The following is a 117,670-nucleotide window of genomic DNA, read 5'->3' as shown; positions in this document are numbered from 1 at the left end:
CTGTTTAATGTTCTTAGTGGTTTAAAGTGGCAACTACTGATTGTGCTTTGTCATTTTGAGAAGAGATGTACAGGTACTTTCCGGTAAATACCAGATCTGTAAAGTGTTTCCTTTGTGAAATTAAATTTTATCAAGCTATCATCGGTTCTATGTGCATTTAATCCATTACGAACTCGTACGCAAGCAACAATGCTTATATCAGAAGAACAATCACAACATCCCCTTCCTCTCCCAACTCCTCTGCTCTCCCCTTCCATTAATGAAATTATTTTCACAAAACTTTATTTTCAAAAACTTTATATTTGAAAGCAAGCATTTCTTAGCATTATGTTAAAAAATAAAACTAGTAGCCATAAAGTTTTAACAATCTGTGTAATTAATACATTAATAATTCTATATAAAATTCAGTAAACCGCACATTGTAACTAAATAATAATATTAAAAGTAAAAGAAAAAGTAAACTAACATTGTCTTACTAAAAGGAATTTTGAAAATGATTCGTTTGCTTAATTTTCGAGTAACAGCGAATTCTCTCCGGAGCATTCGCCCATTGCTCCAGGCGATTTTAATATCTTGTGAAGATGTTTTTGTCAGAGAGATGATTTCCAGTATTTGTTTTTATTTACGTTCTCAGATACACTGATGATTGTTTCACAGATGATTGTTTCAAGGAAAAGGTCACCTGAAGAACGTTTACTACACTTGGTTTCTATTTACCTATAATCAAAGATTCCCCAGAGTGAAAATACCTTTAGAGCTAATTGTAGCTTTCTTATGCATCAGTGAGATTGTTGTTTTTTTCAAATAAAAATAAAAGAAGAAATATGGAAAACAATCGGAAACTAACTTTAAATGAAATAACAAACAACTTTTAAATTGACAACGTTTTAACACTTCGTTGCTCATACCTCCAATAAGACATCACTGACGCATTACCAGTGACGAAAATGCTTCAAAATGTGTAGATAATATCAAAAATTCCACTAATTATTTTATAGTAGGACAAACTCAATACATAATGCACACATTTCTATTCAGAGATTTTTCAAAGTAAAGTTACGAAAGTAAAAGTTACAAAAGGATTAAAAGAATGAATTATCCATGTCGTAAATATGGGGCAAGCTAAGGCGTAGTATTTTGATTTTTGTTTATGAAAATCCCAAATGTCTTAAGAAATGCCCCCCCCCCACGATCACGTTCAAAAGAGAAAATTAACACTAGTAATATTGTTGGAGGTCCCACGAGCGGCCAAACTGTTAAGGCTTCTAAACACAGTTCGAGGTTAAAGTCGCTAAACTAAGGGTACTTCCGACACCACCCGAGAGTTAACTGTCTTTCTGTGTAGAGCGCTAATGGTAGAGCACATAATAAATAAAAAAAATGTAATGCTACGTGTTCATAGCTTTAGGATATTCGCAAAATAAATAGGCCAGATAATTGCAAATGTTCTTTTTTGTGTATGTGTTTTAGATTTTGGTGCATATTCATTTTCACATATCTTGCATTATGGTACTTTTGTTTATATTTATTTATGATTTTTTTTCGGACTCTGTTTTGCAGTTTGCACGTTGTTGTACCCAAAATTTATCGCTCAGGGTGGTATGTGGGTAACCACAATGACATCATGATCGGAGGTTGACTGCTAGCCGAAACAAAGGGGCTGTGTGGCTGTATGTAGATTATTTCCCTCTTTAAGCATTGGATATCTATCGCTCCGTGTGGTGCACTCAAAGCAACGTTCTTTTTGATGAGATGGCAAATCACCAGTTGACTCCCTTTAACCAGCGAGAAATGTTAGGCAGTCAAATGAATATATGTATATATCATAAAACTTCGGTAACTCGATACCCTGATAATATGACACAAATTTAAATTACAGATTCTCCAAATTTTCTATAACAGAAAAAATTCTCGTTACGATGGACCAATTAACGGCTGAGGGGTAAAATCGCTGAACATTGCTAGTTCGGCCGCATTCAGATGCCAATGTGCGGACTGAACGCATGAAAGTATTCGTAGTTTTCTCCAATTATAATGGGAATGCGAGTCAGTTTTCATAAAAAATCCTCCACGAAGGCGTCCTTCCTTATAGGCAGATAATTCTTATATGCTTAAATACTCCAGTTCTGTCATTATTAACTCATGAAACTACATGACTCTACAAGGTATGTTATGTTAATTAACGTATAATCTTATGGTCTGGAATTATACCGTCCCTTTTTCATATCGATAGCTCTTACCAGGTTGCAAATGAGATACACGTATTTAAGAGAGAGTTCTTGAAAATTTAAGCAGTGAGCTTCTGGTAGCGACGCTCAGCTTTGTAAACTTGCGATCTCGCGTTAGTCATAGTGTTAGCCATAGTGATCCGGAGTTAGCCCTAGTCAGTCATTCATTTAGTAAATTCGAGACAACGCTTGTTAGGCTGTAGCTGCGGAGATTTAAATTTCAAGCACAAGTCACGCATTTGTACAGCTTGAAGTTTTAAGCAGAACGGATGTTTAAATCTTCTACAGAACTCAATTGTTACTTACATAGATGATGCGATAACTAGCCTAGCTGTCTTAGTAAGGATTAAAAAATCAAAGTTAATTACGGAGTGAAACCCTGTAACTTGAACTTATCTCAAACTTCTTTATTTTCAAAATTTTGGATGTTATTTCTACTGCAAACTTCCAAAAACTTAAATACAATCTGATCTCTGATACAGAAGCGTGACTGGGGGGGGGGAAGCAAGGGGATCACCTGTTCATGGGCGCAGCATCCAGAGGGCACCAAATTGATGTTAAGAAATTTTAGAATGAAATGCTTTCCATTCTTGACAAAAAGGAGGGGGGCCGAAATCTTCAATTGTCCCCGGGCGCTGAAAACCCTAGCTAAGGCTCTGCTCTGATATCGGACATTTCGTTACTAGAGGAAGAGGAGACAATTGCATTGGAAGTTACTTGCAAAATTTCTTTCCAGACTTCGTTTTCCCAGTAACTATCTCTTTAAAACTGACAGTTTCAATTAAAATTTCTGTATTTCACTTGGTGATATCTTAATACGAGTGTTGCTATAATGAGATTCCTAAATCTAGAAAAATAAGCATCTTAAAGCATTTTATACTCAAAGTGGAATTTTTTTCTCAAACTTCGAGATAAAAAAGACGCAGTATCAAAGGTTGAGAGTGATATGGTATTCCCAAGGCATTCTGTCATCACCTTTTTTCAAAGATAACATATTTTAAGTCCTTTGAAAATGTTATACTAGTAGTTAAAATTGTCAGGAAATAAGTTAAGCTCTTTTGCTGGATCCCATACTACACGTAAAAGTTTTGGAAATCTCCAAAACACCTTGGACACTGAATTCCAAATAAAGGATGACTTAAGAGGTTTAAAATAGAGACGTCATAACATTTTCAAACCTGTATGTGCGGCAGAGGACACTATGTTAAAGTATGGAAAATTGGAAAAAATAGGATCTTCAAAAATGCGATGATAGGCTTAAAGCTCTCGGTGTTTTTAGCTGCATTGAAGATGAATTATGTTATCATTCTCTCCCGGAAAAACTTTTAGCTTTAAAGCTGAAGCGTGTAGAGGCAAAAGCCATGAAATGAAGACTGACTGACTACAATATGTTCTACGTTATTCTGAGCGATGCAGAGAAACTTAAGTTAATAATGATAGGCAAAGAAAAAAAAAAATTCTGAATCGCTTCGAGGTATCAAGATTTGCTTGTCAATTATGAAGTAAATTCGGAAGCTTGAATAATTAGTTAACTATTTGAAACAGGACCATTTTAGCTTCATCTGATATACGTATTTCTCGGTGTATAAGAGTGTTCCGCAATGTTTCTTTAAAAATTTCGTGTGCAAAACCTGGATGAATCTTATACAACGGTGACGCCGGCGCCAACGGAAATGCGAAAGGTAGCATTGCGGCCAAACCAAGGTAAAAGACTGTCGACAACGTACAAGGGGCGTACATGTTAACCCTTAGAATGCCAAGGGATGCGCTCACCTGTTTCTTAACCGAAACTGAAATTCTATTTGAGATTCATATCATTTCCTTCCTCTCCGTTTGTTAACGAAAATACAAAGAAGCATCCCTCTGAGTTAAATCACTTTTAATATTAAGTCTCCTTTTAAGATAAGGAGCCACATAAAATCCTTTTGAGACAAGACTATCTACAATAAAGGTGAACTGATACAGTGCATTTGGGAAAACTGCATCTTAAGTTATTATGTACTTTAGGGGATACACAGATAAGTCTCAGCTAATGGATGAGAGTTCTGATAGCGATGATGAGTTTCACACTGAATAAATGTTTATTTCAATAACTTTTTGCAATATTTTTTTCTATTTAATTGTAATCCAGCAAGTTAATAAAAACCAATCCGTCAGCCAAATAATTCTTAATTTTTTTCAATTTTCGGTTCCCTAGAAATCAAGATTCGTCTTTTGCATGGCTCCCATGCAAAAGGGAAATCCATCTTATACAAAGGGAAATACAGTAATAGTCTTGTTCATCTTAAATGACTACATGGCTCATCAAGTTCGAGAAGAAAATATTTTTGTGTTAAATTATGCTTTATTTTCTCAAATACCAAGCCAGCCCTTAAAACCTTAGATCAAGTTAAGTTAATCCTCAACATTTAAAAATATTTATTATTAGCGTCTTATTCAGATAGTTGTTCACCATATAGACAGCTTTTCGGAGGCAAAGATTTCTGTTCTGAAGGCAGTCGAATTGACGGCTAAGATATGGAAATTGATATAATGATAAAGATGGCAAATTACTTCAAACATATTTAATTTGCAATCAATGAAACTGCAGCAGACCACAGAGAGTTTTATAAAATGTATGAGTGTAAAAAATCTACAGTTTTAAAAGAAATTAACAATGATAACGAAGCTGTATTTAACAGTAAAATTGATATTTTTAATGCCATCACATCTGAAGCTACTATTTCTATAGAAGAAACAACGCATAGGCCCTTAAGAAAAATAAAGAAATCTAAAGATGCGATACCAAATTAATAAAGCATTAAAGACTTATTTTTCTTAAAGAAATGAATAATTTATTTTTTGTTTTTAAATTATTTAAATTTTTAAGTAATATTTAGCTTGGATTTTCAAAATGACTTCACAATATTATTTCTTTAATTTTATTTTATTAATACGATATATAAATTACATATAGACATCCAACCGCTTACTGGGAAGTAAAAACACAAAATTAATATTATATACACTAATGACTACTGAATCCTGTGTCCTCTATTGGCGTCATTTTAAATAGTACCATCTATATGGCAGATGCAATATAATGCTAGGTAATAATCAAACTGTAATGATAAATAATATTATTATTGCTACGAATTTTGTATTTAAATAGCTAATCTTAGTAGAATTATAATTAAAATTGTTTTATTTCCCCGTGCAATGCTGCGCGTGATAAGTTTTAAGAGAAAGCTATGCTGGAAAAGTAAAAACACAGGAGCATATGCATTTAACATTCAATAAAAGTTTATCTCTGTAATTTATAGTTAATTTGAATAAATGTAATTGACTACTATGTTAGCTGTAACCGTAATTCAACTCTTTTGCTTTCCAGAAATCTCGAAAAGCAGAAATTACTAGAATCTCTCGCGACCGATTTAAAGCTATAAAAAGCCAGACAGAGAACATTTCATCTCAGTTGTTGTTTCATTAGCTACTGTTGTTATTGATGATCGGATTAGCTTTTTGCGCTGTGGATTGCATTCTATTTTTAATGTTTTTAGTAGTTTAAAGGATAACTACTGATTATATTGCGTGATATTGTGAACACTTGTAACTATCTCTGAGAAAAATTCCAGCATTCTGTTCTTTATTCTTGTGATAAGAATAAATTTTATTAACCTTTTATCGGACTTACGCATACAATCTATTACGAACCCGTACGCACTCAACAATAATACAATTTAATTAAATTTTATATAATTAATAAAAACAAAATTAATTTATAATTTAATTACATATAGCCTTCAATCGTTTTTGGTTCGCTGTTATACTTACATATCAGCACACATTAAATCGACAGGTCGAGTGGCTCGACATCACTTCGGCATTCCTTGCGATGTCGAATTATTTTATTGAGAATAATTTGCGGGTATTTTATTTAGAATCTAATTTATTTTTAGTTTTTTTTATATATAATTATAGATTTGGGCATTAATTGGTTTATTATGTATTATCGAGTTAAACTCTCTGTAGATGACCTTCCAAATTTTTGTAAGTAATTCGAGTGAAATCTGTGATGTGATATGTGCACATGACACTGATATTGCTGCCCGTCTTCAACAACACATATTACAGCCAAACTTCCAAAGTTTTGTTAGATCTTATTAAAGCCAGCAAAGGATAAAATCACTGTCTGTGCTGCCTGTTTATTTTCGAGGTTAACACGAACCTTTCAGCACGCAACAGTGAGAGATAGTACATGCAGCTAATTATCTTGTTTCAGCAAATCAAAGAGGGTAAAATCCTAGTATACGGTGCGGCCTTGGCGCGATTTTTAAAATTGTCGCCAACACCAAAATGATGCGTTTACGTTTGTCGCCAAATTTTTGGCAACCTCAAAGTAAAGCGTCACCACAAGTTTAAGTTGGCAAAAAAAGTAAACAAAATGATAATCATAAGATAATAAATCTTAAGCATACGGTGAGACACAAGAAAAAAAGCAAGCATTTAGAAATTGAAAATAATTTTTAAGAATTTATAACAAATAAATATATAATTTTCAACATGCATCGCAACAAATACAAAACATTCACATATCAAATATAATAAATTAAATACCATGGCTCAGTGTCACATATGTTTTAGGGTCTATATCATAACTGAAATGCCATAGCCCTCAAACTCGGGTGGCGGATATATTGCTTTTATTGCAAATATAAAGTCTTTCATTTTTTCGGATGACGATTTATTATTTTTCAGGCACCGCCACATATATTTCACCAAATAAGAGTCAAACTCTTCGCTTACCTTTTTCGTCCCCTTCATCCCACGCTTAACAGCACTCCACGTTCCTTCCAAATCCTAGTGCACGGTGCGGCCATGGCACGATTTTTAAAATTCGGCAACAATCCGGGATCTACTGCCCATTGAATTACAGCAAGCTTTCCTTCCAGTTCTAACTTCCAAAAAAATTTCGTGTTTAAATATTCGCAATTCATAGCACTGCACATCATAATCGAAAAGTAACGTTATCCAACTATAGAACAAAATACGTTAGCAAATAGAACTGTAGAACAAAATACGTTAGCAAATAGAACTGTAGAATAAAAGACGTTATCAAACTAAAATCATATTCAGTATCTGACCAAAAACCGATTAATTAAAAAATATTAACCAATCAGAAACTCAGCGGAACCACTACTGTTATTTTAAAAATACAAAAAATAAAAGATAAATAAATTTTACCTGAACATACGGTTATCCTTTCCCATTCAGTTGAGCCGAAGACAGAAGATTAACGGAACTTCAAACAATGGTTTGAAATAATTCTTCTCTTCCATCTTCACCAATCAAAACTTCTCAATTTAAAATATTTAATGAGCATGTGCGAAAATGCTCCCAAATGCACTCTCCTCAAGAGCATCCAAAATCGGCTTGGTTACCACAAATGGCGCGCTTATTAGTCTCTTAAACCCGAATTTCGCCAACTCTCATGTGCACCGTATACTAGGATTACGCCTCGAAATATATTATGATTAAGGAAAATGAATATATTGACGAAGGCAATTTATTCCACTTCATAGAAAAGTCCAGACCGCAATACCGTTTGTCTAATACAGCCAAACCGATTGAATATTTTAATCTCTTTTTCTTTGGGCAATGATGGTTGAGGAAACAAACAAATATGTAGAATAATTGTTATCAAAATCCACAAAACCTGTTAAGTCCAGAATGGTAAATTGGTTTCCGGTCACTATCCTGTAACTGAAGGCATTTGTAGCCGTACTATTGCAAATGGGGGTAACAAATAAGCCAACAATGTATTCATATTGAACTGAAAGTTCTAGAGCTGTGCTTTGGTTTAAAAAGATGTTTCCAAGGAACAGATGCCAAGAATGAAGCAGAAACTACAAAATTTCAGAGGAGCACAGCAAGAAAAAGAAGATCAACGTGTTAAATTGGAAATGCAAGAAAAGCTAGCTTTTACAAAAGGGTCGCATGATAAAAATGATGGATTATCTGCTAAACAAACAGAATTAGAAAGAAAAATATGTATCACTAATGAAAAATTTCGTCAGCTGCGAGAAATTCTTAATGCTGATGATTGGGAATATTATGGAGACCTATGGGATGCTGCTGCTGTTCCGACGCCATCTAGTGTGACTTCAGCTTCCATTTACGAATCAACTAAGTCCGAGACAAGGTCACATAAATCTTCCTTTGAAGAATCTTCAGAAACAGAAGCAAAATTTTTTTAAGTAAAATTAACTCTTAATTTTATATCTGGAATTGGCAAACAACATGCTTCCACTTTTTAAGCAGATAGCGATTGTACTTCTGGATAAGAAAGCATAACCTTCGAAGACGTTCTCCAAAATGTTATGGAACTAATGATTTAGAAACAATAAAAAAAAACTGAGTTTGGACCAAATCTGAAGTTAAAATCAAAGTATTAAGGCTATATAAAATTGTCATAACAAAGAATAATGACACCTGTCATGTTGTAAAAGAAGGAGATCATGAAGGATCCACACGAGACATGGTTATCTTAAAAGAGGATAATCTGCTTTTATGTGAATGGTCATTGAGAAGAATAACTGGTATCAGTTCTGGGAAAGACCAAATGGTACGAGTTGTGGAAGTAAAAACTTTTACAGGAAAATTCAAGAGACCTGTAACCCAATTATGTATTTTACCTTATAATGATTAATGTAGATATTCTATTATGCGTGTGCGTATAATTGTGCATTGTATTCATTATCATAATGAAGTTTATTGTATAACTTTATCAGTTTTTTATTATTGATTTATAAATTTAGAATTTTTGCAGAATTTAGAATTTTGTAACTCTAGTAATTAAAAAAAAAAAAAAAAAAAGAATAAATAAATAAATAAATAAACTGTGACTGTAACTTGAATATTTTACTAACATTGAAAGGCCCGGGGACATGTTCGGGCATAACTGCGTTGTTAAAAGATGCGCGCGCCCCTCTCGGCTCAGATTTGTAAAAAGACTGAGAGTGTCGCGAACAATTAGCGAGATTGTGTGCGAAGTAAAAATGAGGATCTTCGAATGTGATCCCTCGTAGATAAATATGAAATAAAATGTATATTAGTTAAAGATGTGAGTTAAATAAGGAGAAAATTATTATGGTCCACAAGTATTCATTAATTCACGAGCGTGAGTGAGCTATCATCATAGCAAAACATAACATCAATTTTCTCATAATTTCTAAAAAAAAGGGCCAATCTTACAAAATAAATTGCATATTCGTATTCGGGAGATAAAATTATTAATAAATGCTTTTTTCGTCTTTTTTCAACAGGAAAAAATCAAAATTGATAGAAAATGGGTTTTTAAAATGTTTCCCGGAATTATGAGTTATCCTGTATTTCTGCTCCTTTATATAAAGAATGTTCCAATAAGAATGGCATGATTTTAAAACGAAATGGCAATCATGTTTAAAATATTATCACTGTGACTAATTTTTATTCCGGTTGAGTATGCTTTGACAATTCATCAAGGCTAAATATACACATCCATAACGTTAATTTTGAGAAAAAATGTGACATTGTTAGATGAAGCTCTTTTCTCTCTTTGTTAACAAAAAAACAAAAAAAAAAATTTTTTTTTTGACAAACGTTATGACAAATTATGAAAACAATTCACAAGAACTGTAGGAGAAGCCCTTTCGTTCTCAAACGATCGCTGTATGATATAGTTTATGGAATAGTGGCATCGTCTGACTTTCTTTTTTTTTTTTTCAAAACGAGAAAAGAGATGAAATTACCAGTGATTGATGACACCAGCGATTGATGGTTTCAACAAAATGGCGTCAAACTGCAAACGCCTTTATAGCCTTCTATCAAGAAACGTTTGGTGAAGGGATAATTTCACAAAACGTTAGCAGTTAACAAAAAAATCGACGCACCAAGAAGGAGTCCGATGGAGACAAAAATTGGTGGCTAGGAAGATTATGTGCAGAATAGAAAAGATTAAAATTTCAGAATAATTGAATGATTTATTTTATAGTTACATAGTTACAAAATAACGAGCTTAATAAGGTATTGACCCACCTCTAACCTGGATGCAATCTACCACACGGCTTTGTATAGACTGATAAAGCTCCCGGATGGTCGTCTGCGGTATTTCTTGCCAAATTTGCTCCAATTGTCGGGCTAGGTCATCAACATTCCCTGTTAGATGTAGTCGCCTTCCCATCATATCCCAGACATGCTCGATGGGAGAAAGATCTGGCGATCTGTCTGGCCAAGGAAGTGTTTGAAAACTCTAAGACAGTTCATAGCAACATGTGCCGTATGTAATCTGGCATTATCTTGCTGAAAAATAAGGCCAAGGTACTGCAAAAGGAACGGTAACAAAACAGGTCTCAGAATATCGTCGAAGTACTGCTGTGCTGCAAGTGTGCCTCTAATGACGATCAAAGGGGTCCGGCTATCAAGGGAAATGGCACCTCAGACCATAACTCCTGGTTGAGGTCCTGTGTTGCGTGCAATAGTGTAAACAGGAGCGGCACGTGGTCTGGGCGTCTCCAGACACATCTTCGATGATCGTCAAGACACAGTTGGAAGCTTGATTCGTCGCTATCATAAATTGCCAGTAAGGATCATCCCAACCTGATCGAGCCAAGCACCACTGTAATCTGGCTCGACAGTGTATAGGCGTGAGTGGCAGGTGGCGTAATTGTCGGTAAAAGCGTAAATTTTGCTCTATCAGCCGTCTGTGAATGGTCATGGTGGACACTCGCACGTCTGATGGTTGACAGCGATGAATCAGGCGCTGTAATCGCTTTATCAGTTTATAAAGACAATTACTCTGTCCTCCCGATCTGTTGTGGCCCTAGGTCGACCGCTACGATCATGACGCTGAAATCTGGCTCTGTCCACTCAATCTTGTCAGCATCTTTTAATCGCCGCACCGCTTCGACTCATATGACGAGCGATCCTCCGATTTGCCCAACCTACCTCTTTCAATCCAATGATACGATCTCTTTCAAACTCTTTCTGCTCGTAATAAGCTCAAATCCTGTGGCAAGGCAATTTTTCATACTGAAAAATTGAAAGGTATCCTAAATCGCAATGCAACAGAAATTTTTAACAACAATTCAAGAACAGCTCTTTACAAACATCTGTTGGATGCGCAGTTTCGATGCGCTGGAGATCGCACTATTCATTCATTGAACATCAAATTTTAATTATTTGCATATTTGTTAAAAAAATTTATGCATATGAAATTTCAAAGCAATCGGATGATTCTTTCTTTTGGTGCGTCAAGTTTTTGGTTATAGAGAGTATTTGTTGGCCTTCCAGAAATTAGGATTTAACTGCTTTATTTTTTGGGGGGGTGTGTTGGGGGGTATTTGAAAATCAATTCTTTACGCAATTAAAATTCGAATCCTTGAGACATTAAGAATAAACATCGAAAGTTGCATTCGTGAACATTGGGTTCTAGTTATTGCATACAATGATCGAAACTTATGTTTATCGAATTAACTCGTGTGCACTATGTCGAAGTGGATACTTAAAAATGATGCTTTATTCAAAGCACAATGTCATAAATTGCATAAAGTAACTCAAAATAATTTAAAATGTTAGTTATATCTGAATTAGCTTTTATTTTATTTCATTTTAAAAATCATTCTTACTTTAAGACCCTTTATATTTATATGTAAGAAATAAACAGACAGAACAATTACAGATTTGATAATTTCCTGTTAAATACAATGGATGTTTTTCAATCTATTTAAATTTTAATTATGCTTGAATGGAAAATTAAAGGATAACTGTTTACTAAGTATATAATTTCTGCTGATCCTGCTGACTGATGAAGGAAATCGATATAAAGTATTTGCGCTTGTGTAATACATCAAATGGAAAAATCAATATTATAAAATTTGAATATAATTCATGAACGCATGACTAAGAACGTAAAAAGGAGATTATTACGTAATTATCCATACAAAATATACGACTTTAATACGAAAAATTTAACATTTTAAATTATTTACATGATGTCTCCCGACAGAAAGACAAAGTTGAGAACAACAATATACATATTATTTTTCTGCATATTTATCTGAAAGATGTTGCCACAGTTTACACTTTTTATTTTCATTATGGTTTTGAAACGATTTTTCAGGATCAAATATATATATATTTTCCAATGGCAGATTGTGAACAGTTACAGTGTAACACAGTCCATTAATCTATACAAGGCCAGATGTGGTGGTCTCTTTATTATGGAGGCACCTAATAGGTGGGTCACCATCGTCTCCTATGAAGGGACGGACAGTTACAACCATGCCCTCTCCGGGATTCGAACCCAGGCCCTTCGGTATCGCAGCCCGGCTTCCTAACCACTATACCTTCTGGGCGGCTCAAGAGCAAATATTGCTGTTCTAAAACTTACTAATAGATGTTGGAGTATTCTAGGAGAAAGTCGGAATTATGAAATCTTTCGGTATGAAGCATTCCGGATATATCAATCAGGGGTAAATCAGAAATGCAATCTTAATTCATCTGTTGTTATTCTTACTTTCGAAACTTCGGAGACGAGTTATCGATCAGTGAAGTAATATATTTACTATATATGGATCCAAAACACCATTACTATATCTCTCATCATTTAAAGATTAGTCTAAAATCAATGCAAATCTGTGTGCGGTAATTTGACATTATTTCAAAGTAAACCATGTTTCCTCCATTTTAAATGTGCCTATTTCTGGCATTATTATTTGAATTCTAGAATTTCTCTGTCTCGTATTTGGTTCTCTCCATGTAAGCATATGTCAAGAATCCCTTTCCAAGAAAAATCCAGACCATATCTGAAGTCATCTTGACTCAAGTTACGAAAACGTTTACATCATTTCACAAATGCATTCTTCGCAGTTGTCGTGAGAAGAATTTAAACCATGGTTAATTTTTCATGAAATTTTGTACAAATAGTAAATTTTATTCATGTGCATTATTCTTGTTAAATAAAGTGAACTAACAAGTAATCCCTTGTCATATCATCAGTTATTTCCTTTTTAAAGTCGTGAAACTGTTCCCTAGAATGTTTTGGCCACTGTTTTTATTATCTAGAAAGGATATTTTGAGGTACACTGAGCATTTTGAATACCTTTAACTGAGTCTGTCCGTCTTCCGTTCTTCCGCACATGAATCATTTAATCATTTAAATGTTCTCTTCTTTATAAAATGTGCAAACACGCAGTTAATCAATTTACTTTAAGTAATTGAGATAAGAGTTGCAACAGGAGATTCTGTCGCGCACTCAGCTAACGCAGTTCTAAGTTGTGTACAGTAATGTACGCGGAAACTTTTAAAATCCTGATTAGATAATGCATTTCAGAATTGGGCTATAAGTAAAATATTGCTACCAGTAATGCGCGAATTTCTACTTTTTATTCTAATAACCCTTTAGTTTTTCTCTCCATCGTACTTTTCTTTACTCGCCTACTAAAAACTAAATAACTGGGAAAAACTCAGATTTAATAAGTTCATATAGCTGAATGTAGTAAATTCTTGTTGTGAACTATAACAATACCTTAAGAAGATTTCGACACTGAATTTTAGGTCATTTCCACAATTTTACTCATGAACGCAAGTCTGCTTTTTAACCTGAGGACCGTGTTAAATCATGGCAAACAATGAATTATTCATAACAGGATGTAAGAGCATTTTTTAAGACAATGCCTAAGATTAAGAACAATGATGAACTTTTAAATGGAGAAAAGTAGAGACAGATAGAGCTACAGCAGAATTTCTGAAAGCAAAGTCACGGATGAAAGAATGCATATTGATTGCCTGAGGATTATTTCGTTAAGTTGAATCATGTGTGAAATATACATCGCTACGCTTATAGCTTGTGGAGAAAACCTTTGTTTTAACAGTCGTTTCTACTACTTATATTCCGCTCAAGGATAATTCAAGAACCGAGTGGTTCTCAGGCAGTTATGAGTTTGAGGCCTTTAATAGTATTTGTTGTAGTAGCGATAAAAATTATAATAATGATGATAAGGTAAATAAGTATTCCTCTCATCGGCGCTCCAATTAACTTTCTTCATTTTATTAAAATAGCCTATGTAGAGCAATTTTGCCATTTTTAAAAGAAGCATACCGATGATATGTCGCTTTCTGCATAGATATGTTTATCATTATTCGTCAAGCTGAATCAAATATGGCTGTTCTTAGTGTATCTTTCATAAATTTTCCTCTTAAAGAATGAAAGTTCCTTAATAACACTCGTCGTCAATAATGATACAAAGTTAGTGTGATGACAGCGATGTATATGATGCTTTCATTACATCGCTATTTTCCTTTTCTTTCCTTCTTTTTTTTTTTTTTCGGGGGGGGGAGGATGGAGTTGAGGAAGTTCTTTTATTTTCTTCACAAGTTCTCGAATTTCATTGTATTCGAACAGTTTGATCCATGGTGTTTTTCTTAAAGGATAGAATAAAAAAAAAAATAAATAAATAAATAAAAAATAAAAAAAAAAAAACTTTAATCTATAACTCAACGAAAATTATAATTAAAATATTTAAATAAAAAAATGTTCATATTAAAATATATCTTATTTCCTCATCATCCCGAACCACTGAGAACAATTTTATCTTATTCAGACTGAATTTGAATGTACTGAATTATGGCAAAATTAGCCACTAAAGTTATCTGTCTATAAGAGGAGGGATCCCTCCATGGAGAACCTTTTGAGGAAAACTACAAATATTCAGAATAATCTTACTCGCTTGCTTGAGCCCACCAGCGGCCGAGCCCTAGACACTGATAGTTTGACCTGGGAACGAATTCCGACGAAAGGGCAGGTTGCATGGTTGAATTTCATGGTTTTCCCCACGTGTAACGTGGATACGAGCCAGTTTCGCTTAAACGTCTTCTACGAGGGCACCCTCCCATAGGCGGATAACCCTCGAAGAAGCTTTGCCATAATCAACAAGCGCAACTAATCCGCTTGGCTATAAGTTAGCCTATCCTTTCATAAAGCTAAATATGAATAGCTTTTTGTAAACTACGACTTTTCTATAAATATTAATAGTAAATACTAAAATGAAATAAGTGTAGTAATATTGAGAGAGTCAGAAATAAACAAGACTATCTTTAAAAAAAAAAAAAAAAAAAAAAAAAACTTTTTATTTAAAAATAACTTTAATTTGCCCGTTATTATTTTTCTTTTCATATGCTTTTATTTAGTTCATCTGTTATGTTTGTCGCTATGATCAAACATTTGTCAGCAATTTTTAAACTACTTCCTGGTAAACTAACGAATTAAAATTTTGTACACACAATTTTGGTAAATAATAACATAATACGGTGAAGAAATTTTGGTGAAATTCGGTTTAAATTCTTTTTTATTATTTGTTGAAACGATTTTTTAATATATATCTTCGCTTAATGAATAAACTAAAAACTTCAGAAATTCATTGTTTAAAACATTGAATAAAGTAGAAAAAAGTTTTTAAAATGAAATTTGTATGAAATTTTTAACATATTTTTTGATATTTTGACGAATTTTCAAAATATCGCTCCATTTTTTCTCTACTATTTGACGTACGTTACATCATACATAATATTTCAACATCTAAAAATGTATCAGTTACGAAGTTTAGAATTTCCATAGACTTTAAGACATACTTTAAGACATATTTTACTGTTTATTGTTTTACCACGTGCACCATTTTATTTACTTCTTTCCACGTGGCCATTAGTTTTCGGATTTGGTTTATGCTATCAACCGGCATTTTCGAGGAAATTCTACTTTTAATCGGTTTACCACGTGCACGATTTTGACTTTCGTTGCTTCTTTCCACGTGGCTATTGGTTTTCAGTATTGGATGTTTCTCTCCTTTTGGAATGTTTTTGTCATATGTTGATGAAAATTGTCTTCATTATTTATTGGTGTTTTTTCATGTTATAAGTAATTACTTGTTTGGACTTTCGGAATTATATTTATTTTGTTCACTTGTTTCTTGCTTGTACCTTTTTCACAATATGTCCACTGACAGGAACCGATTTTGTAAGTTACGCCTTAAGCGTACGAATACATCAAAATATCATTCCCAAATTTATACATGTGAAATGTAGCCTTAAAGCTTCCTTTCACGTTTCAAAAATTTTGCATAAATTCCAATTGGCACTTCTTCGTCATATTATAAGGGACACGCGCAAACGTTTATCTAAAATTGAATTTGAATTATATCACCTCCATTTAAAAATTGCTAATTCCACTGAAAATTTTTCATCATTTGAACATACATCCTGGTCTAGAACCGATACCGTTTGTCAACGGCATAAAAATGTGCTTATTTCTAAATTCCTTAAACTCACACACCAGTAGGATAGTCTCACCTATCCAGCTGATCTAAACGTTAATCCCATCGTTAATATCTCCAATAGGAATCTTTTGGAGGATCAGTTAAAAGTATTAAAATATAATTTCAACTTTTCAAAGACATCTAAACCTTCAATTCCTCAAATCATCGCCCCTATAGAGTAAGCCTTTAAATTCTCCAAAATTTCGGAAACGCAGAAGGATACAATCCGCCACCTAATTACTCATAACGTTAATTTTAACAACAAATTTTTGGGTTCGAATCTTAGCAAAAAGGAAAATGAGATCTTACGTGAAATTCATTCTGATACTAACATCATTATCTCTAAAGCTGATAAGGGCGGACAGATCGTTGTTATGGACAAACACACATATATTACTGGAGTCTCTAAACTGATAAATGAAGACCCATACTGCTCGATCCCTAAAGATCCTTCAACTTCGGACCTCACGAAAGTTAAAAGTGCTATTAAATCTTCCCACATTCTGCCAACTCAGTTGAAGAAATCACTTATTCCACCTATTACTAATTGCGCTAGGCTTTATGCTCTTCCAAAAGTCCACCAAACCGGTATTCCTTTTCGACCAATTGTTTCCAACACAGGTACTGCTTCATATCCTTTGGCCAAATATTTAGTTTCCAGATTTCCTCCTCTACTTGCTAACAATATTCACACTGTAAAAAATTCTGTTGAAGTCATTGATAAACTTAAAAATATTTCTCCACTTCGTTCCATTATGGTTTCATTTGATGTCAAATCACTGTTTACTAATGTTCCGGTCGAAGGAGCACTAAATTGTCTTGAAACTAGACTTCGGGAATTTCACTTCACACATACTGAAATTAATGAGTTGGTTTCGCTTACTAAAGTTTCTCTCAGTCAAACCCACTTTGTTTTCCAAAATGCATATTTTCGTCAAGTTGAAGGATTGGCTATGGGTAATCCTCTCAGTCCGGTACTTGCTGACATTTATATGCACTATTTTGAGAGGAAATTATTTGATAAACTATCTTTTCGTCTTTGGATTCGGTATGTTGACGACACTTTCGCACTTTTTGACGGTTATAAAGAGGATTTATCAGAGATTCTATCTATTATGAATTCAATTGATCCAGTCATCCAATTCACTCTTGAAATTGAATCCAACAATTCCCTCCCCTTCCTTGATATTCTTATAATCCGCAATGAAACTGATTTTAACACCACTGTGTACCGTAAACCCTTTGCAGTTTGTTTACCACCCCATGCCAAGTCATGCCACCCTGTTTTAAGCAAAAAATGGCTTCTTTTTACTATTATGTATTCCGCGCGCTTAAAGTTTGTTCCTCTGAATCTTTGCTTACCAATGAACTTAATTATTTGAGAGCAGTTGCGATTGACCGCGGATTTAGACCCGTGATTATTGATAAAGCCGTTAAAAAATTTTCAGATTCCCATCAAAGAAGACATTCCACTGTTAGAAATAATATTAATGACCTTGTGGTGCTTCCATTTTATCCTTCTGTTAGCTATAAAATTGCACGGATTCTCCAGAAATTCAATTTTCAAGTTGGTTTCTCCCCTATTAATAAAATTCACCCTTCGATTCTAAAAGATTGCGTTTTTGTCTTGAATTCTTGGGGAATTTATAGTATATCGTGTCAAAGTGGTTTAAGATATATTGGCCAAACAAAAAGAGCGTTGAAGTTTCGTATCAAGGAACATGAATCTTATGTCAGAAAAGGCGAAATTAACAAGTCTTCAATAGCGTATCATAGTTGGACATTTAACCATAATTTTGACTTTGGGTCTGCAAAAATTATCCAAAAGGCTTCTTCCATAGGTGAATTGGATTTTCTTGAGGCTTTTCACATTCACAAAGATATAGCAGGTTTAGTTAATGATTTGAAGTCCAATCCAGTCCTTCCTAATGCCTTTAAAATTCTACTATCTTAATTCAGTTATTTTTGCCGATAGATGGCGTTACCTCTTCGCGTTTGGTACTACCAGAGGGTATAAAAATCCGTTCAGTGGTTGCTTTCCATTACCATGAATATATTTTACAGCATCCGGTGGCGCTACATGCCCCACCAGAATACATGCGGCTCCATAATAGAATTGAATTTTCTGATATACTAGACATTGCAGTCACTACAACGACTATCCCCGTTGCAATGGAAGTATTTCATGAATTGTCCTCTGACCACCTCCCCGTAATCGCAACATTAGGAGTGACAAAAACTTCTGAGTTCTCTACTAAGCGAATTACGAATTGGAATCTCTTCAGCAATATCATGAAAAACTCACCTCCTCGACTGCAAAATCAAAATACCAAACAAGGCATAAACACCGTAATTAATGCCTTAAGTGAAAGCATTCAAGGTGCAATTAAGGAAACCAGTACTGAAATTACTAATCGTGATAAGGCTTTCAGACTGCCCCTTAATATACGACAGCTTATGAGAGAGCGAAATAGTCTCAGGAAATGTTATCATTTAACGTGGGACCCGGCACTTAAACGTGAAATAAATCGTAAAAATAAGCAAATTCAGAAGGCCATTAAAACCTTCAAAGAAGAACTATGGGATGATAAAATGTTAAATCTGGATTCTAGAGAAGGTACATTCTGGTCTTTAATCAAAAATTTTAAAACTTCCTTCACAAGTAATCGACCCCTCTATGACAGAGGTAATATTGCCATCTCCAATCAGGAAAAGGCAGAAATCTTCGCAGCACACCTCCAAGAACAGTTCTCGCCAAATGATTGGCCAAATGACTCTGATTTCGAATTAAAGACTTTCCTACGAGTGAGGGATTGGCTCAACGCCCCTTCAGTCAGACTTCCAATTAAATATGCCACTCCTACTGAAACGACTAATATTATCAAACACCTGAGACAAAAGAAATCTCCAGGAATTGATGAAATCAGCAATACAGCAATTAAAAATTTGCCGCCTAACATCATCTGCAGCCTGACAAGTATTTTTAATGCTTGTCTTGCTCTTTCTTACTTTCCAACACCTTGGAAAATTGCTAAAATTATTTTACTACCTAAACCGGCTAAAGATCACACCCGACCAGACGGATATCGTCCTATTAGTCTACTGCCGGGCTTAAGCAAAATTTTTGAGAGAATTATCCTGAATAGACTGAAACCATATTTCAGCATCTTCCGCCGGAACAATTTGGGTTCCGTGCTCACCTCTCAACAACGAAGCAACTTGTCCGAATAACCGAATTCGCTGGTGCAGCTCTGCACTGCAAACTTAATGTTGCTATACTCATGCTAGACGTGGCGAAAGCATTCGACCGCGTCTGGCATGAGGGCTTAATTGCTAAATTAATTGACCTTCAACTGGACAGAGAACTCATTCTGCTAATCCATTCTTTTATCAGGGATCGGACATTCAGAATCTCGGTAAAAATGAATTATCCAGCACTAAAATAATGACTAGCGGTGTTCCACAGGGTTCTGTGACTGGCCCTATACTCTATCTATTCTACGTTTCAGACTTTCCGAGATTGCATTTAAATCATAATTCTATGCTAGCCTGTTATGCAGACGACACTGCCCTGGCAGTGAAGTCTGCTAACATCAATCATGCTATTCGGAAACTCCAAGACACTATTCTCTCCATAGAACAATGGTGTGGATATTGGAAGATACGAATTAACGCTCAAAAATCGCAGCTCCTACTCATAAGGAAAAGGAAGAAAAATGTTCCGATCAGGCAAAGTGTTTATCTTTTTAACGAGGCTGTGCCTATCGTGAAACAAGCCAAATATCTGGGCATCACCATCAACGACAAGCTCACATGGCAGCATCACATCCAACAAATCAGGGATAAAGCGATTAAAGTCATGAAATGTTTATATCCTATGATAGGGAAATATTCAAAACTTTCGTTAGACAAGAAACGACTTATTTATCTAGCCACAATCCGACCCATCATGACGTACGCTTCGCCAGCATGGACTACCGCTACGAAGGGTGAAATCCAAAAATTACAAGTTGTGCAAAACCAATTTTTAAGAATTATCACAAATGCACACCCGTATGTGAAGAACAAACGTCTCCATGAAGATTTAAAAATGGATACAATAGTGGAATATTTAAGAAGAACTAACACGGCATTTTATGACGCCGCTAAGGAGTGCCAACATATGGACATTTTCAACCTATTTCACTATGAAATTTTACACGAGGACAGGCACCTCCGTCCATATGCCGCTTTTCTACTCAGCGGAAACCAGGATTTTCCAACATAATTTGTGTTTTTAAGTATGTAGTACTCTGAAAAACTTATTTGACTTGTAAATAATGATGTTTAGAAATCTTAGCCGGATGATCATGTGACACACACAGCCACGCCCACAAGATATTACTTATATTTTTCCTGTATATACTATTATACTTTTTGGAATCGTATTTTATTTTCTGCATTTATGACTGCAACACATACCTTTTATGAACTGATTTAGTACTATTTTATGTATAACTACTGTAAAACTTCAGATTTACAGCGCTACGATGCCTGGATACCTCATCGCCAACCAGATGTCTTATCGCTCATCACGTGACATTGGTTACACCCCCTGCATCTGCTATCCTGTCTCCACGAGAACTACGTTCGGCATTTCCTTACCTGCAGCGCTCCTAGAAGCACCAAAGTTCGATAGCCGGAACACAACCTGCGATTTCGCAGGTTAATCGCGGCAAATAAAGCAAGTTGGAGTTGGAGCTTTCCATTATTTGAAGTTCAGATTTTGAGCGTGAAGGTGCATTTGCCCCTCGCTCCCTATTTTAACTTCGCTAAATTTTTCTTGTCCTTTATGCTTGATCAGATAGCCTGGCTCAGTAAAAGTAGGCGGCCAGTGCAAATCTGATTAAAAATCCAGTTATAACCACGTGCAGTGCTGATAAGGACCACGTGTTTCTGAGACTCCTTCTCCTTTATTTTCTTCTTTCTAGGTATTTCTTTCTCCTGATGAGGAGGGACCTTTAGCTGCCCTCGAAATCGATTGAGTGTTTCATTATACCTACGCTAAATACAAGGTTGTTTTTACGATTTTGATTGTCACATTAGCGTGTTTCTCTTCTAGTCTATACTCTTCTTTCTCTTTTAAAACAAGAATGATAAAAAGCTATTAATTAGATGACTTTCTACATTTTTTAAAACGATAAGCTACAACATAAAACACAAGGGGAGAAATTCGCTCTTCAGTTTAAAATTTAGGATATCACCATGCCACATGATTATTATTATTATTTTGCTTCCGTATCACAAAAACTACGGCATCTATTACCATTTAAAACTATTTGTAATGGAATCATCTTCAATTTTTTCCGTTTCTTAAGTTTATAAGTATTTTCTCCTGAATTTGAGTTTAAAAGCTGATTTTATTGGGGTACATAATATTATATTCTTTTATATCACTTTAAAATCCCAACATCCAAATCAGTTATAAGTATCTATTATAAAGAATTGAAATGTAGAAAGGTTCGAAATTAACTCTTTACACTCTTTAAAACTGAAATGATTAAAAAATCTTAATCATGCGACATTTTAGAATGTTTCAAAACTAGCTGCGTCTTGTAATCTTTCATTTAACTTGCTCATGATGTTTGCCATTATGGGCTACACATTTCCGTTCATTTTCGAATTATTCCCTGAAAAGCTATCAAGCTCAAATATTGCTGACTCTCTCATTGTGGATGACAATAAAAAGTGGGGAAGTGTTTTTTTTTATTTGATTTACATTTTTTAAGGTACTGGTCCCCCTTTCTCCATGCCTTCGTGGTGTAATTGGAAGCATACTCGACGCATATTGGAGAGGTCCAAGTTCGAGTATTGGCGCGAGAGAATTGCACATTTCTCTTGTGTCGTGCATTAAAAAAAAGTCCTAGTGATTCTACGGTGGCCCCCCGAACTCAAAAAGGCATCCTTTGGCCACCCGAGTACCTGAGCTTACTACTCATGAGAGTCTGTTCTTCTCTGAGAAAAGGGAATTTACTACTGAAGGATTACTTGTGATCCTGTCGTCACTTGTCTTTCGCGCATTTATTTCATTTTCGAAGAAATAAACGTAAAGCTTCGCATTGATGTGCAATGGATGCTAGAAACCAAAAATGTTGAATCTTTCTTATTTCATGACATCAAGTTTAGGTGAATGGTGCATATTTCTTATTTACTTTTTAAAAATAAGATCCCTAAATAATGAAACCATATTTTTTAGCAGAAATATACTTTCTGTAGTACAAAAAAAGCAAGAAAGTTGACAAGCATCTATCCCAATTGAGCTAAGTCTTCTCTGATTGTAGTTGATTCAAAGTGACATTTGCCAATATCGCGACCTTTTGTGCAAGAATTATTTTTGTTCTTTTTTCTAAAATAAATTTGGTTTCCCCTCAGTTCATTTATGTGTAATAATGCACATAGATCTTAAGACAAAAAATCAAAAAGAAATCGAATCATTACTTATTATAATTAAATAAATAACTACAGTAAGACCCCGCTTAACGCTGTTTCGGTTTAGCGCTCTTTTATTTCAACCTCGGGATTCCCCGAAATTGCTCGCAGCATGAACTACGGGGATTCCTCGAAATTGTGCGCAGCGGTAGGTTTCCAAATAACATATCCGAAACTTTGTAGTTATGTTTCTTGTTTGGTGCGGTGAGGGGCTGTACGGAAGCATTTTTATTATTTGAAACATTTGTTGACATTATTGTAAGTATAAATTTACATAATACTATAACGATTAATACAGTGTCAAATATTATGATCTTTAGTTTTTATCATGGGTGATAATAAAAAACAAGAAAAGAAAGCAACCAGAAAAAGCATTTCACTGGAAACTTAAATGCAAGTGATTAGAAGATTAGATTCTGGTGAGAGTCAATCTCAAATTAGTGCTGCATTGAATTTGGCAACTTCAACAATAAGGACAATTCTTAAGAATAAAGAAAAAATACTGTCATCGGCAACTGCAACTACGTCAAGTTCTGCAACTAGAATTACCCGTTCTAGAAATAACATTATAGAGGAAGTGGAAAAACGACTGTCTATATGGATTGACGACGAAATTGAACGCAATATGCCATTAAGCCAATCTATCATAATGCCTTCTTGAAAAAAAAAAAAAAAAGGCAGAAAATTGGAAACACAGAATAGACTGAATGATCTGACTGGCTTAGAATTTTATTTGTTTTTATAAATATATTCGTTTATATTGTTTTTATTTTTGTAAGAAATAAATGTTTGGTTTTATTTTTATTAAAAAAAACATTATTAAATTTAATACCTAACCAATTTTCTATCCATCTTCCCCTAACTCCACTATTTACATGTTAAGATAGCCTCGTTTAGAGCTGTTTCGCATTACGCTCTACTTTGATGGAACGGATCCCCCGCGTTAAGCGGGGTCTTACTGTATAACAATAATTTTTATCGTATAATTGTTGCATTATACATATATAAATAATTTTAGTGAAATTTTTTCCTTTCTCTCTTTATTAGCTAATGGCAAAGAAGTTTGTATATTTTGAATTATGTCATCCACAAAGCACAATTTTGGTTAGTTACCGCTTTCTGATGTTAGTTTCATTCTTTTAGAAATGTGGTTTTGGCAATAGTTTTTTATTCATTGCTTTGGATATTGGACTGCTGACAGTTTTCTCTTGAAAATGAGATTTATTGCTTATTTCATTGTAATTTTTTATATTATGTTTTAATTATATAAAATTGCAATTATATAAAACGTTTTGCATGACTATTTTTAGGAGACAAAGTTCTTAACATCCTCTATACCAGTTGAATTCTTAAAATTTTGCAATGGGAAGCTGGTTAATTTATTTATTAAGATAATTGATATTTGTGTTAAAGGATATTGCTTATTTCATTGTAATATATATATATATATATATATATATATATATATATATATATATATATATATAATAAATTTATTTTTCTCTCGTTTAATTTTAATTTTGTCTAATCTTCCAGAAGCGGGGTAAGTAGGCGCCAAACTATTTTGCCCTTCAAAATTTGGCGAATTTTTTGGCGGCAATGAGAGCACTAAGGTCTGATTTTCAAACGTAAACAGAATAGTAACTTTTAAATTTCGCAGTAGTGAAACGCCGTTATTTTATGTAAACAGAATAGTAAAATGAGATGATAAAACACTACATGAGTAAAACAAAATCCATCACCTTTGAAAGTAAAAACTTAGTTCTATCTATGTAATTCATGATAAAATAGTATAATGAATTATAAAATAATAAACTGTATAAAACTTTCCTCGGACTCCAAAATTATCAACCAAGCAAACATATTCAAATTCATTAACAACGGATGCATCATAAACTCACTAAAATATATAAGTTACTATCGTCGGAGAATTAAACACACTTAACCACTTTCGTTACAGCTTTCGATTGCCAGACGTAAGAAACAAAACTATAAAAAAAAAAAAAAATAAAATAACTGACTCGGAAAACATTAACTGAACAAAATTAAATGAAAACATTCATAAATTATAAACTTCACGTCATCTAAAATCCAACATTCTCCCACCAACAACAGCTTAACCTCCTGCGAATATTAAACAATAAAACTTTTAAAAACAAACACAGTCTTTCATTAAATTAAAAAATCTGATGTGTACGCCACATGACTTCCTTGTACGGAATATTAAATTATATGCATTTTTTCTTGCATTTCATTTAAACTTATTGGATTGAATTAAATCTACTTCGTCGACAGCGCATGACCACAATAGAATAAATGCATTCTTTAAAATTCACTCTATTTGTTTACCATAGCCACACTCTGGCGCTAGGTTCACTTAACATAGCGCATATTTCGTTCATATTATAACTCGGAATGCACAAAATTGATATCATTTAAAGAATTATCTGATCGTTGCCACATGTTCTATTCAAATACTATAATAAAGCTAGAACGATGTATAAAAGAAATTAAGCAAACAAAACAAAAAGAAACAGTTTTTCACAGACGATTGAGTATTTCTCCTTCAATTAATTCAGTTTTCACTTCGCGACAGAGTCGTAGCTAGGGTTTTCAGCGCCCAGGGACAACTGAAGATTTCGCTCCCCATACTGCTTGCCAAGGATGGAAAACATTTAATTCTAAATTGTCGTAACATCAGTTTGGCGCCCTTGAATTCTGCGCCCGGGGACAGATTCCCCCCTCTAGCTAAGCCCCTGCTTCGCGACAAGGCAAAAATACATAAAAACTCAAAATATCTGTATTAAAAATTACGAAGTAAATTTTCCTCGAAAAAATTCCAAAAATGATTAAACATGATTTAATTCGCAATAATAAATGAAGGCGTTATCTTTAAGCTACGTTTCTCTAGATTGGCAACAAATCCACTATACTGCTGTTTCAAATGTAAATAAGCAATGGCCGCCATCAAAAAAATTATTAGGCTTAGCGGCACTTAAACAACTTTAAAATTGTTGATAATTTTAAAAATATATCATACAGATTTACTAAAGGCATAAAAACCTTAACCGGAAGATAAGAACAACATAATTCAATCATTTTTAAAGCAAACAATGTACAATTTACAAACATATACGAGTAAAGAAATTAAGATCACTGAGCCGGGTAACAGACTAGATATACATATAAATATATTTATATACGTTTGGTGCGGCCGATTGCAACCAAAATACGAGGTGCACATCTACATGTTATAGCAATCCTATATACAAAATTTCAACGTTCTGAGGCTAATCGTTTTTGAGTTATGCGAGATATGTACGTACGTGCGTATGTACATACGTTCGTACAAATGCCACGAAAAATTCTCTTCAGAATTAATTTTAAAGCAGTTTTATAATTTTTTTGGAGGAAAAGAGTATTTTATTCTTTCCTTACGTATAGATATCACTCAAAAACATCGTTAAATTGCATTCGATAGCGGTCAAAATGGATATTTTCGTTGAAATATGCTGCCTGAAACTTTTCGCGATTACAATACTTCCTTTTTACTCCGTACAAGGAAGTAAAAAAAAAATGTCATCTGCTTACACTAAACTCGCATTTATTACAGTCACCGAAATAAAGCTCTAGGTTTGCCACCGGAAAAAATTTAGCCGGGAAGCACAATCGCGCCGGGAATCAAAATCGCGGCAAATTAAAAACTCTTGCCAAGTTTGGCGTTCACCCCGATTATGAGAGATTAACGGTAATTTTTTTCATATGTAATACATTTTTATTGAAACTTGTGTTTTTTTATTTATTATTTTGATAAAACTGTTGTACAGAGTAAAATTCTGTGCAGTTTTTAAATTTAATGTTTGATGCTCCCTTTACGTATTTTTCTGTACATTTAAAAGCCAAACGAAGGCTTGCCGCGTAGCTGCTAGAGTACATATATATATATATATATTAATTCAAGAATTGAAAATATTCGTAACGATTATTAATTATAGTAATATCATAATATTTATTTATTATAGTAAAATTATTATAATCATTTATAATAATTAATATAATAGAATTCATCTTAATGCAAATTGTGCAACAAAGTATAATAATTAAATAATTATAATAAAATTATTACACAATAAAAATTATTTATTACACTTTATTCATGAATCTAGAACAAAATTAAGCATTGAAAACTCTCATATTTTTACCAACGTATAAATCTAGATATAAATGAAGCAGATCCATCGAAAGAAAAGCAATTCATGGATTTCGTCAGAGAACATAAAAATCCTAAAATCTGAAACTGGGAAGCAGTTGACAGAAATAAACAGGACATTTCTGTATTGGGCAGATTGATACGATTTATTCGAAATGTGACACTTAGATTTTCAAAACATTTCGCACTATTGTAGAGCACGTACTTTGTCTTTCAGTAAGTACTGCCCACGTTGAAAAAATTTTTTCTTTTGTATATAATATGTATGAAAGAAAAAAATTAGAGTAAGGACCTTATTGCATACCATCGATATGGATATAAAATAGGTCGTTTCTATAGACCTTTTTGACATTACCGAAATAATAAAAGCTATACTGTTGTAAGCTGTACTAATCTTATGCTGTAAGCTGTACTGATGAGACTTAACATCATCATGGATTTCACAAATTTTGTGATATGGCATGGCAAGAACGAAATTTGATATATAAGATAACTTTAACAGCGAAATATCGTACAGTCACGGAGTATAATACAAGGAGGTTAGAATAGAAGGAGGGAAGGTTCAACTCAAACGGTGAAGCTTGGCGGCCATCTTCCTGTTATCACCGTGACTTGTGCAAGGAAGTCTGTCATTGCAACATTTTTTTCTTTTCTTTTTGAAGCATGTCAGCTTGTATTGCATATGGATGCACAAATAGATTCTCGAAAAAAATTCCGGGCATTATTTTTCACGCGTAAGTATTAATTTTCTTTTTTTATGTAATATGACAACTATGTCAAAAAATATCACAATGTCATGTGGTTTTCTTTCCAGATGTGAAAAAAAAGGACTTAAAATAGGTTATTTAATATAACTATAATCAAAATATATTAAATACATTTTAATGTTTCTGTATATAGCTGGTATCTTCGTTCCTTAAGATACAATGCTACATGGTAGGATTTAAATTGTATAATTTGAACGTTTTAGTTAATTCGTTTTATAACTTTCATGAAAAGTAAGAAATCAATTGTTACTATTTTTATTAATTGTAAAGGTGTTAAATAAAGCAATGCTTTTCTTTATATATTAATTATTATTCATTTTTTTAAGTTAAGATAAACTGTTCTGTTGTTGAAAATTTTTTGCATAAACTTACAAATTTCTGAGCAGTATAGTGATAAAATTAAGTAAAATATTTACACAATTAAACATGTGAAAAGATGTATCCAAAAACTTATATAGGTGTATTTCTGTAATTCAACTTAATTAAAGGCAGTTTCTTTGAGATTAATAAATATGAAATGCGCATAAACTGAAATCAACGAATTCACATAAATCTGTTTTATTTTATTAAGATTTATTTTCTAACCTAAGCAAGTTCGTGAAATATGCAGAAACATCATTTTTTAAAGGCTTTAATGTTATGCGCATGCATTTAGATTTCGAACAATTTCTTAATAATTTGCTGTACATAGTAAATTATGGATATCATCTTTATTTCTTTAAAACAAAAATTCAACAATAGCGAGGGATTTCATTATAAATTTAACATATTTTTACTGGAAAATAAATGCACGGAACAGGTTAGAAACACGTACATGTCACTGCCGTAGTGCAATGTTTTGAAGTCACAAACATGGATGCTGCTTGTTCGGCGGAGTTTCATTCCCCGATAGTGGAGGAAACCGCGAACCCTCCCTCTTTCTATTCTAACCTCCTTGGTATAATACGTATTGTACTGCGTTGCTACAGTTCAGGCGAAATACAGTTTTCCTGTAGACGACATTTTGAAATTATTTGAGTTCAGTTACAGAAGATTAAACGTAACCACAAATATTTTGTATTATAAAACATTTTCTATCAAATTTCTTAGTATGGATCAATCCTTGTCTCTTTCCTGCAGTCTCAATATTTAAATTTTGTTTCATGGAGTATTAAAACTTAGCCGTATAAGAAATCGAGCAGTTTTAATTCAATAAAACGACTGTGAGTTTAATTTGTAAAAAACGTACCTACCTTGTAAAAATCCTACCTTGTGAAAAACCTACCTTGTGAAAATTTTATAAGTTTTATAAAAATATTCACATTAAAAATATTTTTAAAATTTTAACACCAACGGATTTCAACCTCTTTATTATTCCGCATTAAAAAATCACACAAGTAAAGAAGAGGAGTACAAGAAATCGGGAACAAACGCTTTGACGTTGCATGCGACACTTGTTATTTATTTTGCATTAGAATGACGCCTGTGGATTAAATTGCACCTTTTGTTTATGACATTTAGCTATGTGTCATCTCATTCCATTCTTTGCACTAATGTCGTAGCATAGTGCATCAGAATTTGAATTAAAAACTGTAGTTGGTAAGTTGTTATCAAGCATTACTGACTTTTATATAAAATTTTAAAGAATTAAAAATGTTATATATATATTTTTTTTAAATCGGGAAGTTTTTCTGTCATCTAATTTTGATGTACAAAGCTATTCTTTTGAAAGATATGCCAAGATATAAATCTAACCTCTTTCGGAGTCTTAAGCAATGAAGATGATTTACACCTGTTGCTGCAAGAAATTTTGATTGCTTTTGCCTACTTGTTAGGGAACTCAAGGTTGCGCTTTCCTGTGCTTGTTTGTGGTCATTTAAAATTTCTGTAATTATTATTATTTTTTTTTTAAATTTTATCTCATTAAATAGATTTTTAGTAGCAGTAAACTTTGATAATTTTGTATTTGTACATCTGAAGTGAGTATTTTATATAAAACAAGATTTTATCCGAATTACAGAATCGTAATTTTTTTTCAAATATTTAAGGAATAAACTTGTGTATTAATAATGTATGTGCTTAAAATTGTAATTTAAGATGTGATTTTTTTTTCTCTTTAGTATAGTGTTGCTCATAAGTTATTTGAGCTATATTTTTGTCAAAAAGTTTTGAAGGTATGTGTAGTTGTATGTTTTCCTTTCTGTCTGAGAATCCTTAATTCGTGAAAAATTTTATCCATAAGAGATCTTAAAATTAAATTATCTCTAAAATTAATTTTATTTTTGTATTTATATTCTTTTAAATATAGAATTTGTGCATGTATTAATGCTGGCATATGTAGGTTTTGCTTTATTAAGTTTCAAGAACAAATCTGAAAGATAATAATAATTAATTAATATTCCTGAATTGCAATACAGAATTTATATTTTTGTTGAAAGGCCTTTATCATGTTAAGAATTTATAAACAAGTATTACTAAATGCATACAATCAAGCTTTTATGATAATATAAGTGTAGAGCTATTATAATGTTCAAGATCTAAACTAAACTATGGATTAGATTTTTTCCCTCCTTTTTTGTTATTTATTTTTCTGACTTTATTGCTTTCATGATTCTGTAGTAAAGTACTTAGGTTAAATGCTAATTAATTGCATCTGTGAAGCCTATGTAGCCATGTGATTTAACTGTTAAATGATGATGTGAACTGATAAATATTTTTTTATAAATATGTGAAAAAAATCTACTTAATCAGTACTTTTATTTGAATGTGCTGTAGAACACCAAAATTTTAAAGACTTACTATCCAGAACTACAGATCTTCTCTTCCCTTACTTTATATAAATATTTCAGATTTGTATAATTATTTATACTACTACAAAATTTTTTTTTTTTTTTTTTTGTTCTTAAATGATATGAAGATTTTTTTGAATTGTTTGTCATTATTTTAAATTGATAAAAAATGCCATATCACACTTGCAGTTGAATAAGAATATGTTCTGCAGTTTGTTTAAGTAAAAAATAGCAATTTCTTCGTATAATTCAGTAAGGTAAAATAAAGCATTTTTTGCATTCAGTTTTAGAGCCTATGTGAATAAGAATTTTTTTTTTTTATTTTATTTTATTTTTTTTTTTAAATTTTAGTTCCTAAAAATGGATTGTAGGTTTAGGCAAGTAAAAAAATAATGATATTTAAATTTGAGCAGAAACGGTTCAACAATTTGTATTATACAAAATGAATTTAAAAATAAATTGTGCAATCTTTATTAAAATGAAATAATTATAATATAATGAATTTTATAAAATGAAATAAGTACAGTAAGAAAAGGGGGAACAGAGTTATGAATGGAGGAAGGCAAAGCAGTTTTCCAAATGAAGTATTTTTAGTTCAGTCTGACACACACTATTGATTCAAGTACACCCAACAGAACAGGGAAAATAGCAAGGCTCGTTATAATAGGGAATATGTGCACAAGCTGTACCAAAGGCCCGGGTTCAAATCTGGAAGAAGGCATAGATGTAAATTGTTTCTCGCCTTATAGGAGGCAACAGTGGCATACCTATTAGGTGCTTCCATAGAAAAGTCTGTTGTACTTTTTAAACTATACATATTTTTATGAGCAGTATTTGGCTGTTTTGAAGAAAAAATATGTTTTTCAAGAAAGATTTTTTTGAAAATTATATTTCTTTGAGGTTTAAGAAGTAAGTATTACCAAATTTCCTCATGTATTTTTGTATCTTTTCTTTGCAAATTTTCCCCACTGCATTTTATAATCAGGTTCTGAAAATTTTTAAAATATCTGCATTACTTTCCTCTTCTGCAGCGCTTACAGAGAATAAGCTCCATTGAATTTTAGATAAAAGTTTACACTTAGGTGCCTCTTGTTTTTTGGCGATTCTTTTTTTGATGCCAAGATCAGTGCCAGGAAGGTGCAATTTAAAGATGGCTGCGACACAAAACCAAAGTAAGAAGTAAAAAAATTCCACAAACTCGGTGTCTGTGTACACATCGATCCATTTTCACTTAAAAAAGCATTGGAGAATTGCACAAACTAGGCATTATGCACTGCTTTAACTTTGTCCATGTACACATTGATTTATTTTCACTTAAGAAAAATCAGGCAGCTGAAACAAAGTTAAAAACTATCATGGTAACGAGAAATGGGGTTTCATCTCTAAAACTGAAAAAAATTTGTCGCTAATAGAAGGGGCATCCAATTCTACACTAGAGCTGAATTTTAAAATAGATTCATCCATGTAGTGATTGTTTTCATGTGTGTAACAAAGAGAAACCCTTGTAAATTACGCTTGATGCTCACACAGAGTCTTTCCTTTCTGAGTTTTAAACTTTATGCCAACCTAACACTAGAGCTAACCAATTGCAGCTAAGCAAACATGAACTGACATTCAGTCTACAGTTTTGCTGAATCAGCTGAACATTCACCATCCTTCATTATGCATAGATGATTTGAGGCTCAAGGAGTAGGAGAGACAACAATAAGAAAATCAGGTTGGCTAATTGGAATATGGTAACAGGTAGTTTGGCGACATTTTGGTAAGGCGATAAAGGTTACTAGCTAGGACTTTAGCAATAATCTGAGAAGTACACAGTTCCAGTCACAGGTTATTTTGTGGTGACTTTTATAATGGATAATTTAGAGGGAAAAGAAAATTAATGTAATTTGTTGCATATTTTATTTATTTTATACGTGCAAATGTTCATCCTTGGAAAGGGTATATGCAAGCTGAAGATATAAAAGCTTGCATAGTATACATGTGTTTTAGCGATCAGGTAATTTCATACATGTCCTTTTTACCGACTTCAAAGATTCACAAAATTTTCCTGCATTTTCGTGCAAATTTTTCTATTTTATGAGAAAAATTATTTACATGTTTCATATATAAATTTGCTTTGTAAAAACAAATTTCTGTGCACGTTTGTTCCACTACTTTCCGGAAACTTCCGATCGTGATTTTAGTTAATAAGCACTTAGAAACAATTTCGCACCTAATCTTCATCATGATTAAACACTTTAATTCCATAAAAGTTATAGCACAAGCGTAATTCGGCTAGCAGATTGTTGGAAAAAAATGTTGAGTAAAAACGAAAACATGCCTTTACTTCGTGAAAACAAAATGCCGTCTCCCCCCAAAAAACTAGCAGGTTGCTGTAGCAGGGTTGGTCGGCGAATTTTCGCCAAAAAATCGCCGAGTTACCAGAATCTGAAGATTCACCGGAAAGTTGCATTAACAAATGAGTTAGAGTGAAGTAGAAATGAAGCTATATCTTTAGATATTTATGTTAATGTATATAATATTACAGTTAATATTACTTTTTATTCTTGTTGTAGGCTCCTTTTAAAGGAATAATGTTGCGAGAGTTACTGTAGTTTATCTATATTACTTTTCAGTTGTTATTTTCTTTCTGTAACCACATCCTCCAGAAATTATGTTATTTGCATAATTTTCTTCTCTGGATTTTCAGATGATAAAAGTTAATGCAAAAAAGGAGCAAAATATGTGAGGAAATATGGAATTGAAGGTTTATTTTCATGTACGTAAACAAATACCTACTGCATCAGAAGAAATGCAGTTAATTAAAAAAAACTTTTTATTATTTAAAAAGAGGTTAAACTTTCATTTTGGTAGCATTGTGCTGGCTGCAGTTTGATAGCAATATATCAGTTGCATTAATTTTGAGATTTTCCTTATATGTAATGTAAACAGGGCTGCATTAATATTAAGCAATATGATTGCTATTATGTGTCTTTTGCATTGAAAAATTCAAATTAGATTAATCCATTATTCAACAATCCAAATTATATTTCTTATAAAACTTCTTAAGAAGTATTGCATTAAAATATGAATGTACACTGCACAAAAATAAAAGGGACAGTTCTATATCTCCCATTCTACTGGGCCGATTGATGAAATTCAAATTGCGTTTTTCATATCTCGAAAGCGCGACTTAGGATATATATTAGATTATAGCATTGTTCGAACATAGGTATTTTGACACAAAATCAGACTTTTTCTGAAATAACATACCAGTTTTTTTTCCATATTTTGATTCTACAACTCAAATTATGCCTAGATATTAAATTTTGTAAAATTTGGTGCAAAATTTACAGAAAATTCAAAAAATTATTTTGACACAATATTTTTAGTTTTCGCCAAGAATAATTCACTTGGGAAACTTCTTAATATGTGGACACCAATTTTCCTTTCCCTCCATTATGCTGGAGCGGAAAAAAGGTGTACTTCGTTCCTGCCTTCTTGCATTGTGCGTAAGCGGAAAAAAAGTCTCGTTTCTACTTCCAAATAATTTAGCAAAGTGTCTAAACCATATTTGATGTTTTATCACATTTAACAAGTATGCCAAATTTCAAAATGCACCAATATATAAGCTCGTGTAGATCTTCGGAAATTTTGAATAAGAAAACTGAACTTTTTTGGAGATAATGCTTAGAAATACGTCTACTTTGAGATGATGGTAAAAATTTTATATAATTAAAAAATATTTTTAAAATTTTATAAAAATTATTTAAAAATAAATCATAAAAAATTGCTATATACAGTCAAAAGTCTAATCCGGAGTCGTCGGGACTTATCGTCGCAATTCCGGATTATCGATTTTTCCGGATTATAGATCATCAGTTTAAATCTGGTAAGATATCATGCAGAAATTATAAAATTAAAAATGTGAATCCTTAATTTATGAAATAAAGAGCAATTATGATTTAAAGGGTATAAAAATTTACAAAAAAAAAAAAAAAAAAAAAAAAAAAACTTAATATTTATTTGTTTACATTATTAAACATTTCTTTCGACACGCGCATGCGTAAAGCATACGTTACGCATAGTTGAAATTAGAAAATTGCAACCAGAAAACTATTTGATTTGTATTCGTGATACTTATAATGACGAGGAATTTAATTTAAATCATATCAAAGATGGAGTACATCGAGATGCTGACAGATGAACTTCCAATTCATTGCGCCCCGCAACATCCCCCCCCCCCCGCGCAGAGCAGCGTGAAATTGATAAACAGATTTCGGAATGGTTAGAGGAACCAGCAGTTCCACTTTTTGTTTGATGGACATCGAAACATACTTTCGCTTTGTAGATCCAGCATCAGAAATTTTGACATAATCGAAAGTTCCATCTTACTTTTATAAAATTGCTCTAACGGTCGGCAAAAAATAATAAGCCAGTTCCAATTCGAAGATTAAGGAACAACGCAATCTGCAACATTAACTGAAATAGATAATTAGATAATTTTAGCTTAGCTTATACCGTCCGTTATACGCTAAACGCGCATGCGTAAACGTATTATGGGCATGCGTAAAGGTATTATGCGCATTGCGTTGACGCATGTGCAGAAAGTTTGTAGCTTTGAGGTCCGGATTAACAACTTTTGACTGTGTAAGTCTAATACATTTCCTAAGTCTTGCTTTTGAGACATGAAAAGCAAAGTTGAATTTTGTCAATCAGCCCAGTAGAACAGGAGGTATAGAACTGTCCCCCCCTTTTTTTTTTTGTGCAGTGTACAAGTAATATTTTATTAATTAAAGAGTCAAAATTATATATTTTTTAAATGTAAATTTAATCAATGTTTATAAAAAATAATGTCACTGATGTAGAGAAGTCTTGTCTCCATTCTTGTATTCGAAAAGCTATTTAGGAGCTTATCTGCCTGTTTTGGCTTCTATCATTTTTATATAATTAACATTAATTACATACTTTGTGACATTACAAGTCTTCTAATTTTATGTAACTTTTTTTAGAAAAATAACTGCTATAATGGAGCCTCCAATCCTAAATGTTCCTGGTGAATTAACTTTTATAATGCAAGCTGGCATCTTAAGAGAAACGGTGACTGTAAATTCCGGTGATTTTTCTATTCAGAAACTTAAAGATTTAGCTTGCAACTTTTTAGATAAAAAAGTAAGTTTGAAAAATATAAACTTATTTGAGTGAATTAGGTCATCATGTTATTATATAAAAAGTAATAATTTAAAATAATTTGTTTTTATTATTACTTTTATTGTGTAAAACTGATCACAATTATGTGAAGAAAATAAACTCATTACATGTGAGTAAATCTATATTTAGTCTATGCATTTTTGTTTTTAGTTTCCAGATCATGGAATTAGCAAACTTGACCAAAGATTGATATTCTTTCGTCACGATTACAATTTTGAGAACATTTTGGTACCTGTGTCTACAGTTTCTGATGTATTTGATAATGGTCTTATTGAAATTGTTTTAGCAGGTAAATGTTAAAAGAATATTTTTTATTATATTATTCAGTTTAATATTGAAATGTGGATATTTAGTTTATATCCCTTCCTTATAAAGATGTATATAAAATGCTAAGTAACACAGTTGAAAAATTGCCAAATTTAAGATGTTATTTTAAGATGTGTTACTACTTAAAAGAAAATGTTTTCCTAAAATCAATTGTTGAAATATGTATTTTTCCGCAAGTAAAGTAGCAGCTGTTAGTTGGCAAAACTTAATTGATTTTTGAATTTACATATTTTTATGTGTAATAGTAATATATTATTTTTACCATGTGACAAAAAATGAGAATATGCGTTTTATTATTTTCTGAATTACTTATACTCTTTGATTAGAAATACGTTTTCATTGTATTTCTAAACCCGATGATGATTATTTTTAAAAACCACGTTATCAGAAATAGTGTATTGTGACTCATTTTTATTTGATTATTTTTTCTGTCAGCGCTATGGTCAGTATGTTTGTATACTTTTTAAAATTATTGTGACTATGTTTTTGTCAAGTTTATGTGAAGGAAATTGAAATTATTTTGTATATTGTGCCGTATAATCTTGATAAGCATTTCTGTTTTTGATGAAAATGTTTTGTAAACATTCTGGTGGGTTTTTCTTATAGTTTTTCAAATTTGAAATAGATCCCAGTGAGCAATAAAATACAGTAAACTTCAGATAATTCTTGTTATTAAAAAAATTGAAGTGGAAAGTGCTGATGCTTATGAGTAGTTTAAAATATTAATAATCATTATACATAAAATCAACTAATGCATGAAGAATGCATTTTTAATTGCAGATTGTCAATTAAAGTAAAATAGCATACATGATGAAAACAACAGATAACAATTAAGAAAGAAAGTTGCCAAGTGAGTTGTTATAAATCTGTTATTTCAGTACCTGCCTTCTTGAATATAAATAAATCAGAAGCTAAATTCATTAAAGCAAGTGCTTTGGGAGGGAATACTATGAACTGCAGAGAATTATGGATCATTTCTTTAATTTTTCTGTGAATAAAAATTAAAGATATTTGCAGTGATTTGTAACTGGAAAGGGGCAAAAATTTGTTCCACCTCTTCCGGTCAACAATCTGGGAATGTTTTATTAAAAAATATGTGTATGTGTAACCCAAGTAGCAGGGGGCTCCATTCTTTGGGGAAGAAAAGGGTTGGCTGCATTTTTTCTAACTGTGATGCTGAAAACATTCTCGGCATATTGAAGTGGTCATCAGAATCAACTGATGATTCCGAGAAAAGAAGGGACCAATCACTTTCTTAGGAATTAATGGGTGTCTTACATTACTGATTTCCGTTATAAAATTTTACAGCTGCAGGATTTTTGTGTTTCCTGACATCCAGATCCTGCAATTATGTTAATTAGCCTCTGCTCGAACATGAAATGTTGCTTTATCCCTGAATATGATTTTCCAAAGAAATTGATCTTTATTACTGATATGGTCAAGAATCTCTACAGGAAATTCATTATGAATGACGCGATCATTAGGTTTAATTTGTTGACAAATTTGCAATTTATATGCTGTGAGTTTCAATCATTCATGAACAACTTGATGAACTGTTGACCTGAGAATTCGTGTTTGCAGGTTGACAAAGCAGATGGATTTATTGGTACTGCACGCAAACGCATCTTGAATGGCAGAAATATTTTCATCACTGATGCTTGGCCTATCTGCACATGCCAAATATATCTGTTCTTTTGAAACTGTTTTAACCATCTTTCAGTTGATTGTTCGGTCATTGGAGGTTTAAATTCATGTCGGAATCACCTCTAAAGTCTTTTTGGAGACTTAGTTTCCTATAACCAGAGAATGCACATCCCTTTTCAATGCCATTTTGTATGTTAACAAACTAGTTCCTTGTTGTTATTTCCAAAAATTAGAACAAACAAAATTCCTTGAACTAAGAATTATATTGATATAAATTATTTCCTGTTTCTTCATAAAATTACATTTCAATTTAATTTTGTTATCTTGTGATTAAATTAAGGACATCCTGTTTATCATAATGTAACTTAGATGTACACATTAATTCTCTTTGACGCATTATAATATATTTCAGAACATATATATATATATATTGATTGATTTCAGTTTATTTAATTGAAATATATGTAATATATATAAGGTCTACTGGAATGTTCTGTCTGATAATGTTGTTTCAACTTTTAACATGCATGCAATTTTATGACACTTTATTTTGTATGAATTCCAACAAGGAAAAAATGACACATAAGCATATTAAAATGTAGTGAAAGGTTTCGGTAGAGATGTAGTGTTAGATAGAACGGGCAGAAGATTGTTAAAAATTATGGAGGAGATCATTTCAACCTCAGTGATAACTATGCTCTAATCAGTCATCTTTCACTGATAATGATACTTTCAAGAGCTTAATAGAGCAAGATAATTTTTTTGACACATCAGAGTTGGTGGAAAAGCTTAACTCAGCTCAACAAACCATTTTAGACTGTATTTGGAGACTAAACTTGGTCTATAAATATTCCAGATGGATGCCTCATGAGTTAAGTGAGAAACATTTCCATGATCAAGTCGCCTTATGAACATCTCCACTTGCTTGGAGCAAGAAGGAACCCTTCTTGGACTAGATAATGTCTGGTGATGAAAAATTCATTACATATGAAAACAATAAGAAAAGTGAACTTTCAGCCCGGACAACCTGCCATCTGCACCTCTAAATCGAGCTTAAGCCTGAATAAGGTAATGCTGTATATATGGTGGGATATCCAAGGGCTAATACATTACAAGCTTTTGAAAGCTAACAAAAAGCTCAGTTTGAAGAGATACTGTCTGCAAATAGATGATTTAAACAAAAGAGACGAAGAAACAAAGCCTGCAGTGTTCAATCACAAACATATCATATTGCATTCACGATAATGCCAGACCACATGCTGCTTTGACGACTCTCGCCAAAAAATCACATATTTAGGCTGGGAAATTTTGCTGCATGCACTATACTCTCTAGACATAGCACCCTCCGGTTATCCTTGTTTCTTTTCTTTGCAATTTTTTTTAAGGGGGGAAAATTCAAAACTGAAGCAGATGTCAGAAGTACCACTTCAGTTTATTGTCCCTAAGGATAAGAACATTTTTCAAAAATGGTATTTAAAAATTACCATCATGCTGGCAAGATCTCGCAAGTAATGATGTAAATTGTGCAAACATTATTAAAGGTGTGAAAACATTTGGGAGCTTCCCAAATGGACAGAATTTTCTGGTAGAACGTATATATATATATATATATAAATCTCCACCCAATAATTTCATTCAGTATTCTAAGTAATAGTCGATTTCAAATGTTTGGTTTCTTTGGTTGATTAGACTTACTTTTATCTATAAATGATTGTTGAATTTGAACTATTTATATCCAATGTTTGTTTTTAAGTAAACTTTCATTTGCATTCATAATTAGTCAAATCAGCATGAGATTTCAGAGTAAAATGCATTTAAAATTTTTCCTTAGTCATGACATTCATTATTGATAGACCTATTGAAAAGACATACTTTCGTTTTGGATTGATTGACAGATCTTGAACCCAAATCATTCGTATTTTTAACTCATCAGCAGTTAACATAGGAGTTGAGAAAGTTAGATTTCCTATCTGCATATGCATGCTCTGCATGTTTTCTTCATTATTAGAATTTTAGCATGAATTTTATGAACAGCTTTGCAAAGTTAAATCTTTTCTAGAAATTTGATATACCAACTAATACTTTATTCAACTTCCGTCATTAGTTACTTTGACAATGATGCAAGGCTTTGCATGCAAACAAATGCAGGCTGAAGTCTGCATTTGTTTGCTTTGGCTTGTTGAGGACCTACCAGAATGTGATTTACTTTTTATCACTATCTGAGAAAATGTTTTGTTAGAAGAGCGACCAATCATATATTACTGATTTCTTTAGTTAGTATTTTCAAATAGTTTTTTTATTTAACTCAAATTTTTATGTAGTGTTTTAGGTAAATAAAAATATGTATACAGTCAAAAGTCGTTAATCCGGACTCGTTGGGACTTCGATTCCGGATTATCGATTTTTCCGGATTATAGAACATCAGTTTAAATCGCGTAAGATGGTATGCAGAAATTCTAAAATTAAAAATATGAAACTGTAATTTATGAAATAAAGAACAATTATGATCTAAAGGGTATCAAAATTTACAAAAAAAAATAGCTTAATATTTATTTGTTTACTTTATTAAACATTTCTTTCAATGTAAGTTGTTTAAGTTGCTTCATTTTATGTGATAATACTTTCTCTTTAATTCTATAAACAGACATAATTTTTTGTTCAGTTACAAAGTTTCGCTGTTCAAGTCCGTTAATTGCTGTGCCGAGAATACCGACTAAATTGTCAATCGAAATTTTTTCATTTTCACTAACTCTCTCTGTCACATTCTTCATGTCTTTATCCATTTTTTGCAGCAATTCCACTTTTTGTTTGATGGACATCAGAACATACTTTCGTTTTGTACGATCCTTTGGGAGCTCCAGAATCGGAAATTCTATTTGACATAATTGAAAGTTCAAGTTTACTTTTATAGTATTGCTCTTACAGTCTGCAAAAAATAATAAGCCGTATCCAATTCGAAAATTAAGGAACAACGCAATCATCAACATTAACTGAAATAGATAATTAGATAATTTTAGCTTATACCGTCCGTTATACATAAAACGCGCACGCAAAAACGTATTCTGCGCTTGCGCACACGCAAATGCGCAGTCGTAAGAGGTCTTACATGCACGCGTAAATGCCTATGCGCATGTGTCAACGCTGCTCATGCGCAGAAAGTTTTTAGCTTTGAGGTCTGGATTATAGATCATTCCGAATTAACGACTTTTGACTGTATAATTTTAATGCAAGTCACTGCATATTTGAATAATACATAATGATTTAATTTTGACTTATTAATTAATTGTAACAGTTATTTGAATATTTATAAATTTCACAATATATTTTGAGATATTCATTTTTCTATTCTGTATTATTGCATGGCTTTGTAATTGCATTATTCTTAGCCATTATATATATAAATTAGGTTCACTGTGCTTATTCGGTCAGTATCTGCGAAATACCTATGGGTGACTTAACCCTTCGAGCCGGGTAGCGAAAACGCGCGCTTATCGCGGAGGCCGGCATTGTCTTCCGCGAGCGTCTTTCCAGGGCCGGGGGCTTTTTTGCTACTAAGCCTAAATCCATGAAATTTCCGAAGTATCAATGCATTGTTCAATAATGCTCTATAGAGTATTTAAACGGCTTATGCTTTATAGATATTTTTATATATATACTTTAATTACCTAATTTCTTGTTTAAATGCATATTTTACACATTTTATTTTAATTACTCACCATTTTGTGACTTTTAACATTATAATCTGAAAACTAAATATATTGCTTAAAATTCTCTTTTCGTATGAAAAATTTTAAAACAGGGATCTACACACAGTCCTACGTTACATTCCTTGAACTCATAATAACTCATTTGCCGTTTTGGAGGATTTTTCCGGGAATGTGAACAAACGAAGCATCGTCATCTCATTTTCTTGTCAGTCTCTTCTGAACAAAGTTTTGGAAAATGTCTTTCAGTTAATCTTTCAGAATCAATATCAGAATATCAGAATTTCAGAATCAATATCTGAAATATTTTGCATCATTTCTGCTATTTCATGCTCTGTTAAGCATTTTCGACGCTTCGACATTGAAACGGTAAAAACAGAAAGAATTCACGTCTAACAAGATCTAATTATTTTCTAAAAACTTAACTGTAAACGGAAATACTCAACGCTTTAGCGCATATAAAACTTCTACTTACAATAAACAACTACCACGTGCGAATAAAGTGCGATTTAAAGAGACTTCATAAATCACGCCATTCGGAAACATTTAGTTCCACGTTTGTGTATATAATCAAAAACACGTGTATGTGAGTCATGCTTCTCTCATTTCAAGTAGAAGGTCTAATGCACATGTATCTGAAACCATATGGACATAAAGTGCCATCTTGTGGCAGAAATTATAGTTTGAAAAACGTTCCAAGGTACTGGCACAAATACGTGACAGTCGGTAGAGAATGCAACAATGCTCTGGCACGCCTGTGTCTCGGCCGGTAGATAAGTGTGTTCGTTGCTGGCACGTATACGTGACAGTCGGCACGAAGGGGTTAATAATGAGATTTGACTTTAGTAATGTTCCCTTGAAAACTTTCTTGATAGTTACTGTAAAGGGGGAATGTTTTACTTCATAGCAGTTATTACTAATTAAGTTATTAAATAAATGTCTTTTTCCTTAGGAAATAATGCTTCAGATGATACGCAGATGAGACCTCATGCTCTTATGCTGCATTCTTACAAGTCTCCAACATTTTGTGACTTTTGTGGGGAAATGCTTTTTGGTTTAGTTCGGCAAGGTTTAAAGTGTGAAGGTAATGTTGTAATGAATTTTTGACATTATTATTAGTTTAGAATGAAATGTATATTTTGGAAATGGCATTTTATGTCAGTATATGTTTTTGATAATATTTATTCTAAAAATCCTATCAGTTATTAAAATAAATTCTGGATTCATTATATGATTTTCTTTTTTTCTGCATTCAGTTTCAATTTAGCACTTAACCAGTTACCTTTGCTGTTTGAACATGACATCTGAGATGTTTTAATTTTGTATAATGATAAGGAAGTTATATTCAAATCAAGTAAATTAAGCAACTGCTAAAAATTAAACAGAATAAGCTTATTTGCAACAGCAAAATGGGAAACATCATTTAACAGTATCAGAATGTTAATTTTTGAGTTTGATAGAGATATGTATCTGGAAAAAAAGGAGAGGTAAGAAAAAAATTAACATGTATTTTTATGATATAATTTTTCATGAGAATCGGTTAAAAAGAGCCGAAAACAATCAAAAATCCAATGAAGGAGTAAACTTTACTATTTTTAAAGCAATTATTAATAATTTTGTGCACTATAAACAGATTGAGGTACTTACTGATTATCCCCATCCCCACTGAAAAGTTGCAAAAACATAGTCAAGAGACATAATAATATGTTGGCAAAAAGTATTTATATAGCAGCTGAGGTATGTACATAACACATATCTGTTTTGGCCAGCACTTAATATCAAAGTTTTTGCAGTTTGCTGATGTTTAAGTGGAAACAAATCATTGTGCACATAAAAAGGAAAATAGTACACAAAAAAAGTTTTGTTATTGATGTTTCTTGACTTTTTAATTTTATTGATTGCTTTTCTATGGAATTTTTGGGTAGCTGCCATTTTGTGTTGCCATTTACGCATTAGCTTAGTTCCAGTGCGACTTTTTAGTGGAGTTGTGAATAATCATAAAGTACCGAGATTGTTTATTAACACCACGAGCAAATGCCTGATGATACAAGTGGAGTATTTTACTTTAATTAGAGTTTTTAAAATTTAATTGATGATCATATTTATTGGACCTAAAAAATGTCTTGGAAGTTATTTTTGAAAGCAGTTTTTAAACTTCGAAGTGGGGCTTCTAAGAGATTGCTCTCGGTCTTTAACCATGAATACTTTCCTAAAGAATGAGGTCACATATTTTGCTGATTTCCATACAACAGGTCAGATACATAAGCAGATATACAGCCAACACACACGTTCAAGCACATGCATACACTTACATGTTTTTTAGGATGAGAGGAGTAAAAAATAAAAAGCATTTAAAATTGTGATGCAATTATTATGTATTCTGTAATGATGAAAAAGTAGTGCTAGAAGTGTAACTTAGTAACATGGTGATGACAGTATTCTTCACATCGAAAAGAAAATGCCAATATTTAAAATTAAGACAGAAAAGGAATCTTTTTTTGGTGTAGATTTTGAATAAAACTATTGGTTTTGAAGGAGATCAGACACAGCCTCCTTTTCTTCAGGAGAGGCAGGGGGAGATTTCTTTTTTTTTTTAAAGCTGCTACTTTTGTTGTATTAAATCAATGAACAACTTTAAAACCAAATCAGGTATATATATGTTTTAATGTAATGGACTTTTCAGTATATACATAAGTTCATACTTAAAAATCATGAAGATCAAAACGCTCTTTCTGTTGCTAAGATTTTTATAATCCTTACATAATCTGGATAGTTTATGAGTAGTGTCCTTCATATGTTTTTAAAGTACTGAACAGTTTGGTAATTTACTTTTATGCTGATGTTATATCATATTCCTGTAATGAAGTACATTATCAGAAAATGGTAAAGAAGTATTTTAATGCAATCAGACTTTTTAGAGCTGTATTACAACCACATATTATCTGTGCATTCTTTGTATTTGTTATATTTGTTGTTTTGAATTTTTCCTGGATCATACTTCTTATGTTATATTTGGAATATTGAATGTTAAAATGTATACAATTCTACATATATATATATATATAAATTAGAGAATTTTTAGAACTGATTCATCACTATAAATGAAAATTGTATTCAGTGTCCAGATAAAAGGAAAGGGCATGAATAATTAAACATGTCTTTTAATTAAACAATATCTTTTCAACTTTCGAGGATGCTGCTTTTGTTAGTTTTGTTTTCTAACTGTATAATTAGAAAGTTTCACATAAAGGTATCGTGTATGTACAACTTTATTGGCTTTCATGAATTAATCTTTTATACACAACTATATTTGAATTTTGGCAATGGCCATCTGTCTTTCCATTGCCACAGAATATTTTCTGTAAAACTTTAGGACATTAGTAATAAAGTGAGTTTGACCACTGATCACTAATAATTTGAATTAGGTTGTGTTCCCAGTCAACAAGGCAGCTGCATAGTGAGTTTTCATCTTTTGTTAACCTGAGTTTTTTTCCTGAGAAAGTCTTTCTGAAAGCATCCCTCCTGCTGTCTCACCTACAATTAGATCTTACCTGCATTCCCATAATTTAGTAGCAATAACATAAATATTTAGAAGTACTTAATTCAAAAGATATCAAAGCATGAAAATAATCACAAAATGTTTTTAATTACTTCTGTAAGATCAGGTAAAGATTTAGAAAAGAAGGAGCTTTGGGAGATACTTATGTATTAGCATGACAGCCTTAGTAGAAGTTGCCAAATTTTCAGAATTACCAAAATCTGACAATCATGTTCACAGCAGTTCTTCAGTTTTAGCAACTAATGACCACATTTTCCTGTATATTCTTTTAGATGCAGTCTAAATTTCAAAAGTTTTTATAAAGAAATCATGACAATTTTTTGTCTTAAACAAAATTTTAAAATTGTGCACTTGTGGATACTTGTGGGATTTGCTTGCAGTAAAATTGATGCAAGGGTACAACATTTTCCATAAAATTACTGAAGGCCATAGTTGTTTTGAATCCTTTCCTGAAATGATTACCATGAAATTTCCATCAGATTTAAAAAGACAGCCTGCTTGTAAGTAGGTTTATTGGTTGATTTTCTGGATAAATTTGTAATTAAAATGCATATGTAATGTAATGCATATGTAATAAGTGATTTTTCATAATTAATTTCATTTTTTCCCTTCTGTAAAAAATAACCAAACTACACCAAGGTGGTTTTGCTAATATGTAAATACTCTTTGTGACACATATATAAAAGATTTCAAAATATTTTATGAATACCATCTCTATGAAAAATGTACTGTATTACCAATTGGTTGGTTGACTTAATTAATGCAAAGCATGCAAGGACTGTTTGTCAAAGGAGGAGTAAATTTTTCAGATACTTTCTAAGAGAAACTGTCTTGTATTCTCATTAGGTGGAGAAGCTACAATAGTGCCCATATGGCTAGCTCATTTACTGGAATATGAAGAGAAAGTGGCTTGTATTCTCATTAGGTGGAGAAGCTACAATAGTGCCCACATGGCTAGCTCATTTACTGGAATATGAACTTGTTTGGAATTACTGGTATTCAGCTTCAAACTTACTAAACACATAAACATAACAGTATATATGCAAATGCAGAATAACGGATTTCATACCATTCTTCACTGATAGTTAAGCCTTTCAATGGCCAAGTTCATGAGGCTGCTATATGTTGAAGTTTGGCTACTAGTAAATGTTTTATGTTAAATGGAGGTTTTTAAAATGCAGAAGTGTCATTTGATTATTAGTAATCTGATTTTGATCTGTCAGTGATCTAGATTTTCAACTAGTGTGCAGATTATATGGATTTTTTAAAAAAAATTTACGACGATTTTTCTTATAATTCATCAGTATTGAAAACTTTTTTTTTTGTGCTTTTGCTCCGTGTGATGTATAATGTGATTTAAAATGTGAAATATGTAATATGTGTAATCTGTGCGATTTGGATGTACTTTAAAATATTTAAAACATTTTAAGTTTAGGAATGGCAAATATTTAACTAATAAGCCAGTTTTAAATAATAAGCCAGTTTTCATGTAAATTTTTTTTTATTAAATATATCTAAATATTTTGGGTCACTGTATTATGTCTCTGTTTTACTATTATATGTATGATCTAACTATTGTTATTCCACAGAGTGTAAAACATTGATCTTTTATTCTGTATAAAAAATAGCCAGATTCCACATTTTTCTTAAGATTGTAACTGTAGTTTTTTTTTTTTTTTTTTTTTTTGGTTCCCTCTCTTTTATAGACAGCAGTTTCTGATGTTACTTCGTAATGATATATCTAGCTGATGTAATTTAAACACTTTTATAATGCATTCAATTCATAATTTTTTGAACATTTAGAGGATAATTGAAGCTAACAAATGGTGTTTCTAAAAGTGAATATTAGAATGGAATCTTTTCATTTTTCATTTCCTATTCTGGAATCTTGAAGTAATTTGATTTTAAATCTAAGTTTTTGAAACCTTCTCATAGTGTGTTTTTAAATTTGTTTCATCTGGTATTGACTGTATGAATTTGCAGTCTATTTTATTTATTTAATCTTGACATTATATGCCTGAATTATTGCTTTTAAACAGATAGTAAAAATTTTCCCACACCCTTTTAAGTTATTGCTTGAATGTGACCTTTAACTTATGTCAAATCTTGATATTATGATACCTACTTGCATGATAATAGGGGAGCTAGCTGCCATAGCCTTGGGCCTGCATTCATATTCCAAAGAAGGGATAGTTTTTTTTTTTTTTTTTTTTTTTTTGTCTTTACAGCATGGGGCATTTAAAATCTGTTAAAAGATTGGTGGAAAGGAAAGAGATATGGAAGACCTTTGAATCCATTCCCTTTGGGATTCTTGTTCAAAATTGGGGTGGAACTGGTAACATTTGTACTGTCACCTTTAAGGTGCTCAAAGTCTAAGCCAAGATAACCCTTTGCCTCTTGCTCATCATGAATATATGGTCATGATCTGAAGCTCTTGTAACAACAATAGCTTGATTTTATAATTTTAAGTTTTTATGAGTTTTGTCCTTTTGTTTTCCCATCGAAAAATGTGTACATGGTGGTGATTTACAAAAATATTTGATTTTGTCTGAGAATTTTTTTCAGATAATTATGCATTATTTGAATTACTTCTGAAAAATTCTTAGTTAATGTGTTGCTGTAAAAAATACTGAAAATTTACTTGTGCATAATTTATAGGTTGCTATTATTCATAATTTTAAAGTAACTTGGTGCCAGTATACCTTTTCAAATTACTAACCCATAATTTCTGTTTCATTTAATATATAATTCTTTGTCTACTTTTAACTTATTGTATTATAATCTTGCCGTACTTGAAATTAAAACTGTTAAAATTTTCTTGAAATGAAAATGGTGTAGTCGAGTAATATACAGTATATTTCTTTCTAAAACTTTCGGACTGCAGCCTTTTTGGACATTTTTCTCAAGACTTTACTAACATCTTATAGTGTTTGGGTAAGTAAAGTGGCCAATTTTCATGTTGCATACTTTTTAGCATGTTCAGAGTACACAAAACTATATTAATTAGTTAAATATACTCTGTTTAATTTTTCTATGCATGTCCTTTTCAATTTTTTTTTTTTGGTAACATAAAAAAAAAAAAAAAAGTTTTTTTATAAAAAGCATTTTCTCTACTCATCTGTTAATCTGTTTTTGATATTTTTTATTTGTTTCTCCATTTCATTACTTTGCAAAACTATACATGCTTAGTGGTACTTAGTTTTTCAAAATATAATATTCTTGAAAAGTCTTTAATTTCTATCGTGCCTGATAAAAATTCTAAAAAGGGTACTGAAGTATCATTGCATATTTTTTTAAATATATGATTTTGATGTTAATGCTAGTATAAAATCGGTCCCTTAAACAGTAATATCATTGAACAGGAATATTTTTTGGAGGGGGGAGAGGGGATAAACAGTAGTCACATATTATTTCATATTCGAATATTTTTAATCTTGTGTTTGTTATATTAAGTAATTTATCTTCGTAAGGAAAATGTTGTGATTAGTCATTTCTAATAAGTATTGGTAATATAGTCAAATGACATATAATTAATTTCTAATTGAGCATAAAAGCTTTCAAAACTAAAGCAGATTAGCACATAAAGTTCATGCAAATTCAAACTTTCAGATATTTTGCATTAAAAGAATCTGTACACATAATTCTTAATAACATTAATAATTTAGATGATTTTTATTTTATGTGGTTAAACTTCTTGATATTAGTTTGAATACATAAGTGATTCTGAGCATTTTTAGAGATTATGATATATGTTTCCTTCTTACAAAGAGTTGCAAATGTATTTTGTACATGTCCATTTCCTTCTTTGAGAGACAGCATTAGAATCAGAATTGTGCATATTGGTAGCCTTTGATAAAGTATTAAAGAAAGCCAGTCAAAGATTGTAGTGTGTTTGAATTTTAACAAAGGAGAAAATGATAAAGAATTATAAAAAATCATTTAAAAGATTTCATTTTCTGATATTCGCCCCTCTTAAATGTGGGAATTTAGAGCTGTTTTAGTTCTGACTTGTATGCATTAAAGCAAATAGATGAAAAGTGTAATCCCTTTCTCGGGAATTGAAATCTAGTGTAGGATCTTTAGTGTATTTTATGAATAGAAGAAAAAATAATGTAGAAATTGTAAAGAATTTATGCAAGTTTATAGGAAGGTAAAAGTAGAATGACAATACTGATATGATTAATTTTATTTCGAAAATATAATTTATAATACTGAGACAAGAAAAATGTCACTTGTGTTTCAGCAGGACTATTTGTAAATAGTAATTTAGAAAGGGACCATTGCTGAATTGGGGGGGGGGAAACCTTGGATTTTATTTAAAAGAATATTTTATAATGTATTTTTGTGACAATTGCATGACTAAATATTTAGTTTGTGGTTATATCCCAATTTCTAAAGTAGAAAAAAGGAATGCTATTATTGCAAAATTTTAAAGAATATATAATCAAAGTGCAATTTATGATAAGTAGAATTAGCAGGTTTTTTTTTTTTTAAATTATAATCTTTTGATGTATAAAAATATGTGTTAAGAAGTTTTGTCTTTAGTGATGTCAGATATTGAAATGTCCTATAACCTTTTGAGACCCAAGAAGTAATTCTTCAATATTTTTATCTAATTTCTTGTGTGTTTACTTAAAATGGAACTATTAAAAAGAAAAAAACACAAAAAGTACATTTTGAAAATTTTATTTATGTTAATTAAGTGGTACCCAAATGGGTATCTTGGAACTACATGCATATAATGTCATTATAATGATGTAAAGAGTTACATCAATGTATGTAGTTTTTTTAAACAGTCTTTTGTTATGAAATTCAAAGAAGTAATTCCTGTTTTGTAGGCTACAAATCACGTCTAATACATCTTACTCTTAATTTACCTGGGCATCCTGGGAGTCGACATTTCATTTGATTTCCTCTTTTTACATGTTCAGAAAAGTGGCCAATTTGGTCATACCGTACATCCTTCTGGTATGTCTTGAGCGGTTGGATCCGTAGCCGGGGTTGGCTGGATAACGACCCTCTGCAATGGGGTCGCCCATGCGACTGCCAGGAGCAATTGATGACCAGTACTGCCTGGTGTCCTATCCAGGTGGTGTGCTGCTCCCCTGGAAGGGTAATAGTGGAGGTTGAACCTCCACGAAGTGCCCAAAGGGAGAGTGGACCTGTAGTGTGCGAGTGCATGGAGCAGGGAATGCCCAAATCTTGTTTGTTTGTCCATCATATCAACACCTCCCATGTAAGTGCTATACACCCTTACAATAACAGGTTGTCTGATATCTACTCGCTGTCTTTGTTCTTTTGCCCACCTCTTACAGCTGCTTTCAGGTTTGATACCAAATGCACTTGACAAAAGAAGACATTCATTTTCTTCAGATGTTAGAATGCTTTCATTTTCCAGATGTTCAGAATCAGTATCACTTTCTGGAATATTTTCGAAGTCTGGATAATCAACATCAGAAAGTTCCTTCAAGCAACACTTTGATTTCTTCATCTGTCAAATATTTTGCTGAAAAAAATGAAAACAACATTTAGCATCATCGGTATACTCTGATTCCAAGGTACCCAAACGGGTACTTTCTTTTCTAAGTGAAAAAAATCGAAAACAACAACTAAGTAATTTTATAAAAATGCATGTAGAATAAAGCTTATAGACTTCTTAGTTGAAAAAATGAGTAAAAACTTAATAATTATAATCATTAATATTAAAAAAATAACTTACCTTTAGTCGGTCGAGATGCCAATTTCTCTCATTTCTCGATTTCAAAGCTGTATAAAATAGTTTGACATCAGTATGGTGCTGCGCTCTTTTAGCAGACAATAAAGATCAGTTTTTTCCCAATTGGGTACTCTGGGATTTAAGTCAAACGTTTATTATTGGAGTAAATGCTAATGTACTGAAGTCCCCAATTGGGTACCAAGGGTCCCAGGAGGTTAGGGATACAGCAATCTGAGTTTTGAATTTAAAAATATTGACTTTCATCTGTGTTTTTTTTTTTTTTTTTCTTTTCTTATACATGATGATTGTAAGATTATATGGTTAGATTAAATTAGTCGAAAATATATATTTCCCCCAACCCAATCTGTAGAACTAAATGATTTTTTTATTGAAGTTTACATTATCATTAATTATGTGATGCTTGTTCCTCTCTCCCTCAACCTAAATTTAGTTATTTTCATTGGGAGCAAAGATTTCGAAAGGTTTTAGAATGCAAGTTAAGGGAGGGAAGGAGTTTAGCATTTTTATTTAAATCTCTGGTAGAATAAATTAAAAGAATTATGAATTAATACTTGCAGTTAGTAATTTATGAACATGGGTGCTACTAGGTGACTATTAAATTTTTTTTTTTTTTTTTTTAAATTTAAAGCATTGAAAATGAATTAAACTCAAGATTTTTGTGTTTGGTGACGTTAAAACAATCCCACAAGATTACAGCATTTGTGAAGTCAATATATTCTATTCAGTGAATAGTGTTGCTACGTTAGGAAGCTGTTAAAAAACAGGAAATGGCAGGTGAGAGGACATTTCTCATATGCAGTGAATTTGACATCCATTTTTCTGCTTTTACTTTCATTATACATTTATCAAAGCTAGCTTAATCTACAGTTATGCATTTTCATTGATAGAAATTATTTGACTTGTAGGAGATTGTATTAATTCTGTCAGTCCCTAGCTTCTGATTTACTGAGAGTGTATGCCTTATGGGTTCATTAGCACTGTCTTGTGAGAGAAAAGCAATATTTTATATATATGGCATTTAATTGCATACATATGATGTTGCTTCTGAATTAGAAGTTACTGAAATTCTGTTAAAAGGTTTATGTCACAAATTATTTCCATCATTTTTAGCTTAAAATGTATGAATATGCAGTAGAAATATCAACCTTTAACATTGAGAAAGAGGCTTAGTTTATTATAAATACTGTCAAGCTTATGTTGATATTCTTCCATAAAAGATCTGCATTTTATCAAGTGGTTCTACTGTATTCTACTATTACAGCCTGTTGTACTACTTCAACTTGAAGAAAAAGCATTAAATTTATACATAGTCATGATATAGTTCTGTTGTCTATTAATGGCATATCATGCATTGCTGTAACAAGGTTGCTTCAGATGGGAACTTCAAAGTCATGCATCTTAGGATTCTGACCTGTTACCTTGTGGTGTTCATTTCTTCAGACCTTTAGAAAAAAATTCTCGAAGATCACTGATTCCTGTTGGGAAACAAAATCTCATCCAGCTGTAGCTAATTCTGCTAATAACCTTTCCTTTTCAGCACTAAATATAAATTGACGTGGTATATCAGTCTGTAGTCATAATCTAATTTCCTCCCTTTTATTATGTTGTAGGCCTATCAGTGGCTGTTTGTCTTAAAGCTGTAAAATGTTGGTAATTTGTTCTGGGCTTCATTCCCAACAATTTAATGACTGTTGTATAACATTTCATGTTTATCATTTGTGTAATATAAATATAGGACAATTTCCTTTAGAAATTTCAGTACTTTCTGATTATCCATATCTTTGGTTTCATTATTTGGTAGAATTGTCATGTTTTTGGCATGGATTGAGCACACATGTGACAACAGCCAACCCACACATGCATTTGTATATGTGAATATGAGACTGTTTCATAGTTTGAAAGTATAGTTGAAAATATTCCCTGGCTAAAAAAATGTAAATATCAGCCACATAGATTTTGTTTTATCTCATAAAATTTCATGTTTCTTATATATTTTTTTGTGATTTTTAATAAACAGATCATGTAAAACATCATAAAAGTGAAGCCCAATTCAAAAAAGTGGTAAACGTGAATATTTTTAGAGCAGTTTAGTTTGAAAAATAACAATTAACATTGTATGAAATGCTATTTGTATATATTTCATAGTTTAAAATTTGATACTATGTATATATCTTGAATTTTAGGATGTGGCTTAAGTTTTCATAAGAGATGTGTATATAAAATTCCAAATAATTGTTCTCACACCCGACGGCGGAAGTCCTCAACATTTCTGCATACTCCACAGCAGTCTGATCAAGTGGGTGTTTCTTTGAGCATTCCAAATATGGCAACAGTATGTATAATTAATCCCTGTTTTATCACTGTATGTTTTAATTAAACTGCCCTTTGTTTTAACCAAAATGTTAAAATTTCCTTTGTTTAATGTCTTAATCATTATTTACCTTTTTGCTTTCTCTGTGTTTTTGTTTTGTTATACTGTTTTTTTATGATTAATCCTGTTTTGTGACATATATTTTTTAAACAGTATCTCATAATTTTGGATTTTTTTATGCATCTTAAAATTTATTAAAAATAATTTCTAATGTGTATATGTTTCTCATAATGTACAAAAGTTTTAAATGCATGCTTAAATTAGGTTTATTATCATTAGTTTTTAATACTAATTTCTCTAATTCTCAACTTGATGCTTATACTTGGATTAGTTTTCTTAATAATTTCTGATATTTAAATTAGTTTTCTTAATAATGTATATGTATTTTCCTACGTTCCTGTAGTTCATTGAAGTAAAATAATACTCACTGAACAAATAAGCTTTATCTGTAGTATGCATTATCTCATTTCTTTCTTTCTTTTTATTTGTTTTGTGTTTTAGTACTCATCAATGTTATTAAGGGAATTGAGTAAAATTATTTTTCTTATTTTTTTCCATTTTTATCTATGTTTCGTAGATTGCATCAGTAACAATGTATAATTTTTAAGACATAAGTATATCAGTGTTTTAAGCATCATGGAATAGAAATTTAATCTTGTTTTTTCTTATTAATAGTAATTATAATGTTGAAATTCTAATTTTTTTGTGTATGATATGTTAGCAATTTCTGCAGTCTACCGCCAGATGGCGTCATGATATTAAAAGATATTCAAAGCATTTGTAATAATAAAAACGAGAGATAAGGAATGCAACCATGGCAACAAATATATTAATTACTCATGCAACTTTTTAAAATATTGGTAGAATAAAGTATTTTGATGATGATGTTGTGAATTTCTGTCCTGATAAATAGCGTAAAAACAAAACGATAAACATAGTGTATATAAATGTAATAGAGAAATCCTGACACCAACAATTTCAGAAGCGGGATTGATGATGATGATGTTGATGTCGATCTATTGTGACTGAACGCTATTGAAGGTTTGATGTAAAAATGGAAAAGGTTTTTTTTTTTTAACTCCCTTCTAAAGTTATTAAGCATATCAACGTAAACATTAAACATATGCATGAAAGCTTTTAAACGTATCTTCGGAAGTCACTAAACGTATCAATAATAAGTATTAAACGATTAAATGTATATAAAAAGGTAACTTAAAGATGTCTTTTCTTGGCAAGGGACGCAAAAGCGATCTAATTGAACCTGTGACGGAAATTGTTCCACCAGACACCATTGTGATTACGATTAAAAACATCACCGCTAATAGTAAAAATTATGACGAACTGTTTGTAAAACAAGTCTTTGAAAGAATTATCAACGAAAGACTTAAGAAAGAAGATGAAAGATTAGAAAAACAAGCACAATTAGAAATTCAAGAATGGGAAAAGCAAAGAGTGTTAGAAATTGAAGAACGGGAAAAACAAAGACTATTAAGAGTTTCAAGAACACGAAAAAGGAATTCAGTTAGAAGCTGAAGAATGGAAAAAATGAAGACTATTAGAGTTTCAAGAACATGAAAAACAAATTCAGTTAGAAGCTGAAGATCGGGAAAAACAAAGGAATTTTGAATTACAAAAACTAAAACTTTTAAATGAAAATAAAAATTAATGTCCAAAACATCAACAGAAAATAATGAAAGCACGTGAGAAAACAAAAAAATGTATCGATTTGAAATGTCTTATGCAAATTCGATTTAAAGGATGGAGACATATCTTCATTCCTAGTGATATTTGAACGTCAAGCCAAACGGGTGGGGTATGAAGACGATTAGATTTTTCATTTTTTAGGGCTTTTACCTTTCGAGTTCACACAACTGATAGCCAGAGAATCTGAAGAACAAGCTAATGAGTATGTATTTGTTAAGAATTTAGTATTAAAACGTTTTAAGTTAAGTCAAGAAAAATTTTGCCAGAAATTTGTTAATCATATTAGGGATTCAAAAAACACATGGACAGATTTCGTTTTTGAAATTCGTAACTACTTTAATGAATGCTTAGCAGGATTAAAAATAAATGATTGTGATTCCTTAAAAGAATTAATTATAACAGATTAATTGAAAAGAAGGGTTCCGAATTCTATGAGGGAACATTTTATTGATTCATGGCCTAAATATGTAAATGCGAGCGAACTAGCTGAAAAATTGGTCGACTACTAAAACGTTCAATCAGGAACTAAAAATAAACAATGAAAGTAAAAGCAGTTCTAAGTTATGGCCCTGGGATAATTCTAAAAACACTGCGAGAGTAGTGAGTGTTAGTAACCCTAGATTCCAAAACAGAGCCATGATTAGAAACTATAAATATTGCGAAAAAGATAGTTCACCTACACATGAATGAAAAACAAAAACTATTTAGTTCTGCTCGAAATGATCAGGGGGATTCCAAATGATTTTCATGTAATCTCTTTGGTCATATTTTAAAAGAATGAAACCATGGCAGCAGATGATATTAATTACTCATGCAACTTTTTAAAATATTGGTAGAATAAAGTATTTTGATCATGATGATGTGAATTTCTGTCCTGATAATGATCCTTCTTGTATGATCATTCTATAAATATTGTCATTATAAATTATGTCTTTCTTTTGGTCTAATTGTATTTGATAGGTAATAAGGATGCAAAATATTGATTAGATTATTAATATATTTAAGATTTCATTAAATATTTTTTCAGTTAGGAATTTAAATTTCTGATAAAAGTTTATATTGTTGTAGTTTCAGTCCACATCACCTAATCGCAATAGGAAATCACCATCGTTACCTCCTGGTAGATCATTATGTACTGAAAAGTTATCGACAGGAAAAATGAAAGTACCTCATCGATTTGAAATTCATTCATATACTCGGCCCACCGTGTGTTTTCATTGTAAAAAATTATTGAAAGGAATTATTAGACAAGGCATGCAATGCAAAGGTTAGTAGCTAATATTTTTTTAAAATCAACTTTTAATATAAATGCAGGCTAAATGTATTTCTGATGTTAGTATTTTTTGGGCTTTAAGCATGTTTTAACATGATGTTGTAACTATTGCTATTTTATAATAAGGAGTGAAATAAGTTAATAACAAATTTATTATAACAATTTTTTCTTTAGTGGGTTTGTTTAGTATTTAGATTTTAAATTCTAAAATTTCTGGTAATACCATAGATTAAGTTGTTTAAATTCATGATCATTTGAGTTAAAAAACAATTTAGTGCATATCTTAGAGATTATGAATAAAATCCATATGAAGATAATGATGGAGGATTATATGTATTAATTTTGTATTAGAATATACAACATAATTATGCTTGAATATAGCAAAAACATACCTGTAGGGAAGTGGATTTATTTTTTACAAGTGGATGAAGTTTTTAAAAAGTTTGTAATCTGAATTTGCCATTGTGTCCCTGAAGTTGCATATTATTATTTTTGTCTGATAGTACTGCCTTTTTAATATTCCTCCACTCTCTCCAAAAACGTTTTTATGTAAGACCAAGCATTTTAATCATTAAACCGGGTAATTCAGTCAATGGTGATGCTATTAGATTTTATTTTGTACTCAGATTAAGGGTAAATGGAGAGATGCAAAATAGTGATTCATCTTGAAGTCCAAAAAAGAATAGGAAGATTTTGAATACATAACACATTTATAGAAATAAATATATGCTTGGAAACAAAAATTTTTTTGTAACTCAATTTATATGTAAATTTCATTTGGTACTGTTCTTTTATGACAACTGGATCCAGAAATGTATGTATGGATGTTTGCTTTCATGTATGCATGTATGTATATATGTAAGCACAAATGTTTGTGTGTGTATACATATACATACATACACACGTGCATGCATTCATACATTTTTTAAACAGATAAACCAATAACAGAGCAGTACCTTTCATTGTAATAAAAAATGTGTTTTAATTATAAAGGCAGCAGTCAGTTTTCTATGTTTTTAAAGATTTTTTTCATCAAGAATTTTATAATCTGACTTTATTTTTATTTGCATACTAGTTTGCTGTAATTTTGGTGATTCACCAAAAAAGGAAACTTTAATATAAAGTAATTTAAAATTCAGGTGTGTGTGTGTTTTTTGATGCATTTTCACAAACTTTTTAAAGCTTTTTTTGCTGTACATCACATTTGCATGTTCTCATGTAACAGTAATAGAATTTAATATAGCATACTTGGTATTTGGAAATTTTGATTTTGTAATGAGTTGATAAGAATTTATGCATCAGTCGAAAAGTTAAAAATCACTTCAAGAGTTCTTTTAATCTTCTTTTCTTTTGGAGTGTGTGTTTTATACAAGAACGTTTTTGAAAATTTCATGCCCTCTTCATTTCATGGCTTTTGGTGATTACAAAATATTTTTTATACTATTTTAAATGTCTTTATAGATAACAAATTTTACATTTAATCATTATATATAATTTATTTGAATTAATAATGCACTTCAAGATGATGTAGTTTACCTGGATCTTCAAATTCTAAATTACAATCTTATTAAAATTTTTGACAAACGCAGAGATTTCAAATTTCATACTATCATTAACTGGAATTCTAATATTTAAAAAAGGGTCATAATTAATACTATCAATTCACAACTTCTAAGAATTAAAAGAATATATTATAACACAGACCTTCTACAAGAAGAAATGCGTTACTTCATTAACATCCTACATTACAATCTTATTCCAAATACAGTTATTAACCCATTGCCGGTTTTCACTTTGACGGCAAAAACAGACCAAAATGTCTCACAAAAGTTTTCACTTTTGTCCTCAAAACGATCTTGCCTCCAAGACTCTGGGTGTCTCAAAATGGTTTTGCTTAGAGCAAAAACATTTCTTCCCCCTATTCGTTTTCCGTCTGAAATGCGTTACTTCATTAACATCCTACATTGCAATCTTATTCCAAATACAGTTATTAACCCAATGCCGTTTTCACTTTGACGGCAAAAACAGACCAAAATGTCTCACAAAAGTTTTCACTTTTGTCCTCAAAACGATCTTGCCTTCAAGACTCAGGGTGTCTCAAAATGGTTTTGCCTAGAGCAAAAACATTTCTTCCCCCTATTCGTTTTCCATCTGTTAAGCATTCAAGAAGAGAGAGTTGTAAAACTGAAGCGTACTCAAAGCTTAGATCCTCCTAATTTACCCCTCAGGTTATTTAGGGCAGGGATGAACCATAAAGCCTTCAACTTGTGTTCTGTAAAAACGTTAGCCCGTGTTCCTGACTTATTCTATGACTGAGGTGTTTGTATGAAGCAAAAATTAAGGATTAGAGTTTCTACGATGTTTCAGCAAGATAGCCTTTCCTATTAATCTAGATATTACAATATAAAGCAATAAATGTTTCTATGGAAACCCTACAATAATATTTAATTTTCATTTTATGCTTCTTATAACCACATACAGAAGTCTATTATACGATTATAGTTCCATTAAATATTTGAAATTAAATTCTGTAGAGATTTTTGTGGAAATTAAACTATATATTAAAAAATGTTTTCTGCGAACTGATTGGTTGTGTAAAGTATTATTAAGTTGGGTCAAAAATAAAATAAAGGCACTTATTTCTGTTACAACTAAAATTATTATACTTATTACTATTGTTCTATTTAATTTAGCAAGAAATATAAACATATCCCATTTCTTTCACGATTAGTAATATTGTATCCTCAAAATTTTTGTTATAAGAAGGAAATATTTTTTACCAAGCTGGATGTCAATTAAGTCAAATTATGTGCATTTTTGTTTTATTTATTGGTTATTAATAATAAAGCTTCATCTTAAAATCATTCAGTCTTTGATTCATGCCCAATTGCTTCAAAAGAAATGCACAATATTGTCATTCAGGTTGAATAATTGTTAAAAATTTCACAAATGTCAAATTTATTAATACTACCTTTAAATTTTTTAAATTCTAAATTAGAACTGCGTTTTAACTTTCACAAGGATTGCTGAGGTATTTGTCTATGAAAATTTAGTGAATTATCACAGTTTTAATTCATAAACTTAAAATTTTAACTAAAAATTTAATATTCTATAATATTATGATTATTCAGTTTAAAGCAACCTTTTTTATTACAAATAAAATGTTATATTATTAACAACTTTTAATAAGCAAGCAATCTTAATGCCATCGTTTAAATATTTCAGTGTCAGTTGCTGTATAAATTTGAATGAAATGATCAAAACATTTAAATGAAATGATTTTCGAGTTTCTTTCCCTGCTACTATAAGTTAATATACAACTTTATTGTACATTATAAACGATATTTCTGTTTGAAAAATTAGTGACAGTAAACTTCTAGAAACTAGAGACTATGTTTTAATGTTACATGCAGCATGTTTAATGTTACATGCAGACTTTCTTTCCATCACATTCACGAAATATTAAATTTTGAACATTCCAGAGAAAGTTAATATGAAACATTCTGCGCTTATAATAGAGAGAAGCTTATTGTTCGCATCAAGTTGCAGTTCACGAATATGAAAACTCTCCAACACATAAATAAATAGTGGAAAAAATACGAATTCATGTAGATTTTATGTAAGTAACATCGATTGATCGATGTGTTTTTTTTTTTTTGCATTCAAGAGGGGAAAAAAAAGAAAACTGCAGTTTTTGACACCATTAGGAGTCATACATTAAAAAAAGAGATTCTTCTGTCTAGTAGAAAAGGTTATGCTATTAGAATATGACAGAGTAGATGAGGGCTATTTGCAAAAGATGAGGAATGCTTTCGTGAAGGATTTTTGTAGGGAAACTGACTCGTATTCGCATTCCACAGGTGGAAAACCACGAAAACAAATCATGCGCTCAATATTTTCGCCTGGGATCGAATACTGGTTGAACTACCAGTATTCGGCTGCCACATGTAGGACCTTTACACTTACAAAGAACCTTTCACTTAAGAACTGTTTATCACCTCTTTCCTTCCCCAATGTTAGGTTTTTGTCGTTATTAGGGGACGTTATTTACTGTTGTTTGATTTCAATGAATAAAGGCAAATCAGACAAAGCCTCTCAACTTGAAAGATAAAATGCCTTCAGGCAGGATTTATAGGAAACTGATTCGCGTTCGTTTCATGCATCAGGGAATTGCATGCATCCGAATTTTGTTTACGTTTCTTTCATTTAGCTCAAAACATACGAGGTTTCTCTATTTTAAAAAAAGAATGTTTTGGGGGAGTATAAGGATAAATTACTTGTATTAATGTTACACATGGAGGGAAAATCACGAAAAGATCCGTACAGTTAGCTCGTTCATCAGTATTCGGAGCCATATTTAACTACTGTGGTTCAGTGACCTTAATTCAGGGTTGCCACGCTACCTGGAAAACCGGGAGAACCGGGAAAAGTCAGGAAATTCGAAAATTGACCAAAATATTCAGGGAAAAGTCAGGGAATTTAAGTATTTTTGTCAAAATCTGGAAAAGTCAGGGAAGTTCATACAACGATCCCGCCAAAAAAAGCGATTTTTGCGCCGACGTCGGAAGAGATAACTTTTTTGGCGAATTATGTATCACGTGAGTGTCATTCGGGTAGCTGGCATAGAGCCAATTTTCGCAGCTCCAATTTGATTGTCTTTTAGAAAGGCAAAGCAACTTTCCCGCAACTTTTGGTTTCCAGTATTCTCGAGAATCGCATGTGCAGTGCATGAACTAAAGAAAGTACCTGTTCTCGTATAAAACAAAATGGGTTTAATCCTAGTATACGGTACCATGGAGGTTAGAATCAAAGAATATGTATTGTAAAGAAGGAAAACCTCTCTGCAACAGACGTGGCTCCATTCCATCATAGAGGGAAACAGCTGTGCATGTCTGATATATCTGTTGCCAAAGCTCGAAACCGGTGTCGAAGTTCGAAGGTCACGTTATCAAGAGTTCATAAAATGAATATCGTTTAAAATTTCTTTAACGACTTGCGCTAAAAAGACGTGCCACGCACGTCGAGATGCTTTTGTCTCAAACCGTGAGCGACGTGAACACCACGTCGATAAGCATTTATCGCAAAAATGAAAATAACGTGGTGCACACGTCGCCTAACAACGAGATTGTTTATTTCTCGAGTTACAGCTCTGGATTGCACTCGCAGATGCGGAGCGGCGTAAATGAGACACTTTACCGCTTGTTATATTGTAGCGCACGGCACCGCAACTGTGAAGTTTAGTCTTAGCGCAAGTGGTTAAACTCTAAAGGGAAAGAAAATATTTTTTGGCGCAAGTAAATTAATTCATGGATTAGTTATTTTCAGGGGGAAAAAAAAACTACGAAAATCCGTTTTTAAAATTATTGCGTGGATTTTTCGCAATAATTTTAAAAACGGATTTTCGTAGTTTTCTTTTTGTCAAAGAGCGTTTCTTCTTAACACGTGTTTCTCAATTTCCTGTACACATCGCGGAGAGGGAAATTCTGGCCGCCAGGTTCCGACGCCAAATCCCTTGGCAAATTTTTCCTCCGCATTCTAACGGCGTAATAGCATTTTACTTGTATGGAACCTTTTCTTCTTTACATAGACGTTCTTTGGTTAGAATAATAATGAGATTTGGCGACATCATGATGCGCAGTAAACGGGTCATTTTGGTCTTGGCGAGAATTTTCAAAATCGTGCCAAAGCCTTACCGTATACTAGAATTTTACCGCAAAATCTTTTTAAACCTTTTTTTTTTTCTTTTTAATAAATATCTTGCCATTTTGCAGTAAAATAAAAAAATAGTAATCAGTCATCTAGGCTAGCCATGTAATATAACTATATTCCTTAAAAATATCGTTGATTATTCTAATTCAATTTTTAAGTAATTATTTTTATGTTATTCATATAATTTAATGTTGCTTCTTCCCTCTAAATTTATTTATTATTAGTAAATAATATTTCCAAATTTCAGGAAATTTTCTCCGGCATAATCCTGAAATTAATTATAGCAGTCTGATGACATACCATCACAAAATTTAATGCACATATTTTTTCCTTATGTATGCTGTGAAATAAATATAAAATACCTCAATTTATTAAAATAGATTTCTTTCTTCCGTTTAGCTGCAGAATGTCTGCCAAAAAAAAAAAAAAAAAAAAAAAAAAAAAAAAAGCCTTATTTTGTTCCAAATTGGGAAGATTCTAATCTCAATCTTCAGTGGAGAAAACAACAACTATTATAATTATACTTGTGTTTTCAAGTGTTAAGGTGCCTTTTAAGAACATACCTCACGCAAATTAAATTTACCTAAAATCTAACCTAACTATTTAGCATTGCGTTGTGATTTATAAGGACCGGATTAGCCTCGTGTTGAACTGGTGATGATCATGAGTAATAATTAAATAAAACATACATTTGTTATCCAATGTATATATCTTAAATTTTATTAAGTGGAAAACTAAACAAAATTATCAAACAAAGTATACCAAGAATAATTAAGAATAAATGTCCTCTGGGATTTATTGAATAATTAAGTGAATTTGCTACACAATACAAGTAATACCATAATTAATTTACCTCTTAGCACAGCCAACGTACATTACGCAGATAGACTGGAATTTTCTTGAAACACACCTGGAAAACCTGGAAAAGTCAGGGAATTTCATTCTCCTGTTTGAGTGGCAACCCTGTTAATCACTTGTGTTCTAATGAGCCTCATGAGCACTGCATTTTTGTGGATCAGGCTAATTTATGTCAAAATCGCATGAAATTTACCACAATTTTAAAAAACTTTCTGACGAAATATTCCAGTAATTTTGATTTATCTTAAATTTCGAAATGTGTCAGGTTTTTGGAGTATGTGTACATGTGAGCATATAACATTTAAATTTAGTCATTTTAAACATAAATCAGATAGCATATCTTTTATGTTACATTGAGTAATCTTCAGTGCTATGTAATTAATTCCCTAAATATGAAAGTATGTGAAACTTAAATTAACTATAGCAAATCATTCCATAGAAATATGCTATGCTTGTATTAGTCTAGAAAGGATCAATTATGAGTAAATATTGTATTATGTCAGTGTATCATGTCAAATATTGTATCATGCCAAGTAACAATTTGTCAGCGGTACAGATATCATTATTTTAAAGGAGATAATTACGATATGTGTGGCTTTTGTTTTAGCACAGTTTTGCTCCCGTTACTTTTAAGCTAAACATATCACTTGAAATAAATTTCTAAATTCATAGGGATATTATTAACAATTCTTCTTTATAAATATAAAGTTTATCCTTTATTATATAAATAATTGAAATGCTTAAATTTGACATTCTAATAAATATTTTATCTTAACTTTCTGAAAAATTGAATTTCTTTTAAAATGTATAAAAATGAATTAAATACTTAATTTTTTCCAGTCTTATGATAATAAAATTTTAGAATCATCAGTTTGCATATCCGTATATATTATAAGAAAGTATCTCATTCTTTTTTGAGGGCTGTTGTGATGTAAATGATAGTAGATCGAACTAGCAGTCGAAAGGTCTGCGGTTCGTATCCGTGAGAGAGCATAGAAAATTTTTCGTATTTTCTCCTCAGAAAAACGGAATGTATGGAAACGTGATAGACGATAATTCATGAACACATGAATTAGGCCGACAGAGTCTCGTGCTTCTTGTCTTTCGCCCTATAAGTGGGAAAAAATAAGGAATTATGCCATTCTCCCTATCTTGCTACAAATGGATGTTCTTCCAATTAGAATTTGGAAGACTTTGTTGGTAGAAGAATAATGACAGCCCTGCTGAATTTTCGCATTTCTTGCTTCGAAAAAATCCAAGGTCCTCCTATTATTCCGCCTTTCGCAAATTTTTCAAATTTACATTTTGTGGTATCGCTTTTCCGTTACAGTATGTTGATAGGTGAAACAACCCCGTAAAACGTTTTTTACATAATTTACATTCAAGTTACTTTGAAACACAATTTTTGGAATTAAACTTCCTACATACGGGTTCCCTCTTTTTTGATACTTTTAGTAAATTCATATTAAGAGATAATATAATCAATATTTCTTTAGTAAATAAATTATTATTATCTTACTTTGTGCAAGTATTAGAAAAACTTGTTTTGAGCTAAGTGAATTTTAGATCATTCAACATTATACCTTAGAGAGTATATCTTTTCTAGTAGATTTCGTATTGCTTGAATTTTGAGGGAAAAGGAAAGTCCAGATTTCTACAAATAAAAAAAAAAGAATGTACTTTCCTCCGTTCAGTGCTGTATCTCTTTACTGACGAATTAACACTAATAGATAGGCTGTTTTCTCCCGAAAGTTCAGCCTTTGTGTAAACGATTAGGGAAACCGGAAAAGAAATAAAATAATTTTTCACTCATGAATCGGCATCTTCAAGAAGCATCGACTCCCAGTGAGTAAAAGCGACCATCTGGGAAGATGTATTTTAGCATAAAATGGTTTGGAAATCCAAATAACATTAATTTAGAGAACTTTTTATGGATGCAATATATAATTTTTAGATAAAAGTAAGTAAAAGGGGGCGATGTAGGGTGTTTTTCGCTACTTTTAATTTTTAGAATAGGGCGCCAAACATATTACTGTCGACCCTATATTTAGATTTGCTAACTTTCTCGATAACCTACCAAGTTCAAATTTTGTACTCGGTAGCACGCGATATCTATCTTCTAAGATAGAAATATTCCACTTCCGGCAAACTTTCTAAGGAAAGGTTACATGCATTTAGGTTTACGTATAGAGAAAAATCATGAAAATTCCATGCAGCTGATCTATTCCGTCGCTGAAAATAGAAGCCTACAAAAATTGATAGTTTTGTGTTGCTTCAGTGACTAGATTTCTCACTTTGATGTTGGAATTAGAAATATAATTACAAAGATCTCCACTAGAGGAGATCATAATTCATTATTTTTTTCACACATATAAAACCTGGTTAAATATGTTTCCTCGTTTATGAATTACAGAAGTTTTTTTTCAATAATTCCTGATATTTTAAAGGAAAATTTTCATGTATTTTTTTCTTGTAGCAGGTTTAAATAATCGTTGATTGAAACCACACTAATTTTAACTGATTGTATGAAAATGACACAAATGACGTGAACTCTTTCATAATTATATTACTCATTAGCATTAAAAAAAACTTAACTTGGGTTGAATATTACCTCAGAAGATTTTTTTAAATTTTTTAATTTAGATGCCATACAGTCTGGTAATACATATCTAATAGTACATAATAACAAGTCTGGTTATACTACAGCCATATCAGTGGCCGATAAGACTACTAAATATTAGTTGTTCGATTTGGATTCAAACTCAGACGAACGAATGTGATGGCTGTAAGGTATTTTTCTATGTATAAAATGAGTATGAGCTATTCGTTAGAAAGTCCTCTATGAAGGCATCTTTCTCCTTAAAAGCAGATAGTCCTCGTGTGTTTTGCTGTATTCAAATAATCCTAACTTTCAAACTACGGCACCTATCACTCTAAATCAAGATGAAAGCTTTCTAAACAAGATTTTTAAATCGGGCTGTGGGGTTCCAGTGGCCAATTGCTAAAACCGCTGAATACTGGTAATTCGACATGTGTTCAAATCCGTACGAACGCGCTTGTTCTATGAAAGTTTTCCAGGGTTTTTCTACGTTCAGTGTGGATGAGATCTAGTTCCCCTTAGAAATTCTCTCCATGATAGTATCAGTCCTCTTGCGCAGATTCCAAATCCATTAAATTTTCTTTATTAAATACAATTATAATTCTTTCTTTTTAGAGAAATCGCAGGGAAAAAACTGTAAACATCAAATCGAGTGCGATTACGAATATTTTAAAACAGTTAAAATTTTGAGTGGAAAAGTTTTTTTTAATACGCTCATAAGCAACTGAAAATTAGGGAAAGAAAAAAATTTTAAATTGGCTTACAATTTTGTCGATTTCTACAACAACTTATATAAATGCGTTTTCAAAAACTTCTGCTGAAATATGAAGAGTTGTATTTGTAAAGCATTTATTAGTGAGATCTGTAATTATATACTCAGCTTTTAGTTTTCATAACTTCCATTCATCAGAATAAAGTCATTAAGCATAAGGGGGGCGAAAAAGGAATTTTAAAGAAAAGATTATTTTTGAAATGACTCAAAATTTCCTGAGCTAGTATAAGTAATTATGTAACTCAAATAATTAAATATTTGCGAAAATTTTGCTGACCTCTCTCGGTCTTACCAATATTTCTGTATAGATATAGAACATAATTACATATTGATAATGAGTATCATAGACAGTGGAGGATGTAGAACATCACATTATATAATTGTGCTTGTCGCAAAAGCAGCCACTTTGATAAATGAACATAACTGTCGGGAATCACATATGAATGTCACATACATGCTTTATAATACCAAGAATGTTATAAAAATGATGGTTATCTGATATCAACATTTACCGAACTTTCCAAAATGTTTAAAAATATAATATTTAAGAGTCGGCAAGTTTGTTTAAAAAATTGTATGCATTTCAATCACGGTGTTTGCCTCTATAATCAGAACCTCGTCATCGATATTTAGACTATTTCTCGATAACCTCACACCGTTTACAGATGGAAACCGAGTTTTATAAAATTCGATTTAGAGGTCTTAAAATTTTATGTTAAAAAAAATTTTTGCGCATATTTCCATTTAAAGAATAAACTAAAAATCTCAAAGATTTTAAGTTTGCATCACTTTACAGAGCGTAAAATAGTTTTTGAAATAAAATTTGCATAAAATTAATATAATTTCTGATTTTGGGCGAATTTTTAAAACTTTATACTTTTATGAGGTAAGAGGAATTTTGGAAGTAAAAAACTGTACCAAAAGGAGAAAAATAATTTGTCGTACATATTAATAGGAATAAAAGCCCCTTTAAAAAATTCCTGTACGGTTTTATAAGAAGAATAATAGATTCTTAAATAACGAGATCAAATATCGAATCGCATTGTCAAAAGTATAAGATTTATAAATTTATCAAGAGAACCGCACGTTTGTTATTCATGATATAAATTTGTCGAAATTTTTTTAAAGAGAATTTTTTAATCACGTGTTCCCAGTAAATTATATAATACATTATTTTTCTCATTTCAATTCATTAATAATTTTATCAGTCATAAATAAAAGTTTATTTTGTAAAAACTTGTTTATTTTATTCAATAATTGTACTAAAACGAAAATTTTTAATTCCTTTTATATATACATTCACTTTGTAACTGGTAATAAATTTGCTTCCTTAGAGTCAGTGTAAGGCCTTTATCTCAAAACATCAAGAAGACTTCTCCCCGCGATAATGACAGCTATTACCCATTGTCGTCAGGGGTGCGTGGACCCTTGTCCCCTTAGGCAATGGGGGTTGGAAGACGTACAAAAATACGGGCTAGTCGTTTTTGGCGCATTTTTTCGCTAATACAAAAACACGGGACGATCCGCTTTCGAGGGTACATTTAAACTTACAATAATCCGTAACGAACCATTAAGAGACCTGCATAAAAGAACGAGATAATCCGAGTCAAACCATTAAAGGGTTAAAAATTCCTGGAAAAAAGCTGGCATTTTTTTCCATTTCACCTGCTTTTGGCCAGATTAGAAAATTCTTTGCATTTCATCATTTTGTTTAAGTAGTTGCTTTTAGAAACAACTAGCCTTGAACAAGGTGCCATTTTGAAAGAATTGCCTCCTTCTTCATCTGTCCTTCCCATTTTTTGCCCCTAAGTTTTTTCCCCACCACAAATAAGTACCGTTGGCTACTGCAATATTACATTTAGTTTCTTCTACTACGTCATCTCACCCATTTGGGGAATTTTAGGCTGCTTTTCTATTCTAGTAGCACTCCATTTGACAATGAATGCAACCATTTTTCAAATTTTGCTCACTTTTATCTTAGAAGGCAGTCGCATCAGTATGTCAGTCTTTTTCTTTTTCTGCAATAATTCTTTACCTTTGATCTTAGCAAAACCCCTTTTAGTGTCATTTCAATTTCAATTATTTACATATTAAAAAAGTATTTATTTTCATTTTTGCAAAGTTTTTATTCTTTGATTTGATAGGGCCATCCCTCAAGATGATGTATATTTTTATGATTTGCAGATATTATACTGTTTATTTTAGTTGTACATTTGCCAGCACAGGCCATTAAAATAGGTTTTAAAGCAATTTTTTTGTAGGGAAATTTTTCTTGATTTAATTTCAAGTAGTCCTTTTTTGAATCTAATTTCCCAGCACGTCGGAGAAAGGAGCGAAGCTATTGAGACTTAGCTAGAATAGATAAATTAATTTAATAATTTTAATTATGAATTACCACTTTCAGTCTCAATTGTTTCGTTCGACGAAACGTGCCATTTGTCATTAGCTAGATTGGAGATTTCATGGCACTTTTCCCCTTGAAGTCTGTCTGAAACCTCGAATTGAGCTAATTGACCTTTTTTCACAATTTTTTTTGTAATTTCTTTGTTTTTAAGATGTCTTTGTTGTAAGCATACCAAATATGATGCAGTTATTTAGGTTTTTAAAAAATTTTTAATTTCAGTTTTGTTTTTGTTGTCTATTTTATTTTGTAGTTATTCAAGTAGATGGTTTCTCATATAATTTAACTGCTTTGTTTAGTATAATTGTTTTTACTTGATATTTAAAATAATCTTTGGATTTGCAATATCAAATGTGCTTTAAAGCTTTAGCTCAGCTTGACTGTACTCTTCTTTGCGACCTATTTTAATATTTGCTGCTCAATGCTCAATATTTTTTAACAATCTAGTTCTCTCTAGTTTTTGTTTACTACTTTCTACTTTTGTAATTTATTTGAATTATATATATTTATGTATTTTTATGTGGAAAATTGAAGATTGCAAGTTAAATGTACATAAACGCAAATGTTTGGAATGCATTCCCATGGACTGTACTGGAGAAGCCCCCAAAGAAAGTAAGCTTTAATCCAAAAGCCATTTTGATCTTAATTATAATAAGTAAAAGCTAAAATACTGAAAGGAATAAATATATGCTTACATATTGGTTGTTTAAGAAATTGTTCTGTGTAATAGTATAATATTACATAAGAATGCATAAGTATTTTATGTTGTGTTTCATCTTTTTATAAAACATTATCTTTCATTTATCCATAAAGTGAAATAAATTATTGAAAAAAGGATGTAATGCATTAATATATCTGAATTCTTGGTGCAGATTTTTCAGCAAAGAAAAGAGAGTGCCACTATTCTCAATATTTCAATATTTTTATTTTTGTAGGATCATGTCCAAGTTTCAACTCGAGTATTAAGCCTGTCAAGGAATATGCCGTTTTCTGTATTTTAATACTTCAAATGCTTACTTGCAAGATCCTAATGTTTCTAAGTTTAAGTAGGATGGTGACACACCTATTCTGTTTCAGTTTTGAAGTAACAAAGCCTACCTTTCAATAGCTGAAATATTATTTTATAGTATGCTTTTGTAGGTAGTTTTCTTATTTTTTTTATTCTTGAACTGTCTTCATCAGGGACTGATCCAGTTTCATATAATTAAATTAAATCAGTCACTAATAAAATGATAATTTCTTTAAAAGCTGACCTGAAATATCATACTATTAAATCTGTTGTAATTTTGGTGAAGTGCTACCACATGAAATGATTCTGATTAGATCAGAGGTCGGCAAACTTTGTTTTGCAAAGTGCCACATTATAAAAATTATAGACTGTGTTTAACCCCCAAAAAGTGTTTAGACACTTTTTTAAGAAATGATATTTTTGTGTAATATTTATACACATTTTGCTGACAGTTACAAAAAACAGAATAAAATAATTCCATTTATTAATAAATTATTATAGTGCACACTAAATCTTGTACTAAAACAATGAGTATTTTCTCTCTCTCTCTCTCTCTCTTTTTTTTTTTTTTTTGAGATGACATTTCATCATGCTGAAATTAGAAATTAATACTTCATTAATGTAAATTAATACTGTCATTAATGTTGTTTGGAATTAGTCATCTATATTGTAACTTTGCATACTTCATTTTTGAAAAAGACCTTTCACTGGTACTTCCATATACAGATATAAACCCTATATATGTGATTTTAATCAACTATACATATTTTCCAAAAGGTATTTGTATAATTGGGGTAGATATATTTAAGCATCATTTTTAGCATAATTTAGCATTTTGCACATCAATCACTTCCATCTGAAGATCTGACAGAAGCTTCTCAGATGTAAATATAAAAACATCTTTGCACTTGCATCAAAAATCTGAAATTGCTGTTGTAACTGTAATGTAAGTTCAGAGACAGAATATATCCGTCACAAAATTTTTGAGGACTAAGAATTTACCTAATATTTCAAAATTTTGTAGTATGGAAAATGATCAAACTTGTTTAATCAGGGTTCATAGCAGTCCTTACAAGTGCTTATAAGTACTTATATTTGAAAATAAAATATAAAAACCCTTATAGGTGCTTACTTTTTCCCTAAAGCATTTATTTATTTATTTTTTTGTTTTGTTTTTAGTGCTTATTTTTTGCTAGTAGTGTGTAAATGAGAGAGCTGGTGCAGTGACTTTTGGGGTAATATAATGACTGTGAAGTACCCATAAAAATCGAACTCACTTTTAGAAATCAATGGTATGAAAAATTGCCATAATTTTCCCACCCCCCTTTAAAAAACAATGGTGAATAAAACCCCCATAAAAATCGAACCCACTTTTAGAAATCAATGGTATGAAAAATCGCCATAATTTTCCGACCCCCCTTTAAAAAGCAATGACTCTAAAACCCCCCATTAAAATCAAACCTAGTTTCTCAAATCAAACCAAGTCTCATTTTTTTTTATCATATAGTGTCCTAGAGCCAAAGTATGAATACCATCTTCCAATATATGACGTTTATCATCAGTCGCTGAAAGGGCAATCTTATTGACCTTTATTGAATGAATCTCATGTTTCGTGCTTCTGATGAGATTCGTGGTCCTGTACTGCACTTGCTGCGAGAACAAACAGTTTTTATAGTCCTCAAAAGATATCCTATTTTTCACTACACATTTCTTAACACCTTTTGATTTTTTTAACATCCTTGAAACATTGAAAAATATTAATTTTGAATCTTCGCCTGTTAACTCAGTTATGCATAAACATCATTGCAAGGAGTCAAATTCTACTTGTATGAGCTGACTACCTAATTTGTCCTGACCTACCTGATTTGAGCTGACTACCTGATTTGTATGAGCTGACCCCCTACCTACTTGTATGAGCTGACTACCTGATTTGGTCATTTTAAGCTCAGATTATTCTGAGGACATGGCAGCTCAAGATTCTGTATGATATATGTGCTAACAATTATAGCTTCTACAATTATACTAGGCATCTTTTACAGGTGGCTTGTATTAAAGGTATTCGGACACTACTGTTCTAATGCAAGATGCAATAAGTCTACGTACTAGTTTATGAACTGCAATAAGTGTTATTGTAATAACTGTTACTGCACTATGTATTCATACTAATGCAGGCAAAAAGAGGTATTTATGCCAGCTTTGATGATACCATCTACAGAAGCTGCTAGATGTTTGCTTATCCCAAAAGCTAAAGGCCAGTGTAATGCAGCATTTTTCTGTTTAACCTCTCGAAATGCTTCTTGTGTCCGTTGGTAATGCTGCTTTATAATTTCAGAATATGATTGACTGGGTTGGCTTCAACAAGGACCACATAATTTTGTAAAATTAAATTTTATAATAAACAGGTTTTTGACGATTTGTCTTTTCTCATAGTAATGAAAACTTAGTTTTTCCCCTTTCTTCAGAAAATTTTCCCTTCAGTAACTGTTTTTGTAGTTTGTATCACTTTTTAAGATTTGATGATTATAATAGTTCTAGACAGGTGTCAGTAACATCAAAATAATTATAAAGATGCCATGTTAACTTTTAAGAATTAGACTATGTATTTTTTGAATGTATAAGAATATAGCACTTTAATTTCTAAATGGCTAAGTTGTGAAAAGCACTTTTTGATTATTCACTCTTTTCTATGAAAAATCTCCCAAATCACTGTCACTTTGTGAATTAGTAAAAAAAGTTTGTATAGCTATCTTTACTGCTTATAGGTTTCAAATATTCTCCTGCTATTTATAAATAATTAAAAAAATGTATTTCCTAAGAAATAAAATACTTAATTAGAAAAACAAAAATTTACATTTTTACAGCCAGTGAATACAGCAGATGACTACTGTGCATTAGCGGCATCCACTATAAGTCTGCATATACTCAAACACATGTATATGCATGTGTGATAGTCTGTGATTGTGTATATACAAAAATGTGTTCCAAAAATGTGGCAGTTCTTCTGAATATCAAAATTGGTTGCAGATAATCAGTGTCGATTATTTTTGTCTGTTTTTTTTTTTTTTTTTTTTTTTTTTTTTTTTTTTTTTTTGCAGTTCAATGATTGTGTTAAATAGCTTTTGTTGCATGTTAATTTATTTAAAAATTTTTTTTTTTTTTTTTTTTTCAATTCAGGAAAAAAAAAATTAGTATCAGACAGTATAGTGTAATTTATCAAACTTATATTATAATCTGTTTAATTGTGTTAAACTTTGCATTAAAACTATATTTTAGATTCTGAAAATTCAAAAAATACAGTAACTGACAATGAAAATGAAAGAGGAGAACATATAGATGAAGAATCTGGAGAAGAAAGTGATACATCAATTGAGAAATCTCTTAAATCAGATATGCAAGATGATGAATCAAAAATTCCTGTCCAGTAAGTCATCAGACTCTTTTTTTTTTTTTTTTTTTTTTTTTTTTTTTTATAGAAATTAGTATATTAAACTTTTGCCTGTAAATACTCAGCTATAAATTGCTTCAAGCTTTTGAAAGCATAATGATTGTTCATTTATGTTTTGTCTTTTTAATGATATATGATTAAGTAAGCAGATAGTATTTTAAATTTTATAAGTTAGAAATACTTCAGTTGCCTTTACAGTGAAAAGAAAAGCTCTGTTTCAAAAATTCTCAAATGTTTCATGATTTTGAATGTTAAACTTAATTTTCATATCTATTTTTTGGTTAAACATCAATTAAAATATTGATTTCTTTTATTTAGTGAAGCCTCAAGTAACAATATTCCTTTGCAAAGGATAGTTCAAAGTGTGAAACACACTAAGGGGAAAAATTATAAGGTTCTTAAGGAGGGATGGTTGGTGCATCATACGAACAAAGAAGGAATGGTAAATTTTAGTAATTTTTTTAGTTACACTTTATAATGCTGCTTTATCATATGTATGTAAAAAAATTATGAACTAAATGTTTATTCATAAATATTTCTGAATAACATCTGTAAATTTTTAAAATTTTATATATATATATATATATATAACAGGGAAAAAGGCATTTTTGGAGATTGGATACGAAGAGTGTTACTTTATTTCAGAACGATACAACTTCAAAATATTATAAGGTAAATATAAAGAATATTTTTAATGCTATCTAAAATCCCTCATGTTCCAGAAAACTGACAGACACTTCTGTTTTCAGTATATTTCTTAGTATCTGCTGTAAATGGTATTTTTTACACTTGAGGAATGTATAATAAACCTGTAACTTTGCAGTCTCTTCTTGTTAAAAAAATGTTATAAGTGTTGCATAATGATGTAAGCTATTTAAAATGAGGCTGGACATTAGTTGTTAGGGAAGTGGGTTATTTCATCTTTGAAAAAGAATTCTTTTATTCTTAATACTTTAAAAGTATATTGTAACTACCCATTATGCAATGTGTAAACAGTAAGGAAAAAAAAAAAAAAAAAAAAAAGAGAGAGAGAGAGAGAGAATGGTCATGAATAGTATCATCTGGTTACCAACATTATGAAAGCTTACTAGTTTGTGAAATTCAGTGCTGGCATTGAAATAACCTCCTAAAGCAGAATGTGCTACAGAAGTGTGCTGTACATATTAGAGCAAATGACTTTGCAGAGCATTTAAAGGTAAATCCTTTGTTTAATTTAATGGGAAAAAAAAAAAAAAAAAGGATTATTCAGAATGGTGGATGATTATGTGAGGAAAACTGTATGAGGCAATGGATCTCATATACTAAAAAAAAAACGGCAGACTTTGTTATAATGTGAGCTATTTTCAGCTAGCAATGATTGATGCCAAATAAATATGTAGATAATAGGTGTTAGATGCCATTTTGTGTACCTGGCCATATCAGGGGTTTAGTATTTGTAGACATCTGCAGTCGTTAGATTAAATAGAAAATTATTTCTTTTGATTTGGTATTATGAGTCTGTCCCTCTGATCGGCAAAATTTAAATGTGCATTTAATTCAGTGCATAATCTTTTGCTCGATAATGGTATGCTGGACTACATGTTATGTTTTCTTAAGTGGTATGAATACTTCAGAAAGTTTGATAAATGCCTAAAATGCATCAAAGAAATTGTGAAGATTGTGCCCTATTTATATTAACACAGTTATTGAATGTTCATTGAAAAGAGGGTATACATTAGTAGGAGATACGTAAATTAGTAAACAGTGAATTATACTTCTAAAACTATAAATTATACTTCTAGCAGTGTATTATACTTCTTAAGTTATATTTGTAATTTTTAAGTATTTGTTATTTCACTTAATATAGCATTTTTTTCATTAGTATGTGCAAAATGATTTCATGGATACTTAGGAACAAAGCTCATGTTGAAAGTAAAAAGTGTGTTTTTATTCATGCAAAATTATAAATAATAGTATAAAGTAATATATGTATTATAAATATAATGCACAATAAATTAGTTCATTTCCTGTGTTATCTTTCCCTATAGTGTAACAACTCAAATTATCAAATATAGATCATTATTTTCAAATTGCCATGCTATATTAAAGATGCTATAAAAACCATCAGCTATAAAAACATATTGTGCTTCCCTTTAAAAAAAGGAAAATGTTGATCTGGGACATAGGACCAAAAAAGGGATCAATTTCTGCATAAAGATATAAAAAGAGCAAATTTCTGAGTGTGAAGGAGGATGACTATGAAGAAAATACTTCTAGCTTATAAATCTAAGATAAATCAATATGCGCTTTGGGAAAAAAAAAAAAAAAAAAAAAAGAGTCATGCCTGTAGCAAGACCTTCAGAAATATGATGCCAAGCATTCATAAACAGATACTATTTTGGTGTTGGTTTAATATTTGTCAGGAGAAAGCCAAAAATATTTTAATGCTATTCAAAATTCTTCAAGACAAAATTTCAAAACATTTTATGTTAAAACAATTTTTTTTACAATATATGACAAATTTAATCTATTTAAAGAGTAATTTTTTTGTGTTCTGCTAGATTTACTCAGATGTTGACATTTGTTTTACTGCCATCTCGGTACTTAGGAGAGCATAAATCATGTATAAATTTATTGCTTGCACCTAGCTAATATAAAATATGAAATGACATTAAGTTAAATTTGTTCATTTTTAAAAATTCTGAACATGTGCATATTTATAACTTCAATCATAGCTGAACATTTACAGAATACATTATATTAATATATAATTTTTTTTTTTTTAAGTTCATTTCACTTTGCTGTTAGAATTGTTATCAAATATGTGGATAATACAAGATTGCAATTTTTTTGTATTATTAAAAGGAAAAAAAAATGTGATTCATTGGAGTATAAGAAGAAAGAATAATAATAAAAATATTTATAAGGTCATATATCTTGTAATATTTCATCGGGGGGGGGGTTGATGTTGCGGAATAACATAACAGGTTAGTCATATTCCTGAATTGCATAAAAACTTTAGTATAATGCCAGAAGTACAATTCTAAACAACAGACTTCTGCAATTTTGGATGTGAATTAGCTGATTGTTTATTAATTTATTGCAACTCATATGTGGCTGTAAGAGAATGTGGTGTGGATCTCTCTAAAATTGCTTAGTAAATAAATTTAGATCCTGGGAAAAGTAACTAAATTATAAACAGGAAGTCAATTATGAAAATAACTAGAAATTAGAGTATATTGATCAAATGAAAATGTCAAAGTTTTCATAATCATATTGGTGTTATGGTATAGTGTAACATGTTGCTTTATTTCTCAACTTTATAATTAACAATAGTTTGGCATTTCTTTTAAATCTTAGGTAGGTTTTGAATGTGTGTGTATATATATATTTATATAATATTTTCTTATTAGGAAATACCCTTATCAGAAATTCTGTCTGTTGAGATTTCAAAACAGAATATATGTTCAGAACATAATCAAGGTTATTATTTAGAATTACGAACAGCAAATGTTGATTTTTATATAACTGAAGAAATCAGTAATCTGAAAGCTTGGGAAACTGCAATAAGACAAGCTTTGATGCCTGTTGATACTCCTAAAACTGCTGCTCAGACTACTCAAGCAAGTAAAGGTATTTATTTCTTTTGAAATTTAATTGTTTAATGTATAATAAAAAGGGCAAATTTGCTACTATTACATAGTTATTTTGCAATTTCAAATGATTTAAAAAAATGTACATATAGTTGGCAACTGTTCCAGTTTTAAAGGGAGACTCCCGATTCACATCCCAATTTTTTAACATTTTTCTGCTTGAAATTTTTTCTGTAATTAAAGTATACCTATCTGATTATACTGAAATGAGCTTTTGAAACATTTTGAATTTTAGAATAAATTACAGAATATTTTGTTAGGTATAGTAAAATTTAGCACTTTTTCTCACACAAAAAAATTTTTAAAAAATTTATTTCTGAGTTTGTTACAAAAAGCTCATTTCAGTAAATATTAGGGAACCTAATAAATAAGCCATAAAAAGTTTAGATACCTGTGAGCAGTAGTTCCTGAGAAAAGGTACATCGAGTATAAAAAAATCACGTTTGGAGAAAAACGCGTTTTTATGTAAAAATCCTCATTGATCAAAGCAGTAGATGACAAATTAAAACTAGATTTTTTTTACAGTTCTAATTTTCATAGAGATTAAAGAATGGTATTTTTAGAAAGATAAAAGTGTAGAGAATTTGAAAATGCAAAAATCCGAAATCATAATTTTTTTAAGATTTTGGGGTTCCAACACCCCTTAATTTTATTTTACTTCAATCTATAGTACATTTTATTTACACAAATAACAAGTTTATCCACACAAATACTGTGTACATTATTAATTTTACTATAATATGCAATATATAATTGGAACAAAATGATTTTTTCATAGAATTTAAGTTGGTCGCCAGCTGGCATCAGCAGGTCCCTCAAAGCAGTTTATAAGTCATTTAAATGTCTGCTTCAACTTCTTAGAACAGCTTTGGACAATAAATTGAGATTATTACATCATTTTTAAACCTGTGTCTGTGAGTTACATTTGCATACTTATTAAGTGCAATTTGTGTTCTTTATTTTTAATGTAGTAAAAATGGATATAATGCAAAGAAAGCAAAGATTATCCCACTTAACTGTCATATCCATGACTGTAAGAAATATTGCTTCTTCGGTTCATGTTGGAACAACTTGTGTTTTTTAATTCTGAGGAGACACAATGAAACAGGATAATTTTCTTCAGGAAAGAAGAGCAAACGTGGAAAGAAAAGGGGAAAACCTCCAAAATCTGTTTGATTCCTACTCCAAAATAGCATTATTAATCCAACAAGAACTTGCAACGACTTTAAGAGAAATCTATTTTATTTATCTATTTCATTGTATTGATCTATCTATTTGTAATGATGTTCATTCTCCAAATTTTATTGATATTCATCCTCAAGATATGAGGCACAGACTTCTCACTTGTGGTCAGATGGTAAGAAATCAATTAAAAATGAACTTTTGATATGTCAAATGAATCACAAGATGCAAATATTAAACCATAAATGACTGGAAAAAGGCCATTTTCAACTGTAAATCTCATTTATTTGTTTGTGGTTACACATCTAATATTGAACGGAGCAAGGGTGAATCAATAAGATTTCAACATATTGTTATGAAATGCCAAGGTGCAGTGGAGTAGTTTCCCTACAAGGCAGTTTTAGGCTTGCCAGATTTGGCGAGAAATTGCCCACTTGGCGACAAAATTGGCGATATGCCGTGGACGGATGAAGAACCTTCTGGAACAAATTCTTACCAGTTTAGCCCAGAATGCTCTCTAACACAAGCCAAAAACTATATAAACCCTGCTGGTACTCGGAGAGTCAGTTCAAGTTAGTTAGTCTGTGCAGAGTCGATCGAGTTGACAGTCGGTCAGTGAGTGCCGAGTGGTCGTTGAGTGCACTGAAAGAGTGTCTTAGTGCATCGTCGAGAGAGTGTTGAGCTCCGGGAACAACTGAATCAAGGAGTCGGGAGCTGTACTCAAGTGTATCGTCAAGTGCATCGCGAGCTGTAGCGTGGTGAGTCTCGAGAGTATGTGAAGTTTCGAGAACAACCAAGCAGAGTTGGGAGCTGTACTCTGGTGCTTTGCAGTGAAGCTGTGTTCGCCGTTATAGCCTGATTCCTTGAAGATGTGTCGCTGATCGTGTCAGTGTGTTTATTGTAGTTCTTCAACGACTGAGTAAACGTGTTATAGGAGCTGTTTTGAATAATACTGGCCAATAAAGTATGTTTTGATACTTCATCAACTGCTGTTGTCATTATTCACTCCAAGTCTGCATGAACCCTGTATGTAAAGTGACGTAAAGGAAGAACATAACATAACAATATCCAATAAACCATAAAATGCCTTCAGAAACAAGTGTTTTGGGTTTTTCACTGCAGATGGCACTGGAAATCTAGTTCTCATATTGACAGAACGATGATTTTATTGAAGCGTATAGAAATATTTAAAAGTAGGATTGTGTTATTCTTGAAAACCTTTGCGGGGGGATATTTCCGCATGACTTGTTTCCATGCCACATTTGGAAATCTGTCAAAAGGTGCATACTGGAAAATAAAATTATTGGTCTAGATTCACTTGGAAAAGTCACTAGACTCAAATTCAGTTTCTCCTGCTTTTCGAACAGAAAATCACCTGGTTTTTCAGATTTTAAGGTTAGCAGCTGTGAATACGAATTAACAGTGTGACTGAATAATGGCTTAGGATGAAAGTTCTGTATTTGTGTGCCGTATTTAACAATTTAAGAAAAAGGAAATGAATGGACATAGCTGATTATCTCAGAATTAATTAATATTGATTATGAAGTAGAATTCAGAGTGAATTATTTCATTATTTATTAAACTTTCAGCTGCATTTTCTCCCCTTATTTAGAGCCATATAGTGAAGTTCCTGCAAGAAAAGAAAACTCAGAACAAAGTTTGGTAAGTATTTCTGTTATTTAAAATTTGATGAAAGTTGTATTACTATACAATTTTTAATAATATGTATTCTCTTCTGTTAAAACTTTAATTTTTACTGTAGGATATTAGTTTGCAGTATCAAATATTTCCTGATGAAGTACTGGGCTCTGGCCAGTTTGGTATTGTTTATGGTGGTAAGTAAAGTAGCAGAAATATTTATCAGTAAAATGCTTTATTTTAAATGTGTTTTGTTATTGATATAAACAGCAGTAATTGAAACTCCAATCCTTATAAATTACCTTTACGAACAATGAAAATAATATGTCATGAAGTAATTTGATTTGTTTCATGGAATGAGGAAAAGGCAAACCTAATTACCATAATCCAGTCCAGTTTGAAAAGTCTGTCTGTGTGCAATTGCAAATGGTATGCCATCTAATTGTATGGAAGACTTTTTGCTCAATGCATTTTTATAAAACCTTTTCCAGTATAGAGTTTTAATGGAAGATTTTTTTTGTTTTGTTTTTGAGTTAAAATAATTTGTCTAAACACTTAAAAGTTATCATTTGGAGTGTCTTAGAAATGGGAAGTTGCTGGTTTTTCAATAACAGGGTAGACAATTATAAATGTAGCAAGTTGAAGTAACATTTCATTACTGATAGTCTTTACCATCTGAAAACAGTTTAAAAATTTAGATTCTGAAACTACAAAGCTTATGCAGGATCATTAAGGGGTAAGAGGAGGCATTCTGTTTGTCGATTGCAGTAGGAACTTGATTAATGAATAATAATGTTTAGAGTTTGCAGTTACCCCTGGAGCTTTAGTATTAGACAAATTATATCCAAAAGAGTTAAGTGATGAAATTAGAAAGTCAATAGTTTTATTTTACAGTAAAAGATGAATGTTTCAGATTGTGCAGAGAATATCAGAGTCGTAGTTTGCAACTCTCTCTTGTGTTCTTTTCTGTGATAAGTTAAAGTTCAATGTAACATCTGATTCTGAATTAGCCGGTTAGAATTTTGCATTAGTAGAAAGCTGGCAACACAACATTAGGGAATTAATTATGCCTATTATGGCAGTACAAATGTGTTGGTATAGTAAGATAAATTGGTCAATAAAAGGATTTGCTGGTACATATTTGGAAGAAGGAAGAATACCTATATTTATCCAGTAATATGAATGGGAAGTATTAAACCTTGTGTAAAACTTTTTAAAGGTTACATGGATATCTGACTTTCAGTTGAAAAAGAAAAATTCATCTAACAAACATAACACCAAATGTGCCCTTATTTTGTATGATAAATTTATTTTTGAGAGGTAGATGAGGGCTTCAAAAACTTGGGGACCTATGTCTTTGTTAAGATGGCCTCGCTTAAAAAAGTTATTGTGGGAATAAATTCTTTTCCATGGAGGTATTATTATCTTGAAAATCACATTGATGGACAAGTGACATTTAATTTCCTGCACTTTAATTAACACTCTTTTTGAAGAACATGAAATCACACTATAAAACATCTATACAAGATTGAAAAATTAGTTAGAAAAACTCTTACATTCCATTTCAATGTGAAAAATCAACATTTGTTTCTAAAGTGCTCAACTTTCTCTAGAAATTTCATAATCATGCATTATTTTAGTTTTGTTTCATAAAAGTTTTGCATTCATATTGTATTTTTGTATTATGATGCTATGTATCACTCCAAATAAGTTCATTCAGTTTTATTTAATGGCTTTTGAGAAATTAGTTTTTATATAAACAAATGCAATTTTGGTTATCTGTTTCTTTAAAATAAGAATTTAGAGGTTATTTTTTACCGCTCAGTATGACTCGTAGCCATGGAAACAAATAGAAAAAGGTTGATTTGCATATTTTTCTCCTCCCACTTTGCTTTTGTTTAGCAATGAAAAGCACACAAATGAAGGCAGATGTTTTTTCTTATTATATACTCCTCCCTTGGGTTCTACATGGAAAGGGAGGGATGCCCTGTGGAAGTTTTTGGAAGGGAATCTGGCTCGTATCCACATTACACATGGGGAAAACCACAAAAATGCCCATACAGCCAGCCCATTTGCCAGGACTCAAACCCCGGACCAAACTACCAGTGTTCAGTGGCTTTTACCACTCGGCTGCTGGTGGGCCATGAAGGCAGACTTGAACTGCAGTTTCAAATGAGGTGAAGGAAATGAATGCTATACAACAATGATGACATGAGTTCAGTCGTGAATGGGGTGAGGGCAATGGCTTTGAAGTGCTTATTTTAAAGTAACTCACTATAGTATGCATATTTATCTGCAAAATATTAGCATTCTGCAGAATCATCAGCATATAGTAATAAATATTAATAGGGTGTAAATGTAAGGTAAATTGAATTATGGTCAATATTTATAATTTACAATATGGTATATTTAATGTGTTCTTATGTTGATATTTTTAAAATCATTTGAATTTTATTTATTTAGACATTAAACAGTATCAGAGGTTTTCATATCAAAACATAAAGCATGCAGAACCTAAGCAATTAAAAATATCTATTTGACATAGTTTTCAGTTTAAAAAGCTTCTTGAACTAAATGTTGATTAACAGGCTTTCATTAATCTCTATACTTGTGTGGCATATAAATAGCAGTGCGAAATATATCTGTTAAAGCAACATTATATTGTGAGAGTTTCAGTGATCATGAGCTTTGAAAGTGACAGTGGTTGAAAACAAAATAAAAGATTAGTTATATAAATTAGAATTGGAGCATATAAAAAATATGTTCAACAGTATATTTGAGTAGAAATATAATATTAAAAGAAAAATTATTCTCATTTTGAACTTCATATGCTTGCAGTGAGTTTTCCCATTATATATAAATCTCGAATTATTGGAGGTTGGATAATTAGGAGGTTGTCATGCTATTTAAATGTGATTCTCGTAATTTCTCTCTTATGGCTCTGAAAATTTAGTTTTCTGTTAGCCATGTAGCTTTTTTTGCTTTTCAGTTGTGAATGAGTATTTATTTATCAATTAATACTGTGTATGTCTGCTTTTCAGCTTAAGTAATAATATTTGCTTTATTAAAAGTGGCTATTAAAACATTTTGTATAGGTGTGCATAGGACTTCCGGACGAGCTGTTGCAATAAAAGTAATTGACAAGATGAGATTTCCCACCAAACAAGAAGCTCAGTTGAAAAATGAAGTTTCTATTCTACAAAATATCCATCACCCAGGGGTGGTTAATTTAGAAAAAATGTTTGAAACTAATGAAAGGGTATATATAATTTTCTTTTTCCAACACTGTTGATATCTAGAATATGTAAATAACCTGAATTTTATGTGCAAAATTGAGATAAAAACATTAAAAACTGGAAATATATTTCCCAAACAGGTTAGTAGTATGAAGCAAGGCAAATACTCACTGTTAGTAGTATAGAATTCTTGCTGAAAGTTTCTGATTTAGAGAAGTGTTACAACTGAAAGGGCAATGCAAAATAGAATTTTTTTTTTTTTTTTTTAAATTTAAATTGTTAGATTGAAAAACTAGTCTTCATAGTTATTGTATTTCTTCATCGAAATATTTCTAGCTATAGTTTCTGATGTTTAACCATTAATGACTATTTGAATTTTTTTTTAAAAAATTAGCAGGAATATAGCATCTAATCTGTGTGCTTCAGGTGGTTTACAATAGCTTTGTTTTAATACAGTAGATGCTGTCTAATGTGATCTTGGTTATAATCATTCAGATATTCCTGCCTTTTTGCATATGGAAGATACATAGCATATTGTGGTCAACTATTTGATTGTTATGATCAAAATATTATAGAATAAATCTTTTAAGCTGAAGTAAAGTTGCCAGTTTAAAAATTACCAAATTGCAGAGATATGTTGCCAATTAAGAGTTAAGCTGCCAAGGATTTTAGTCAATCATTTAAAATTGGGAGGAGAACTTAATTTGATGTAGATTTTCAAGTTATTGATTTTGAGAGGAGCAAACTAAGTCTGCAGATTTTTTGCCCTGAGAACTTCTATGCCAAATGAAGTTTCCCCTTTTTGCTTAATTTTAAATTTTATAATAGCAAGTTTTCTTTGGATTGATTTAAAGTGAACCTTAATTTATCAGAAAAGAATACCTGATCATGTGAGTTGTATTGGCGATACAGTAGATATAGCTTCATTGCTGGAAAGAGAAATGAGAGACAACTTGCTGATGTGTTGCATATAGGTTATTTTTCTGTAAATCTTTCAAAGCGTATTATAACTTATTTCTGGCTATACAGACTGACATCAGTCTAATGAAATCAACTTTCTCAGCATTTAACATTCCCACTGTTAAAAAATTACCCTTGTCTACTTCAAATGATATTTTTGTAAAATAATTCTTTGAAGATATCATCTTCCATTCTACCTGCATTGCTAATGGTTAACTCTGAATATACATGCTACAATAAATAAATGTGTTCATGGTAAATGTTATCATTCAGATATTGTTATTGAATTATTGAAGTCCCACACATTTATATACAAATGTGTGTGTGTTGGGGGGGGGAACCTCTTGTTGTGATAAAAAATTTGGTTAAGATTATCAAAGCATTATTTATTTATTTTAACTGGGATAAAGTCACCATATAAGGTCAGAATGAAATATAAAAATTTTGAGTGTGTGAAAAATGTTGCCAGTTAAAGGATTATGTTGCTGAAGAGACTGTTTTTTTATTTTATTTTATTTTTTTATTTTAGTCAACTACTTGTTGATCAGACACTTTTTTTGCTCTTTTTCAAGAGGGGGGGAGATCTGCAGAATTTTTATCACCTGTTGCTTAAAAGTCAAATCTCCTGAAATCATCTGTGTCAAACTAAGGTTGCTTTTTTTGTCTAATTTTAAATTTGTACGTTTTCTTCCAGTGAATGAGGCATGCCCTCCGAGTATTAGGATTCGGAGATATATCATCAAATAAATAATACCCAGAAGTGTTGTGAACAGTTCATTAATGAACTAGTGCAATTGAGACATTATAAACAATTCTTAAATATTTCGTTTTTCTAATTAAAGTTTTGTAAAAGTACTTATTTATATGTTTCTTGTATTTATTAGTTAAATTTCATTACTGTTTTGAAGAATATTTTTCTCTCATCGTTTAATGTTATTAAAATAGCTATGGGCAAATGGGATCACATTAAGCATCACTTATTGTAATACATAAACAATAAATAGGTAGTACATAAACAATAGGTAAATTTTATGTGGGAATCTGAATATTTGTTCATAATGCATTTATTCACATTCTTGTTATTTCCATATTCTCTGCATTAATGAGGGCTAATAAAATGTTTTTATTTTCTGTAGTATGAGTAATTCTGTAATTTGTACTGAGCATCTCTTCAGATTATACAGAGCTACATACTGTTGACAAACAATTGCTTTGACTACAATCCATATACATAAGATAGATTGATTTGTCTGAACTTTGTTTGCGAGAACTTTGCCCATTCCTGGTGGTTATAACTGGAGGTAAAATGTACAATTAAAAAAGGTTAATTTCTTCACAATACTAAGAACTAGGCAACCTGCCTTAAAGTATTGCAGTTACCAGAAAGAAATAAATCTCAAACAAAACACCTTGTTCTTACCCTCAACAAGTCACGATAAAGCTATCAACCCAAATTAGAAATGTTGTGGCTGTGACTGGTGGTTAAGACTTGTGATGATTATCTGATTCAGTATGGTGGCCTTTCTCTCCACTAACCATTAAGTTGCAGTTACTAGTTTTTTTAAATTCCTTTTTGTTTGGGTAGGTATGTATGGCATTAATCAAAGCAAAGATAACAACAGTGTTGAAATGAAGCTCAGCTTGTTAATAAACTTTGTCACGAGCATTTACCGTATTTCGTAGAAAGTTTGATTAATAATTGTGTATTAAATATCATTCTCTAAGCATCCTTTAATTTGGAACATCAGAAGATGTTCTAAAAAATATGTTATCATAACTAAGAAGACTTAATGAATTAATTATTTTTTCTCTATTATTTCAGTTAAAAAGAATATTGCTGCAATTATAATTTATTGTTTTCATTAAACGTTTTTGGAATTTAAATGTTATTTGATACTACATTAGTAATGACAGCATTTGAAATATGTAATAAAAATTCTGCATTAATTATTTATTTCCACAGAAAAACATTTCAGGAATGTTTGATGAACTGATTTCTTCATTTTCTTGTTTTTAAACTTTGACATAAGATAGCTTGGAAATATGCTGTTATCAAATGTCATTTTAGAAGAATTTAAAAATCTTTCGAGTCCTATTCAAAGTTTTTTCTTCTTATAATAAAAATTTTGTTTAACCCTTTGATGGTCTTCAGTGAGCTGAGCTCTCATTCTATTTACACATGGCAAGTGGGTGCAAATGAACCAGCTAACATTACCAATGTATGACTGACAGCTATGAGGCATATTTTGGAAGAAAGAATTACTTAGCCCAGAAGGGCTATTAGTCTCAAAACAGCATTTTGCATTAAATCACTTATGTCATTATTAAGTGAGACGCGATCATATAAACATGGCTACTGGTAAAATTAATTTACGAAGCTGTATTTTAAACAAATTACAACAAAAAAGAAATGCTGCAGAAGCATGCTAGAATTTAATTAAAGTTTTTGGTGATGATACAGTTTTGTATAAAACATGTATAAAATAATTAGAAAAATTTGAAGCAGGTGATCTCAAGCTTAATGATAAGCCAGCTTGTGGGCTGCCATCTTTGATTGATGACAATAATGTCAAGACCATGTTAGAGGAAGATCCTTTTTTTTGATAGCGTCAGAGATTGTGAAAAAGTTTAACTCAGCTGGACAAACCAATTTGGATGTTATTTGGAAATTAAGATTTGTCTACATGTATTCCAGATGGCTGCCTCATGAGTTAAGTGAGGAAAATTTGCATGATTGAGTCCTCATATGCATGTTTGTGCTTGCTCGAAACAAAAACAAACCCTTCTTGAACTGGATGTTTACTGGTGATGAAAAATGGATTGCCTACAAAAACATCCATATGCAAAGAGCATACTTTAAGCGCGGACAACCTGCCTGCACCACAAGTTTTTGAAACGTAATGAAAAGCTTAGTTTAGAAAGATGCTGTTAGTGGCATAATGATTTAATCAAATCAGTCAAAGAAAACAAGCGAGCAATTTTCAATAAGCACATCATACTGCATCAGGAAAGTGCCAGACCACATGCTGCTATGGTGGCTGATCAGAAAATCGTAGAGCTGCATCCACCATACTTCCTAGATAAGTATCCTCTGATTATCCCTTCTTTTTGCTTCTTGTAAAATTTTTTTAAGTGGGAAAAATTCAAAACTGAAGCAGATGTCAACCAAGCACTATATGAGTTCTTTGCCTCTAAAGACAAAAAATTGTAAAAGCTGTATTTTCAAATTACTATCAGATTGGTCATAAGTAATGATGGAAATTATATTCTACAATAAATATTATAAAAGGTCTAAAAAATGAATTATTTTTCTTTCACTTTCCAAACAGAATTTTTGGATAGATCGTATGTTTTGATGCATTATTCTAACTACCTTTTTTAAAACTTACTCCAGCATTTATAATATATAAAAATAGTTAAGAAAAAAAATGTGATTAATAAACAGTGAATTCAGCTAAATAACAAAATGATGTTTATTACAGCCTATTTTTATAAAACTAAAAGTTTGCATTTTTAATACGATTAGATATTTGTTGTTATGGAGAAGCTGAAAGGCGACATGCTAGAAATGATTCTTTCTAGTGAAAAAGGAAGGCTGTCAGAAAGAATTACAAAGTTTTTGATTTATCAGGTATCTCATATTTATAGTAATGTTTCATCAGAAATTTTTTTTAATGTTTTAATATTCTGAATGGAATTATATATATTCGTATAATATACTTATAGATTTTGATGGCTTTAAAGCATCTGCATTTGAAATGTATTGTACATTGTGATTTGAAACCAGAAAATGTTCTTTTATCGTCCGACTCTGATTTTCCTCAGGTTTGTTATTATTTTTGATAATATTTTTTGCTGCTGTAGAATTTTATATTACAATAAATAAGTAACAAACGTATGGTTCGTTTGAGTGAGCAAGTCCTGATATGTTAATTTCTATTGAATTGTGATTAAATATTATCAATGAAAAGAATTAATGTAACTAATTTGCTTCATTTTTTTTCTGATTCAGATTTACTTTATGGTTTTAATTTTTATTAACTTTGTTCATTTAATAAATTATAAATCTTTTAATAAATTTTTCTTGATTAAATTGTTTTCTATCTTTAAGCTCAACAGAATTTTTTTGTTGTTCTATGATGATGTTTAATAATCTGTTTAATCACTTTGTTGCAATAACATTTGATTAATTTAACGCTGTTAATTAAACATGTTTAATCTCAATGAAATCAGCATCAATAAGTTGAAAACGCTATGTGTAATTTTCCTGCTAGTGTCAGTAAAGCTCTAGTTGTTAACATTAATGTAGAAAGAAAGTTGATCAAGATGTAGAAGAAATGAGTTGTAGCATCATATAGGTTTCGTGTCATCATGCTTCCTGTCCAGCAGAGGTCATTTGCACAAGTGGCTGTGTAAAGGAATACCTGCTTTTGCATGAAAAAGATTTTTTTTTAGCCCTGGAAGCGACTGATACTCTACCGAGGTTTCTTGAACTCGGTTGAATGTCGGTCGCTACCAGGGCCACCATAATTGCTTCCTATGAAATGGAGATCAAGAAAGCCACAATAAAGAAGTGTGCCTGGTTTTCTATGAAAAAACTGCCTTCTCAAGTGCTGGATGTAATTGATACTCTTCTGATATTTTTGCATTGCTGAGTGAAATAATTTTCAAGGTATTTAAATTAAAGGCAATTAACAGAGCATGGAGGCCAAGAAGTAAAAATAGAATAAATTTTATATTTTACATTTTACATTGTTTTACTGATAAAAAGTATTACAATATTTTAAACATTGTTATTTGTTATTCATAATTTCAAGCAAGTAAAGTAGAACTTTTACTATTGTTTTTGAATGGAATTGATATTATTATTGTACATTTCCAGTTAAGTATATGTACTTGTGCTTGTTTTGCATATTATTATAGTAACTAATGAGACTTTGCATTTTTGTGCCCCCCCCAAAAAAAATCATAAAAATACATTTGGAAGTTTTTATTGCTGTAATATATAGAAATAGGGGGAAAATTTAATAAATATAATTGGTGTAAAGAATTATGTAAAATATATTATGAAGTTATTATAAATTGAACTTTTTAACTATCATTTTTAGGTTAAACTCTGTGATTTTGGATTTGCTCGAATCATTGGTGAAAAATCTTTCAGGCGCTCAGTTGTAGGGACACCTGCATATTTAGGTAAAAATTTTTTATTGATTAAAAACAACAAAGCACTTTATATATAAAGATTGTATCTTTTTTGAAACAATGATGCCAAAACTCGAGAGAACTACAGCACTAAGGGGAGGGATGCTTTGTGGAGAATTTTTGTCTGGAAAATTGGCTCATATTCAAGTTACACATGTGAAAAACCATCCATGCAGCCAGCCTATTCACCTGGATTCGAATCCAAGTCAAACTACTAGTGGTTGCATCACTCGACCACTGATGAAGCTATATACGCAAGTACTGCACCAGCAATTTAGAAGTGCAGTTACTGGGAGACTGAAATCTCACCTAAGAGACTATTTATCAGCAATTAATCTCTTCTTTTTCATATACCAAAAATTCTTATATGACATTTATTTTGCAACTGTTAGCCATAAACATATTATCTCATTTACAAAAATGTTTTAAAGGTGCAGATAATCATGTTCGATATTTTTCAATTTAAACAATGAACTTTGTAAACATGAAGGAATCTTAACTTTTTATGTTGTCTCTTTGATTCAATAATTACAGTTAGTAAAAGTTTATATTTTTGTAAAATTAAGCAAAAAATTTGACTCTCGTGCGAAAAACTTTAGCGAGTTACATAATTTCACAATATGAGATTTTTGGAATTCCCTGAGTAGTGGATTAAAAAATAAATAAATTTTTTTTTTAATATTTTTAGTGTCATACAATTTTATTCATTTGTGATATATTAGTGTGTAATAGTCTTTAATTTTTCTTTTTCCCTGTCCATATGCTATACTGAAAGGTTTTTTATAAAGGTAATTTATATGTTTTGAAATGCCAAAAATATGTTAATATTCATGTACAGTTTTATTACTTTAGAATCGTAATCTAATAGACATGCAAAAGATTTCATTGAATTAAGGAATATTTTTCATTTTTATATATGCCAACAATGTTTTGAGTAGGCTATTTGTTATGCCACCATTTTCTAAAATGTGAATTCTATTAGATTCTCTGAATAAAGATATCTTTCGAAAAAATTTGTATTGCTCAGTATCTTCTATGATAATTTGTATAGCAGTGTCCGTCCCTTAATCTCTTAACATTCAAGAAACTGATACTTCATTTTTACTTAAAATATTTTATTTATTTAAGTAGAACTTTGAATATTTTGCTGTTCCGTTTATGTATGACCCCTTAACATAATCCCAAATTTTAAAATTACATGTCTCAATCAGTTTTTGTGATATAATAGTCATCTTTTATTGTGTTTGATTTTCGGATGAATGCAAACTTTTATTAAATATAACTGTAGAGAGAGACCAGATGGTCATATAAAAAACGTCATGAATCTTTGAAATCTTTGTTTTTTGATTTGAAAGTTTTAAATTTATGAATATTTTTCTTGTTTAAAACAGTTTTGCAATTGAAAGTTTATGCCTGTGACCAGTGGGTAGGGCCACTTTAGGACTTCTTTATGGATTTTAATGGCTGTTAGTGAACCTTTATTTAGTAATGGGTCTTAATGGATGCTAATGATCCTTTTATGGTATTAGTGTATAAAAGTGAACTTGATAAGTATAACAAAACTGAGAGTATTTCATAGCTGCCAAGTTTTCTGATTTTTGATCATATCTTGCAATTTTAATTTCAAGATCTACTGATTTTTAATTTATCTGAATTTTGAGCATCTCTTTCTAGTATAATTGTGGAAAAATTTTTGATTTTGAAGTTACAAAAGAAAATATTATAAAGAAGATTTTCATAAATTAAAAATATTAATTAAAAAAACTAAGACATTAATATATTGCAATGAAACCTAAATTCCACCAATTTCATTTTTTTCCTCAAGTGATTTTTAGCATACATTTTTATTCCTTCTAAACTATTTCAATCTAATACGTAGATTCGTAAAGGTTTTTCTTTCCTGTTCAGGTTTTAAGTATCATAAATTTTAAGAAATCACAGAATCAAATGAAATTAGCCAAAAAAATAATTAATTCATTATTCTAAATTTTAATATTACATTAAAACCATGTTATAATTAGTTTAATAATTTGAATTATGCAGTATGAAGTTGCTCATGAAAAATGTTAAATTTTCCACTATAAACATAAATTTAGTATATAACATTATTACAGAATTTTCCTTTCTTTGTGCAGTGAACGAAATTGGCATATGGGTTTCGAAAAAAATATTTAAATATATTTAAGACTATATCTTAAAACTATCTAGTTTGAAGAAAACATACTTCTTTACAATCAATCATAATGAAACAACAATTTATTAAAAAATTAACACAAAATCATAGAGTCCAAAAAAGACTTATCCCTCTTCTGAAGGGTGGTTCTTTTAATTACTCGGAATTACCAGACTCTTTTTTTTGGGGGGGGGGGCATGTATTAAGCCAAATAAATGTAACAAAATGCTTAATTAAAAAAAAAAAAAAATAGATGGCTGCAAAATATCTGAATCATATTGAAAGCAATTTGTAATATATCCAAAATGCATTTTTAATCACCCTAAGCATAATTTTTGTCCTCTTTTGATGTAATTTGTTTTAACCCTTTTGTGCCGACTATTATGCAGACCTGCCAACATGAAACACATTCATTTCTCAGCTGGCATGTTAGTGTGACAAAGCGTTTTCTCATTCAGCCTCACCCGTGACGTATTCGTGTTTTAGAGTTTTGGAATGTTATAAAAATTTATATTTTCATAAAATTTGAGATACATATCTACTTGAATTGAGAAAAAGATGACTCACATGCACTTAGATTTTGATTATATAAACATACAGGGAGAGGCATGTTCTGGACTTGCACACTGAAGGCTCTTTAAATGTACTCATGGTATTTATTAAATGTTATAGGAGAATCTCCCCCCCCCCCTTTAAAGCATTTGGTAGTTGGGTTTGCAATCCAGTTTTCAATTGAGAATTATATCTTATATATGTGAAGTGTTTCTATTTTGAGCTTTACAATGTCAAAACATTGAAAGTGTTTTAACAAATTATCTGAATCTAAATTAAGTTATATCTATAACTTTATTGTTTAAATGGGAAAAGGAAAAGAGTCAAAAGAAACTTCAGAATTATATGGAGAAAGAGTTGTTAAATATATGCTTGAAGAACTTACCAAGAACAAAGGTTATTATTTATACATTGATAGTTTTTTCCATGTCTCCATCACTGGCAAATGAACTCTTTAGACTTAGAGCAAATACTTGTGGATCTGTAATGAAAAGGCAAGTAATGACTAAAATTTTTCTTTTGGCCAAAATGAAAATTGCTGAGATGATGGTTTTGCAGAACAAAACCTGAAGTGAACTATTTCCAAAGATAGATGGAAAGTACTTTGTTCAAATGAAAGTTTTAAGAAAGTGTGATGGTGATGTTTCTTTGTTTACACTTCTGCAAAATTTCTCCAACTAGGCAAATGACCTGTTATAAGTATAAAGATTGTAACCTAGGACTGTGTGTAGATCCCTCCTTTGAAATTTATCACACTAAAAATGAATTTTAAGTAAATTTTTTTTATCACTTGTATAATGTCAGAAGTCACTAACCTAGAAGTAAATACTAGAAAACATTAATATGCAAAATAAAAATATTGAAATATATGAAGTATGTAAATAAAAATATATAAAGTATCTACCTCAAATATACTGTACTCCATTTTAAGGGAACATACTTAGCGTTAAAAAATAAGTCTGTTTTATGTCTGTCACAGTGTTAGCAAAAATATGTGTCTGTTTCATGTAATGATTCAGGATCAGGGCGTTAACATTATTGCTTTGTAACAAAATTATTATTTAAATGAATGATCATTAATCAAGTTTAGAAATTGTCTTAAATTATATCTTAATATTCTTTGTTACTGAGATTATAGAGATGATTTCGATGCTTAAAAAAATATTTTATATTTATTATATAACTTTTGAGTTTGTGTTATTTAAGATAAAAGTGAGTTAATTTTGTTTTGCTTTTAGAATCAATCAAGCAAAATGTTTATCATTCCTCATAACACAGCATTTTTGTTTTGGAAGAATATTATTTATATTTTAGGATAGTTTTTATTATATATTTTTTAATCATCTTTTACTTTTCTTTTAGCACCCGAGGTTTTAAAGAACAAAGGTTATAATAGGTCTCTGGATATGTGGTCTGTAGGGGTTATAGTATATGTAAGGTGAGTTCAGTTCTTGTTTTATATTTTTCTAGGTCATTTATAAAGTTTTTGGGTTGTTTTTGTAAATTTATGTGAAATATAGTCGGTTATTTATAATAAGGACAATTTTTGCATCATCTGATAAAAGCCACCGATTTCAAATGTTGCCAAGCCTTGATATAAAATCATTTTCAAACACCAGTTGGGGCTGTTTAGGTTGTCAAGGTGTTTTGGGATACATATTGCCAGAAAAGACCAATTTTCTGAGAGTTTGTTCTGCAGATAACTTTTCTCTGTTAATGAGTCTGATAAATTCACCTGCTAATTGTTCACTTTCTTCAATATTAGCAAATTACAGTATTATTGTTGCTTGAAGTTTTTAACTGCCTTACAGCATGGAACTTTGAAATTTAGTTAATCACTATCTTCAAATATTGCAGCCAGTTTTTAAGTTAATTTCTTTTTTAAATAACTTGGCTTGAGCCTTTAGTATTGAACCTGTCAATGTACACCATCTCTGTAACACTGTCTCACCCATTCAATCTTTATTTTATCATGATCATTACTTTTAACATACGAATAATTTTTATGTTATTCATTGTGTATGGGCTGTCAAAAGGCACAAAAAATTCAAAAAGTTCCTCTTTAAAAAAAAATACTATTGATTGTGTATTGTTTGATTACTATTGAAATATGCTTACTGTTTGCAGATCCTACTGGATCTCCAGAATTAAAAACTCTTTTTCACAAAATCAAAAATTTAAAGTTCACTTTAAGATAGCTGTATTAGCTTGCAAAAAGTAATAAGCTGTATCATATTAGGAAATTAAGGAAGAGTGCAATTTGGTATGTTAATTGAAGTTCTTTGAAATCTTATTCTTTCTCCTTCCCCCGACTGCTATGTCATCAAAACCAGCATGAGCAACATCCCTCTGAAAACGAATATTAGGACTTTAGGTCAAATAGAAAAATAATACCACTTTCCTGCAAAAGCACTCAAGGTTCAAAATTATGGTCATTAGGAGCATCAGTCAGTGTATTATCATTGGCCACAAAATGAAAGTGACGTTTAGGAATCTTAGTGAATCAGGAGAAAAATCGCTTTTATATTATACTTTTTAAAATGAAAAAAAAAAAAAAAAGAATTGAAAAAATTCTTTTTTGCTAGTGGTCTATTTTATATTAGAGTCTTATTTACATTAGATCATTCTGAATACTGAATTTTTGCATTTCATATTTTGTACTATATATTATTAAATTCAAAATTAACTGCTAAAATTAGGTACTTCTTATTGTATCATACATTCTGTTTACAAAATCTAATCTTTTTCACTTTCTTCATTAAAAGTTATTTTCTTTTCAGTTTGAGTGGAACATTTCCATTCAATGAAGAAGAAGATATCAATGATCAGATACAGAATGCAGCCTTTATGTACCCACCAAATCCATGGAAAGAAATCTCACCTGAAGGTAAAATATAGCTAAATATATCCTTTCCCCCCTATAAAAATTAGCATTTCCATAATCTGAAAATCACCAACATATATATGTTTTTTTTTTTTTTTTTTTTCTCTAAATAAATACCAGAGATACTTTGAAAATAAGCATTTCTATAATTTGAAATTCATCAACATATTTTTTTTAAACAAGAGAAAAACCTGTCGGATTGCCTGGAAAAACAAAATCGCTTTTATTTAAAATTGGTACCAATCTATCACAGATTGAATTCTGCTGAATAATTTTAAACAGTCTTTATTGAATGTGTTTAGTATTTCAATTTAATATATTTAACCAACTTTAATAATAAAATATTATTGATGAATTAACTTTGATTGCTATTTATATTAGGAATTACTTTTCGTGTGTTAGTCCCATTAGTGGTCAAGTGGATAAAACTGCTGAATGTTGGTTGCATGACCAAAGTTAGAATCCTGGCAAGTAGCTATTTTTGTGGTTTTCTTCATGTGTAACATCTGTACTATCCAGTTTTCCTAAGAATGCATCCCTTTTGTATGGCAGATAGCCGTTGTGTGCTCTGCCATAATAAGCTAAACAAAACTTTTCTTACTTTACTAGCATTAAAACTACTAGTCCATCAAAATGACAAATTGATAGAAAACCCTTGGATGACATGGTGTACATTAATTATCAATAATCCTGGCATTAATAACATTTGGGTGTCATGCCAGAGGTGGTTTCATAGTTAATTGTTTTTCATGTATCCCATAATTAAATGCCCATTGATTTTGTGTTAATTAAAATCATGTTCAATTTTGATTATGTTCTTCAAGTCAGCTGAAACATTGATGATTCATTTCCATCTTGCAGCCATTTGTCACATATATACCAAACTATCCTATGCTAGTTGTAAAAGCCATATTATGATTCATATATTTTATTCTTGTAAAAAAAAATGCTAAGAATGATTATCGTATACTGATCTGACTTTGTAGTTTTTAACACAAGCAATATTAAATGTCTTATATCAACCATAGTGATATTTTTTCTACATATTTTGTATATGAAGATACATATATATATATATTGTGAATTTTAAGAGGTAGTGCAGTTTTATGATGGTACTTGTGACAGTGATCAGAAGAATGTGCTGTTGAGTTATTAAAGCTTTATTATCTAGTTGTTATTTATTATTATTATCTGTTATCAACTATATAAGTATATAACTATATAAATATTATTAACTATATAAATTTATTATTTAAATTTTATAAATAATTCTAGCTGAATATCTTAACTTTTTTTTTTTTTTTAAATTCTAGACATAGTAATTCTTATAGAAATACCAAATTTTTTCTTGGAAGAATTTCATCATAATTTTATATTTTTGAAGCATAATTTTAAACTCTGTATTTAAGGTATGATAGTGATAATCAGATTTGCTGTTGACTCATTTTTATACTTTAAATATCATATGCATTTTTGGTATTGTATTTCAGTACTATTAAAAGAGCATGATGTTTTCATTTCTTTCTTTTTTTTTTTTTTTTTAAATTTAGTTAAATGTTATTGATTAAAATTTGAAAGTACAATAGCTGTACATTTCAATTGATTGTATACATGTATTTCTTAAGTTGTTGTTATTATTATTAGCAGCATCACTTGGATAATATTTGCTATTTATAGTATATCATAATATGTAAGGCTTGACATATATTGTCTAACTTAATCCTGCAATAGGAAGTATTTTTAGTAAATGAAAAGTAAAAGTTAAAGAATTCATCTTTCGTGCTGAGTATCTAGTCTCAAGTTATTATTAATTTTAATGCCTGTAGCTACCAGTTTGAATTCAGATGAGTTGAACAAGTTTTAATTAAAAAAGCTTGTTTGAAATTTGATTTAACTGAGAATCTCCTATGTCATTATTGTGGATATAATGAAATGAATTGATTTAGACTTTCTTGTTAATTTTATTGATATTCAACTGAAAAGTTCTGATGTAGAATTAAGCTATTAAGGTATTAAATCACATGAGATCGAGTAGGTCAAGTAGCCGATATACCACTGGTCATCAAAGTTAAAGGATAGTGACAGAAATAAAATGTAACTGATACCCTATAAAAATTATTAAAAGAAATTTTTACAAAAGCATTAGTTAATGTAGATTACAATGTCTGACAGTTGATTATTTGCAAAATATTGAAATTAAAACCAAATTTATGGACGAAAAATTATGGAAAAATTAAGTTATCTGTTGCGGAAATTTTTTTCTTTAATCTGTTGTATGGTCACCTCAGATATGCGTTGGTGAAGTCTTGTGGAATTGCACACCACTCTTCTAAAAGTGGCTTGTTTATCTTCTGGAGGGTCTGGGCAGGAATTTGATGCACTGAAATTCGGTTCCCTAAGACATCCTAAACTTGCTCATTTGGGTTCATGTCGGGTGAGTAAAGTGGCCAATCCATTTGAGTGATATCTTTTGTTTGCAAGTATTCTGACACCACAAATGGTGGATAAAGCCGAACATTGTCATCCATTAGCAAAAACTGTAGGCCAACAGTAACCCTAAACAGTGTAACTTGGGGTTCCAATACCTCATCCATATATCTCTGAGTGGTTACAGAACTTCCTTGTAAGATACGCTGCTCGGAGTGTACATTTGTTATGATTCCTCCCCAAATCATTAAACCACGGTCGTGGAAATGGGATATTTCATGGACAAGGGAAGACAAGTTCCATTCCTCTTTCCTGATCAAAACATGTCTAGAATAACATTTCGGGCTACATCTGGACTTGTCAGTAAACAATACTCGGACCTAGTCCTCTTGACTGCAGTAAACATGATGATGGCAATTTAAACAGGCCCCTTTGGAAGCTCGAGTGAGTGGGACACAAAACATCAGTTTTTCTCGCATACAGTCCAATTTCATTAAGCCCTCATGCAGCAGTAGAATGGCTAATTCAGTTCCTGTGGGAGCCTGATGGTCTAAAATGAATTCTCTTGTAGTCGCTTCACGGTTTCTTCAAGCCAACAATGACAGAAAACAGTTTTCTGATGCAGTTGTTGCTCTTAATCGTCCTAGACCAGGCTGTTTTATCAACCGATCCAGTGTTTAAAACGTGGCTCTAAACTCTTAATATAACACCTTGAAGGATATTCAAATCTGTGGCAGCATCCATTTGCGTTTGCCGTCCCTCTGTTCTACTGAATACTGATCACTCTTCAAATAACACTGCAGATTGGAATTCCAACATTCATCCACTGTGCACCACATTGTCAGTCACCGAATTTGCATATTTCTAGCACTAATGTGTATAGGCACATGCAATTTTGCGTGCAGTTGCATTTAATTAACATAAGCAATTACAGCATTGGACATTGGTTTTAACATTAGTGAGCATATGTTTTCTCATTATACTTTAATTTTGATGACCATTGTGTAATTGCAGTGTAAACAGATACTTTTAAATTAGATCTTAAAAATAATTTTAAATCAAAAAAGATGTTCAAATAACATTTTAAAAATATGCATGAAATAATAATATTTTTAATAGAATATTCATATTGCCATTTGATGTGGAATTTAAATTTTCATTTTTTATACAGCTATTGATTTGATTAGCAATCTCTTACAAGTAAAGACTAGGAAGAGATTTACAGTTGACAAATCTTTATCACATTCATGGCTACAAGTAAGTCTTAAGAAAAATTATAATTTATTATGTAGGTATTGTATATAGCAAAAACTGAGTAAATGCCATATTGAAACTGAAAGTTTAAGAAATTTTGTAGTCAATAAAATGCATAAAAATTGCTAAAAATTTCTCACCACCTGCTTGGGCAAATTCAAAATGATGCAGATGTTAGTAAATATTGTCAATTCCCCCCCCTTATGTGTCAGTAAATAAAGAATTGGGAATACTTTAGAAGCCTTCATAACAGTATCCCAATATGTAAAGGTACTTTCACTTTTGTGCAAATTGGTCTATTCGTCACGAGTGTGCTTCAGTTTAATTGTACCTGCATTAAGGTGGGCCGAAAAAAATTAAGAAAAATTTTTCTACTGCTATAACATGAAGGCATGAAGACAAAATGATTTTTTGACAAAATGACAACTTTTTTTGTGTTTCACATGCTTTACACGTCCCATTAGGAACAACTGCATTTTGATAGTAGTGTGTTTAGTAAATGTCAAAAATTGAAGAAAAAATCAAAATTTTGCTATTTTTCAAAAGTTTAGAATGTGGTGTGCCTACAGAAGATAAATTTTTATCTGAAATTTCCTTTTTTTTAAAATTTTGTATAGCTAGTCGATAGACATCTTATCTGGGGTATAGTGGTAGAAAAATAATAATAATTTTAAAAAAGTCTAGCCCACCCCAACCTGCACTGTTATGGAAAGATCACTTCTAAATTTAAAGAAGGTAACCTTCGTAAGAGTGTGGGCACCTTTATGCCTATACTGTTTAAGCTTTTTTTTTTTTTCTAACGAGAATAGCAAACTGAAATGTGTAGCAATGTTTTATCATACTGATGCTCAATCTTCACGAAGCTTTCTTGAAGTTCAAAATTGATGTTAATAAGGGTGTAGATGTTATTTTGTTAGCACATTCTTCTGAAATTTCATGTGTTTGGCACATATGGCCTTTTAAGGCTTTGTGCCAGGAAATTTACTACCACCATCACCACCACATCTTCTGAAGATTTCTGTCTTGACATAAATTTATAAGATCTTTATGATGGGGAACCATTATAAAGCATTCTTGTTTTATATGTATGATTAGTTTTACTTACATTTTAAAATATGAACTTCTAGTAAAATTTGTACAGATTTTTTCAAAATTAATATTTGTGTTTTTAACATATTTATTTTTGAAGAATCACATACATAAAAATTTGCTGTTATTTTCACATGTGGAAAGGCATAATTTTAAATGCCTTGATTGGATACTTTGTGATTTCAGATTTCAAATTAAATTTAATTTTTATAGTCTTATTAAAGATGATTCATTAGAGCGATTTAATTTTCATATACAAAATATTAAACATGTGAAGTGTGTTTTTAAAAGATTGCACAATCAAATATTTCCGGGTTAAATATATTCATTATAATTTCTTAGTTTTTATGGGAGAACCAACCTGTTTTTACTTCATTTGAAAATTATTTAAATCATAATTTTGACAAATGTTTTCAATACTTGTATTGCATTTTACCAATTCCTTTGTGACTTTACTGAAAGTTACTGGCAATTTTCTTTGTAGAATTTACTTCACAGAAAGACATTAAAATTTCAAAAATATGTTACTTCACTAAAACATATTGTTGTTGCTTATAGATGACAGTTCATCTTTTGTCCATGTCCTTCCCAGTTTTCATGGAGAATAGGTAGGCAGCGGATTCAAGGGTCTTCTATTCCTTCTTTCTCTTTTAGCACCTTCATGAAAGGACTTTCATTATGAAAGGAATCTAAATGAAAAGGGGGGGAAAATTTACATCTTTACATTATTTTCCTTTTCATTTTTGGTATTTTTTGCACTTATCATGCAGTTTGCCTCTTTTTTTTTTTTTTTTTTTTTTTTTGTGCATATGGTTTGTTCCCAACTGAATATGAGATGGATTTTTAACATTTTTAATTTATCTTAATGTAATTTTGCATTGTTACCACCACTTGTTGTTGCTTGTAGCACACAATCGGATTAGGTTTTGAACTGTTTTTTGCATAAATATAAAAGTTATATGAAAGAAAATTACTAACATAATTGGCAATAGCCCTTTTATTGTTTAATTTTTTTGCTTACAAGCTCTTCAAAGAATCTGTAGTTTGCTAGTTATGTCATTATTTTATCTGCAATGATATATGTTCAAACAAAAATTCTTGTCTAATCACTATTCATAAATCAAAGTATAGAGCTATCATGAGCATTAGATATCCCCATTTTCTTGACACTCTTTCACTATTTTTGCTTTATCATTCAAATGTCATGCATTCAAAATTCATAAACAAATCAATTAGCAAGACAAAAACAGTCGCTATTTGAACAAAATAGGCAAGTGTACAGTACAATAGTATGAAGAACTACTTGGTCATCTTAGGAAAAGTCATCTTTGTGTGTGCCTATGTATCTTCACTGATGAGTTAATCTGTATTGCATATTAAAAATTTGATCTTGAGTTTATCGAATAATTGATTGATTCTATATTTTATTATTTTTTAATGTTTGTGTTCCCTCATCAAGAAATTTGGGGGGAGATGAAATGCACAAAATTATTTTTGCGCTTATATATTTCAATGTGCTGAATTATTTAAAAAATATAGTAACTAAACTGAATTATATAAAATCTGGACAGTAATTACTTTGAATAATTCTTTTATAAATCTTCTCATATGGGAACATCAGAAAATTTTCTTTAAATCTCTGAAAAATTATGTATATATAATTTTTTAATTCTTTGAAGGACTATCAGACATGGTGTGATCTCCGAAGATTAGAATCAGAAGTTGGGCAAAGGTATTTGACTCATCAATCGGATGATGCTCGGTGGGAAGCATACAGGAAATTGCATAATCTTGAACCCCCACCTCCGGTGCCTCAGGATGCTGAAGAAAATCTAATGACTTTTGACACCCCCTTAGAACCATCTAGAAATAGTTCTGGAATTTTTGGGCGAGTTAGACTGTAAATATCTAATTCTACAGTGTTGATACATTCCATTGGCTTCCAGTTTTTAAGCTGAAATATATTGCATTTCTTATATTATATTAATATTTTGAAAATATGCAGCTTTAGGTTTTAGTTTACATTTGTTGAAAATCATTTACATATGTTGAAAAATTTTGCATTACCTCTTTAACTGAATCATCGCATTGTTTTTTAACATCATTCCAAAAAAGCTTGTGCCAAAATTTAGAAGTATAACCTTTCATATCTTGAACTTTTAATATTTTTTATGCAAGTTAAAAACAAATATTATCATTTATGAATTTTTCTTATGTGATTTTAATATAGAAAGCTTAAACTTTTTAGAAAAATTTAAAAATGGCTATTGAACTGTTAAACAAATGTATTTTACCTATATTTACAATGATATTACATTGCTGTTTACTCAGAAATATTTTGTATCTGAAAATAATAAAAATATTTATTGTTTTTAACATTTCATTTACTGAAGCAACAAAAATTAAATATATTTCCTCAATTTAACATTATTAACAAAATTAACATTTTGTAAAAATTGGAATTTTTAAGAATAATATCTGCCTTTTCAAAGCTTCTAAACCATATGAGCTGAACTATGAGATGCGAAGTTTGGCATATGCAAATTTATATTTATTAACATAGCATTATAATCTTTATACTTCTACAATTAATAAAATTACATTGAGTTTTCAATGAAAAAAAAATATAGGATAAAAATAAATTTGAATATCATTTTTTAAATTTTTATTGTGACATGTTTTTAAAATCCATTAATGCATCTCTGATTACTTGAATAGGTGTAATGATGACTGTGATATCAGACATTTTCAGAAAGTTTTGTTTTTATTTTACTTTTTATATGCTTATATCAAGGGTGACTTGCTAACAATAGTACATACTTCTAGAAAGCTGTGTCAGGAATAAAATGTGTTCGTATGGCACTGAATTTTTTTTTTTTTATATGTACAACTCCACCTAATTCAAATTGCTTGAGGTCCTTTCATTCAAATGACTGACATGGCATGCTCTGTTTCTACCCTTCCCTTAAAGTACACAATAGCCTTAAGTGCAGTTTTCCCAAAAGTATTGTATATAAAAGGGATTCTTTTATAGTTCCTTCCTTATCTTTAGGTTAAAGATGACTTAGTATACACACATGCTAGTAGAAGTTCCTTTATTATTAACTAGAGAAGATATCATTTGAGAAACTTTCATGTCTCATTGTTCATAAATAGAGGAAGAAGTGCGAGTCTGAAATGGAATTTTGGACTTTTTTTTTTTTTTTTTTTTTTTTTTTTTTAAGTAAACATGTGAGCCTTGACATTCTAAGGGTTAAAAAAACTTAATTTAGATAAATCAACTAGTAAGTATTGAAAGTATTTCCACATAACTTTCATGTTATGCGGGAAAATAGGAAACTAATGCAAACTCAACTTTACTGCTATTGACTATGAAAGATTTATTTCTCTATTTTGAATACATAGTCAGGGTGGTGTGTAATGATTGTGGGATATCGTTCATATAGATATTATAGTAGATGAGCTCAAGGAGACTCCCTTGCGGGATGCCAGCCTTGATAGCCCGTGGAGTAGAGAGTGAGTTGTTTACACGAACGATGAAGTGTCTGTTCTTAAGATAGGAGTATGACATGAAATGCTAATGTATCCTTATAAGAGATTTTACAGTTAGAAGACTATTATAGGTTAAAACTGATAAAAGAACCTGCATTATTAAAGAAATATACTCAGATATGAAATTTACAGACACTCACTGTAGAACAGAATGTCTGCTCTGCAAGCAAAATATTTTTTTTTTTTTTAAATCTGAAAGCCTTTAGATTTTATATTACGTCCAAAAAAGGCATTTTTTTTAAACATTTTGTGTGTTACCTTTACTTATTAAATATGTTCTTCGTACTTCCATAAAACTCAACAGCAATATCACAAAATAATTTGAAAAGAGCATAACTTTAGAATTTTCGATACACAGTCTTGTATACTGGAGATAAAAATGTTGTTTTTTGTACAGTGTTGCTATTGTTTGCTTTGAAATCATCGAGTTTTGTTAAAAATTCATTAAAGTTTTATAAAATCTGAAATAGATAATAAAACAAATTCCAAATTTGGGTTTCCAGATGCTCATATTTGAGTGGACTATGTTATTCAGAATTTGATGTCTCTTAAGTACCATTGTTTTTTCACAGTGCAAGAAAGATATATATGTTCATGCAGATTCTTCATTATTTAATTTCTTTAAATATGATGCAGGGCTCCAATATTTGATGGAAAATTTTGAAAAGTGAAACACCATTTACACTGAAACAATGCAAAATGCCAAAACGAAATTAATAGCCCTTCTGGGCAAATTGCCCCTTTGGGATAGTAATAATAATAAGTGTTTTAAGGGCAGCAGCAGCAGAGCCATTCAGTAAAATGTCTTCCCACTATATTTAGCATGAATAGATGGTGTGTTATAGAAGAAATTTTTTGTGTCGGCTGAGATAACTACAATTCAGAGTTTCAATTTTTGAAATTAGTCCATACTTTTATATTGAATTCGAATTAAATGTAGAGTGAATTCTTTTTAAGATAACCATCTACAGTTCCAGATGATTTAGGGTGTTCCGTTAAGGTGCTTCTCTTAAGAAAGATGATTGTTAGTTGCAGTGGTTGTTTATTTGCATAATGGACTTATTCAAGATATTTGGGTTTGTGGGGAAAAAATACTGAAATGTAAATACAGTAAACCTGTTTATTAATAATTTAAAATAAAATTATGAATTAATTATACAGATAAGTAGTAAATAGTATTGAAAGATGATTTAAAGAAATTTATGCTTAATTTTCTGAAACTGTAGAGAAATAATATTTTAAAATAGCAAATCTTACATGTATAGCAAAGAAATATCACAGAGATCTTGTCATTACAAATTTTGTTTAATAATGCCCAGTTACATGATCTAATTGTTTTAACATGTTTATATAAATTAGAGCTTTATTTATTACCTCACATTTTACACTTTTTTATCCACCAGAATTTTTCTGTGTCTTTAGAAGTACATGCATTAAACATGGATTTAAAAAATACCTTTTTATCAATCAAACTGAAGTTCTACATCATTCTTTCAGTTTTTCAAGTTCATGATAATATCTACTCAGTGGAGTCCAACCTTTAACTTGATGCGAAGAAATTAGAATTAAAAAAAATTTCATGAGCCACAATTATATATTGCACATTTTATATTTTAGTTGTAAATGTATATAATACACAAACACTTAAAATGTGTAGTATAATATGTTAAAGAAAAAGTGTAATTATGTAACCTTTATATTAAAAATTTAATAAAATGCAAATTAAATACAGGAATATATTTTCCTGTATTTGTGTGAAACCTATAAACCTGCATCTATGTGGCAAAAAGACTCACATAAAAGTAATTTTCTCTTTCCCCCCCCAGTAAAAATAAATAATATTAGCATTATACAGACTCACCAAAAATAATAAATTAGAATACTACATACCTGTCAAGTTCGTAAGAGCAAAAAATCAAGATTTTTGAAAAGAAGGAAAAAAAAAAAAATTCAGATTTTATATTACACCCAAAGTGGCTTTTTTAAATGTTTTGTGTGTTACCTTTATTTATTAAATATCGAGTTCTTTGCACTTAAACCATAAAATTCAACAGCAATATCACAAAATATTTTTAAAAAGCATTCTTTAGAAATTTCCGATACACGGTCTCGCATGCTGGAGTCTATACAACGTTGCTTTTGCTTGCTTTGAAATTGTTGAGTTTGTTATCAAAAATTCATTAAAGATTTACAAGATCTGAAATAGATAATAAAACAAATTCTAAATTTGGGTTTCCAGATGGCTGTATTTGAGTGGAGGACTACGTTATTCAAAATTTGATGGCTCTAGGTATTGTTGTTTTCTCACAATGCAAGAAACATACATACATTCATGCAGATTCTTCAGTGTTTAATTTCTTTAAATATAATGCAACTCTCTAACATTAGATGGCAACAGTTTGAAAAGTGACACACGTTTATAGTAATTCGACACAAAATGAAATTAATAGCCCTTCTCGGCTAAAAAGTTTAATTTTACAGAGAAACCTACACCACACGGGACAAAATTACACAAATGATATTATTAAAATAAGTGTTTAAAATAGCTTTTTTGCTTCATTGAAATATAATTTGGAAACTGCATTTCATAACATTTATCATGTTTTTTAAGGTTCAGAAAAATGTTGCCAAAATGAAAAGTAAAAATTATTTGAAAATGTAACAAAAATAATTTAAAAACCTGTTTTATTTTAATGTCAGTTTTTTTAAACAAAAATTTTTTTAAGTATTATTGTTTTAATGACATCATAATATTTTTATATTTATTAAAAACAGCAATGAAATTCACAAACCTCAGAATCAATACTTTTTTAGATAAATGTATTCCAAAATCACCAAATGTTGATAAAGCATGAAACTCAGAGACATTAAACAAAATTCATATTCTAAAAACAATGTATGTACTTTTTTTTTTTCATGTAATAAGGAGAACAAGCAGATTTGGCATAATTTGTGGCAACTTCTAAAAGTTGGCAGATATGATATTAGATTAAAAAATAAAAGACATAAATAATTGAATTTCAGTCACAACAGAAATGCACATTTATTATAATGAAAATATATTTATACTAAATTCATATTCTAAATAAGAGCCTAGTCGTTATTAATTAGCTTGATTTTGTTTCTCCCATTGTTCAGGTGTTAAAGTTTTCTGGGTGAATGCATGAATATTTTTCATTTCTTCTTTCAGTATTTCATTTACCATCCTATAATGGGCATAAAAATGATTTTAGACGAAATATTTTCTCTCTCATAATTTAAAATTTTATTTTAAGCAATGCTTCTCAAAAACTAGCAAAAACTGAATATAGAATTGTCATTCCATATGAATAAAATATTTGGATATTACAGTTATCCTGATGAAATATAAATTAAAACATCAAAATCATTAAATAAATTCTATTTAAATATCAAAAACTAACATTTCATTGAGCATACAATAAAATTTGTTTTATTTTTTAAGTATCTATCTTGTAATATATACATATGTATAGGAACATTCTTCTGTTGACTTTGGGAAAAAATAATATGAAAATATAACAACTAATTCTCAGATCTTTAAATGTGCAAATTCAGTAATGTTACTGATGAAGTTTAACAGTTCAACAGTACAGTCACAAATGAAAAAGATCAGTGATTGTGATGGGGAGTTTAGTAAATTAAACCCTCGCTGAACACGTGATTTTGTGTATATGAGTTATCTTAATTGTCTCCATTTAATTTCTTCAATGTGAGAATTTCAATTACATGTTGTATGCTGCCAAAAACTGCCCATATTCCAATAATTCTTTTTAATGACTGGTTTGAGAATTCATTCATTACAGGAGTGAAACATTGTTTAAAACAGCAAAACTCGAGTTTAAAATTTCTTCTAATTTTCAATACTGCTCCAGGATATTGTGCTGAAGCCCTCACAACAATGCATCTAAATGTAGAGGTTTTAAACTGAACACCACTAACCAATGGATCAAGAAATCATAAAAATAATCAAAGTCTTTTATGTCAGGCAGGTTTAAATCTTGAAAATAAAGCACTAGATGAAGGAAAGCACATTACACTTATTTTGGAAGCAATTAAACATAAGACACTGCACAAAAATGATTAAACTCACATAGGAACAAGTAAATTCATCAAAAATGAATGCTTGTTGGCAGCACTTCCAGTCAGAAATTATCTAAAATTTTAAAGGGTTTATTAAATTGAAAATGAAGCCATGGAAATCACACATATTGCAAAAGAAATAGGAACAGAAGAATTTTGAGACATGTAGGAAGAGGAAATTAAAGAATCAGTCAAAAATGACACACATAAAACGACAAATGAAGAACTGGATAATCTTGTAACATTATCACATGATGAAAGCAGTGATAGTGAAGAAGAGCCTTTAACATACATGTTAAATAAATTGTTAAAAAAGGCACAGGAATGTAACTTTTATAATGCAGATTGATCCAAATGAAGAAAGAAGAAATTTTTTTATGAGTGACATTGAAAAACTTTGCATGCCTAAGAAATGGTTAAAGAGTTCCATCAGACATTGTCCCAAGCAAAAGTTACCAGCTATTTAAATCATTTAAAAGTACCTACATAAAATTAAGTAGCAACAGAAATCCTTTCAATTAACATTTGTTTCCTTTTTCCCTTCTAATTACAATAACATTTAAGTTTGTATAAATTATACATACTTTCTTAATCTAAATTATACCTAACTCGCTTTTTTTTTTTTTTTTTTTTTTTTTCCCATAGAAAGTTTGCAGAAAGTGATTTTGCTGTACACACAATATATTAATGATGTTAACTCTGGCATTCAGTAAAGATTTATTGTATCTATCTAAATGTGTATAGAAAAACAATCCAACATGCATTAATATGATGCTGAAAATGCTTCATATGGCTTTAAGGGAAAGTACTTATTTTTTTCAATTTTTAACTTTGTTCAGTGATTTTTTGTTTTTGTTTTGTGTTTTATTAGTATGTTATATTTTTAAGTTATGATTTTGTTAAAAAACTTTTATTGAAGCAATTTATGAGCAAATAATGATACAAGTTGATCATATATCAATACTGAAGTTTGACCACTGCTTTCTGGAACACAAATTCTGTAAAATTCAATGAATAAGACCTTTTTGGTTAAAAAAAAAAAAAAAAAAATATTGAGCAATACTCTTTATAAGGCTACACAAGGTGGCAGTCTTCACAACTTAACCTTTTAACATCAGCAACATATTCTAAACTGATATTATGTTTTTAATTACATACAAGCATTTTGCTCTTCAGTTGTGTATAACCTGTCACGATGACCTCCAACTTCAATATGTTAGTCATTTTTTATTGTATGGGAATCAAACTTTTGTAGAAGTTTTAGTTATTTTTTCGAGAATAAGGATAATTACACGGACAGGAAGAAGCATGGCATATAAGAAGTTGGCTTTCATAATTTTTCCAAAATTTATTTTTTAATTTTAAAATGCCATAACATGAGAAATTTCCTTATTCAAAGTATTTTTCCTTTCGCAAGTACTATATGTTGTGAAAATAAGGCCATACAAGGACTTCAATAGATACAATGTATACTGAAGTTTAGCATGAAAAATAAAAGCCTACAGAATAAATCAGTTGTATTTTGTCTCTAACAAGAGGAAGTCTTACTCTTGTTAGAGACAAAATACAACTGATTTATTATAGAATGGATTAATTCAACTTTTAAATGGCCCAGCCTCTCTGTAGCATTAGGATACAAAACAAAGAAATAAAAAAGATATGGATTTGATCTCTGAATCATTTTATTTCTTCTCTTGAATAATTCTCTTGCATACTTTTAGGTATAATATTATATTGTCCAGACTATACTGACAGTTCTATTGTTGGTTTGAATTTCAGAAACTTCAATTTTTTTAAACTCGCAAATCCTAGGCCACAAAATTTCATAATTCTGAAACACTACTTTTATTGTTCCATTCAATATTACTAAAATAGGAATTTAATATAATAATATATAAAATAGAATAGATGTGTACTTATGTATTACTATAACCAGCTTAATACAGTTCAGCAATTTTTTGAGATGAAAAAAAAAAAAAAAAAAAAAAATCCTTTTACACTTTTGTGGTAAAATATTTAAAACATTGTATCCCTGCACAAACTGTGCTGCAGTTTTTCCACTGCAGGTAAATCCCAGAAGTGCATATTTCAAAAGAGAGTTTTAGGGGAAAATATCGTTATTGATCCATAAAAACAGAACTTGGAATAAAATAAAAAGAATACATGAAAAAAAGGTACGTTATTTGCTTTAAACTGAAGAACTATTTATGTTCATAGTTGCCAGGATTTGATGCACCTGGAAAATTTGGTGACTTTGAATAAAGTGACTAAGATAATATGTATTCATTCAGTATTAAATATACTGAACCAAAGACTGAAGTATTTCCAATGTGAACTATTTGCATGGGTTCAATTAGTATATGATTAAACTGCTAAACAAAATGGCTTATATAATTCCTGGATTTTATTAAAATAACATTTCTGTCAAAAAATGAGATTCATTAGATGATTAAAAAAATATCAAGTTTTAGCAGCTATTATAATCAAAATTTTAATCTGCAACTCAAGAATGTAGAAACATTCTTGCATATGATTCTTCACACATATTATAACAAGAAATTTCTAACAAATAAATAAATAAAATTTTAAAGCACTTTTAGTACTCCTTCTTTGCAAATAACACTGAGAAACTTTGTTCAGATTATCAGAATTTTCTTAACATCACCAAAACCAGTCTTTTCCAGTTTCAGTTCAGAAAACAGAATACAATTTGGGAAAGATAAATCTAGTAAATAAACAGGGTGATGAAATACAGTTTTGCTAAGGCCAAAAACTTGTTAAGAAAACAACCAAACTAGATAAGTCACTGAACCAGTATCATGATAAGCAATATCATATGCAAGCAATTATGTTCCCTTGTCACTGTTGCAAGTACACATTCAAATACTGCAAACAGATGCTTAAAATCTTTACAATCCTTGAAGAAATTTATTAATTACTTCACCAGAATTACAGAATAATAAGCAAAGTGAGGCTACTGCAGGCATGCTTTTTTGGACTGAGATGATTCTAAGCTACTCCAAAATTCTAACACTTACTATAACTGTCATTCATAACAGCATGAACCTCTGTATCTAACATCCTCAATGAGTCATATGTTGCATATATTAATAAAGCATTATAATGTGATATATCTTCTTGACTGAGAATGGATGACCTATGTATTTTAATCATTCTGAAATAATTTGACTCACAGCAAAGCATTTGAATGGGACAGTATGTCATCAGTGTAAAATTGTTTCATGCCATAATAATTTGAAACAAAATTTTATATTCCTTCCTTAGTACTTCATAGTTTTTGCTGTATCTATCTTCAGCATTCTTACTATCACCATTGAATTTTACAGGAACATAGTGTTACTCTGAAATTTTTCATAACAAAAATAAAGTTTCAAAATAATGGCACAGTAATCTATTTACTACTGGTATAATTTAGTCTTGAGTTATGATATTAGACAAGAAAATACTGAAATACATCATTTAAGTTATAAGAATAAACTATAGTTAAAAACGTATATTTCTCTCGCACAACGAATCGCTGTCTCATATGATGAAATTCACATCGTGGAAACAATATTCTTCAAGCTGTTTAAAAACAAAAGGATAATCATGAGAAGCTGAAATATTAAGTTTCACCATGTGTTGATACATTACTAATCTTTGATATTGTAATTTACAGCTAAAAATTTTAAAAACCCTTTTGGGTTGATCTTTGGATTATGGTAACTTGGCGATTTTTTGGCAAAAATTTGGCGACCAACTCTGCTACAGCAACCCTCTATTTTTTTTTTCGCCGCCATTTTGTCTTCATGAAGTAAACACATGTTTCTTTTCTTTTTATTTACTCAACACTTTTTCCAACAATCTACTAGCCGAATTACACTTATGCTAGAAATTTTATGTAACAAAACTGCTTAATCATGGCAAATATTAACTGCAAAATTGGAAAAAAGTGCCCAATCGCAAACTCCTTGCGCATTTTTCAGAATAGCACATACACATAAAGCATTTACATGTCGACTAATTTTTACTTAAAAAAACATCCCAGAATTGCACAAAAATGGCATTGCACACACTCTTAACTTTATCCATCTACACTGCTATTTTCTCATAAATTACAAAAATTTGCACGAAAATGCAGGAAAAATTTCTTAATCTTTAAACTCGGTAAAAAGCACATATATGAAATTACCCGATCGCGAAAAAGTATATACCCTTCCCAAAGATGAACATTTCCACGTATAAAATAAATAAAATATCCAAAAACTTTTACCTCTAAATTATCTATTATATTATAAACATCACCAACGAATTTATACGCAAACATTAAAAACAGTTACAAATACTTAGTGTCAAATATTTTAATTATTTCCATACACGTTTACTTCAACTGAAACGTATACCAAATTCCTACAAACATAAAATTCACAAAACAACTATCATTTAATTAAAATATCACTAAACCATGTACACGTCGACTTTACTTAAAAAAACATCCCAGAATTGGGTTAATCTTTACATTATGGTAACTTGGCGTTTTTTTGGCGAAAATTTGGCGACCAACTCTCCTACAGCAACCCTCTATTTTTTTTTTCCCGCCGCCATTTTGTCTTCACGAAGTAAAGGCATGTTTCTTTTCTTTTTATCTACTGAACACTTCTTCCAACAATCTACTAGCCAAATTACACTTATGCTAGAAATTTTATCTAACAAAACTGCTTAATCATGACAAATATTCACTGCAATATTGGGAAAAGTGCACAATACCATACTCCTTACGCGTTTTTCAAAATAACACATACACATAAACCATGTACATGCCGACTTATTTTTACTTAAAAAAACATCCCAGAATTGCACAAAAATGGCATTGCGCACACTCTTCACTATATCCATGTACACTGCTTTTTTCTCATAAATTAGAAAAATTTCACGAAAATACATGACAATTTTCTGAATCTTTAAACCCGGTAAAAAGAACATATATGAAATTACCTGATCGCGAAAAAGTATTTACCCTTTCTAAATATGAACATTTCCACATATAAAATAAATAAAATATCCAAAAACTTTTACCTCTAAATCATCTATTACATTATACACGTCACCAACGAATTCATACCGCAAGCATTACAAATACTTAGTATCAAATATTTAAATTATTTCCATGCACGTTTACTTCAACTTAAACGTGTACCAAATTCCTACAAACATAAAATTCACAAAATAACTATCATTTAATTAAAATATCACTAAACCATGTACACGCCGACTTATTTTTACTTAAAAAAACATCCCAGAATTGCACAAAAATGGCATTGCGCACACTCTTCACTATATCCATGTACACTGCTTTTTTCTCATAAATTAGAAAAATTTCACGAAAATACATGACAATTTTCTCAATCTTTAAACCCAGTAAAAAGAACATATATGAAATTACCTGATCGCGAAAAAGTAATGAACATTTCCACATATAAAATAAATAAAATATCCAAAAACTTTTACCTCTAAATTATCTATTACATTATACACGTCACCAACGAATTCATACCGCAACCATTACAAATACTTAGTGTCAGATATTTAAATTATTTCCATGCATGTTTACTTCAACTAAAACGTATACCAAATTCCTACAAACATAAAATTCGCAAAATAACTATCACTTAATTAAAATATAATTAAATTCAAAAACACTACTTAAAATATAAATGAGCACATACATTAAATTAATACATACATAAATACCCATTTCGAATTCACTTTAGTTACGGCCATGGGATCCAAAAATTCACGAACACTGTTTCACACAACACAGAATAAAGCCAAATACAAAATTTCCAGATTTTTTCCCGATTTCCCCCTTTTTCCGATTAAAGAACTGTAATTCGTCCATTAATATCACATGACATATCCCATGATCTCTCATTTCCCTCACACAAAATAATGCGTAATCGGAACTGAGTACTGCTCACATTATTACCAAAGTGCCAGGTAGTAACCTTTATCGCCTCCAAAATGTCGCCAAACTACCAGTTACCATATTGTAAAGATCAACCCAGAATTGCACAAAAATGGCATTGCGCACACTCTTCACTATATCCATGTACACTGCTTTTTCATCATAAATTAGAAAAATTTCACGAAAATGCATGAAAATTTTGTGAATCTTTAAATCCGGTAAAAACAACATATATGAAATTACCTGATCACGAAAAAGTATATACCCTTTCCAAGGATGAACATTTCCACGTATAAAATAAATAAAATATCCAAAAACTTTTACCTCTTAATTATCTATTATATTATAAACGTCAGCAACGAATTTCTACCGCAAATATTAAAAATGGTTACAAATACTTAGTGTCAAATATTTAAATTATTTCCATGCACGTTTACTTCAACTGAAATGTTTACCAAATTGCTACAAACATAAAATTCACAAAATAACTATCATTTAATTAAAATATAACTAAACCATGTACACCTCGACTTATTTTTACTTAAAAAAACATCCCAGAATTGCACAAAAATGGCATTGCGAACACTCTTCACTATATCCATGTACACTGCTTTTTTCTCATAAATTAGAAAAATTTCACGAAAATGCATGAAAATACTCAACGTATACTACTCAAACGTATTCCAAAATACTACAAACATATAACTCACAAAATCACGATCATTAAATTAAAATATAATTAAAAATTATATAAAAAACATTACTTAAAATAGAAATAAGCACATACATTAAATTAATAAAAATTACATTACAATCCTAATTACTTTAAACTAAATCATTGCTAATAACAATTTTCCAATAATACCACATTAATTTATTTACTCCTTACATTTAGAACAATGCATAAAAATAATATCCTCAAATGATTAAAAAGACTAACTTACCTAATCTTCTTCAGAATCTTCATTACGTGGCATGCACACATCCCTACAGAAAGAGTTCCAATCGGCTGCAGTACTACTGCTAATTTCTAAATCCGAAATCCAGACAAAATAATTTTTCCAAATTTACCTCCTTTTCCGATTAAAGAACTGTAATTCGTCCATTAATATCACATGACATATCTCATGATCTCTCATTTCCCTTACACAAAATAATGCGTAATCGGAACTGAGTACGTCTCACATTATTACCAAAGTCCTAGGTAGTAACCTTTATCGCCTCCAAAATGTCGCCAAACTACCTGTTACCATATTCCAAAGATCAGCCCCATTTTGATGTCTTAAACGTAGAGCTGTAATGTACTAGAGAGAGAAACGGCAACCCTGAAGGGGAACAGGAATGCGAACCACGTGATGTTTGGAACATTTCCCACATCTTATTTCCCGCGAATCTTCCTTACCATTACAGTTCTATGGAGAATTTGTGAGAAGCAAGTGTTTTGCGTGTAAGCGCATTGTTTCGGACTTCAAAAATGATACTTTCGTGCTCCGCATATGGATGTAATTCCAGATATGTGAAAGATGGAAGAGTAACATTTCACAACTGAGCTTTTTCTAATGTTTTAAAACCTAATTTTATAAAATATAGAGGTTTTTTTATCCACTCTACTTGCCTTTTTCTAATAAAAAATAGATTTTCTAATTTTATATAATATATGCATACTTGAAATAACATTTAAATAAAAGTATCTTAATATATATGTATGTTTCTAATAACTGTTTTCTGAAAAAAATGTTAAAATTTTAGTAATACAATATAATTTTAATTAGTCTAGTATTCTGCTTTGGCGACATTTTTTATACACCAACAGACTGCTTTGAATACGTTTGTTTATATATTCTTTGTATGCGTTTGCTCATGCGGACATGTGTGAAGTAGTAATGTATGTATTTAATACTTGGTAATGTTGATGTAACACTGTGTAAGAACTGCATAAAATTATGTTTTTTTTGGGGGGGATATGAATGACTTTATTTTATCCCCTTTTCTTGCATCCAAATATAACAAATTTGTTTACCTTCAATCACGTATTTTCTTTCTTATATCATGTTTCTGGCATTTATTCAAATATTAAGAATTTGTTAAGTATTAAGAAAATAGCAATTATATAGCAGTTAAATTTCAAAACTTTAATAGTTTTAAGTTTCTTTTTAAAAATAATGAACATTATTTAAATTTTACCTTCTAAAATTATTTAAAATAAGTATGACTACATTGTGCAACGTGCATAATATATATATATATATATATATATATATATATATATATATATATACATATATTTGCTAGTAAAAGGAAGTCTTAATTTACCACCTTTTTGTTTCATAATTTAATTATTTACCACTCTCTCTCTTCCTTTTAACTTATATCTGCTATATTGACATCCATTTTTAGTTCATTTTATTTAATATCTTTCTCACTTTGATTTGCCTACTCTGTAGTTCTCTGTAATACACCGTATTAAATTTCCTTTTCGTATTAATATTAAATTTCCTTTTTGTACTATTTTCTGTTTTCACTCATTCTTTTTATGTTATCTATTTTTTTATTTTTTATTCTGTCCTAAGTACTAAAAACCTTCTTTTTTATTTATTTATTTTACTTATTTATTTTTTAGTTTGCTGTTAGTATATTATTTATTATTTAGTTTGTTCTCTCCAGTTTTTTTTTTATTTTATTTAAAATTTTGTAGACGCCGATGGACATATTGCAAAATATTATTCTACAGCATGAAAATTATTTAAATTTTAAAAATTAAAATTTAAAATAAAGTTAAATTTTAAAGTAGAGTGTCCAATTTTAGGGAAATTATTAATTTTGGCTGGTGTTTATCGATCTAACCTCTTCTGCAAATTCAACGGCAGCCTCTGCGAAATGACGTCTTTCCAAGTTCGCATTTCGAACTGAGAGAAAAGAGAGGAAAATATCACCAGCCATGGCGATAGTACGCCAAAGTCTGGATTCAGTTCCATTTCATGCCCAAACTTCTGCAGCTCATTCCTGTGCCACTTTTTCACCCGGTTTTGAATGGCGATGCTCCGTCTAGTATATAACAGGTCTATGGTCTTAAACACGCTTCATTAAAGGGATATAGCTGCAAAATGCTTCCATAGTTTAAGTTGCATTACTGTAAAAAATGTATTATATAGTTTGAAATTTCAAAATATGCTGTATTTTATATTAAGCCTATCAGCTTCAGTTAAACATTGAACATGTAAAAACAGACAAATGTACAAATGTTAACTTCAAAGACAATTAAATTTAGATTTATCAAAGCAATTAAATATAATACATAAATAAATCTGCTTTGCATAAAGAAATAAGTAAACTACTATGTATATTTTGATCTCTTGTTGCAGGACTTTATTTTGAATATTTTTATTTTTGTTTTATTTTTCCCACCCTCTGAACTCACCTTATCATCACATAAAATGAATGAATACTGCAAAAGATAAATAAATAATTCTTTAAAATTTATTCTTCACAGAATTTGCTTGCATTTTTGTATTCATTCTAGAATTATTGGCATACCATAGCATTTACTTTTTTCAAAAGATGATTTTAAAGCCTGATGACGTGAAATTATGTAAATAATTATCTACATAGCAATTTTCAATACTAGCTTTACATAGACAATTACATATTTTTTCTAGTCACAGGAATAAAATTTTCAGCATACAAATTACCTTTATTATAAATACATTAATGACTGTGTGCAAGATCAAAAATATTTTACGCTGAAACATATTTATATCTGGGCTACAACAAACAATTCTTTTTTTATAATTCAAATAGTAAATACTCTCAAAATGTGTCATAAACTAAAAACTGCCATTATAATGATATATTAAAAGGTAAAGATGAGAATACCATCAAGTAAAACATTATTACCTGTGTCTCTGCAACAAAGGAACACCTTCGAATTTTTTAGTCACAATGATAGCATTGAATTTTGCACCACAACCATCCGATAGGTCTTCCACAGACTAGAATGTAAAATAATATTTATCATACTATTATTAAAATAGGAAACTTTTAAATATAGTCAAACATAAAATGATTCCAGAATAAGCTAAATCATTTACGAATTGTTTCCATATTTTAATGTATCTTAACTGTATCTAAAATAACACGATATATTCTTGCAAGGTAAATTTATACAGAATAATCGTTTTTTAACATACATTATTTTTACACGCCGTTTATAAAAGAAAATCGATACCGCAGAAAAATGATTAGCTTATTAAGGAACACACAAGATAACGGCTTATAAATATGAATGAAATACTAACAATAAATGACGTATCTAATTCATTTTTTAATTTCTTCTCAATATACTCTTGAGAATAAACAACCATTGTGCTGCTTTTAAAGATAAACTTTCTACGTATGTTTTATTTTTCAGAACGAATTGACGAAGATTGTGAATAAATAGAATTAGTTATTACAGCATATTGCTTCGCCGTTCAGAATAAGTACACAACAGTCTTTTGGTGCATCTTACTATTAACTTTCTACCTAGTGACGAAAAGGTAAGTAATGAAAAAAAATAAAAAAGGCTGACCACAAATTATTTAAATTTAATTTATAAATTTAAAAAATTATTTCTCCTTCTTCAAAAGAGGAATTGATATTTCGATCAGATGATCGCCCTCAAGTTAGATACGTTTTATACAAGATCTATGATAAACTAAGGTCCATACAAACCTGATAGATATTATAAGAATTATCATCTGCATTTAGAAAT

The 117,670-nt window shown here is 30.6% G+C and overlaps 2 protein-coding genes across 3 annotated transcripts; one reads left to right on the top strand and one right to left on the bottom strand.

Annotated features, from left to right (window-relative positions):
- The first annotated feature begins 29,390 nt into the window (after positions 1-29,390).
- On the top strand, positions 29,391-101,944 carry LOC118183582 (serine/threonine-protein kinase D1-like). 2 transcript variants are annotated; one of them, XM_085813074.1, is made up of 21 exons: positions 29,391-29,578; positions 35,763-35,922; positions 36,112-36,250; positions 42,589-42,720; positions 53,116-53,264; positions 56,076-56,274; positions 69,154-69,231; positions 72,902-73,049; positions 73,392-73,515; positions 73,668-73,745; positions 76,466-76,685; positions 79,500-79,549; positions 79,650-79,722; positions 82,621-82,784; positions 87,248-87,352; positions 87,448-87,546; positions 88,830-88,914; positions 93,011-93,086; positions 94,429-94,535; positions 98,131-98,216; positions 100,982-101,944. In XM_085813074.1, the coding sequence occupies exons 2-21, from the start codon at positions 35,779-35,781 to the stop codon at positions 101,204-101,206; spliced, it is 2,481 nt and encodes an 826-aa protein (XP_085669200.1). In that variant the 5' UTR covers positions 29,391-29,578; positions 35,763-35,778; the 3' UTR covers positions 101,207-101,944. The 2 variants fall into 2 exon arrangements, with proteins under 2 accessions (XP_085669200.1, XP_085669201.1); XM_085813075.1 differs by lacking the exon at positions 29,391-29,578 and adding an exon at positions 29,849-29,866.
- A 3,934-nt stretch (positions 101,945-105,878) lies between these two features.
- LOC118183580 (bolA-like protein 2) lies at positions 105,879-117,428 on the bottom strand. The gene is made up of 3 exons (XM_035353178.2): positions 117,216-117,428; positions 116,815-116,909; positions 105,879-106,060 (listed from the first exon to the last, which is right to left on the bottom strand). The coding sequence occupies exons 1-3, from the start codon at positions 117,279-117,281 to the stop codon at positions 105,958-105,960; spliced, it is 264 nt and encodes an 87-aa protein (XP_035209069.1). The 5' UTR covers positions 117,282-117,428; the 3' UTR covers positions 105,879-105,957.
- Between the last annotated feature and the right edge of the window lie 242 nt (positions 117,429-117,670).

The sequence above is a fragment of the Stegodyphus dumicola genome, chromosome 3 (assembly GCF_044657685.1).
Source record: "Stegodyphus dumicola isolate Sdum_Otavi_A_Nest chromosome 3, ASM4465768v1".
NCBI lineage: Eukaryota > Metazoa > Arthropoda > Arachnida > Araneae > Eresidae > Stegodyphus > Stegodyphus dumicola.
The sequence above is the reverse complement of the archived record's forward strand: the minus strand, read 5'-3'. Positions and strand labels throughout refer to the sequence as shown.

What these genes read in the sequence shown, in the direction of transcription:
- LOC118183580 (XM_035353178.2), bottom strand. Translation starts at nt 117,281, where the DNA reads ATGGTTGTTTATTCTCAAGAGTATATTGAGAAGAAATTAAAAAATGAA. An exon ending in AATTAGATACGTCATTTATT is followed by an intron (nt 116,910 to 117,215) that starts GTTAGTATTTCA and finishes TTTACATTCTAG; the next exon opens with TCTGTGGAAGACCTATCGGA. An exon ending in CCTTTGTTGCAGAGACACAG is followed by an intron (nt 106,061 to 116,814) that starts GTAATAATGTTT and finishes TGCCCATTATAG; the next exon opens with GATGGTAAATGAAATACTGA.
- LOC118183582 (XM_085813074.1), top strand. Translation starts at nt 35,779, where the DNA reads ATGGAGCCTCCAATCCTAAATGTTCCTGGTGAATTAACTTTTATAATG. An exon ending in GCAACTTTTTAGATAAAAAA is followed by an intron (nt 35,923 to 36,111) that starts GTAAGTTTGAAA and finishes TTTTGTTTTTAG; the next exon opens with TTTCCAGATCATGGAATTAG. An exon ending in CAACTTCAAAATATTATAAG is followed by an intron (nt 73,746 to 76,465) that starts GTAAATATAAAG and finishes TTTTCTTATTAG; the next exon opens with GAAATACCCTTATCAGAAAT.